Source organism: Drosophila teissieri, chromosome 3L, assembly GCF_016746235.2.
Source record: "Drosophila teissieri strain GT53w chromosome 3L, Prin_Dtei_1.1, whole genome shotgun sequence".
Classification (NCBI taxonomy): domain Eukaryota; kingdom Metazoa; phylum Arthropoda; class Insecta; order Diptera; family Drosophilidae; genus Drosophila; species Drosophila teissieri.
Window position 1 is genome coordinate 23,008,451 of NC_053031.1, and position 116,524 is coordinate 23,124,974.

At 43.1% G+C, this 116,524-nt stretch overlaps 20 protein-coding genes across 24 annotated transcripts; 11 read left to right on the forward strand and 9 right to left on the reverse strand.

The window, feature by feature from the left end:
- Positions 1 to 22,605: 22,605 nt before the first annotated feature.
- Positions 22,606 to 23,929, forward strand: LOC122617749 (circadian clock-controlled protein daywake). Of its 2 annotated transcripts, none has more exons than XM_043793726.1 (5): positions 22,606 to 22,712; positions 23,024 to 23,116; positions 23,173 to 23,326; positions 23,384 to 23,667; positions 23,730 to 23,929. In XM_043793726.1, exons 1-5 carry the CDS (start codon positions 22,628 to 22,630, stop codon positions 23,927 to 23,929), a joined length of 816 nt encoding a protein of 271 aa, XP_043649661.1. In that variant the 5' UTR covers positions 22,606 to 22,627. The 2 variants fall into 2 exon arrangements, with proteins under 2 accessions (XP_043649661.1, XP_043649662.1); XM_043793727.1 differs by having other exon boundaries at positions 22,628 to 22,712; positions 23,027 to 23,116.
- Positions 23,930 to 32,193: 8,264 nt separating this feature from the next.
- Positions 32,194 to 32,842, reverse strand: LOC122618042. The gene is made up of 2 exons (XM_043794164.1): positions 32,765 to 32,842; positions 32,194 to 32,700 (listed from the first exon to the last, which is right to left on the reverse strand). Exons 1-2 carry the CDS (start codon positions 32,840 to 32,842, stop codon positions 32,194 to 32,196), a joined length of 585 nt encoding a protein of 194 aa, XP_043650099.1.
- Positions 32,843 to 33,004: 162 nt separating this feature from the next.
- LOC122617571 lies at positions 33,005 to 34,031 on the forward strand. The gene is made up of 3 exons (XM_043793481.1): positions 33,005 to 33,208; positions 33,271 to 33,585; positions 33,693 to 34,031. The coding sequence occupies exons 1-3, from the start codon at positions 33,143 to 33,145 to the stop codon at positions 33,906 to 33,908; spliced, it is 597 nt and encodes a 198-aa protein (XP_043649416.1). The 5' UTR covers positions 33,005 to 33,142; the 3' UTR covers positions 33,909 to 34,031.
- A 4,615-nt stretch (positions 34,032 to 38,646) lies between these two features.
- On the reverse strand, positions 38,647 to 39,042 carry LOC122617908 (protein new-glue 3-like). Its single transcript, XM_043793955.1, has one exon. It carries the CDS (start codon positions 38,989 to 38,991, stop codon positions 38,647 to 38,649), a length of 345 nt encoding a protein of 114 aa, XP_043649890.1. The 5' UTR covers positions 38,992 to 39,042.
- Positions 39,043 to 40,542: 1,500 nt separating this feature from the next.
- Positions 40,543 to 40,893, reverse strand: LOC122617983 (protein new-glue 1-like). The gene has a single exon (XM_043794078.1). It carries the CDS (start codon positions 40,891 to 40,893, stop codon positions 40,543 to 40,545), a length of 351 nt encoding a protein of 116 aa, XP_043650013.1.
- A 7,235-nt stretch (positions 40,894 to 48,128) lies between these two features.
- On the reverse strand, positions 48,129 to 48,485 carry LOC122617892 (protein new-glue 1-like). Its single transcript, XM_043793935.1, has one exon. The coding sequence runs from the start codon at positions 48,480 to 48,482 to the stop codon at positions 48,129 to 48,131; it is 354 nt and encodes a 117-aa protein (XP_043649870.1). The 5' UTR covers positions 48,483 to 48,485.
- A 4,582-nt stretch (positions 48,486 to 53,067) lies between these two features.
- On the forward strand, positions 53,068 to 53,418 carry LOC122617876 (protein new-glue 1-like). Its single transcript, XM_043793900.1, has one exon. It carries the CDS (start codon positions 53,068 to 53,070, stop codon positions 53,416 to 53,418), a length of 351 nt encoding a protein of 116 aa, XP_043649835.1.
- A 1,495-nt stretch (positions 53,419 to 54,913) lies between these two features.
- On the forward strand, positions 54,914 to 55,324 carry LOC122617815 (protein new-glue 1-like). Its single transcript, XM_043793804.1, has one exon. It carries the CDS (start codon positions 54,965 to 54,967, stop codon positions 55,322 to 55,324), a length of 360 nt encoding a protein of 119 aa, XP_043649739.1. The 5' UTR covers positions 54,914 to 54,964.
- A 2,934-nt stretch (positions 55,325 to 58,258) lies between these two features.
- On the forward strand, positions 58,259 to 58,872 carry LOC122617836. The gene has a single exon (XM_043793849.1). The coding sequence runs from the start codon at positions 58,451 to 58,453 to the stop codon at positions 58,799 to 58,801; it is 351 nt and encodes a 116-aa protein (XP_043649784.1). The 5' UTR covers positions 58,259 to 58,450; the 3' UTR covers positions 58,802 to 58,872.
- A 10,431-nt stretch (positions 58,873 to 69,303) lies between these two features.
- LOC122617649 (translation initiation factor IF-2) lies at positions 69,304 to 76,750 on the forward strand. Its single transcript, XM_043793576.1, has 4 exons — positions 69,304 to 69,410; positions 69,467 to 69,592; positions 75,715 to 75,885; positions 75,951 to 76,750. Exons 2-4 carry the CDS (start codon positions 69,481 to 69,483, stop codon positions 76,742 to 76,744), a joined length of 1,077 nt encoding a protein of 358 aa, XP_043649511.1. The 5' UTR covers positions 69,304 to 69,410; positions 69,467 to 69,480; the 3' UTR covers positions 76,745 to 76,750.
- A 986-nt stretch (positions 76,751 to 77,736) lies between these two features.
- LOC122616148 (ADP-ribosylation factor GTPase-activating protein 2) lies at positions 77,737 to 80,561 on the reverse strand. 2 transcript variants are annotated; one of them, XM_043791479.1, is made up of 7 exons: positions 80,458 to 80,561; positions 80,229 to 80,405; positions 79,825 to 80,148; positions 79,559 to 79,675; positions 79,326 to 79,475; positions 78,431 to 79,268; positions 77,737 to 78,375 (listed from the first exon to the last, which is right to left on the reverse strand). In XM_043791479.1, the coding sequence occupies exons 2-7, from the start codon at positions 80,307 to 80,309 to the stop codon at positions 78,230 to 78,232; spliced, it is 1,656 nt and encodes a 551-aa protein (XP_043647414.1). In that variant the 5' UTR covers positions 80,310 to 80,405; positions 80,458 to 80,561; the 3' UTR covers positions 77,737 to 78,229. The 2 variants fall into 2 exon arrangements, with proteins under 2 accessions (XP_043647414.1, XP_043647415.1); XM_043791480.1 differs by having other exon boundaries at positions 79,326 to 79,472; positions 80,229 to 80,520.
- Positions 80,562 to 81,030: 469 nt separating this feature from the next.
- On the forward strand, positions 81,031 to 83,148 carry LOC122616768 (serine/arginine repetitive matrix protein 2). Its single transcript, XM_043792324.1, has 2 exons — positions 81,031 to 81,181; positions 81,276 to 83,148. The coding sequence occupies exons 1-2, from the start codon at positions 81,116 to 81,118 to the stop codon at positions 83,088 to 83,090; spliced, it is 1,881 nt and encodes a 626-aa protein (XP_043648259.1). The 5' UTR covers positions 81,031 to 81,115; the 3' UTR covers positions 83,091 to 83,148.
- A 1,369-nt stretch (positions 83,149 to 84,517) lies between these two features.
- LOC122617675 (gastrula zinc finger protein xFG20-1) lies at positions 84,518 to 85,365 on the reverse strand. Its single transcript, XM_043793619.1, has one exon. The coding sequence runs from the start codon at positions 85,350 to 85,352 to the stop codon at positions 84,549 to 84,551; it is 804 nt and encodes a 267-aa protein (XP_043649554.1). The 5' UTR covers positions 85,353 to 85,365; the 3' UTR covers positions 84,518 to 84,548.
- Positions 85,366 to 86,319: 954 nt separating this feature from the next.
- On the forward strand, positions 86,320 to 88,449 carry LOC122616761 (protein maelstrom). Its single transcript, XM_043792317.1, has 5 exons — positions 86,320 to 86,509; positions 86,591 to 86,798; positions 86,858 to 87,059; positions 87,121 to 87,677; positions 87,743 to 88,449. The coding sequence occupies exons 2-5, from the start codon at positions 86,679 to 86,681 to the stop codon at positions 88,229 to 88,231; spliced, it is 1,368 nt and encodes a 455-aa protein (XP_043648252.1). The 5' UTR covers positions 86,320 to 86,509; positions 86,591 to 86,678; the 3' UTR covers positions 88,232 to 88,449.
- A 414-nt stretch (positions 88,450 to 88,863) lies between these two features.
- On the reverse strand, positions 88,864 to 90,466 carry LOC122617032. Its single transcript, XM_043792673.1, has 2 exons — positions 90,006 to 90,466; positions 88,864 to 89,954 (listed from the first exon to the last, which is right to left on the reverse strand). Exons 1-2 carry the CDS (start codon positions 90,188 to 90,190, stop codon positions 89,018 to 89,020), a joined length of 1,122 nt encoding a protein of 373 aa, XP_043648608.1. The 5' UTR covers positions 90,191 to 90,466; the 3' UTR covers positions 88,864 to 89,017.
- A 312-nt stretch (positions 90,467 to 90,778) lies between these two features.
- LOC122618604 (transmembrane protein 64) lies at positions 90,779 to 96,708 on the forward strand. Of its 2 annotated transcripts, XM_043795172.1 has the most exons (4): positions 90,786 to 91,752; positions 94,793 to 94,916; positions 95,830 to 95,991; positions 96,197 to 96,708. In XM_043795172.1, exons 1-4 carry the CDS (start codon positions 91,070 to 91,072, stop codon positions 96,314 to 96,316), a joined length of 1,089 nt encoding a protein of 362 aa, XP_043651107.1. In that variant the 5' UTR covers positions 90,786 to 91,069; the 3' UTR covers positions 96,317 to 96,708. The 2 variants fall into 2 exon arrangements, 1 of the variants encoding a protein (XP_043651107.1); XR_006326034.1 differs by lacking the exon at positions 94,793 to 94,916 and having other exon boundaries at positions 90,779 to 91,752.
- LOC122618601 (xaa-Pro aminopeptidase 3) lies at positions 92,455 to 94,315 on the forward strand. The gene has a single exon (XM_043795169.1). It carries the CDS (start codon positions 92,552 to 92,554, stop codon positions 94,151 to 94,153), a length of 1,602 nt encoding a protein of 533 aa, XP_043651104.1. The 5' UTR covers positions 92,455 to 92,551; the 3' UTR covers positions 94,154 to 94,315.
- Positions 96,700 to 103,929, reverse strand: LOC122618602 (alanine--glyoxylate aminotransferase 2, mitochondrial). 2 transcript variants are annotated; one of them, XM_043795170.1, is made up of 4 exons: positions 103,755 to 103,929; positions 101,611 to 101,935; positions 99,426 to 100,500; positions 96,700 to 96,848 (listed from the first exon to the last, which is right to left on the reverse strand). In XM_043795170.1, exons 1-4 carry the CDS (start codon positions 103,774 to 103,776, stop codon positions 96,714 to 96,716), a joined length of 1,557 nt encoding a protein of 518 aa, XP_043651105.1. In that variant the 5' UTR covers positions 103,777 to 103,929; the 3' UTR covers positions 96,700 to 96,713. The 2 variants fall into 2 exon arrangements, with proteins under 2 accessions (XP_043651105.1, XP_043651106.1); XM_043795171.1 differs by lacking the exon at positions 96,700 to 96,848 and adding an exon at positions 99,005 to 99,252 and having other exon boundaries at positions 103,755 to 103,928.
- Positions 103,930 to 104,349: 420 nt separating this feature from the next.
- LOC122618600 lies at positions 104,350 to 106,842 on the reverse strand. The gene is made up of 4 exons (XM_043795168.1): positions 105,969 to 106,842; positions 105,111 to 105,907; positions 104,756 to 104,943; positions 104,350 to 104,707 (listed from the first exon to the last, which is right to left on the reverse strand). The coding sequence occupies exons 1-4, from the start codon at positions 106,621 to 106,623 to the stop codon at positions 104,596 to 104,598; spliced, it is 1,752 nt and encodes a 583-aa protein (XP_043651103.1). The 5' UTR covers positions 106,624 to 106,842; the 3' UTR covers positions 104,350 to 104,595.
- Positions 106,843 to 107,346: 504 nt separating this feature from the next.
- Positions 107,347 to 114,570, forward strand: LOC122615843 (ras-GEF domain-containing family member 1C). The gene is made up of 5 exons (XM_043790989.1): positions 107,347 to 108,090; positions 111,657 to 113,145; positions 113,224 to 113,367; positions 113,428 to 113,630; positions 113,696 to 114,570. The coding sequence occupies exons 2-5, from the start codon at positions 111,745 to 111,747 to the stop codon at positions 113,979 to 113,981; spliced, it is 2,034 nt and encodes a 677-aa protein (XP_043646924.1). The 5' UTR covers positions 107,347 to 108,090; positions 111,657 to 111,744; the 3' UTR covers positions 113,982 to 114,570.
- Positions 114,571 to 116,524: the final 1,954 nt, after the last annotated feature.

Here is a 116,524-nt window from a genome sequence, read left to right on the forward strand (position 1 = left end):
TCTCCGTCGTCATCGAGCATTGTGTTGTCAGTTCAGCAGGATAGTGGCGGGAATCCAGGAGAAAGGCTGGGGAGCAACACGATGAGGTCGACCCAGACGGAAGCCCTCGACCAATACGGCTTTGATAGCTTTATAAGCGGCTTGCGTGGTACTTATTCTCTCGCCTTAATGTCACGATAATCGCATAATTTCATTCCCCTGGACACTTTATACAACTGCGAGAGGGTTTGCCGCGTTGAAGTAAAAGAGATCCTTTCCTTCAGCCTATTAAGATAACTGACACACACTCTTCCCTCCTCCGCTATACATATTTCTTTTGACCAAATCGTCTCATTAATTTGTTTTTTAATGGTGCACGTGACTCCGGCTTTAATTTTCAAGAAGCGAATCGGCACCACAAGTGTCTCAGAAAGGTGCATTCGTTCTTCTCCATAACAGTTTAATTTAATAAACGTTAGCATTGATGGCCGTGCCAATAACAGCGTGCAATACAATCATGATAGGGCATATAAAGTGCCAGCTGGCTAGTTATCGTTTATCATTAAGCTCAGTTAACACATTTCACATAATATTTTAACAGCCATTTAGTTTTAAGCTAATCGAATACAATTCGAAATTCTTCAAAAAATATAGGGGGGATTATATGTACCTTACAAATGACTAGAATCTATTTACTTATTTTAGGTTGCATCCACAGGGCTCAGTTAGCTGGCCAGCCCTCCACAAATTCCTTGAAGCCAAGTGTTCCAACTCGAACTGCCCACCCCATGATTTCCGTAGACGACACTTGCGGCTCCTTCGCCCCTTTAACTGCGGTTGTCTTCATGTCTAATTTAGCGACATTTTATTGTACTTTTCACCACAATCGCTTTCCATTGTTGTAATACAATTTTCTTGTCGCATTTCGGCCAAGTTATTCTATGCCACTCTATTTTAGTTCATTTCATTTCGGTTCATTGTTGTTGCCACATCCCCATCCTGCTGCCCACTTCTGTTGGGCTTAATGTTGGCCGCAAAATGTTGTTTTTCTTTGCCAGGACCCTCTGGCTGGGCCGCCTAAAAGGGTGCTACATATTCCTAAATGTTTTGTGTCGCTTGCACATTTTGTGCGCCCACCAGACTGCTTTGGCCATTGCTGTGGGCGTGGCAGTGCGCCCTCCGGCCGGGCCCGCCCATAACTCAACCGCAATAGCGAACTGTGACTGCGGCTTTGTCTGCACTTTTCCAGCAAGCGATGAGGTCGGTGCCTCGTCGCTCGTCCCTCACCTTCACCGTCGTCCTTCGTCCTTCGTCCATGATAGTCAAGATAGTGCGAGAGTTATTGGCAAGCGACAGACAGCACAGCGGAGTCCTTTGCCGCAGGAGAATCTGGAGAATGGGGGGTGGAGAATGCACGGCACCGCATATGTTTTATTAAAATGCGCTCACATTTCGCTTTCAATTTGAAGACAATTTTCGACTGCTTTTGCATGCAGGCCCAGTTGTTAGGCACTGGCATAGTTTTATTGTTCTTCATGGGATGTTTTGCGGCCCACACAATCATTAAAAATGCTTAAGTCAGACGAGCAAAGTTTTGGTTCGCGCCCAAGTAGTTGTCTCAACTAAGTTTGGGCCAAGGAAAAACTAAAAACTTGAATTGGCATAGCACCACAGCATATTTCAAGCGGTAATTACAACTTTTTGCAGCAATTAGCGCAGCAAATCTCGCCACATCCCAAAATGCTCGGACTCCCTGAGCCCAATTCAAAAACTATGCCAATAAATTGCACGGAGCCTTCTTTTCAAACAGAGTTCATTAATATTTATAACAGCATCGAAATGCGCACAAAGGACTGCACAGTGTGTGTGGGCTGGAACAAAGAACAAAGCAGTCGAATTAATTTAGCACCACCGATGCCACAACTAAAAAAAATCGAAAAGGGCCAAATCGAAAGCCTGCTCAGCGAAGGAAATCAACTGTGGCCAGAGATAAAAAGAACCAAAATGAAGTATCCTTTTTCCTTACTCAATTTCAACAGATTCGGAAGATAGACCAACATAAGGACGAGCCGGGGTGGTAATTCCCATCTGCAGTCTAAGGGTATTGTGCGCCCTGCCACACTTGATTGATTTCATTCTATATACTGAGCGTTTTTCCAATTACAAAAGCGCAAAAATCAGCAAAAAATCAAAGGGCACAAGCCGTGAAACTCGGATCAAAAGTCTGGGCTGAAAATGCTTTCTTCTGTACTTCTGCGAGATCCTGATGATGGCAGGATGCAGGAAAGTTCTCAGACTCTTAATGTTTTATAGAAGTCAAAAATGGTGCTGCTCATAATTTTACATTTCACTATTCTATTACATTTTATTAATCAGTAGGAAAATTAAAATTAAATGTAAACGGCTTTCTAATCAACTTGCCGTAATAAATTAAAAAATTAACTATCAGCAAAAGGATTATTATATAAGGAAATCAAAATGTATTTGAATTTACAAATTATATTTATAAAGCATTGCACCTTAAACATATAGCACCATAACCTTATAAATATATTATAAAAACATAGCATTTCTCTGTTCAACTTTTATAATTCCTATTTAGATGTTGGTTATTCCTAAAAGATTTGAACCACTGTACCTACCGTAGTCTACCGCCGATGATGGCGTATTAAATAAACTGCGCGAGAGAAAGGCACAAAGAATTGATGTGGAAGGCAGGGGCAAGCCTAATGCGCCAGAGAATTACTTTCCTACGCGGCGTATACGTATTGCGATGACTTCAACTTTAATTTCTAAGGAGGGTCCGGTGGCCTTCAGCTCCCTGCTGTAAAGCGGCTTTGAAATGGCAATTAGCATCAAGGCCTCGCTAAGACAGTGGGCGGCTCGGGTTGAGGCTGAATTAATGAATTAACATGGCCAAATGAGTTTGGACAACACTACAAATGGAATTCTTTGCAGCTTGAGTACAGAGCCAAGTTGCTTTATGACCAAAGTTCGGCTTGAGCAAAGTTTTGCAATAAAAATTCAGATCTCAACGTGTTCAGCATGGAGAGCGCAGGCAATTAGCCAACGTGAAGGGATTCGAATGCATCCACGCAATTTGAAGAATCAAATGCCGTTAAATTGTACCATAGCGCAAACAAATTGGTTTTTTAGCCGGCAGCATGAGCCTCAGACAAACCCTTCAGCCCGCCTCTGCGACAGGCCACAGAATTCTGTCCGGAAAATTGTCAAGCCAGCCGCGACAAAAGCCGCCATTTGCCGTCGCCTCCTTGTTTTGTTTGCTTGGGTGGCGGCAGCCTTAGTGTTGCTGTCGTGTCTGCTTGATATATTGTTATCATTCCAGCAATGAAGATTATTTGATTACATTGTTTTAGGGCACCTTTATTGTGTCAGACATCCCCCCCTGTCGCTTAGGTCGCTAGTTCTTCAGGTTCAGTTCCAGCCACCATAAGTTCCCATTTCCTTGAAGTTCTAGAGTCAGTTTATCTTGTACCATTTGGCGCCTATTAAAAACTTTCACTGACTTAGCAAAACGAAAAGGCCATTTCGCAAATTTAATAAATCTTCTGAGCTCCCTTTGAAGTTTTTATTTCGCCAACTGCTCTAAAAAATAAGCGGCAGGGAAACGTAATAATCTATCAGATAGAAGGTTCCTTAACTTGCTGCGAATTCGTCTTTATTTCATTTGCATTTAAAATGAAAAGAAAATCAAACCAGCATGAAAATATACCCAAGCTGAGCTGATATATTTGGACATCATTAAAAGCGTTACATTTGAATGGAGACAACTTGAAGATGAAAAGTATAAGGACAGAGACGATGACGCTTGCAAAGTCGTCCTTACGTCCTTTCGTCCTTTTGCTTGATATGCATAAATGTCAAAGTGATTACAATGCAGGGCCCGCAATGTGTTTATCGTTTTGTCGCATGCTTCACTGCCTGAGGCCCTTTCCCAGTTTCCAACCATACTCACTCCCAGGCATTGAAAGGAGCGAAAAAAGGACATCGCGCTGAGTGTTACAACGCCCTGTCATGAATGGGTATTCAGTCATTCATTCGCTCACTCGCTGCTTACACGCCCATCGAGCACGAGGACGTCGATGCACAGTGGTCCCCAGACCGCAATTGAGCATCTGCTCACCCCTGTTAAAATCCTTGGGCCGGGAACAGGACCTGTCCTCTTAGGACGGCATCGGAGATACGTCTTGATGTACGCAGGTGCGCTTATTGACGCTCGGCTGCTTTTCGTTTGAGTAGAAGCCGAAAATCTCAGCCAGATCAAAGCCAACGGACTGCTTGTTTTCCGCCCTGGTGGCAATCTGTGTTCGCCCCCTTGCTGCTTTGGATTTTGGTTGCTTTCTTATATATTTGGGGCTATCAAAAATTCTTTCTGGTCCGGCCACAGTTATCACGGTTGCTACTCTTGTAGCTACTTTCCGTTTGTGCTACTCAATAGCGTGCAGTTTTCACGGTGAACTACTGAGGCGATAACTGTAAGCAATATGGATAAGAACTGTAATTTAATATACTTATACCCGTTACTCGTAGAGTAAAAGGGTATACTAGATTCGTTGAAAAGTATGTAACAGGCAGAAGGAAGCGTTTCCGACCATATAAAGTATATATATTCTTGATCAGGATCAATAGCCGAGTCGATCTGGCCATGTCCGTCTGTCCGTCCGTCTGTCCGTCCGTCCGTCTGTCCGTCTGTCTGTCCGTATGAACGTCGAGATCTCAGGAACTACAAAAGGTAGAATGTTGAGATTAAGCATACTGACTCCAGAGACATAGACGCAGCGCAAGTTTGTCGATTCATGTTGCCACGCCCACTCTAACGCCCACAAACCGCCCAAAACTGTTACGCCCACACTTTTGAAAAATGTTTTGATATTTTTTCATTTTTGTATTAGTCTTGTGAATTTCTATCGATTTGCCAAATAACTTTTTGCCACGCCCACTCTAGCGCCCACAAACCGCCAAAAACTGTCAGTGCTCAAGACTCCTTCGCACTCTTTCTCTTGTTTCTCTTGTTTTTTAGTTAAAAGAGCAGCCAAAGATGCACCGAGAGCTCAACACCTACTTCACCTACTAGCTACAAAACAAATTCGGTTGACGGACCCAGTCCCGAGTTCCACCCCACAGACATACATCGTCTGCAAAACACTTTGAACTTTCTAAATTTTTAATGAATCAAAAATGTTTTCACACATTCTGCACCTCCCGCCCATGTGGGCTTGCATCCAGTCTGCTGCTGGGCTCAAAAAGTGGAGTCGATTTCCATTTTTAGCAGCGGAGAATCGGCAAAAAAGTGTGACAGTGCCTCATCGACTGGGTTAGCCCTTTCAAGCGTCAGAGGTCTCCTCCCATTGCCGGATTTGTAATTGAACTTAATTCGATTTGGAGCGAGACAAGTTTTTTGACAGCTGCTCAAGTTCCCAAAGCTCCCAGGGGAGAATGCACTTCTATTGTCTCTCATTAAAGCCCCACGAATGGGCTTTAAGCGGATTCAAGTGAACCAAAGAATTCCCAATTCCGCCCAGCAATTACATCGCCGTCGCCCTCTTCCGATCCAATCCGATCCAATCACTCAGCTCAGCTTATTTAGTTCATGACTTCGCTTCGCCGGCTGCTGGACTACACCTTCTTCGTAGTGACCGCCCGGTCAAGGAGGTCCTGGTTAGAAGAGTCCACTGGAGGTGGTCAATTTTTTCGCATATGCTGCCATGAAGGAGCACTCACGTGCGGCAGCATGAGCTCCGCACAACAGTGGCAACAACAACGACCCAACAATGCAGAGCACAACAATTTTACATTTGGCCAGAAAGGACGAGCGTTTGCAAAATAAAAATGGAAAAGTGGAAAAAATAATCCCAACTGCGCCCCAAGGCGACTTGGCTGGCTGCATCCTAACAAGTTCATTTTTCTGCCAGTCAGCCACACAATTGCCCGCAGAGGAGTAGAGTGGTATAAATACTATCCATGCAATATATGAGAAATGATTTAATTTTACAATTACAGAAATGAGATTTCATCTCGGTGTAGTTAGAAAAGGTTTGGAGAAATGGAGCTCAGGTTACCTTCATTTTAATTGGTAATAAAAAGTCTTCGGATCTTCAGCTGCTGCCATTCATCGACGGAAGCTATAAGGGCACCCAGAATAGCCATAAATCGAGAGGTCTGTGCTTAAATTGAATTTATTTAAATACCTAAAGACTATTGTCTGCTCCCGTCTGCCTAGCTAGTGCGTTGTACTTTGCACAACGTTGTACAGCTCCAAGCCGTGCAATCTGATTGCGGACCGTGAGCAGTATTTTTGCATTTGGCAATATTTTCAAGAGCGTTGTTAATTTCATGCCCGAATAGTCCATGTCTTCAAGGGGCAAGCTCTTCAAACTCCTCGCGGAGGAATGAGAAAAAGGGAGGATTCACGAAGCGGGTTGGGAGGTGGAGGATACGACGGCGAAACGATGTGAAATTGCGCATAATTTTGCATTACTAATCTGTAATTCCCTGCAACTTTTTTAATAATTTCCCCACCTCTGTGGGGTGTAGATAATCAGCTTCGCCTAAATTAAAAACTTTTCGGTCCGTCCAGGCGATGTATTTTTACTTTCCTTGTTTTGGGCACAACTAATTGAAATAAATTTTCGTTAATAAACTGAAACTGAGTTCGAAATCTTGGCCAAAGGCCAAAGGCAATGGCCGGATGAAGCACCCAGACTAACGACTGTTGTTTAATTACTAAATTGTGGTCGTAATTCAAAATATATTTCAAGAATTTAGAAACCGTTTCGAGGTCTAAGTACGTTTAAGAAATATCCCACACTTTTATAAGATATAATAACACTGAAGACTTTCAATTGTTACACCTGAATGAGCCAATCTATTGAAGACCATTCTCTTTAAGGCACGACATGAGATTGATAGTTATAACCACGGGGCCACGGACGACGATTAGTTGACTCTTGCGCCGATGCTTTCAGAATGATTAAAATCGCACAATGGATGTTCACGAGATGACCTGCGAGGACTCCGAGCAGAGGACTGGGGTCTAAGGACTACGGAGTGCTGGCTGCGGACGGTGAGCGCCTTCCGGCCAAAGTAAAACCACACAATGCCTCACATTTGCATTCCACTCTGAACTATTCAACCGGGGAGCGCAAGTGGGAGCAGTGGAGGATGGGGAGTGTTAACCCGTTGACTCGACAATTTTGCGAAATTAACCTCAAACTCGACAACGGCCTTAGGTCACGATGCAGGGTCCACGTAAGTCACTTGGGTCCGTCGAGCCCCGCCTTCCGGGCTGACAGACTGCCGGACTGTCTGACTTTCGGACTCACGGCTGCGTCGTTGGCATAAAAGCAAAGGGCCGACGAGGGGTGAACTGAGGAATGTAGCCTCGTCAGCTAACTAATGGTGCCCCAAATTGAATCTAATCATCATTAACAATTACACAACGTAGCTGACTTTGCTGATTAGTCGGACCATGCGGGTCCGAGGGGCCGGGTCCCACCCCATCAAGTCTAATCATATGCAAATAATTAAGCGCAGTGTGACACGAGACCGGCGCACCAGCAGGGAGGCCAGGATTGCTGGACAGTGCTTGGCACAGTCGTTGAGATATTTTCCCTAGGTCCCGAACGTGAAGCCCTCGCCTAAACTTTCTGCGATTTCCCTTCCTGGCGAGCCTTCATTTCCCGTAGCTGCGGACTGCGTGCTCGTCGAGATAGGAAAAAGGACAGTCTGCGGTCTGGGTCTGGGAAGTGCCTGCTGATAATGCACACATTCGGTTCATAGGTGGCTAATAAATTTGAATATTAATTGTCAGAGTCTGCTGCCGCCACCTCCGTGGCGATGCCCATCCTGTCGGGATTAACACGAGTTCATGTAGAGTAAGGGCATTCAGGATTGGTAATTACAATCGAAATGCTCAGGTGAACTGATTGAATTGCCAAGCGACCACGTGCAATATGATGATTGCAACAAGCGAATGATGTTGATTGCCATGAGTTTTTAAGTATGTTCCATTATTTAGAAATTAAGGTTTAACAAGAAAGAACGCTATAGTCGAGTTCCCCGACTATCTGATACCCGTTACTCAGCTAGTGGAAGTGCGAAGGATAGTCTTTAACACTGACAGTTTTTGGCGGCTTGTAGGCGTTAGAGTGGGCGTGGCAAAAAGTTTTTTGGCAAATCGATAGAAATTTACAAGTCTAAAACATTTTTCCAAAGTGTGGGCGTGGCAGTTTTGAGCGGTTTGTGGGCGTTAGAGTGGGCGTGGCAAAAAGTTTTTTGGCAAATCGATAGAAATTTACAAGTCTAATACAAAAATGAAAAACATTTTTCAAAAGTGTGGGCGTGGCAGTTTTGGGCGGTTTGTGGGCGTTAGAGTGGGCGTGGCAAAAAGTTTTTAGCATATCGATAGAAATTTACAAGACTAATACCAAAATGTAAAAATATCAAAACCTTTTTCAAAAGTGTGGACGTGGCAGTTATAGGCGGTTTGTGGACGTTAGAGTGGGCGTGGCAACATGACAAATTTTCGCTGCGTCTATGTCCCTGGAGTCTGTATGCTTAATCTCAACTTTCTAGCTTTTGTAGTTCCTGAGATCTCGACGTTCATACGGACGGACAGACGGACATGGCCAGATCGTCTCGGCTATTGAGCCTGATCAAGAATATATATACTTTATATGATCGGAAACGCTTCCTTCTGCCTGTTACATACTTTTCAACTAATCTAGTATACCTTTCTACTCTACGAGTAACGGGTATAAAAAGTTGGGCAAAGAAGCGAAATTATTTCAAATTTATTTCGGTCAGAAAATAAATATGGACTCAAAAACGAAACGCTTTCCGTAATTGTCATTGCTCCTTCATTAATTAGCTGGTAATTGCCGCGAAGTTAAAAAATCATAACAAAAAAAATATTTTCGCTTGCCTTATACAAGATTTATGCGAGCCCACGTTAATATTTTAAATTTTGATTCTACCCCAAGGACCCAAAACAAAAAGAAGGACGAAAGATAAAAGTGCAGAAAGTGCACCAAAACCAATGAGCAGGACACGTTGAAACACATCATGGAGGTTGCTCGTAAAAAAAGCCGAATCGCTCAACCCATCACAACGACCAATTCCCTGAACGCCCACTGAAATGGGCTGCTGCCACGATTAATTTTACGCTTCACTGTGCCAAGCTGTTGTTGCTGCCCAAGCCACAGTCCCACACTGAAAACCAAGTAGTGATAAGTTGTTAGATTACCGAGCATTGAGTACTCCGTGGAAAAATATCAATATTATTTATGTAGTATACACAGGATGCATGTACACAAATACGTGTACATGATCTGCGTAAAGGGAATGTTAAGTCATTCATTTTTCTGCACTGACGACATTTTTCGCAGTGTTGGAGCGAGTACTGCCATTAGCAGGCAGCTGTTTCGGCATTGCGGATTTCGGGATGCAGTTCAAAGTGGTGGGCGCTCACTCGAGGGGTAACCAATAGAACATTTTCCGTTTCCGTTGCGTTTGCAAAAATGGTCCCCCAAAAACTCGTTTCCTCCGCACGTGTGAAAACCTCGGCTTGGGGCCCCAGCCCCCTCCCTTTCCTCTGTCGTGCACCCTTCCACGAGCTTAAATAAAAATACGATTTAATAGCCAAATTACGCATACGATTTGTATTTGGGGGCATTTCTGCTGCGTTAGGCAACATTTTGTTGCCTCCTGACCCCCTGCACATCGACCTCAGAAGTTTGCAGCTTTCGGATGATGGTATGGTTGCACCACCCACTCTCGATTGCTGATGACCGGCCAAGGTGATGAGAAATGGTGTCACGATCCTGCACAGGCAGCACAATTTTCAACTCGTTTCGGCCCTGCAGTCCTCTTAATTTTTTAATTGCATTAAATAAAAGCCAAATAATAATTGCATAATTGAATGAGCTGAGGACGGGTGTGACTCTGTTTAATAAAAGAAGCTGCTATTGGTTAGGTGGTCAAAATTTTATTTATTTTATTTATAACTTTATTTTATACCCAAAAGCCACATTTTAATGTTTAGGTGCATATATGCATAAGTACAAAAATATTCATAATAATTTACAAAGAAAAAAAAGTATCTATTTAAAACACATATATATGTATATAGATAATATAATATTCTTCACGTAAGTGGTCCTCAATTGATTAAGTTATTCTCAAATCACTACCTGTCGCTTCGACAGGGATATATGATTCCATCGTCCTGGCCTGGCTTAGTTTATGACTTCACTTCCTCGAAACTTTTCCTATCCGTGTTTCATTATCTGGTCCTGTCTACCCGTCCCGCCCACTAAATTGCATTCGCTGCATACCACCGTTATCGCTGCTCTGAATTTTTTCAGGCTGCCCCTGCTGTAACCGAAAACTGTTCCTGAACAGAGCAGAAAAAGTCTTCGGGACAAAAAACAATCTGCAAAAATACTTATAAAAGTTGACAGGCGTGCAGCGGACAAGTTTTTCGGTGAACCCTACTCGTTGGGGGCATCGCAAATTTGCAACGGGGCCGTTACACAGCTGCCACATCACCATGAACCACGGGACGTTGCTCTCCCACACGGACAGCAAACATTTACAATTTATTGCACATTTGCCTACAAAATATCACCCAATTCCGGGCCAAAAGGGAGCGCGTTTAGTGGAGCTAGCGGCGAGGAAAGTGCCCTCGGATTCGGAGCGGGTGGGACGGAAAAATGGGGCCGTGGGCGTGACATTACAGCATGTTTCATTGCACATTTGATGAATTTATTGCAGTTTAGAATTTTTGCACACTCTGCAGCCGTTGCAATATCGTCCTCCACCCACCCCATCGTCCAAAAACACGCACAAGAAGTGCAAAAAAACGTTGACTCTGGTGCGACGTCGACCTCGAGGCGGGACTGTACTTTCACGGTGTGGTAGGGTGGCTTCACATTGCAGATGAAGCAGATGAAGCTGTCAAAACAAGCGTTTAGAAGCATATTTATAGTTTGGCGCGTGATAAGCGTCCCATGAAATTAAGTTCGGTCTCCCAGCTCTCAGCTCGAGTTCTGTTGGGTGGTGGATATTTTTCCGGTAGCTCTTCGGCTATGGAAGCGAGCACAGTCAGTCTGCACAGTCATTAAATCAGGTTGCTCAAATTAAGCAATTCCAAGGTGTCCTGCTCACTTTCCGCTCCTCCGCCTAATTACCCACTGATTACAGGTAGGACCCAGAGCGGACACTTGCTTTTTAGCCCGGCTAAGTGGTATTTACGTTTTCATTTAGCGCTTCTGATTCAGCTCAGCTTCTTTCATCCTGGGCACCCAATACGCTTTCGGTTTCGGGAAGTGCATCGGACAAAGGGTCGTATAAAAGCAAAAGCCGAAAGGAGCCAAGCCAAGTCGAACCGGAAGCCGGATCTAAAAGACTTTAAGCCAAAATTGGAGATACAAAGGGCATGGGCGAGCGAAACTGGGCAGGGCCGTGGGACATTAACGTCTGTAATTGCTGCGGCTGGCCAGACTTCCCCTAAAGACAGGAACGGGAACGGGACGGAACGGGACAGGACACCCGGGGAGTGACTTCTGACGCCTGCTTCCGCTTCGTGAATGCCCCCTTCAAGTGGTTTTTGATGACAAAATGAAAGGTAATTTCAGCGAGATTGCGCTCTAGAGTGTCCAAGACAAATGACAAGTTATGCCAGCGGCAGGACCCGCCACAAGGATGCCCAGACGGGCGGCTTGAGTAGGCCTTTGTCTCGCCAGGCGCCCGTGCACAGCCAAATTGGCCGCGCCAAGGATTTCCCATTCGAAATGAGCAAATTCTTGTGAAAATCTTTTTCGGACAACAGGAAATTGTGGCCGCATTAGGGATAAGTGGATATGGATGGCCTGCTCGATGTGTAAGAGGTGGAACTGGTTACTGGAACCATTACTAAGCCTGTCATTTCCCTTTGTATATTTTTAAGTAATTACTGCGTTCGATTGTATCCCATATAGGAGCTGCATCCACTCCTCAGAATCGCCGCATTCCACTACCCAGAACTCCCTGCAATACAATCCCTGCCTTTAATCAGCGAGCCTGCGGCCAAGCAGAGGGCTCCCATTAAAAGCAAAACAAAACGAAGACCGCTGGTGGGAGACTGGAGTTGAAGCCCTCGCATCTATATATCCAACTGTCTAACTGGGCTGGGCTGGGCTGTATGTGGGGCTCTATGGCGGTAAATCTTTATAAGCGCGAATAATTGGTTTCCTCATTTAATGCGAATGGCTGGCGCTAGCAGGGTAAAAGGGCAGAGAGGCATTGCAATCGCCATAGAAAATGCCTCACAATAAACATTTCTTTTGCTGGCTTTCCCGCCATCCCGGCTCAGCCGGCTGTCGGAACAAACAGCAGGAGTCATAATATTGCAACAGCATCGGATGGGTGAAAATGGACCGGGTTGAGTGGGGTCCAACGAGCACAGACAAGGCGTCAGCTTTGAGAATCAGGGATTGGGGCTGAAAAAGAAATTGCTGGAAAAAATTAATTGCATTTTCATTATGTTGACTGACAAAGTCAAAAGGGAGAGAGCTGGAGCGACTGGAGCAGACAGACAAATGACATGGATATAGGCGCTTATTTTTAATCCATCCAAGGGAAGATGGTTGGACATAGTGGAGGTATAAACTGTCGTTAGCTTCAACTTGGTTTAGGGCATTAAGTAAACGAAAGTGGACTTGGGATATCGGGTTAAGGGATAGCAATTTAGAAAAAAGTTGCTTGAATTACTTTCATTTTGCACAAGCTAACGTCCCAAACTGCGCGAAACTCTACAAAAGCTATTAATAGAATTAAATATAGAGTACCGATTTCTTATCTCCGAAAGTTCGTCGCCACTTTTTTGATTTCACCAGCACAGGTTTCAATAAAGACTCATAACTAATCAGTGATAACCGAACGAACCGTCACATGGTCTCCAAAGGGGTTATGTGGACGTCAATGAGATCACCACGAAAAGTGGACCTCGATGGCTTCGCAGCGCAAGACCGAAATCCACCGCTTTGTGACCCCGCCCCGTTTGGGAAAATGATGATTCAGCAGAGTGGTTAGACTGGTAAGCAGAAAAAATGAATACTACCGCAGAACATATAAGAAATTAAGGAATGATCCACGATATAAATTAGCTGGTATAACTCCACTGCCCTCTATTTTACTTTCTGTCTGTTACCTTGAAATTGCACTGGGAGTCGGGGTTTGATGTTAACGGGTGTTGTCGAAAGTAGAATAGAAGAATCTCACAGCGATTGAGTTAAACATGTGATAAGCCTGCTATTCTACTTGCCAAAGACACGCCGATCGTGGAAAATCCTCAAGGATAATTCAGAACAATTTAATTCACCAATATATGAACCATGTACTACACTTTGGAATCACAAAGGAGCAACACAACTACGACTCGAGCGCACTGCGCACTCCGGAGTTCAATATCGAAATAATGACATATATTCATAGATATTGCTATTTATACGATACTCCTTATCTGGCGAGCGATTTTTATTTGCTTTACCTTTAGGTGCGAAAGTGTGAGTGCGTCCAGATAACTGGATTTGGATTGGGACTCTTATCGATATCATGGTGAGTGAGTGAGGTAGTGAGCAGTGGGAACCATCGACTGCTCTTCAGGGCAGATATGACGAACTTATGACGAATGTGTGCTGGATAAACACGTCTAATACTCCCGGTAGATAGGGCAAACAGGTTGGGTTTCGCTCCGTGGAGAAATGGAAAGGGTTAGGGCCAGTACCAGGGACCATATCATATCATATCGGGCGGGGCAGAAAACCGCGCTTAGTGTGTCTCTCCATCTTGATAGACCCAAGCGGTCGGAAGCCAGCAAATATAGGAAACAGAGAGTGACAGCTTGGAGGCAATAGAAATTGTGTAAAAAGGTCGTCGATAAGAAAACCCAAAACCGTATATATGAGGATGTGTTGCCGATCGGCGATGTACATGCTTCCACTGAGGCACCAGGCATATTTTCGAGATAAGATAAAGACGGGCACCTTCGATACATGCCGATCGCATGAGCGCTAGCCAGGAACGAGATGGCTGTCTTCGCACTCGGGAATCGAAAATTCGATTTCATGGGATAATCAAATATTGTAAATTTCCAATATGCCTATATGGAGCCTTTATGGTATCAGTGAAGATCCTAATCACCGACAGTTTTCAACGTTAGATAAGTGCTAAGCCTGCAGTTGATCGTAAGAGTACCATCGATCGTTAGGGTCTAGCTATTAACCCACATTTCTTGTCTTATCAATCGGTTACCGCGCTATTTCCGCCTTAGAGTGTAACTAAGTATGTCGTTATATAAACCAACTTTGGCCACATGGCCATCAAATACTAATTCTAGGTAAGCAGGCGACGAATTTCTTGTTTTACGATTTCGTTGCGCCCAGCTTTCAGGCGTACTAAAAGTATGTGGCCATATCTTATCTAGATTCAAAGTAAAAATATATACCCACATCGGTCTGACCCTTTTGGCTCCCCGACGAAGTTTCTCCGCGCCGATAAGCCATGAGTAAACTTCATGACATGGAACCTGTCCGGGTCAGGAGTTTTACAAGCAGTGGTTCCTTTCTGGGGGACAGATATTATAACCAAAAACTCTTGCACCTAGCTATATTAGAGTGCTTCTAATGCATTTTAATGGCCAGCCAGTACATTTTTATTTAACTTTGTTGCCGACAGTGTTTTCGGTGATTTTTCATTGTATGACATGAGCGACACAGTTTTGCAACCTTATAAGTATTTTCCCGCTGATAGCACACCGATAGCTCGAGTATTGTGCTTGCACATGTTACAGAACGGGGAAACCGAACTACAAGTGCAGCTTACGAAAGATCTGTATTCTTGGCCAACATTTCCTGAATGACCACGCCATATTAGCGACCGCCAAGAGTTTAATGAAATTTTACATTTTCAATTTCATTCTGGGGTATTGCCGCATAAAGTTGATTACATCTACGTGCCCCGAATGCCAAAGGTATTCAAAAACTGCAATCTCTGGGAGGCCGAACAATGGCACATTCAAAATGGAGGTGAGAACTTGACAGAATTGGGAGGGTAAGGAAAACTCGTCAATAAGAAAATAATAATTTCCGCTTTAGGTGAGTTGATTTTCAATTTCCGGGCAAGTGGAGAGAAGCACGAAAATGTTTCACCTCCCGCAACGCAAATGCGATTCAAGAGATTAAAGGGCCAAAGGTCGTGAACCGCTAAAAAGTCACACACAGCACGAGCACATTTCACCTGCGGCAGCTTGCAATGAAAAATCGTTTAATGACACCATTCACACAGTCGGTTCAGTTCGGATCCGGTTTTCCCTGGGGGCTCCGACTCCCATCTCCCGCCTTTTTGACTAGGCTGCCTTGGCGTAGTCATTGCAACAGAGACAGTCTGCCGTTTTGCCAGTATGTCACTCCGTCAGTTTTTCAGTCTGCCAGCCCGGCGAGTAAACGGCCGTTGGCAACAATTGCAGCGTGAAAATGGGTGCAACGTTGTGGGGCTGGGGCAGGACATTCCCCGGCAGGCAGCATCATTTGTCAGACTCCCGACACGGCAATTAGAACTGCCGAGCGTCTGTTTCTATTTCCACTGCAGCTTCAATCAAGTTGCAGGCAGCACTCGCTGAAGACACTATCCGCCGCTCAATCATACTCTTTATCAAAACCAATACCCATCAATCATCTGAGAGGCCCCTGATCTTCTAGTATAAGCCATCAGTCAATGCAAATGTGGATTATCAAACCGAATCCTAAACAAGCTCTTCCCCCAAGGCGACACCTGTCGGCCAAATATAACTTTATTGACTGTAGTGACTGTACTCTGGGAGTGCTGACTTGTTTATATACCATTCCAATTTATATTATATTCGATCGCCAGAAGGCTGTTTTAATTTAGAGCCGTCCATAGGCCCCGATAAGATATACCTGCGTACAATGTTGTTGCTGCGTTCCACTTTTAAAGAAAGATTTCGATTTATGATTAGGCATTTGGACATAGGCAAACAAGCTATGCACCCAGCGCTGAGATAACGTCGCAACTCGAATTGAGCTAGGGGCGCTGATATACGGCCAGGGCAAAGTTCGGAAGGTGTAAATACTCCTCCTCCAGGCTGGACAAGCACTGCCCCCTCCGTATCACAAACTCGCCCTCTCCAAACGTTTGCTAATTGTCCATGCATCTCATGTGTCAATTTCGCATTTGGCCAGCAATTTTAATCAATACACAAAAACCGCACGAAAGTCAACCAATGTCCTCACCGAAGCTAATAGGCGTGGTCACGCCAACCGCCCACTCACCTTAGGACCGGTTTCCCCGGTGTGTCGGATGACCTCGGAATGGGGTGTCCGTGGCGGAGGGATGCGGTAGAAGAGGCAGGCACTTTTGAATGCCGCAGCACGTAGAGCTCGTTAGACATTTTCTTAAGCTAATATTTTCACAGCGCACAGCGAACATGGACGTCGACGGTATCGAGGATTAGAGCAGGAGTCGGAGCTGCAGGCGGCGTAGGAGGACGGCCAGCCAGGAGGAGATTATTCAAATGATTGGAAATTATCATGTGCTTGCATCCATTTTCGGTCCTGCCAGTTGCCGGGCTCTATTCTCGATGCTTCCTGGTCCAGGTTCGGTGTGCAAACAACAAATTGCATTTGTCATCTGCTGCATAAATAACGAGATAATACCGTAACATAATAACTGTCAATGGGAGCCCTTTCACCAGCGATGCAGTCGTGAATGGTGGGCTAGGAAGCCCTGCTGCCCGAACTCGGAGTACTGCCCCTCTTGTCCTGGTAAGGAGGGTAGTTATCAGTGTAAGGTTAGAGTTCATTCAGGAGTCTCTTATATTCAATATATTCAAAAGCTTAAGAAACCACTAATTGATTACAAGCCCATCAGTTAAAATAAGTATAAGCAAGAACTAGGATACCAGCTATATTCTCGAAAGACCAGGTTTTTTCTATGTTATACACAATGGTGCACATTGCAAAATGAATTCGATTTTATCCCCTGGCGCCAATTTCTCCTAAGCCTTCCAGAGTTGAAGATCACTTGAAAATCGGTAGAACTCTATATATGAACATCCAAATTTCTTGGTTACAACCAGTGCCTGCGTGTCACGCGCACATCTCTTCGTAGGGCGAGGCACAAGGTCCACCACCAGGGGTGATCAAGGTAATCTACTCGCACGTGAGCGGCTCTCACTCTGTCAGTGGGCTACAAATGAGAATTTGTATCGTCGATTTGCATATTTAATCAAAATTAACATGACCGATAAAATCAATTACACTCACAGACACAGGCGACTGCTTACACGCCTGCATCTGCATGTACATGTACATGTACATGTGCATGTGCATGTGCACGCACACAGGAGGGACAATTGCATTAGGACATTTCGTCCTGCGCCGTTCATCTCGCCTCGTGTCGTGTACGCCTTTCGGTTCGTTTGGCTCTCCAAATCCTTTTTGCAGGCAAAATCTACGACCATGTCTCGCTGGCAAACTGTGTGTAAACTGCAGTGCCCGTCCCTACTCCCTACTCCTTACACCTTACTCCACCCAACGCCATCTGCAGTGCTGCATTGTCACAGACACCTTGCCCCCGAAAGGGGCGCTCTCAGAAGGCTTATCCTGTCCAACATGCTTAAATTGTTTCTTCCTGTCACACTGATTTTACTCGATTTATTTCATTTCGACTTGGTTGCTGCTGCTCTGTCTGCTGCTGCTCTGCTGCTCTGAATTTATTTTTATGCCGTGCACTTACGGGCTTTAAAATCTGAATAAATATGCCAAGAGTGCTCGAGGTGAGCTGAGATGGCATTTAAATTTATTTAATTGCATTTCACATGCAACCCCAAACTATGATATTCTATTCGAAATCCTTTAACACGCATAAATATTCATTGGCCTACCAAAAGCACCCGCAGCCGATAAACCCAAGGCCGGTCCAAAGCGAATTCCGTGCATTTAATTAAGTTTTCAGTGCCCTTATCCTTGCCCTTCTCTAAGCAGGTCGCACTTCCATTGACATCCGAGAGGTAAAGTTGATTTTTCTGTTCGATATTTTCTCGACAGACAAATTAACGCCAATGGCCGGGGAGCCTTTGGACCGGCTTGGATCGGATGCCTGCAGGTGGTAGGTCGGATTGTGGGAGGACCTTCTGGGAGTGAGTGGGTGGTCTGTGAGCTTTCATAAATTCGCATTGATTGCGTTCAATTAAAATTCAGTTATGCTCCGACGGTGCTTGGCAGTTACAAGGGAATATTTTAATTAATTTTCACGCGCTCAGCATAAAATTTCGGTGCCAAACCAGAGGCAATTTGTGTGCACATTACGATGTTGTTCTCGTCTGAATTATTAAACACACCAAATGGATTTTTGAGAATAATTTATTTTGGGTTTTTCATTTAAATTGTCTTACGTAAAATTTTCAAACCATTTATGTCAATAAAATGTAAACAATTTTTCTAGAAAAATGTGAACAGCTTTTGATAAGATCGCATGCAAGATGTGGTAACAATAATAATATCATCCTAGCAATGATTTTAAAGTTTAAGCTGGTTGTTGGTTCAACTCTTGAAAGGGTTCCTCGGCAAAGAGCTACCCCATTTATATCCATCTATCTATCTGTGGCATTCATCGACATCATCACCGGCCCCGACAAGCCTCATATACATAGATACTTTGTCTAGCATTTCAATTGGCAAACACACTTGAGCTCTGGGAGCTACACGAGTTGAAGTAGAGTCGAATGGCAACGAAAAAGATCCCGCACCCACCGCTAAAGTAAACAGCAACCCCGATTCGCGGTGAGGTCTATGTCCTGTCGGAGCCCAAAATCCTTTCATCTACTTCAGATGAGTAGCAACAACAGCTCGATACGCAAACAAGGGCAGGCCAACAAGGCACCGAAGTGCGATATTCGAAAATGGCAAAAGTGTGTTTTCCAAATCTGACTTTTCAAGGCCAACCCATCCCAACTAGAATCGCATTGCGAATCCGGGATGTGGGTGGCGTAAATGCATTGCAAACTTTGTCGCAAGTCTTCTATGGACGTAAATTGTCGCCATGCGACGCGACGTCTGAATGTCAGATGTTGATTTTGCAAATTATTTGCCAGGGTTGCCCGAAAATGATGATGCCCTAAAAAGGCGGTGTTGACTTCAGCAAGACGGCTGCCGCAAACTCTTTACATTAAACCAACTCATATTCATCTGCTTATGGTAGCACAGATATGCGGACGGTTGGCATGTCTCCAATTTAAGATATTGTGGGTGTCTATTCTAAACTTTGCCTGGCTCAGTCCGTCATCTACTCCGTTTTGCTCCAACAAGAATATATATAGTTCAGTTGTTGTGTTCGACCCGACGGTTTCAAATGGCACACAAGTAATAGGTTTTCCTTCGGCGTAGACTTAGCCAAACTCTTCTCTTTGGCCTGAAGAAACTTGCTTGGATTTCTTGTCGAGCTTCAGCGTGGAGCAAACTCGTATAGGCTGGTTATTTGTTTATAAATAGTTTAAATATACATTGCGGCATGCGTGAATGAAAACTTTTCAGACTTTAGACGGCAGTACACTTTGAGGTTTCTGAAAACTTAAAATGCCCTTAATGTCGTATGGTTCTCTGAAATGAGATGTAAACAAATTACCACGAAAATAATAGGATCGCATAAGAACGTAAAAAGCCACAGTGATTAATTAGCGCTTGGAAAAAATTGTCCCCGCTGCTCGCTAATTAAATAATTCATCAAAAGTCAAGTGTGGAGCAATGCCCTGGCCCCTTTTTGCTTTCAACGCTTTCCTGTTTTTTATATTCGTTTGCAGCTAATATATGCAGAGTTTGCAGCGCTCACAAAAACTATTATGGAATTTCGTTGAAAGTTGCAGTCGAAAAGTCGCGCATAAAAAACCTAACGAAGGACAACAAGAGATCCGAAAGTTTTCCCGGTTATAACAAGTCAAAGTTGCAGTTCAGTTGATGAACTCGCAAAGCAGAGTCCAGCGTGGTCACACATGCCCTCGATGGGAACCCCGTATTTTTCCCTGTTCCCCAGGCCTCCCTTTACAGAAACCTGTCAATTTAAGCCGCTTAGATGGACTGAAACGCCCTTTTTGGGGGATCTACATTTGCGGACAGTGCATATGCGTTATATTTATGTATATTATTTTCCATCTCTGTTTACCGCTCTCGAAATCAAAAATTTAAATATTTGGACCTCCAAAATTAATTATCGTGCCACCACAATCTCAGACACAAAAAACGGCTAGCGGAGAATCAGGACGTCGAGAAAAGGGAGATACATATGTACATATATCATTATCAGGGCTGCGAAATATGCTTATCTCGGCAGGATACTTTGTTCTTTATACTTAATTGATATGGCTATTTGTTAAACATTCCATCAAGAGCTAAATGTAGGCTAAAAATCATCTCGAAAAATTTTAAATTTATTTATGTCTATCATTATAATTATTTATGAGTAATACATAAGGTGTTTTAAACTAAGGATACATTTTTAACGAAACGAGAACATTATTTTTCCTCGGGAACAAGTTTTCCGTAACCCTGGCACTTATGTGGGCTGATTGCGGGGAAAAAGGAGGGAAGTCATGAATACAAAATGTGCCGCAGCTTTTGGTTTTGCGGCTCAGTTGGCCGATCTTCTGCCCATTTCATGGGGCAACCCCCGCCCCTCGTCCTGGCATCACACATGGCAAAACTCATTTCATGGGTCACGAGCTACAATCATCTCAGAGATTCGAGGGGAAAAGAGGCATGTGGCCGACAGAGACGGCCCAAAAATTGATTATGGCGGCCACACTGCAATGCCAGAAGGAGGACTCTGGCAGGGAAAAAAAGAGAAAGCACAACCGAGCAACTATCATCAAAATCCTATTAGTTGGATCTCTGGACACGGCCGGCCCTTTTGGATTGTCCTTCTCCAGTTGCCTGCATTTTGTCAGCGTTTATTTGGCAAATTAATTCCCCAAAAGGTAAGCCAAACTTGCGATTTGAAACAATCATCCCCTTCAACCCCTTCCCCGTTCGCCACTGCACGCAACTCCAAAGTCCTTTTTGTCCTTTTGGGTCCTGCTGCAGCTGTTGTTTGCCCCGCCAGTGAGAAAGCCAGACTGTTGGAAAAACAGCAGGAGCAACAGCCAAACGTGTCAAAAAAGGGGAGCATGGCTCACCATTAATGGACCCCTTCGAAAGGGACAATAGCTACGCCACTGGAAAAAAGAAAAGCCCGGACACACAATTTGTGACAATTCCTTTTTGCGGATTAATATTTGCTCTTCCCCACCGGGGAACTCTCTCACCGGTTGCGCCTTTATTTGTCTCGCTGCCCTTTTCCTGTTTGCCACTCCACTTCATGCAAATTAACTTGCCAGAAATTTTGCAGGATTTTGCTGCCTCGGAAGCCTGACTTTCAATTGGAATTAAAGCCAAAAATTCGGACGGGCTATGAGTTTTAAAGGGCAGCCAAAGGCAACCCTTTATGGACCTTTTGGGAAGCAGCTCTGATTACCACCCGAGATTTTAGTTTCATTGTTTTAGGACTTAATTATAACGCAGCGTTCTGTACTGCCCACTGGTGATTATAGTCGGATGAGTCAACTATTTAATCTGCTTTTGAAGTACTCAAAGCTAAGTGTATGTTGCAAAGTCTTACAAAGTGGGAGGAAATATTATAGGTATGACCACTTTCTGGATTAGATCAGAGCTAAGCATTAAATTTGTTAATATATTGGAAATGGAAGCTTAAGTCTAATGAGATAGTTCCCAAAGACGGTTTATAAATGGCATCAATAATTTATTTTTCTTATTTTTCACATCCTAGCTGATTGCCCTTCAAAACGGGACAACGAAAAACTGCTGGCTTGCTCGGGGGCTTTCTTCACAACTTTTTTCAAAGGCTTTTTAAGTGGACTAGACGGTTGCTTTGACAACTATCCTGATATATGGACTTTAGCTTGGCCACGTCCGAGCAAGTTTTAGTTTCCTCGGACCTTGGACCTAAGACTCCAGTTGACGGACAGTAATTCCCTGAACTTGCTGGCCTTCTCCGCCTCAGCTTTTCCGTAGCTTCTACTTGAAGAGAAAAAGTTAAGGTTAGTTTGCAGGCCGTCAATAGAACTGTTTGTGCACCTGGTTTCGCAACTAGTCGCCCCTTCGCCTGTCGTTTCAGCAGTAAAGTGTCAACATCGGCACAACTCCACACTTGGGTGATTTGTTTTCATTGAAGACTTTGCCCCGTCTTTCCCACTGCAGCCATCCGATCTGATCTGCTGCGATGCAAAGCTGGAGATCGATGACGAAATGGAGCTGGCAATTCGACTGCGAGAGCTCAGTTGGCGGACTACTGTTCTCTTGGCTGCCCACAATTGGGCAACTAACCAACGGAGCGCGATAACGATGGGATTGCGAAATATTCGCAAGCCACTCAAATCAAGTTTTTCCGCCAAACGAATGCGGCGCAGAAAATAGGAAAATGCAAGTGGTTTTATTCAGTTTTCATTTGCTGCTCGCTGTAGCTGGTCGGTTGGACATTCCTCGAATATCGACCATTAATTTGGGTTCGGATTAATACGGCGATGGCCCTCTTGGAACTGATTGTGCTGCTGGTGGCATTTGCCAGTTGCCTAGTTAGAACCGACGATGTATTTTTGAAAGAGCCACGTAAGTGCTGCCTGATTGCTAGATCAGTCAAGAAGGAATGGTGTTACTTCTGTTGCTAGGAAGGATTAATCTGAAACAGTTTTAATACCCCCGTTTTTGGCTAACATATGTGTGACTAACCCGCTTAGCAGCTGGAACTCGCTGTTCAAATAGCGCCAAATACATTGCACCACTAAACCGGATTTGTTTTTCTAAATTCTCTGTGTGTATTTTGTTTGCCTTACTCGCACTCGCACCCGTGCGATCTCAACCAAATCCACATCCGAATCCAAATCCAATATGAACTGAACCAAATTCTAACCGAACCGCAGCAGATTACATCAAAGAGTGTAGGATAGCCGACAAGGACTTTGTCAACTGCTCGACCCACAGCATCCAGCAGCTATTCGACAAACTCAACGATGGTGGGTAGAGTCCTGCGGTGTGTGTTCTGTGTTGACAATTTGGTACTGATTCATAGGCATACCCGGGCTCACCAGCATCAAAAGCTTCGATCCCTTCTATCTCAACCGCATACGGATCACGCAGGGCAATAGCAACGCAATCAATCTCAAGGTGGAGCTGGCTAACGTCAAGATCATTGGGTTCGGGCACACGAACGTCCTGGAGAGTCAGTGAGTGCGAGCTTCTCTATAATGAGTCGCATTCTGTAAGGCAGCCATCTTTTTCAGGGTGTTTAAGAAGGACTACAGCTGGAAGACCACCTTCACACTGCCCGAGATGAAGCTCCAGGCGGACTACAGTCTGTTCGGTCGGATCTTGCTCATCCCGCTCAACGGAAAGGGGCAGGTGTTCCTGGACGCGGAGAACATGACGGTCACCATGCACACGAAGACACGGCTCTACTCCAAGGGCGGGTTCACCTTCTACAACGTGACCAACCTGCACGTGGACTTTAAAATGGATGGGCTCAAGTCGTATTTTTCCAACCTGTTCAATGGCAATAAGCAACTGGGTAAGCAGCTAAAATCTCCAAAACTCACAGCGTGACCACTTTTGAAACGCCTTCGGCCCCAGAGGACAGCACCAACAAGTTTTTTAACGACAACTGGCGCATGCTGGCCGATGCCCTGTACACGGTCATCACCCAGACCATCGAGGATATTCTGCTAGACGTGCTGAAGAAGATATTTCACTTCATTCCTGCCAACTTCTTTGTGAGCGACATCCCGACGCCGGAACAGCTTTATGGAAGGGCCAAGCCGAAGCCGAAATGAGGAAATTGTCCGCAAAATTTGGGAGGGGGGATCCGGTGAAAAGTAGCCAATAAAGTCTGTGGCAAAACTTGAAGCGACCCCTTATAAGAGCAGCACACATGAATTGCTGGTGAAATGGTTTCCTGCCTGCTCTCAAAAGCATTAGTGTCGGTCAACTGTTGCCTTAGTCCTGGAACCGTCGTCTGGTAGGGAAGAGTGAAAAACTAATGGCGGCACCTTAATCAGACATTGTTCGGCCGTGTCCTGGAAAATATATCAGGATAGCCGTCACTGCGCAGACAGTCGGCAAACGGTGGCCGGGATCGACTCGACTGGGTAAAAAGTACACAAAACCTGTATTACACAATGCACTCGGCAAATAAAGCCGTAAACCGGCGGCAGGAGGTGGGTATTCCAGCTGAGGGTAACCGCACATATGGCAAGTCAAAACCGGAACCAGAAGCAGAAACAGAGGCCGCGTGTTCAAATTAATTGCCGCAAAAACAGTCCCAGGCCCCAAATTAATTTAAATTTTTTGTGCCTGCCGCTGCCTTTTTTTCCCGGCCAATGTGTTTGTAGCCTGCCAATAATTTTCTGCAACTGCTGATGCTGCAGCCGCAATTAAATTGTTTGGCGCAGCGGTAGCCATTACAAATGCCAAACAATTAGTTCAAATTTAATGCGCAATGCATTTCGGCATTTTAGTTGCACAATTCTGCGGTTTCTGGCGCCCCTTTCCCACCGCAGAGCTCTCTTTTTTTTCCAACTGCAAGACGAGCCAAAACCAAAGCGACAAATCCCGTGCGTGATTGCAATAAATTCGGTGGGCCCTGGACCGAAAGCAGACCAAAATGCAGTTTGCACACAAGGTAAACAAACAACAGGACGATCTGAGCCCCAAGGAATGGAGGGGCAACGGTCCCTCACCCAAAAGGACCACCAGCTGACAAAGGCGGGCAGGGAAACCCAGAAGACAAACACGGAAGGAAAATTATCCCGAAAAGGGGTATATGGGCCCGAAGTGTGGAAACAGTCGCCGTCGCCGAAAGTATTTCATTATTCCCAGCCAATGTTGTTCAATATTTGCTGTGCATTTCGGCCATATCCTCTTTTCGGCGCTACTGTATCGGCCGCGATCTCTTTACTCGGCCTAAAAGTATGTGGCATGTGCTTTAAGGGTACACACAAAAAGTATCAAAAATATTAGTTTACTTGTGCCTTTACTTTGTTCTTTCCAAATGCTTTTAATCAGGGCGATTAAAGAACGCTACGCTTACATTCGGAAAACTGTTGCCCAATTAAGCATCCGAGTACTTTCTGCAAATTTGCTTGCATTCTTTTGATATTTATAAGTTAATGTAAAGTAATAATTTAGCTTTACATATTTATCTACATCATAGGTTCGTGAAGTAGAAAGACTTTTAAAACTGTTTCCCAATCGATTTTTAATTTTCAGTGGCCACCTAAAAGGTATGTGCTTAAATAAATTCAAGTTTCAAACATACGACGTAGTTTCACGTTATGTTTATAACATTTGGTATTTTACAAATGTCTGGGTAGAGTAAAAGGGTACACTAAATTCGTTGAAATGTATATATGCTTGATCAGTATCAAATGTTGAGTTGATTTGGCCATGTCCGTCTGTCTGTCCATCCGTATGAAATATCGACAACTCAGAAACTATAAAAGCTAGAATGTTGAGATTAACATCCAGAGACATAGACGCAGCGAAAGTTTGTTGACCCATGCTGCAACGCCCACTCTAACGCCCACAAACCGCCCAAAACTGCCACGCCCACACTTTTCCAAAATTTGTTGATATTTTTCCATTTTTTTATTAGGCTTGTAAATTTATATCGATTTGCCAAACAACTTTTTGTCACGCCCACCCTACCACCCATAAACCGCCCAAAGCTGTCACGCCCACACTTTTGAAAAATGTTTTTTTATTTTTGTAGATTTTTGTTAGTCTTGTAAATTTTTTTCTCGATTTGCCAACACCCACTCTAGCGCCCACTTCCAGTAGCTGAGTAACGGGTATTTGATAGTCGGGTAACTATAGAATTCTCTCTTGTTAAATTCTGGCTGCCAAACACTATTTCATTTACATTAAGCAGTATAGTAATTTTAGAAACCTTTTACCCTCTGCCTTCCTCTTGGTTGCCTGGAAAGATACAACATTTTTAATTTTTTCACCGTTTTGCCGTCTTAACTAAAATAACAAAAAAAGATGTCTTTAACTAAAATGTATTTCCTTAAAAAACAAATCTGTGACACACACAAGAAAACGCTATTGTCGAGTTCAACGACTATAAGATACCCATAACAATAATAAAAAAAAATAAAACAAGAGAACGCTATAGTCGAGTTCCCCGACTATCTGATACCCGTTACTCAGGTGGTGGAAGTGCAAAGGAGAAATTTCCACACTCACAGTTTTTAGCGGTTTTCGGCAAATCGAGAGAAATTTACAGGACTAACAAAAATTTTAAAATATATCAACATTTTCAAAAGTGTGGGCGTGGCAGTTTTGGGCGGTCTGTGGACGTTTGAGTGGGCGAGGCAAAAAGCTTGTCTGCAGATCGATAGAAATTTACAATACTAATAAGAAAATGAAAACATATGAAAACATTTTACAAAAGTGTGGGAGTGGCACTTTTGGGCGGTTTGTGGGCGTTAGGGTGGGCGTGGCAAAAATTTTTTGAGCAAATCTATAGAAATTTACAAGAGTAATGCAAAAATGAAAAAATATCAAAACATTTCTCAAAAGTTTGGGCGTGACAGTTTTGGGCGGTTTGTGAGCGTTGTAGTGGGCGTGGCAAAATGAATCATGAGACAAACTTGAGCTGCGTCTATGTATTTGGAGTCTGCATGCTAAATCTCAACTTTCTAACTTTTATAGTTTTTGAGATCTCGACGTTCATACGGACGCGTCCGTCCGTCCGGACGGACAGACGGACATGGTCATATCGACTCGGCTATTGATCCTGATCAAGAATATATTTACTTTATATGGCTTCCATCTGCCTGTTACATACTTTTCAACGAATCTAGTATACCCTTTTACTCTACGAGTAACGGGTATAAAAATGTTTCAAAAGTGTTGGCATGACAGTTTTGGGCGATTCCTGGGCGTTAAAGCGAGCGTGGCAAGATTTGAAAACAAAGCGCTGCGTCTATACCACTGGAATCTGCATCCTGCATCTCAACTTTCTAGCTTTAATAGTTCCTGAGAGGCGCTCAAACGGACAGACGGACCAAAATCGACAAGAAGGAGACACTTCCTTCAACCTGTTACATACTATTCAACGAACCTAGTATACAATTTTATTTTACGAGTAACTGGTATAACAATAAGTCTACAAGACATACATACATATGTCCAAATCCAGTTGTGTCGTCTTCCTTATCTTTCCGATGTCATGTAGACCTTCCCTTGACTAACGGTCCCATTAGAAGCCATAAATTAAACATTTAATTATAACGCCGAGTGCAATGGGCAAATTAATTAATACATAATACATGCAGGGTTAATTCTCCGGCAACATGCAACATGCCAAACAACAACGCCATAAAAATGTGCCACACAGGAGTGCATGAACTTTAAAGCCGGAATAATACGAATTTATGGCCAAATAATTGCAATCTCATTAGGACACTCGGCCGGCAAACCGAAACAGGGACATGACACCGGCTCCAACCGGGCCAATTTGCCATGTTAAAATAAATATTCGCATTTTGTGAAATATTTAACAATAATTGAGCGTAAAATAATCGCCCAGCTCCAGTCCCCAGCCCCACCTCTAGCGGAGATAAAGCCGTGGAATAGCCCAGACACGGTCAGCTCTGATACTGCGCTCCCAGCCAGCAACAGCCTGCATCCTGCATCCTGCGACCAGCAGGCAGCTCCCAAAGGCAGAGTGCGTTAATTGCAGTTGCCGTTGCACAGGACACGGATTGCGGCGACAGCGACAATTGTAATTAAATAGACACCGCACAGGACCTCTCCCCACCCTCAGTGCGCTGCCTCTGCATCGTCCCTGGTGAAGTGTAATGGGATAATGGGAGCGGGGGCCAATCGGTTGTGCGGAATGGAAGTGCCAGGATAAGGATTCGCTGACGATTTCAGAGCATATGCCATCATTTGTGGATTATAATTAGCGGGGCGAAAGGCCCATTCTTTTGAATAATCTTAAGCTTTTGACAGTAATTTGTTAAGAATTCTTTATAATACTCAAGCTTAAATAAAAATGTATTTAAAGGACCAGGTGGTCCTCTCTTCTTTTGATCAATAAGCCCCACTGTGCAGCAGTGTTGGTCCTTTATTGAAAGTTATTGAGTTGTTGGCATTAATTTTGCATATGCGCCTATGTGTTTCCACTTAGAACGCCGACTATTTTGGAGCACGTTTAACGAGCTCCACCGCTTTAATGCTCGTATAAATAAATAACATTTTGGCGAATCTATGACCAGGCCAATAGGCCAATTGCTAGGCTTTGTTAATATTTGGATCGCAGCGGATTCGAATGAATTGGGCGATAAAGAGAGCCCCGCCAGCCCCATCACAATTTCGAGAGTTTAGCTTATTTGCGAAAATTTGTTGACACGCAGACCTTCCCAATCGCAAACGGAACAAGCAATCAAGGAGCGGTAGCAGCTTAGCATACTTCCGCCAAGGATAACAGGAGACGCCCAAGGATGCCGGCGGCAGTTGCTTGCCTTACAAGATTTTATTTACACCTTCTGCGAAAATGTTTACACTTCAACAGGCAGCGGCAATAAGAAGATGAACCCAACCCCTGCCACGCCCAACGCCCAACCCTCCCCGGCGAAATGCTGAAATGAGCAATATGTAAACCTCCAGGATGCCAACGGCAGATCCCCAAACAATTGAAAGTGAATTTCCACCTGGCAAAGAATTACTCAAACTAAAAAATTCAAAAAAATAGGGAAACTGCTAACGGCCCTTGAATAATTCCACGATGTAAGAGGGATGCGAACTAGGACGCGAAAGAGGAGCCATAAGAAGCGTTGTCATGGCGTAAATTTATGTAAAAATTTGTAGCAATTGCAATAAGTTAGCCCACGCCATTCCCATCGCCATGGCCGGCGGCACTAAGAAGCATAAAATTTGCGTGCGAGACCAAATAAATTCTTTCGATTTCAGTCAGTTTTTATGCGCATTTTAAGTGTGGACCGAGGAGTTTCGGGCCTCGAGGGATTCACCGCTGGGACTCCCAGCTGAGTTTGTAAGCCCAGAGATATCACTTTATTTTAAATGCATTAAGAACTTTGGCCAAAACTGATTACGAAATTCGCTGAGCCTTTGTTTGCTGAGCCCTTCATGATGTCTGAGCCCGTCAGAACTGTGGAAATTAACTCTCAGCTGGCAAATGCCTCGGAGTGCAAATATTGAGCAAAGTCTAAGGTTTTTCACTGCCTCAATCTCCTCCAAGCTCACTAGCCCAAAGAATCGCAAAGAAGCGGAGGATTTTATAAGATTCTCTTGGTAAACTGTTACCCACTGTCGTCGCCTGTTATTTTTGGCAATCTGTTTGTTTGTCGATTGTCTGTCAGTTATGCTACTTATGCCTCATCCTTTATTCTGTTCCCATCAAAAGTCCCTCGGCTCGGCCTGATTTAATAAGTATCCTTTTCCCCCGGTTCCTCGCAATTAACATAATTTTATGAGTGGATTTTCATAGTTGAACAATCTTCTGCCCGCGGCATTTGCGAAAACTTTAAATTTCAATTCACTTAAACTCTTGTGGGACGAGAAACTTTCGCCAGGCCATTGAACTCAGGACGGGCATAATTTTCGTCATAGGTCTCTGGATATACAAAGATCCAATTCATAGACCCAGAGAGACTTCAAATATAGTTTAACACCCTTTCCCCTTTCTTTTTGCCGCCAGTGATTACCACCCGAGGGCGTCATTAGCATTCCATTTGTGTGCGGTGCAAATGTTGTGATTTCGATTGCTGATCGCTGACCAGTAAATCCGAACGAACCGTCCTAACCCACAGAACAGAGACCGAATTCGCCCGATTTCGGGGTTGAGGTCTTGGGGAGACCCTATTAAGATGTAGGAGGCGTCGTTGCACGGCACGAAAGAGATAGAAGACTCCGCTGTAAATCAAGACTATCAGCAGGTCATCGAACCCACCTCATCATAACTGGGTAGTGTCTGTCATAATAGCCAAGAATCCATAATTGCGCCTGGGAATTATTCGCAATCGATACGCATATCTAACCCAATTTTCTCGTCCCCAATTCGCGTTCTTTTGTTGGGGGCGATCGAGAATGCGGGCTAGCTCAACTGAATTTATTTTCTTGCACAATGTATGCACCGGTTATTCCAGAAGAACTCTATTTAAATGCAATTAGAAAACGGATTTTAACCGCCAATGACAATAGAATCGGGTTTTTTTTGGCACCTGAAGTGAATTTGAGATTTGGGCTTACTAAAAATTCCACCTCTTGCTCTGGAAGCCCCAGTCCGAGAACCCAAATCAATCTGCGACAATGTGACAATAATAATTGATAACCTTAAAGCCGAAAAAGCGCGAACTCGCTTTTAATTCATTCGGTGGGCAAACGTCGAAGGTGAAGCGAACCAAATAAATTCAATAAAAGTCACTCAAATGTCGATAATTGAAATGCGTACACAAGACCAGCCACAGCAAATACAAAAAATAAGCACCGAACGGAGCTGGACGGCAAAAAAAAATTAACATTTTTATATAACAAATTTAATTTGGACAATTCGACCAAATCGAAAATTGCATAAATTTCATTTGCAGTCATCCGTTTACGGAAGGACACCAAATGGGAAGTGGGGTGGAAAGTGGGATATGAAAGATTTCGACTGCGAAAGGAACTTGCCAACTCTGTTAGCTGCTATGGACCCTAAACTGAGGCGAACGTCCCAACGAAGCTCCATACAAACCTGCGAGTGGTTGGTCCCGAACGTATCTATTATTCAAAGTAACGCTCTGACGTGTACTGGTCGCGCAATTAAGTTCGCGCCCCGAAATTATGTACTGAACGGGAAGCTCAAAGGAGCCGCTCTCTTCTAAGTTATTGCACTTTCCTACTGAAGATTTATAGCGCGATGCGAGCTCGCTTAGATATATGGTGTGGGTAGAAATTTTTTTTTTGCTTATTTCCCTCTCATTGAGTGACTCACGGGCCTCAACGCAACGTTAGCTTCTGTCAACGACTCTCGTCGCGAGCGATGTGCAGTGCATCCTTAATTAAAGATTCACTGGGAAGTGATATGGAGGGGGCGCGGAATGCGGGATGCCAGAAGATGCCCCTTCTAGGACTGTGCTTCGCGAAATATTTTAAATATTCGCAAGTTTTTATTATCGCGCTCAAACTTGTGGGAAAGTTCCTTCCCCTGATGTCGTACGCCATATTACGTGGCCTGTTTGGGTAATTCGAGATAGTTTAACAAGGGCCAACCATGCGGCTGTGCACTGAGGGGAAAATGCCTAATTAAAGAACAAAACTCATGATTCAGGACTGACTTTCATTTCAATATTTAATCTCACCTAATGTTTAAAGGCTAAAGCGGTTTTTAAAGTCCCGTGGCATCTAGTTGCATACCCCATTTATACAGCAATTGAAGATTCCCACCACATTACAAACGTAATTGAATAAAACAAGCTATTAAATAAGTGATATGTCGTTTAGATTTCTGTAATTATCACGTTTTAATTTTATCTGGCTATTCATGAAACTTTTATGGTTTTATTATGCCAATAAATGTCCGGTAGTACCAATTCAAGACTTGAACGATTCTTGCGCAAACAGATCGCTCCAGATCTCTGTTGGAAGATGTAGCCCTGCATTTCTATCTCTGTAGGAATAATATAGGTACGACTTCGCCCCTACTGGTATCAGCCCAATCAGCACGACGGAATATGCATTTGCAGGGAGCTCCTCTGCGCTCCACACACACCCTAAATCATTGTCGTCTGTTGCTCATCAGCAGCCCCTCAGACGCCATTATCGTCGTCATCAATTGCGCTGCCGGTGGCTGCCTGCAGACAGCTTGTCTCCGTCGGGTAAACATGCGAATTTCGCAGTCGAGCAGGCAAACACGTGACAAGCGGCTAAGGACGATTGCTGGGGGCGATTAGGTGGGAGGACAAGACTAGGCGACAATGACGACGTCAATGGAGCGACAAAAGGCAGTTCAAGTACTAAAACAAGGCAGTGTGGGACGCGCATCGAAGCTTTATTGGATCTCCACCAGCCAGGAGATTTCATGAGGATCTCAGCCGAGACTGAACCGCTTTAGGTTGTCGAATCCCTTGGATTTGTCGATGCGGCCGTAGATGGTGGACCGCACGATCATGCCGCCCTTAAGCGTCGAAATCATCATGGCGAAGCGGAACTTGGCCTCCGGCAGGAAGCTGGGCAGCATCTCCTCGTCCACCTTGTAGTTATTTAGGCTGTAGGTGCCGCTCCGGATAGGGCACTCCTTAAAGAGGGTGCCGTGCTTGAGGAGGTCCTCGTAGATTGCGCGAACCAGCGGGTCCGAATTGCGCTGCTTCATTAGCTTGCAGAAGTTGAGGGTACGGTTTATCAAGGTGGAGAAGTTGCCCTTGTCCGTCTCCAGACCAAAGTCTACCATTAGCTGAACGTCCTCTATGTCCTGGTGCGTCTTTATGTCTATGCTCAGACTTGACTCGCCCGAATCGTTTTGCAGATCCACCTTGAGGTCCACGATTTTGTCGTTGGCCTCGAAGTCAATGTTCGTGAGGATGACCTTGAAAGAGCGCTGGCGACGGCAATTAATCAGACCTCCGTTCAATGCGGTCCAAGAACGTTCCACCCCAACTCACCCACGCTCCAGCCAAGGGCATGAGCACTACCAGAATCAAGGCCGCGGCACAGCAGCTTTGGATGAACTCCTTGCGCATTTTGCTCCAACTATCCACTGAGACTGGCTCTTATTCAATTAGTCAGTTTTTATATGAATGCAATTAAAATTAGTTAGGCCCCACTGAGCCACAAAGCGCTCCGAACATTAGGGCCATCGACGTGGTCGTGGTGAATTAAATCAACTAAGTGGGTGGACTTTGGAAAAGCATTCAGCTGTTTCGAAACGTAGTACATTTTCGATAGGATCGAACTCATAATCGGTTACCCCATTTTCATATAAATAGTGCGTCGCTTGACCAAACCAGACAGTGAAGTTAGTTTATTGCAGTTGGTCCACAATGTTGCTGTACACCGCGCTGCTGGTTCCCGTCCTGATGGCCATGTGGCATGGCTCCCAGGCCGAGGTGAGAGTGCGCAGAGTAGCGCCTTGCCACTGGACTAATCCCTCAGCTGGCCTTTATTCCAGAAAATGATGAGACCCAAGTTCAAGGACATCAAGATCTGGAGCGAAGAGAAGTTCGTCAGCCACAAGGTGGTCTACGACAACAGCGATCCCCATCTGAACTTCAGCATGGAGGTGCACCAGGAGCTGCACGACGTAGATATCCACCTCGAGGTGCGCATCACCAACAAGCAGGACCCATACTACACCACCAACCTAAACACCACCCTGAACGTCTGCCGCATACTGGGCTTCGCCAACAAATCGCCGGTGGGCCGCTTCGTGCACGGATTCATCCGCGAGTTCGGCAACATAGTTGATAACTGCCCAATCGCCAAGGTGAGTGATGCACTCTTGTCGGGGTTCCAGCTGACCCTCCCCCACTCTCGGTCACTTTTTAGGGCCGATACCATTGGCACCGCATTCATTTAAACCGCAAATTACAGGGCTCTTACTTCATCAACAAGTTCTGGTGGCCAGAGGACCCAACCACCGCCATGCTGCCCGAGCTGGAGTTTGAGATCGTCTGGCAAGCCATGCACGTGGACGCCAACAAGAAACGCACGCTGATAATGAACGACCACTTCGGTGGGGACTTCGTCGTCCAGGACGTCAATAATCTGAAGCCCGGCATCTTCGCAATGCTGCCCAAGATCGCCTAGAAGCTTCGCTGGGTCGTTCCTGCGCGTGTCCCAATGGTATTTACTTAATGTTATTCAGTGTCACTTGGTGTTACCCAGAAAGCAAGCAAATAAATCTGTCGCAGAAAGAGCAAACTAATGATATTATGCTGGTGCCTTATTAATCAAATGCAAATGACCATCGGTTTTCGTTACTAGTACAAAAGCTGGATTGGTAAGTTTGACAAAGAAAGAAAAAGCGATAGCTACATACATAAGTTTAAATAAAGAATTTTTCAACGTCCAGGTAAATACATAGCCTTTCCAAATAGCAAAGTGAAAAGATTTATTTGACACCCGAGTTTTACACAAAGCCATAATCAGAATTTGTAAACAAATTGCCACATTGTATTTTAACGTACTTCGAAAAATTATAAAAGTTATACTAAGTATATTAATTCTCTATCTGCTTTTTGTATGCCTTTCCAAAATTACATTGTAATTCTTTTATTGAACGAAAACATTATTGCATTTAAACTTTTTTAAATATTGAAAAAAAAACTTAAAAAATGCTTGTGAAGCGCATATAATTGGACCAATTGTCAGTTTTCCGCACAACCATCAATGTCAATTAATTATACTCGTTACTCGTAGAGTGAAAGGGTATACTAGATTCGTTGAAAAGTATGTAACAAGCAGAAGGAAGCGTTTCCAACCATATAAAGTATATTTTGATCAGGATCAATACCGAGTCGATCTGGCCATGTCCGTCTGTCCGTATGATCGCCGAGATCTCAGGAACTGTAAAAGCTAGAAAGTTGAAATTCAGCACACAAACCACAATAGCACCACGAACCGCCCAAAACAGCGACACTCACACTGTTCCAAAATGTTTTGAAATTTTTTTTTACCTTATTATAAGTCTTGTAAATTTTAATCGATTTGCCAAAAAAACTGTTGCCACGCCCACTCTAACGCCCACCATCCACCCAGAGCTTCTAGGCCCACCCTTTTAACAAATGATTTCATATTTTTTCACATTTTTGTTAGTCTTGTAAAATTTTCTCGATTTCCCAAAAATCTTTTTGCAACACCCATTCTAACGACCACAAACCGCCAACAACTATCAGTGTGGAAAATTCTCCTTCGCACTTCCACTAGCTGAGTAATGGGTATCAGATAGCCGGGGAACTCGGCTATAGCGTTCTCTTGTTTTATATTTTTCACGTGCTGCTCTCGAATTTCGACACTCGTCGATTTCGTGTTTTTAAAGCATTCCCAAATTGAATTAAATGGTACGGATTCGAGAGAAACAAGAGGCCCACAACATCAAATTATTATTCAATATAGTCGCAACGAAATGTTTGTGACTTGTGCCATGCCTTTTGTGATCGGACAGTGACAGTTTGCGAATTTTAAACCGCTGTTGGCTATTTTTTGCCCTAATGAAGGTGCCACTTGGTATGATTTATGCGAGTTTGAGTTTCCCGAGCTTTGGATTTGCCTATTTGGTTATTTGTTGATTGGCATATTGATGCAGTGTTGCTGTTATTGAGGAAGAAATAAAACGACAGCAACAATGAGGAATGCTAAAAAGTTCTCGGCGCCACTGCCTCGCTATCTGACTCGATGATTCCAAATAAAATTTCAATTACCGGGTATAATAGGTTCGGAATGGAAATACAAATCTCTGGAAAAATCTGCCCAAACAACTTTTATCAATTATCCGATCAGAAGCCACCAAAAAGAGGTGTTAAAGGTAAATGCCTTTGTGTTAAGTTCCCGACTCTGGACCATGCTCGATGCCCAATCCACACAATGCATTTGTTTTCACTTTGTTAAACCCGTAAAACTTTATCCAAGCCAAGAAAAAGTTCAGGGGTCAAGCCAGCGGCCATTTAAGCTCCATTAGACAGGCACACAAAGCGACATAACGCCCTAGAACCCAAGGAGCAGCCCGGTGTAAGGAAATTCATTGTCGAAGTCGTCCAGCTGTGCCTCTTTCCTCCGCTTCAAGGAACCCAAAGAGTTACCCCTAATCTGATTACAGCCCAGTAAATCTTGAGAAAATGCCATTCAATGCTAACGTTTTTTATACATTCATCAATGGGTTGGCTGCAACTCAGACCAAACAACGTGAATTTCCCTACCTCGACTTTGAGGTTGCTGCACTGTTGAACAATAATTTGTTCAACTTGGTTGCGTGGTAATCCAAAGGCCGATTCGACCAACGCTTCTCTCAGTGAACGTCAGAGCCGCACATATGCCACCGTGGACAACAGCCCAGCCCAGGAGCACTCCAGCCAGCCAGTCAAATCTTCCCATTTGGCTAATAAATCCTTGAGCAGCTTATGGAGCAACGTCTGCGCATAAATATTATGGCTGGCAACTGGTCAAGAGGAAGGACGATGTCGAAGTACGAGGAATGGCACCAAGGACCCGCCTGCACTCACTTTACACTCGAATACGTCTCGTCTGCCCCCCACATCCTACCATTTTGAAATTACTTCCCTATGTCATTTGAGCTGTGCATTCCAGGCTCGCCTCAAACGTGTTAAATAATACCCTTTTCCAGATAGGAATATGCGTTCACAGAGTAACACAACCAATGCATTGGGTACAATTTGTCTAAATATTTTGTATGGTATCGTCATCTATATCGGTGTCCGATTCCAAATAGATTTGCATTTGTTAGAAAAAGTACCGCAAAGGTAGAAACATGTTGATGCTAGCACTTAAAGTAACATTACAATTAATTCCACCGTTAGCTAAAATAAAAAACATTTATCGTTTTCTAATATTGAAATTGGGTACGTATAAGATGCGTGTGAGTAATGCTTGTTACTTAGTAGGAGTATTTTTACAAGTATTGGTTGCCGTATTTTTTAAGAGGCCCAAAATATATAAGAAACACAGAGTATTGAAACGTCGCTTTGTGTTACAAGAAGTTCCTTTGTTCCCAACCGGAATTCTTGAGCCGACATTGGATTTCGGTTGACTGTCGTGTTGGTATGCCTGCTGTGGATTTCTTTGCCTTCTGCTATGGTTGTTGCTGATTTCTTAGATATACGCGCTGCCCTAAAAGGATATGCAAATTGTTTGAATAGTAAAGGACATGCTAAACAATTCCCGAGCCTCGAGTCTCTAGTTTAACAAACAAAAAAGGAAACTAAGCTAACCAAAACACTTCTCTTTCCCAGCTGGTGAATATATATATTTTTTTGGCTTTGCTCTTTGTTACTGTTCATCATTGCAGCTTTTTGTTGCGCATTAAGTTGTTGTTAAGGAACGGAGGACAATCACAGCTAGCAGCTGAGGACATGTTTTAGCATTTCACACTAGCCTGGTATAAATCACAGATCCCCATGTTATTAGGCATTCAATTCCTTTTTCCAATGTCCACGACATGGAACTGTTGCTCTGCAGTAGGTTTATTGAATTCGTTGATAATGCCTAAGGGCAGTGTGGGGAGGAGTTGGGGCGGAGAGCTTTCCTTTTCGGGACAATAAATCTCCTGTTTCCAGAGCTTACTCCAAACAATTTCTAGCGCATTTAAATATTTTACAATGCCTATGCCCTGTTGCGGTGGAAGTGTGTTTCCTCTAAGTTTCAATGTTCTCTGCAGTACAGATCCAGATTATTTGATTTACTCACCTGAAACCACAATTCGGGAAAATACAAGCTCCCAGTGCTTTCAAAATGTTCGCTTAAGAGCGCGTAAATTCCAATACATCCTGAGCTTTAAGGCTTCTCATGCTAAACAATTTTCAAGAAGGGGTTAGAGTCTGAAGGAAATACTCTGATAAAAAGAACATATTACCTTCCCTTTTGTGCTTGGAATCGGCAATGATGGCAAAATGCAGTCAATCTGGAATGACAACAATACGGGTTGGGCCAGCCTAACGTACTTTAGCTTTTGGCTGGCGGAATTTTTGTTATTTTCGTTTCCCTTAGTTGCTGCGCAGTCTGCGGACAAAGTTACCTCTAATGCAATTTTGTAAAGAGCAAATCCGATAAGAAATTTCTTTAGGCTGGAGATTGCCTTATTCAAGTTCTATTAACATATAAAGAGCTGTATGCGACGGATCTGAGCAATTAATGAACACAAAGAAGTAAATGTGAATTGAAATATTGTTAACAAATCATAACCCCAATCCTAAATTGCTCACAAGCAGATATGCAACGGCCATCTTCCTTCATTCTACCCACAAAATGGCCAAAAAGAATTACTTCCCCTTTTCATTTTCTGGTATCTTTGGCTTTTTGAACCGACGAAGATTATGATGACGTGCCGTCGCCAAACCGCACACTTTATATTTGCACACATTCAGCTCAATTTTTATTTACATCCAATAGATTTAAGTATCTGCGGCTTGGGTCGCTCCATCCATTCGTGAACGGCAGCACATTTATGTACAGTTCAAAGATCAAAATGAATATTTTATTTGATTTGATTCCAGGCTGGCTGACTGCTGAGCTTGGCTACAAGAAAAGCTTTTTTGAGCGCACAATCTCTGGCATAATAAACTCCAGGGATAGGGCCAAATGTCTGCCGCCTTGGAAATGCGCGGATTCCCCACTTGTCGAATAGAATATGTAGATGTGCTCGGGTATGACTGCGACAATATCTTAAATGCTTTAAATAGCAGCACAAATTCTTTCTCGAAAATACGTCAAAAGAAAAAGTTCAATATAATAATCTGATTAGCTAGTGCAGGGTTTATATTTCTTTTGGAAGGAAGAGCCCCAAAGATTCTATCTTAAGTGCACAAACCCGCACTTATCCCTGAAGCTGATTGATCAGGCGGCGCTGCCTCGCAAGCAGCTGCTCCATCCTGCGCCTCCTCTTTTCCTGGCGCTGCCTCCGCTCCTGGCGACGACGGCGCTCACGAGCCAGGCGACGGCGGCGAGCACGTCTGCGCCTCCTGGCCTCCGCCGAGGAAGAGGAGGCAGCGGTCGTGGAGGTGCTGGTGGTGGTGGCGGATGAAGCCGTGGTAGTGGTCGCGTCTGTAGTTGTGGTTGTGGTCGCGTCAGTAGTTGTGGTTGTAGTTGTGGTACTACTGCCCTCCTGAGCCAGGAGCAGGCACAGGAGCACGCCGAGGACTAGAGCGAATAGGAAACGCATTGAAATGAGTACATTTTACAAAATCGAGCGGTATTTTATACGCAATCTGGGGCAGACATGATTGTAGTACTACGAAATCAATAAATACCTTATTGGTGCTTGACAATTAAAGCTGTTTGCACAGTTTTTCTATTCTGACTATATTTTCAGCATGACCGAGTGCTCTTGGGCTTGTAAGGTCAACAGAGTTGGGTAAAATTGTAGATAAATGTAATAATTTTTTTAATACTGCATACATTGGTTGATACAATTTTTGTACCCGTTACTCGTAGATTACAATGGTATAGTAGATTCGTTGAAAAGTTTGTGACAGGCAAAAGGAAGCGTTTCCGACCATATAAAGTTTACATATACAATGTATATTTATTTTCAAGATCAATAGCGGAGTCGATCCGGTCGATTCGGTTGAAATTCAGCATGCAGCCTCTAGAAACATCGACGCAGCGCAAGTTTGTTGGCCCACGTTGCCACGCCCACTGGAACGCCCATAATCCGCCCAAAACAGCTACTCCCACATTAAATTTTGTATTAGTCTTGTAAATTTCGATCGGTACACCAATAGTTTGTTTGTCGCGCCCACTATAACGCCCACAAACCGCCACATATACCACGCCCACAGTTTTAAAAAATGTGTTGAATCTTTTTTATTTTATTATTCGTCTTGTTAACTTCTAACGATTTGCCAAACAACTTTTTGCCACACCCACTATAACACCCAGAACCGCCCAAAACTAATACGCCCACACTTTACACATTTTTTTTTAAATTAGTTAATTAATTATTCTATTCTGTCGTTCGGCGGATTTATATGAGTCCCCAATAAGGTCTGAAATGAAATAAGGGCAAAAGAGTTTTCGCCCCCATAGAGTACATATATTACGGATCAATAGCCGAATCAATCTTACCATGACCATTCGTCCGTCAGTCTGCATTTCTGTATCTCGGGAACTATTTAATAAGATTATAGGATTAAGCATGCAGATTGTGGTGATGCATGTACAATTAAAGTTTGGCCTCTATGACTTCAAAGGCCACAAACCACTGAACTGTCGCGGATAAGTTTTTTTTTTATATTCCACAAAATTAACATTCTAAGGGCATTTTGCAACGAAATGATAGTGGTGGCTTATCAATTAAAATACACTTGAGCAAAATAAAATTTTTAATCTACATACTTTTCAACGACCCCAGTATATCCTTTTACTCAGTATACGGTATTCGATTAACGATTAAATAAAACGAGGTACGGCTGCATATTTAATAAAACTTTCGCCTGGTTGCTGTTACTTAGTCAATACTTTTTAGTACATTTTTATCCCGAGATCGCGGTTTACAAGCGGACCAACGGACAGAGGGAAACTATCATTAATGAAATGAAATGTCCTCTTCTATTAACAACTTTGTTTGTACCCCGCTACTTGGTCTCTAAGATAAAATATATTTTTAAAAATTTAAAGAAAACATTTTGTACGTTTTAATTTACATCGATTTTAGCGATTTTGAACAGCTTATTAACAAGCGAACGAGCTTTCAAATAATTTTAACATTTTTTTATCCGCGCAACTGTTTGAGCTCCCGGCGCTTATTCTTCAGTTGCTGGCGCAACCTTTGAGTCCTGCGCTGCCTCCTGCGCTCCCTGCGCTGGCGCTGACGGGCCAGCCGGCGGCGACGGGCACGCCTGCGCCTCCTGGCCTCCGCAGAGGAAGAGGACGAGGAGGAGGCAGTGGTCGTGGTGGTGCTGGTGGAGTCAGTGGTGGTGGTGGTGGTGGTAGTGGTGTCGGAGGAGTCGGTGGTTGTGGTGGTCGCGTCTGTAGTTGTAGTTGTGGTTGTGGTACTACTGCCCTCCTGGATAAGCAGAAGGCATCCTAGGACGGAAAAAACAAATACGATCGAGAAACGCATGCTGAGTGTGTCTAAGGTGCGAAACGTGAGCGCTTTTATAGCAACCTGTCTGTGCAGTACAGGAGATTGTTGATATTTGGTTCTTACACTTGACATTCATATATGTTTGCTCAGCTTTTTCATTTATATTCTTTGGTTTTTTTCGCAGTCAAATATTTTTCTTTGATATTCTTAGAGTTAGAGTGGGCGTGACAAAAAAAATTGTTGCAAATCGAGACAAAATTAACGAGACTAATAAAAAATATCAAAACATTTTTCAAAAGTGTGGGCGTGGCCGTTTTGGGCTGTTTGTGGGCGTTCGAGTGGGCGTGGCAACAGGAATCGACAAACTTGCGCTGCGTCTATGTCTCTGGAGTCTGTATGCGAGTAAAGGGTATAATGAGAAAAATATCAAAAACAAGAGAGAACGCTATAGTCGAGTTCCCCGAGAGATTTAAGCACTCACAGTTTTTGGCGGTTTGTGGGCGTTAGAGTGGGCAACATGAAACGACAAACTTGCGCTGCTTCTCTCTCTGGAGTCTGCATGCTGATTGTTGAGGCACTAATTGATTTGGGCCTAGGGAGAGCAATAAGAAACAACCTTTTGTAGCAGTCACTTATTTTTTATTTAATTTATTTTAAGCAAGCGAGCAGCTTTAAAAAACTTTGTTTCTTCTCCTTCGCCAGTGTTTCCTCAAGTGTCGAACAAGTGTTGCCCTATCCAATAACCGCAGATCATGGGTAACACTTTTACCAAAGTTTTCAGGGTTACGTCTTTTTGGCCTAGTTGGCGGTTGAATTTAAATTACGGCGGTAACATTCCCCCCCCCGTGAACGTCCTTCTGATCTTCACCAATTTTTAAACCGACGTCCAGGACAGCAATCTTGGCCACTGGGCGGACCATGATGCCTTTTGGTGTCCATATTGTAGCTCTGCGTACTTGTCCATCTTTGGCCATCACTACGTCAGTAATACGTCCTTTTGGCCACATGTTCCTCGGCAGTTGATCGTCGACAACGATAACGACATCACCGATAGCTATTGGGGGACGTTTGGTAAACCACTTGCTGCGCCTGGTTAAACTTGGGGTAAATTCCTTAACCCAGCGATTCCAGAATTTGTCTGCGAATAACTGAGTTTGTTGCCAACGCAGCCTTAGATCGGTATTGCCATCTGCCATACGCTTATAGCCGTTCGTCGATCCCAGAAGTAAATGATTCGGGGTGAGTGCTTCGTCGTCGGCTGAATCTAAAGAGACAAAGGTTAGTGGTCTGGAATTGATGATACTTTCCGCTTCCATAAGGGCGGTTTGAAGAGTTTCGTCGCTGAAGTTGTTTGTTGGGCAGATTGCTTTCAAAACAGTTTTGACCGATCGGACTAGTCGTTCCCATGCGCCTCCCATATGAGGTGCTGCAGGCGGGTTGAAGTGCCACTTAATTGCTTCGTATTTTATGGTGATTTCATCAAAGTCGATCTTTTGAAGTTCTTCTTTCACCATTTTCTCCGTGGCTTTAAAGTTTGTGCCATTGTCAGAAAAGATTTCTTTTGGAGTCCCGCGACGTGTCATAAAATTCCGCAGACACATAATGCATGAGCTTACATCGAGTTTGTGGGCTACTTCTATGTGTACGGCTCTCAGCGTCAGGCAGGTAAAGAGGACTCCCCACCGTTTTTCCTTGTGCCTGCCAACGTTGACCAGTATGGGACCGAAGTAGTCGACTCCCGTGTATGTAAAGGGCCTCTCGAAGCAGGCTAGTCGGGCGACTGGTAATGGAGCCATTTGAGGTACTTCGGGGCTGGCGGTGGCAATTTTGCACAGTTGACAAGCCTTTCGAACTGTTTTATACAGCACTCGTAGACGAGGTACGTAGAAGTCGTTTCGAATACGATTTATCGTTGACTCGTGCATCATGTGATGTGATTTTTCATGGTAATATTTTGTAATTAAAAATGCGATTTGGGAGTTCTTTGACAGAACGATGGCGTTGTCAGGATTTATGTTATCGTTTCTTCCCTGAATGCGTAGTACGCCGTCTTCGTCCAGGTAAACGTTCAGGGCAATCAACGAGCTTGACTTGTCAATGGCTGAATTATTTTTTAGAGCGGTTATTTCAGCTGAATACACCCTGGATTGCGCCTGTTTATATAGCCACGATTTTGCTCTATTTATGATTTCCGGGTCTAACGTTGTCGGTAGTTGATTTCCGAGACATTTGGCACGTATTCTTTCAATGTATAGCACGAATGTTGCCACAGCTCTGTATAGGCGTCTCCAATCAGAGAAGTACTCTACTGCAAAATCAAAATACTTTAGTTTGTTTACAACGAAGATATGCTTACGTAGTTCACACGGCTCGCTGTTATCGAGAATAATGTCTTGTAGTGGCCATTCGCTTTCTGGCTTGACTAGGAAGTGAGGGCCTTTTAACCAGCGATTAGCGTCAGGTGTTTTGATAAATTTGGTAGCTGAGTCCGCAACGTTTTGCTTTGTGGGAATCCATCGCCATTGGTTTCGACTTGTGTTATCGATTATCTCCCCAACTCTATGCATAACGAAGGCTTGAAATTTCCGTGGGTCCATATCAAGCCACTGTAGAACGGTCTTAGAGTCTGTCCAGTATGTACTTGAATTGATGTTGAGCCTTCTAACATTCATGGCCTTTTTGGCGAGGCCCACTCCAATTACAGCGGCCAGTAGTTCCATGCGTGGTATTGAGACTGGTTTTAGTGGGGCGACCTTACATTTGGCTGCTACCAGTACTGTGTCGACGTCTGCTCCTCGCTTGATACGAAGATATGTGACTGCTGCGTAGGCGTACTCGCTCGCGTCTACAAACGTGTGTAGATCAATCTGGTCGGCATTCGGCAGCAAAGTGGAGTAGAAGCGAGGAAATTCCAGTTCGGTAGCTTGAAGCAGGACCGTTTTCCATTGTTGCCATGACGTGAACAGGGCGTCGGGCAGTTCTTCGTCCCAGTCTATGCCTGCACGCCATACTTTTTGCAGAAGCATTTTAAGGCCGATCGTGTAGCAGGATAACAGGCCCAAGGGATCAAAAATCGACATTAATACTTGTAGGGCTTCTCGTTTTGTTGGTATGGATTCTCCATTTAGGACGTCTCTTTTAAGTCTCGCGAATCTAAAAGTATACTTAAAAACGTCGTTTGAGGGTTCCCAATACATACCAAGAACCTTCTCCGGGCCACCAAGTTCTTTGGGATGTTGTTCGGCTATTTGCCACTCTCCAAAATGTTTGAGGATAGCGGTAGAGTTCGAGATCCAATTTCTTATAGTGAATCCTCCCTCAGCATGAATGTCTCGGACTTTTGATGTTACTGCGATCGCCTCAGAGTCGTCGGTGTAGCTGTCTATAAGGTCGTCCACATAATGAGCCTTTGTAATTGATTCGAAAGCTCGGGGACATTGATCCTTAAACTCCTGTGCGTTTTTGTCCCGCACATAGTGAGCAATACAGGGCGCGCAGCAAATTCCAAATGTCATTGCCCGCATGACGAATGTGCGGGGAGTTTTGTTGCCCTTGCTAAGCCACAGAAATCTTTGAGCATGCATGTCGCTTTGCTGGATAGTTATTTGATGAAACATCTCAGCGATATCCGCGCACACGCCTATACGACCTACTCTGAATGCCATAAGAACCTCGGTTAGCGGGTTTAAGAAATCGGGTCCGTTCAGCATAAAGTCATTAAGGGATTTGCCGTGACTCTTTGCAGCTGCATCCCAAACCAATCTTATTTTATTTGGCTTGTTTGGGTTTAGAGCAATGAATATAGGGAGGTACCACACACGGTTTATGTCTTCTGCTATATCTTTGGTTTCCAGTTCGAATGCGTAGTTTTTGTCGACTAGGTTGTCAATTTGGCCTTGAATTTGATTGAATAGCTCTGGATTCTTGTTAATTTTTTGTCGAAGACATTCGAGTCGTTTAAGTGCGTTTGAATAGCTTTCTGGGAGAATTACATTTTTGTCTCGCCAGAGCAGTCCAACTTGATAGCGACCATTTACTTTCTTGCATGTTTCCTCCAGAATTTCCGTAGCCTTTTTGTCATCTTTAGAGAAAAGCTCCCGCGGTGTGATAGGGTCTGTGTTGAAGCTTTCTCTTACCGTCTTGTCGATGTCGTCCCAGTTGCAAACGCAGTGATGAAGGGAATAATTTTGGGTGGCATTACTTGTGCCCTGAATACTCCATCCTAGCATACATTTTGAGGCGATAGGCTCATTGCGTCTTCCTTCACGAATTTTGCGCGGAACAGCAAAGGTCCAGTTGTTTGCGCCAATTAGAAGCATCGGTGCAGCATTCCAATATGATTTTATGGGCAATCCATGTAGGTGCTTGTATTTGCTGCCAAGTTTATGTGCGTCAACGGTTTGCTTAGGTAGGGCAAGGTGTTTGATTGAATGCACGTTGTTGAGCCACAGTTTTCTTCCACTCCCCATCTCCGATATTTTTACCTGGGCTTTGAGAGACATTTCCTCCGTACGGGTGGTGTCTCCGGTCCACTGCAGACAAAGTGGTTCAGAGGACACAGGAACCTTGAGGAGCTTCAGAATTCCTTCATCGATAAGTGTTACAGATGAGCCCTCGTCCAAAAACGCATACGTGTCGACCTTTGCTCCGCTCCCATATAGTGTTACCGGCAGGATTCGAAAGTATGATTCACCGAGGCCAGTTTCTTGATGGTGGGTACTGACGAGTTCGGGTTTAGGAGCTTCCCTGTGAAGGAGAGGGTGGTGTTTTGATTGACAGTTATCAACGCCGCAATCGCGTTTTGAGAAACATTTGCGACGGTGCATCTTTAGGCATCTGTAGCAGGCCTTGGCGTCGTTGATTATATGATGTCGCTCCGGAACAGGCAAACTTTTAAATTTCTCGCATTGGGCGGCGTAATGTTCGGTGGAGTTGCACATGACGCATGAAGGGTTCGGTTTGGCGTCGTCCTTCTTCTGATCGTCTTCGGACTCACACATTCCTCCGGTTGATAAGTGCGTGTGGGTATTCACGCTCCATGAATTTTGTGCAGGTATGACTGTGGAGGCTGCTTCTGCTAAATTGTATATCCAGTCGCTAAATGATTTTACAACAGGGATAGAAGCACTGCGTGGATGCATGGCCCAGCTTAATTTATGCTGAGTGGGCAACTTGTCAACAAGCTCGCGCAGAAGCATTGGGTTGTCAAGATGTGCGTACAGGTTACAGGCCTCCATTGTGGCGCACGCGTTGCGCACTGCCATCGCAAAGTCGATTAGGGACTCCAATCTATCTTTGTGTATACTAATTTTACGGATTTTGTCGATGAGCCGGTCGAGGATCTGTTCTGGTCGTCCAAAGAAGGTTTTTAGCGTCTTGATAACCTCCGGGACGAGTGCCGGCAGTAGCAGCTTATCACGAACCAATTCGTAGGCTTTCCCTTTGAGACACTTCTGGAGACGAAGCATGTTTTCAGCGTCTGAAAATCCAGCTACCGAGCAGCTGTTCTCGTACATGCTTATGAAAATTGGCCAGTCTGCTGGGTTGCCATTAAAAGTCGGCAGATCCGCTGGTAATATTTGCCTTGCTGCTAGTTGGGATGCAGTTGGTCCAAATGATAGGATGTGTCTTTCCTGTGTCCCCTGCTGCTGTGCAAGTATTGCATATTTCTGCTCGATATATTTCTTTTCCACTTGGCGTGTCTCTTCTAGCATCTCTATCATCAAGTTTTTTGAGCATGGAATATATGATGTCTCAGCTGGCTTATTGGGATTGGATTCGGTTTGTATTATGTCGCCATCTTTCGGCAAGGTATTTGTCAGTTCGTTGCGTTGTAAAGCGGCTTGCTGTGAGGTGGAAGGGGTATCGTCGACAAGTTTGCACAAGTCGCACGTCCATTGTGACTGTGCAATAGAGGCATCGACTCCAACGCAGGCGAAGTGGTACCATGCCTTGCATACGTCGCACTGCACCCAGTTTTGGACGCCGCTGGATAGTCGGTTCTTATTGCATGAACCGCAAAGAGTTACATCTCTCTCCATTTTCGAGGTCGGTTTCTTCGTCGTGATCTACTTCAACAGAATTCTACACATACATAGCCTTCATACGTGTACGTGTGTATCTTGGCTTATAGGTATGCGTGTGTTCCGTGTGAATTTCACAAATGGTTGGCGTCACTTTTAATTGCGCTTAATATTAAGTACAAACAAAGTTTTTTAAAGAAATGTTGAGGCACTAATTGATTTGGGCCTAGGGAGAGCAATAAGAAACAACCTTTTGTAGCAGTCACTTATTTTTTATTTAATTTATTTTAAGCAAGCGAGCAGCTTTAAAAAACTTTGTTTCTTCTCCTTCGCCAGTGTTTCCTCAAGTGTCGAACAAGTGTTGCCCTATCCAATAACCGCAGATCATGGGTAACACTTTTACCAAAGTTTTCAGGGTTACGTCTTTTTGGCCTAGTTGGCGGTTGAATTTAAATTACGGCGGTAACACTGATTCTATCGGCTAGAGTCGATCTGGCCCTGTCCGTCCGTATGAACGTCGAGTTCTCAGAAACTATAAAAGGTTAAAAGATTCAGGTTACAGATTCTAGAGACAGACGCAGCGCAAGTTTGTTAACCTATTTTGTCACGCCTACTCTAATGCCCACAACCCGCCCAAAACTGCCACGCCCACACTTTTGGAAAATATTTTTATATTTTTACAATTTTTTTTGGTCTTGTAAATTTCTATCGATTTGCAGAAAAAACTTTTTGTTCTGCCCAATCTAACGCCCACAAACCGCCCAAAACTGCTACGCCCACACTTTTGAAAAATGTGTTGATATTTTTTCATATTTTTATTAGTCTTGTAAATTTTTATCGATTTGCTTAAAAACTTCTTGCCTTCGCACTTCCACTAGCTGGGTAACTGGTATCAGATAGTCGGGAAACTCGACTATACCATAGTGTTCTCTCTTGTTTTTAGTTTAGACCGTTCAATTTATAGCAACAAAATACCATATTTTTTAATCTTTTATATTATTATACTTTATTTATATTTTATATATGTAACTGCAACAATTTGAAAATTTGTAAGCTTTTTACATTTATTAGGACTAAAACTTAACATTGTATATTTAATCAAAGTTCTAAAAGTAAAAATGCGTTTTTACAATTTTATTTTTCTTTTGCTAGAAACTTTTGGTATCGGCCTGATCTATCCCTGAAGCTGATTGATCAGACGTCAGCGAGCACGTCTGCTCCTTTTGGTCTCCGCCGAGGAAGAGTTTTTTATCCGCGCAACTGTTTGAGCTCCCGGCGCTTATTCTTCAGTTGCTGGCGCAACCTTTGAGTCCTGCGCTGCCTCCTGCGCTCCCTGCGCTGGCGCTGACGGGCCAGCCGGCGGCGACGGGCACGCCTGCGCCTCCTGGCCTCCGCAGAGGAAGAGGACGAGGAGGAGGCAGTGGTCGTGGTGGTGCTGGTGGAGTCAGTGGTGGTGGTGGTGGTGGTGGTAGTGGTGTCGGAGGAGTCGGTGGTTGTGGTGGTCGCGTCTGTAGTTGTAGTTGTGGTTGTGGTACTACTGCCCTCCTGGATAAGCAGGAGGCATCCTATGACGGAAAGAACAAATACGATCGAGAAGCGCATATTGAATGTCTCTGACGCATGGGAGCAACTACGCATGTTTTTATAGAAAATTTGGATAATGGTAGTTAACCAGATGCATGTAAACTAACAGGCCTGCCAGTTTGTTAGCTTAAGCTGTGGTAAATGTTGGTAATGTTTAATCAGATTGAGAAAATATGCCATATAGTTTAAACCTTGCTACTGAGACTTTATAGACATAATAGATGTAATAGATTTACGTTAAAGAGCGCGTTGCTCAACCAAGTTTCCGGGTACAGTTCATCCCAAATCAGAAATAAAAAATTTCTTAGAATGCGATTCACATACATTCTTGGTGTTGCTCGCGCTTCTCGGTTTCTGCTAGTCCAAGCCAAAGATAATTTGTAGCTGGGTTACTGTGGGATATTCCGCTGTTTAAATGTAAAGAACATAAAAAAAAAATGCTCGAATTTACAACTACACCCCCTCTTACCACAGTTGAAATTATCGAAATGGTGTTTGTTTTTGAAGTCTGTTTGAGCTTTCTGTTCGGGCAAAACCAATTTAAGGCATGAACATACGTTGTCTACTTTTTGAATGGATGATTGTGCTATGTTAAGCCCACCTAACACTTTGTTTAACTGTAAATCACTAACTATCTTAGAGTCTATGAGAAGGTGTAAGAAAGATCTTAACTCTATGAAGATGTCTACCAACATTTTGCATTGGAAGTTTTCCATACGGATTCATTTCAAACATGTCGAATAAGACAAGACGAATATGCGGGGTATTTCGGTTACTATTAGAAAACAGTGCCTTAAAGTCTAAACTATTTTGGTAAAGCAAAGCTTGATCAATCTCCTATCTATGAAGAAGCAATAAATATTTTTGCCGAGAAAGCAACGCACAAATTATATTGAACTTTTTAATTAAAGATTTGGCGGATAATTTGCATGAACCATTTGGTGGGAATCTATGTTTTCCCTTATGCACTTGTGAAATGCTTGTGAAATTGCTGAAGCAGATAGATGAGATCATACTGTAAGTATATTTTCTGGTAGATAGTAAGATTTAATAATTTTGGGTCATATTAAATGCAGTATCCAAATTATACCAACCAAGATGCAAGTATTTATCACTTGCACAATGGAGTGATTTTAAGCTGTTTATGATTTCTGCTTTCTAATTATATTCTAATCGAACCGTAGTCGCATTAGGTCATGGCTTCCAGTAACACGTAAAACTTTGCAAAATTTAAGACCGCGTGTGGTGGAAAAAAATAGTGTAATAAATAAATCTATTGAGTTTCCCGCTCCGGTAAAGCGGTTCGCATTCCAATTTGTTCGTCTGTTTGTTTTCCCAGGCGAACATTTTATCTTCAAATAATCTATGCCCGGTGTAACCATTACCAGCAGCAGCACCACCCCCAAGTCCCCAAGTTTCGCCGCTGTCCTGGGGAGCACCTCCAACGATTGTATCACAGAAGTCTCGAAAAGCACCTTCAGCTGGAAGGGCAGCCGCATATATGTATGCAGTTTATGATTTCTGTATAATTTAGTTGGTGAAAGAAATATATATTAAGTAAAAAAGAAGCCAAAGCCCAAACCGGTCATACAGAAAATTTCGAGCTTCCGAATAGATATAGGGAAGTTATAGAAAATACGAAAGAGATATAGGAAAGATATAGAGAAATGTGAGTGTGGACAAAATAAAGTAAATAAAAATTAAAGTTAAGTGAGTTTTATCTGCGTTAAGCCTTATTATTCCATATGATATCATATGAATACAACAAAAAAATAAGTAAGCTGAGTCAAATTAAGAAAAACAAAATATACATATGTATAACAAATTTTCAATGGAAACTATACATTCAGAAAATGTATGAAAATAAAACAAACTCTGTAAAGATTTTTTAATAACATTTTGAATTTATATCTTTACTTTTAGATATTTTTGAATAATTTACGCCCTAAATATGCCACCTAATGAAAAAACACGAGGAACAATTTATTAAATAATCTAAATTCAATTATTAAATATAAATTTTAGTCAAAGAGATAATTGAACATGTGAAACACTGGCTTATGTTTTATTTATAATTAGATTTTATTTATTTATATCTATATACATATGTATATAAAATGCTTTGTCCTCGCTGACTGACTGACTGACTAATATATCACAGCCATGGCCAAACCACATGTCTTAGAGACTTGAAGTTTTTTTTTAAAAATCAGAAAACAAATTTCAGATTCGTATGGGTATTTTAATTTTCTAATTCTACCTGCAACCTATATTAAACAAGAGAGAACGCTATAGTCGAGTTCCCCGACTATCTGATACCCGTTACGCAGCTATTCGAAGTGCGAAGGAGAGTCTTCAGCACATACAGTTTTTGGCGGTTTTGTGGACGTTAGAGTGGGCGTGGCAAAAAGGTTTTTGGCAAATCGATAGAAATTTACAAGACTAATACAAAAATGAAAAAATATCAAAACATTTTTCAAAAGTGTAGGCGTGGCAGCTTTGGGCGGTTTGTGGGCGTGGCAAAAAGTTTTTTGGCAAATCGTTAGAAATTTACAAGACTAATACAAAAATGAAAAAATATCAAAACATTTTTCAAAAGTGTGGGCGTGGCAGCTTTGGGCGGTTTGTGGGCGTTAGAGAGGGCGTGGTAAAAAGTTTTTTGGCAAATCGTTAGAAATTTATAAGACTAATACAAAAATGAAAAAATATCGAAACATTTTTCAAAAGTGTGGACGTGGCAGTTTTAGGCGGTTTGTGGGCGTTAGAGTGGGCGTGGCAACATGAATCGACAAACTTGCGCTGCGTCTATGTCCGTGGAGTCTGTATGCTTTATCTCAACTTTCTAGCTTTTGTAGTTCCTGAGATCTCGACGTTCATACGGACAGACGGACAGACGGACATGGCCAGATCGACTCGGCTATTGATCCTGATCAAGAATATATATACTTTATATGGACGGAAACACTTCCTTCTGCCTGTTACATACTTTTCAACGAATCTAGTATTCCCTTTTACTCTGCGAGTAACCGGTATAAAAATGTAAAAACAACAAGAGAGAACGCTATTGTAGAGTTCCCCGACTATCTGATATCCGTTACTTAGCTAGTGGAAGTGCGAAGACTAAAAACAATATGAAAAAATATCAAAACATTTTTCAAAAGTGTGTTCTCCGTGTCGGCTAGTTTTTTTTGAGAAGAAGTTTGGTCTCCAACCGCTGACTGGTAGGTTTTTTCCGTGCTTGTTAATAACAGAACTGACAATATTTACCTCCGCTTGGGCCAGCTGGCACTTGGCATAGGTTTATGCAAAGTCATTTTGTGATTTCCCTGGTAGATTGATGCCCTTGCCGTTTGCCTCGTGGTCGCCGGTGGTTCTGCAGCTGAGTTGATCCTGTCCATCAGTTTTTGCTGTTCATCGAGCATGATTTCGGATTCATTGCTCTCGAAGACTATGTTCTTGGGAACAATGTTCTTGTTGAGAGGTTTGCCGGGCTGTAGTGCTGGTAGCTTTACTTAAGTACATATGTATGTATGTATGAGTGTGTGTATTTTGCAAGTTTTTAATTTAGCAAAAATACTGCTTAATTAAAAGTGTTTCGGTTCGATCACGTCGGGGACACAACTATAGTTACACGAATGGATGAAACTTAAAATTGCTTATAAACGGTTTCCAGAGATTTTGGTGCTTGGGCCCGTTAGGAGAGATCGATAGGTGAATTTTACTAGGGATGAGCCATCCAACAGCATGGTTTGAGGTCGCCACACGGGCAATAATTGTCGATAGTTGTGCAAAATGTCGTATTAGTAACGAAAGCTGAATTGTATGCTGTTTTCTATTTATCAATATTTATATAGCCGTTACTCGTTGTGTAAAAGGGTATACTAGATTCGTTGAAAAGTACGTAGCAGGCAGAAGGAAGCGATTCTGACCATATAAAATATATATATGTATGTATGTATATAATTTTAATCGGGATTATAGCAAAGTCGAACTGGCCATGTACGTCCATCTGTCCGTATGAACGCCTCGGTCTCAGGAACTTAAAATGCTAGAAAGTTGAGATTCAGTATGCAGATTCCAAAGACATAAACGCAGCGCAAGTTTATCGATTCATGTTGTCACGCCCACTCTAACGCCCACAACACAGTCACGCCCACACTTATGAAAAATGTTTTGATTTTTTTCGGTTTATATTTTGTCTTGCCAATTTCTATCGATAACTGTCACGTCCACACTTTCTCTCGTTCGCATTTACATAAATATAATTATGTTTATTATAAGCTACGTTACAAGTTTTTTTTTAAATATAATATTTACAGTGGTGGTTGTCTTAGATACAATAAGTGTCAGCTCCATATCTGTAATTTTGAACTAAATGCCACTTTTAATTTGGGGGTTATTTGTCTTGTACAATAACAATTCTTGTAAGAATATTATAGAAAAATATTTGACTGCGAAAAAAACCAAAGAATATAAATGAAAAAGCTGAGCAAACATATACCTATGAATGTCAAGTGTAAGAACCAAATATCAACAATCTCCTGTACTGCACAGACAGGTTGCTATAAAAGCGCTCACGTTTCGCACCTTAGACACACTCAGCATGCGTTTCTCGATCGTATTTGTTTTTTCCGTCCTAGGATGCCTTCTGCTTATCCAGGAGGGCAGTAGTACCACAACCACAACTACAACTACAGACGCGACCACCACAACCACCGACTCCTCCGACACCACTACCACCACCACCACCACCACTGACTCCACCAGCACCACCACGACCACTGCCTCCTCCTCGTCCTCTTCCTCTGCGGAGGCCAGGAGGCGCAGGCGTGCCCGTCGCCGCCGGCTGGCCCGTCAGCGCCAGCGCAGGGAGCGCAGGAGGCAGCGCAGGACTCAAAGGTTGCGCCAGCAACTGAAGAATAAGCGCCGGGAGCTCAAACAGTTGCGCGGATAAAAAAATGTTAAAATTATTTGAAAGCTCGTTCGCTTGTTAATAAGCTGTTCAAAATCGCTAAAATCGATGTAAATTAAAACGTACAAAATGTTTTCTTTAAATTTTTAAAAATATTTTATCTTAGAGACCAAGTAGCGGGGTACAAACAAAGTTGTTAATAGAAGAGGACATTTCATTTCATTAATGATAGTTTCCCTCTGTCCGTTGGTCCGCTTGTAAACCGCGATCTCGGGATAAAAATGTACTAAAAAGTATTGACTAAGTAACAGCAACCAGGCGAAAGTTTTATTAAATATGCAGCCGTACCTCGTTTTATTTAATCGTTAATCGAATACCGTATACTGAGTAAAAGGATATACTGGGGTCGTTGAAAAGTATGTAGATTAAAAATTTTATTTTGCTTAAGTGTATTTTAATTGATAAGCCACCACTATCATTTCGTTGCAAAATGCCCTTAGAATGTTAATTTTGTGGAATATAAAAAAAAAACTTATCCGCGACAGTTCAGTGGTTTGTGGCCTTTGAAGTCATAGAGGCCAAACTTTAATTGTACATGCATCACCACAATCTGCATGCTTAATCCTATAATCTTATTAAATAGTTCCCGAGATACAGAAATGCAGACTGACGGACGAATGGTCATGGTAAGATTGATTCGGCTATTGATCCGTAATATATGTACTCTATGGGGGCGAAAACTCTTTTGCCCTTATTTCATTTCAGACCTTATTGGGGACTCATATAAATCCGCCGAACGACAGAATAGAATAATTAATTAACTAATTTAAAAAAAAATGTGTAAAGTGTGGGCGTATTAGTTTTGGGCGGTTCTGGGTGTTATAGTGGGTGTGGCAAAAAGTTGTTTGGCAAATCGTTAGAAGTTAACAAGACGAATAATAAAATAAAAAAGATTCAACACATTTTTTAAAACTGTGGGCGTGGTATATGTGGCGGTTTGTGGGCGTTATAGTGGGCGCGACAAACAAACTATTGGTGTACCGATCGAAATTTACAAGACTAATACAAAATTTAATGTGGGAGTTGCTGTTTTGGGCGGATTATGGGCGTTCCAGTGGGCGTGGCAACGTGGGCCAACAAACTTGCGCTGCGTCGATGTTTCTAGAGGCTGCATGCTGAATTTCAACCGAATCGACCGGATCGACTCCGCTATTGATCTTGAAAATAAATATACATTGTATATGTAAACTTTATATGGTCGGAAACGCTTCCTTTTGCCTGTCACAAACTTTTCAAAGAATCTACTATACCCTTGTAATCTACGAGTAACGGGTATAAAAATTGTATCAACCAATGTATGCAGTATTAAAATTATTACATTTATCTACAATTTTACCCAACTCTGTTGACCTTACAAGCCCAAGAGCACTCGGTCATGCTGAAAATATTGTCAGAATAGAAAAACTGTGCAAACAGCTTTAGTTGTCAAGCACCAATAAGGTATTTATTGATTTCGTAGTACTACAATCATGTCTGCCCCAGATTGCGTATAAAATACCGCTCGATTTTGTAAAATGTACTCATTTCAATGCGTTTCCTATTCGCTCTAGTCCTCGGCGTGCTCCTGTGCCTGCTCCTGGCTCAGGAGGGCAGTAGTACCACAACTACAACCACAACTACTGACGCGACCACAACCACAACTACAGACGCGACCACTACCACGGCTTCATCCGCCACCACCACCACCACTTCCTCCTCCAGCACCTCTACGACCGCTGCCTCCTCTTCCTCGGCGGAGGCCAGGAGGCGCAGACGTGCTCGCCGCCGTCGCCTGGCTCGTGAGCGCCGTCGTCGCCAGGAGCGGAGGCAGCGCCAGGAAAAGAGGAGGCGCAGGATGGAGCAGCTGCTTGCGAGGCAGCGCCGCCTGATCAATCAGCTTCAGGGATAGATCAGGCCGATACCAAAAGTTTCTAGCAAAAGAAAAATAAAATTTTTAAAACACTGTTTTACTTTTAGAACTTTGATTTGGATTTTTGCAGTTACATATATAAAATATAATATATTATAAAAGATTAAAAAATATTGCGTATTGTTGCTTTAAACTGAACGGTCTAGACATAAAACAAGAGAGAACGCTATAGTAGAGTTTCTCGACTATCAAATACCCGTTCCTTAGCTAGGTGGAGTTCAAACGATAAAGTTTAAGAATCTTGTTGGCATATCGATAGAAATTGACAACAAGAAACAAGAGAGAACGCTATAGTCGAGTTCCCCGACTATCTGATACGTGGAGTGGGCGTTGTAGTGGGCGTGGCAATATGAATCGACTTGCTGCGTCTATGTCTCTGGAGTCTGCATGCTTAATCTCAACTTTCTAGCTTTTATAGTTCCTGAGATCTCGACGTTCATACGGACAGACGGACAGACAGACGGACGGACAGACGGATATGGCCAGATCGACTCGGCTATTGATCCTGATTAAGAATATATATACTTTATATGGTCGGAAACGCTTCCTTCTGCCTCTTACATACTTTTCAACGAATCTAGTATACCCTCTTACTCTATGATTAACGGGTATACAAAAATAATAATATTAAAATAAAGCGAAGAAAATTTCAAAAATGTGGGTATGGAGTTTATGCGCTGCTTGTGCGCATTAAATTTTATTTAGCTAAGTAATAAAATGAAAAAATTTCAACACATTTTTCCAATCTGTGGGCGTGTGCAATTTTTCGGTTTTTAAGCGTTATAGTTTTTACAAATCGATAGAAATTTATAAGACCAATAAAAATTTAGAAAAAATAGAACTATTTTTCAAAAATGTGGACGTGGCAGTTTTAGGCGGTTTGTGAGCGTTACAAAGTGCGTGGCAACATAGGACCGTCCGTCTGTCTGTCTGTCTGTCCGCCCTTATGAACGTCGAGATTTCAGGAACTACATATACAAGCTGGATAGTTCCAGATTTTTAATTGACGTTTCCACTCCCACATTAACGCCCACAAATCAACCAAAACTGCCACGCCCACAATTTAAAAAAATGTGATATTTTTTCTTTTGTGTTATTAGTCCTGTAAATTGTTTACAATTTGTCAAAAAACTTTTAGACACGCCCACTGTAACGCCCACAAACCGCCCGAAACTGCGACGCCCAAACGTTTGAAAAATGTTTAAATGTTTTTTCTTTTAATACTTTTTTCTCCAATTTCTACCGATATTCTAGAAATTATCCAATAGGCATGCTCAAACTTTGAAAGCTCATTGCGGCCATGTTGTTTGAGTGACAGATGTCAAATACAGTGTGTTATATTCATTACGATGGCAGGTTACAGTGCCGAGCAGCACATGCAAATAATACAATTTTTTTTATGAAAATGGGTCTTCAGTTGGAACAACGTTCCGCGCACTTCGTCCGTTTTACGGTAGCGATGATCGTCCTGCGTCCTGATCGTCAACAAGCTAAATTTCCGTATTTGGGACCATACCAATCTACACGAGGTTCACCGAGTGGCAATGCATCCGCAGAAAGTGACTGTTTGGTGCGGACTTTGGGCCGGAGGCGTGATTGGTCCTTATATTGGTGTGACCGTCACTGTCAATGGTGAGCGATACCGGTCGATGATAACCAACTTATTTTGGCCTGAAATCGAGAATATGGATCTGGACAACATGTGGTTTCAGCAATTTTCGAACATTGTCATCTCGCGCGGAGGCGACGTGAACTGGCCACCGAGATCGTGCGATTTGACCCCGCTGGACTTTTTCTTGTGGCGTTTTCTTAAGTGGCAGCTGTATGCCAACAAGCCGCAAACCACCGCTACCATCAAAGGCAACTTATGCCACGCCATCGATCAAATACCAGAGTCATCGAAAATTAGAACTTTTGCGTGCGCGCCCCCAAGCGAAGCAGTGGCAGTTATGTGATGCTAGTTTTTAGCCTGGCCCGTACCGACCTGTAATTGAAAAAATACTTTTGGGATAGTTTAATGAAGATACATTTAAACTAATTTGCGTATTCGACTCAGATGTTGATACTGATAATTGTTACAAATATCTTCTTTACTTTGCAAGGGTATAAAACAGACGGAAAATGGTTTAATTTGAATATATGTATGTACAAATGATTTAAAATTTTACTATCGGAAAAATTGCAATATTTGTAATACATGCCCATGGTAAAGATGGAAACAAATTAAAATGTTGCGCATCCCGGCATCCTTCGCTTGGAGCCATTTTTGTTCAAATCCAGGCGGCGCCTGCTTGAAGGCCTAACCAAGCTGTGGTGCATTTTACACGCTTCGCTGGAGTTCTGCAACACGAATTGGCACAAAGGATGTCGGAGCAGCCAGGACGAGAGGTTGGGAGAGACAGGAACCCTGGAACCCACAACGACCGAGTCGAAAGTTTCGGCCTGCAGAGCTGGCAAAAAAGTTTAGCCGCTGACGCTGAAGCTGCATTAAATTTGGAGCCAAATATGATTTCATACTTTAAGCGGAGAAAGAGTTTTAAGAAACTATAAATGAATTTTATCTCCGATGCTTATGTCACGGATCTCGTCCTTTCACCTAACTGCCGCCTAAATGCGCCTAAATGCAATTCTTGTTACTTTCCGAAACTTTCGCCTGCTTTACCTTTTTGGCAAAAGTTTGTTTCGAGTTTTTCCTGTGCCCAGGAAATAGCCATGGCGGTGGGAGTGGCTTGTTCTGAACTTTTGTAATTATTTGATTTATCAAATAGCAGAGGCTGTTCATGCTGAGCAATAAAGGCGGCCGTCTTTACTTTTGGCTTCGGTATAATTTTATTTAAAAGTTTGCTTTTTTCGGATATAATTCCTTGACACAGCCGCCTGGCACATATAATCAAAAACATTGCGACACTGAAAGGTCAAGGGTAGGGCTTAGCTTACAGCTTCAAAAGAACAGCAAACACCGAACTAAACCAGAAAACACCTGTGAGGTATGCAAACAGAAAGGGAAACTGCAGCTGTCTATCTGTTTCGACGACAACAACACCACAGAGAGCGTTCGCCAGTTGATCACCGACTGCTGGCCGCCTACAACGTTCGAGGCGGGGAATGTCTGTGCTCTGGGTCATTTTGCTCGGTCTCCTGGCCTGTGAGAGAAACACCTTTGGAGCCCTCCCCGCCAAGTCCACTCACTATCGTCTACGTAGCACTAACCTTCCGGAGCTTAAAACAACGGGCGTTGCGCGTCAGAAATCACAACGGGTTGCACCCATTACCAATTCACATAAAACTGCCCTAACGGAAAAGAATCGGCTTGGTGAACCATTTAATGACTCTATTTCAACATCTGATAGGATAGAGTACAACATATGGCACGCACTAAGAGCCGATGGAAAAGAGAACCTCTATATACTCTTTTTCGCCATTTATATTAGCTACCTAGTGTATGTGCTATTCTAAGTCGGTGATTTATGCAATAAAAATCAACGTCATCGAAGATAATTTTTGCTATCATCGTCATGGAAGATGCCTTCTGCTATCTTTTTATTAAAATTTTTTATATCCAGGAAAAATGTAAGCATTCTTTAAATCGACGTATAAGATTTTTGAAACCACATTCATGGCCGACCCCTATAAAAGAAAATATTAAAACAGCCTTTTTCCAAAATCAGTGAATTTATTTTTAGCAAAAGAGAACGTTATATTTAATTTTTACGACTATCAGGAGTTGGAGTACTTGAAAGATATAAGTTATATTAGATATTACTGATAGTATTGGGCGTCTTGTGGGCGGTAGAGTGGCCGTGACAACGCTCTAAAACATCGTAGGTGTGACTAGAATCTGCCTGTTTAATCTACATTTTCTAGTTTTCATCGTTGGCCAAATCACAGTGTTCATACGGACAGATTAACGCATAGCAGATTAACTTGTCTAGTAATCCCAAGCAGAATATATATATTCTTTATATATAAAGATATATACATATATATATTCTAGAACGCTTTCTTCCACCTGTTACATGCATTTTAAGTAATTGAAATTGGTGCGTCGAGTGGAACATTATTGAGGGATTTTACACATTCTACATTTGTACAATTCATAGTTTATTACAACGTTCTGGTTCATTGTTTATTAAAACAATGTAATATTTTTGTTTCATTAAAAATTTAATTTCACTTTTAAATTAATTTCTTCTTACTTGCTAAGGGGTGGCTGTGGCGGTTTTTTTTTACGCGCGATTTCCATGTCCACACCGACCGAGGAGTGCTGCCGTGTATCGGACGCTTCGATTCACGAGAATATATTATACAAGCGATACAGAAACCAGAACAGAAACGAGGAAATAATAAGTATTAGTAAGATTTAATTATGCGATAAAAAAGTTAGAATTAATTGCTTTACGATCGGTGGAGAGATTTAAGATAATAGGATAATGTCTATTATAGTCAGAACATAAGCCTCTGTAGGGGTCATGCAACGCAAAGTAAATCTACAATGATTTAAGATTAGGGGTACGTAGTTTCTGGTGTATCTGCTTGAAACATCGAAGTTTCAGTCGGGACTCCCAACTTCACCACGAAGAAGCTTACAAATATAGACTGTTCCAAGCATCCTCCTACGAATAGCTAGGTAGGGTAAATTAATTAACATTAGTCTACTAAAATAAGGAGGTAACATAAGGTTTGCATCCCAATTTAGGCGCCGTAAGGCAAACAGTACCGACGGATGTGTGAAATGAATAAGGTTTTGGTCATGTAAGAATCATCAAATTCCTTTGACCACTTTTATATAAAACAAAGCACTCCTCTGGCCCTATTGACTATAGACGAAATATGGTCTGAAAATTTTAGTTAAGGATCCAGAAGAACACCAAGATCATAAACAAGTGTTATTTTGTCCAATGAGCACCCACTAACAGTGTAAGTGTCTTGGGTTGACGAGAGAGAATGATAACTTTACACTCCGGGCCATTTAAGTATAGTAAGTTATCACGGCACCATATTTGAAAACTATCTAAATATATAAATCCAATTTAGAATATCAACAGGGAAACCTAATAAATCAAGTGCCCTTACAAGAAGAGAATGATTAAAAGAGCTTTACTAAATTCAGTGTAGATAACATCTGTTTGAAGATTGGTTTGAAGCCCTGAATTACCGGTGAAGTTAGCTCCAAAAGGCTAGAAGTTGTTAAACTGAGTTTCATAAAACCGTGATATGGTGATATAATTCACCTACAAAGGTGATGCAAATGAGGAGTGATAATATTCTTTTTTGTTACCTTTTTTTATGGAGAGGGATCACAAAGGGACAAAATATTAAATTCGACTTTGATTGAGGTAACGTGGAATATGTTGTTTGAAAAAACCTGGGAAACAGATCAGCTATTGCCTGATTCGATGTTACCATAGTTTTTTAAAAAAATAGCGAGGAAGGGTAAGAAATTATTTTGCGCTTAGTGTTAACGAAATTATAAAACTGTTTCGGATGCTGCGAGAACTGGAACTTAAAACGGTTTAAATAGTTATTGTAACACTGAGCAATAAGCACGGTAAAATAGCCCGAGTACTTTAATATTTAGAAAGGATAGACTGAGACCGGTATTTTTAAATTTCGTATAAAGTCTGGACTTTACATTTCTTAGGTTTGCAAACTTATTCTTAGGAGGAGCTTTGTTAAAGATCGACGGATAGTACACCGGAACACAAGAGTTAAAAAATGATTTGATAGCGTCATAAATACGGCATCCGCCATTGTATTGCAGGAATAAAGATTAGACCAATTAAAGCCGGATAAAAACAAGAGAGAACGCTATAGTCGAGTTCCCCGACTATCTGATACCCGTTACTCAGCTATTCGAAGTGCGAAGGAGAGTCTTCAGCACATACAGTTTTTGGCGGTTTTGTGGGCGTTAGAGTGGGCGTGTCGTTTTATTATTTATAAGACTAATACAAAAGTGAAAAATAATCAAAACATTTTTTTAAAAGTGTGGGCGTGGCAGCTTTGGGCGGTTTGTGGGCGTTAGAGTGGGCGTGGCAAAAAGTTTTTTGGCAAATCGATAGAAATTTACAAGACTAATACAAAAATGAAAAAATATCGAAACCTTTTTCAAAAGTGTGGACGTGGCAGTTTTGGGCGGTTTGTCGGCGTTAGAGTGGGTGTGGAAACATGAATCGACAAACTTGCGCTGTATGTATATGTATGTATATGTCCCTGGAGTCTGTATGCTTAATCTCAACTTTCTAGCTTTTGTAGTTCCTGAGATCTCGACGTTCATACGGACGGACAGACGGGCGGACAGACGGACATGGCCAAATCGACTCGGCTATTGATCCTGATCAAGATTATATATACTTTATATGGTTGGAAACGCTTCCTTCTGCCTGTTACATACTTTTCAACGAATCTAGTATACCCTTTTACTCTACGAGTAACGGGTAAAACAAGGGAGAACGCTATAGTCGAGCTCCCCGACTATCTGATACCCGTGGAAGTGCGAAGGCGAGTCTTCAACACTGACAGTTTTTGGCGGTTTGTGGGCGTTAGAGTGGGCGTGGCCTTTATTAATTTGCCCGATCGTAAATTTTTGCGGTTTAAAGCCTGAATTTCATTGAATGTTTTGTACTACTAGATTCGTTGAAAAGTATGTAACAGGCAGAAGGAAGCGTTTCCGACCATATAAAGTATATATATTCTTGATCAGGATCAGTAGCCGAGTCGATCTGGCCATGTCCGTCTGTCCGTCCGTCTGTCCGTCCGCCTGTCCGTCCGTCTAGACGCGTCTGTCCGTCCGTATGAACGTCGAGATCTCAGGAACTACAAAAGCTAGAATGTTCAGATTAAGCATACAGACTCCAGAGAAGCAGCGCAAGTTTGTCGATGCATGTTGCCACGCCCACTTTAACGCCCACAAACCGCCCAAAACTGCCGCGCCCACACTTTTGAAAAACGTTTTGATATTTTTTCATTTTTGTATTTTTCTTGAAAATTTCAATCGAGTTGCCAAAAAACTTTTTGCCACGCCCACTCTAACGCCCACAAACCGCCAAAAACTCAGTGTTGAAAACTCGCCTTCGCACTTCCACTAGCTGAGTAACGGGTATCAGATAGTCGGGGAACTCGACTATAGCGTTCACTCTTGTTTCATTTTTGCTTTAGTTTTGTAAATTTTCGATATTCTTTCACATTTTTGTTAGTCGTGTAAATTTCACTCGATTTAGCCACTCCCACTCTAACGCCCACAAACCGGCCAAAACTATTAGTGTTGAAATTTCTCCTTCGCACTTCCACTAGCTGAGTAACGGGTATCAGATAGTCGAGGAACTCGACTTTAGCGTTCTGTTTTGTTTTTTTTAGTTGTTTGGCTTATGTTTTTGGTTTAGTGGTTTTGTTTATATTAAAAGTTGTAGGTTTGTGAACCGACCTAGCGCCAATCTGGCGCTATGTTTTGTAGCAAGTATCTTCGGACGGGCACGGCAGGTGATCCTAATCCAAATACATTTAGTTTACATGTCCAGAACCTATTATACAATATTCGATGATACTAAAATACCCTTTTAATGACGGAAATAATACCAAAATCGCAGTACATACTAATAAACTTTACAGGAACACACAGTGGTAGGGCTAGACCTTAAGATTGTCTTACTTATTAAATGAAATATAGGTTGTATTTAACCTGAGGGCCTTCTGCGAAACATACATATTTAAAGCTTTTGCGATCCTCGGCCGTTCCAGCAGTGCATCAATTCCTCTGCATGTGTTGCTCGCACGAACATACACATGCAGTATGCTAAGTGACCCCGCAACCTCAACGCCTGTCCAAAGGCATTCCGTTTGCAGACGGGAGCTTCGCTGTTGCTTTCGTCAACTGCGACATAATTTATGACGCTTTCATTAAAAGCGACAAGCGAGACAAACGCCCACACAATCACGGCTGGGTAACGAATGGCCAAAGGAGTTGCCCGGTTCATGTCCCCAGTGTGGGTGTGTATTTTAAATTTGTTTCGGTGCAGACCTAGAAGACAAGCGTACTCGCAGGGAACTCGGCTACGTGTGCCAGACAGTTGTCACAGGCAAAAACATCGGTCAGGATTGGGGTTGCCACGAGGAGGAGGGCCGACGTTGGCAGACATTTCACCCCAAACGGTGTCAATTTTTTAATGTCAAGCGTTTAACTGGCGTACCGTTGCACTCGGTTCCTAGTCGGAGGCTTCCGCACTTTGACATAATTAAAGGCCATTAATCACGTGTGCTGATTCAACAACGCCCACTTTGCAAGCAGGTGGGAGCAGGCCGACATGGAACGGAGGACGGGACCCGGTGACCTCTCGTGGGTTAATACAGCCACTTCAGCCTCCTGGTGGGATGGCTCAGGTCGGATCTGTTCGGCCATGGGTGGTTGTGGGCGAATCGATTTGGAGGAACATTTAAATTCACCGAAACCCGTAAAGACACCGTGCTGCTGTCCTGCCACAAATTGTGCCCGACTGAACAAATTCCTTTTTTTTTAGTTGCTCCGCTTCGCTGGCGATTTGCTTTTCAGTTTCGCTTGACGTTTTGGTTTTTTGTACAGGAGCATTTTGGCGTCAATTAACGTTCTTTGTTGTGGCGCTACATTGGACACATTTTTGGGGGCCAGAGCCATGGCCACGGTCATATCGTTGGCCATGGTCGAAGCCATATAGATGCCGTGTAGATTGGAAATGTCGCGTATGTGTTGCGCTTCATTGCGCTTCAGCTTGTGGTGATTCCCATGCAGAATTACGGAAAAAATTTACAATGTAAAAAATGTAACAGGGCAAATGCGAATGCCTGATCCCCTGCTCACATAAATGCTACAAATTCTGCATAAAACCTTTCTCGGGTTTTAATAAGAACTCTATATTTCTATATTTGTTTCACATTTTAATTAAAATATCGCATTAAGAATTGGAATATAGTAAGCTGCAGTGTACACACTGCAATAAGGACGAGAGGTGCACGATAGCACAAAACAAATTCCCATATATTCACAAAAGCTCCCGGATACACACATACGCCCTGAAGCCAGAAATCCCAGCAGAGACACAATGTACATAGATACCAAAAGATATCCCACCATGACGGCAGCCTCGACGCTTATGTATACTTACTTATAGTCGCGCATATTGACCACGATGGTAGCGGTGGTGGTACACCTTTGCTGAGCCACACCTCTTCATCCGACTCCCACCGGGGATTGATTTTTAACGAGCATGAACTCTGTGCGCTATCAATTCGTGTTGTTTACCGACCCTACGCGCTTTCATTTGGGCTCAACAAAATTATGGAAAAGCTATTTTTAATAGACCCAAATGGCTGCGAAAGCGGCTGCTGGATAAAATGGTTAAGAGACATGCATACATACTTTTTAAAAGTTACTGCTGATCAACCAAAGTGTCTGACAATTAAAATGGACTTTGGAAAAATGTAGTCTATGATTTAACCTAAGTCAAGGGCAAAGTCAAAGTCGGACGAATTACCCGGTTAAATGTAAAATTAAACTTGTACGACATATTCTTCTTTAAAACACTCAAAGGAGCCGTGGTGCGAAGTGTGTTCCGAGTGTTTCGGGGGATAAGCCAGCCCAAACATTTAAGATCCCAGAAAACGAAGACGCTTGTGGCTTTAAGAAAGAACAATGGATCTAAGTAGCAAAGTAAACATGGCATAGATGTCGCACTCGGCCCAAAGGGCCAAGAGCGGTTGAGGAGGAGAGTGCTGCGCGGAATGCAGAAAGAAGGACCGCCCAGTGAGAACTTTATGCAGAGAATGCCTCACGGCCAATCCACATATATGTATGTACATACATATGTACATATGAACATAGTCCTCCCGCCTCCCGTCTACGTGTTAATTGGTTTCGGCGTAATTGTAACTTGACATGCATGCTAGGACAGCGGTAGAGCTTTCGAGGTAATGGGGTGACAGGTGGGGAGCCAAAAGCTGCCAAAAGTGTTTTAATTGAATTATTTTCATTGTCGCCCCAGCTCTAGTTTGCCCGCTGGCATTATTAACTTTTCTTGTTGCTGCAATTTATGCAAACTTTCTCGAAAAAACACTCTCGCCCACACACATTGCCCTAAACCCAAGCACAACAAGTTAAATGAGTTAAACGAGCAATTTCACGAGCGTGACGAAAGTTTTGCAAATGTTCCAGCAATACAAAAACCAAAAAAAAACGTAACGTTCGATTGCTTGAGGTGTTTAAAAGCTAAAAGTTTCTCAATGTGTAGCCAGCGGTCACCTAATTTCGTTCCCCCAGACATCGTGAAGTTTCCCCTTTAAATTTTGGGATTGAACAGTTATTTCTACAGGATAACAAAGAATTTACAGACCAATAAATTAGACTACTTTTGATCCGGAACTATAGAGGTTGTAGTGAGGACGTCATTGTCATTGTTTAACAAGGTGCATTATGTAGAATATCACTAGGTGCATCTACGTTAAAAACGTATAATGGTATCTGAAAGTCCAGACACTCGCCTTCTTGTTCATCATTTGGTGCCGGAGATTAGATAATTTGGCTGTGCTAACATAGATACTCGCACAGGTTTTCTTGTAAGGAATTTCGATCCGATTTCTGATAGTTGTTGGGTCAAGCTGCACAGTCTGCTGGTAAAATGACCAATAGTTAAATTAGTTTTTAGTTCGTTTTCCAGTTCATCCCTAGATTTATTGTAAGGTTCTAAATATTTTACTTTATCTATTAAAACTTCTTCAATTCTTAAATGTAAAAAAGTAGAAAAGGGAGAACGAACATATCTTGCGCACACACAACAACGTTCTTGTATTTATACCCGTTACTCGTAGAGTAGAGAGGGTATACTAAATTAGTTGAATAGTATGTAACAGGCAAAATGCGTTTCCGAACATATGAAGTATATATGTATATTCTTGATCAGGATCAATAGCCGAGTCGAACTGATCATGTCTGTCTGTCCGTCTGTCCGTATGATGTTCGTTCTCTCTTGATTTCTATTATTTTTCGGCCAAATGAACATGGCCAGTAAATGCGATAAATTGCGACCTTACCTTAATAAAGTGCCAATGAATTTTTGACTTGAGACTCGAGTAGTAAACGCATTTGCATAGATCAATCAATAACGAATTAAACATTTTACGTATTGTTTTTAAAAAGTTGATTGGTTTAGATATTTCCAAAAAATTTATTGCCCTTCTAGTATTGTCCTTTCTTATCGCATCAGTCGAAAAACATTTTCAATTTCAATGGCCTAACCCGTGGTTTGCATTTCTCTTTTGCCGGGAGCATGGCGCTTAAAAATGTTGGTCCAAAAAGGCCAAATGCAAATTCAGAAAAGCAGCCAAAAAGGCAACAAGGAAAAAAGCCATTCACACTCTGCTGATATGGAATATCGGCGAAGGCGAGTGGCAGGGAAGGCAGAAGGGCGTGTATGTGGGCTCTAATTCAAAGGCCAAACAGCAGCCACACTCCCCATGCAGCCCAATTCCAAAAGGATAGAACCAGGGGGAGGAGATAAAGAAGAGCCAGCACGATGTGCAAAATGTTCTTAATTCCCAATTCATATGCAAATTTATTTTATCGCCAGCGCTGGTTGCTGGCTGCCGGCTGGAAGCCCGACCGGGTGGATAGCTGCCTGCAACAACAGTGAAAGGAGTTCGGGCGGACCCTATCCTTTAGCCCTTCGGAACCCACAAAGCCATTTCAATCATCCGACACTCGATTGGAAGTCGTGAACGGTTGTGGACTGGAAGGGGGGTTCCGTCACGTTATTGCTTGTAATTGTGCTTTTCACAACCAGCTTTTGGCCACCACTTGATAATTGATCGCTTCCATTCGCAGTCTCCTATGAGTGTGCGTCTTGAAAGCACAACCAGATTTTTGGCATATCGAGAGAAATTTACAAGACTAACAAAAAGATTAAAAAATACCAACATTTGCAATCCGTTGCCTGCTGATCTGATCTCTTGGGATTATAAGATACAAAAATTAGCTGCTAGGCAAAAATGGTTGATTTTATTTGGCTTGTGAAGGGTGAAGTGAAGGGTCAAGTGAAGGGTCAGACCACCCGTGCCATCACCCCTTTCCTCGTTACGAGAAACCGGAAGCCACCGGAAGACATGTCGTGCTGCAATGGATGCCGCCACCGTTCTCAGACAATTTTTTCAAGCCATAATCATTGGCACTGAAGCTCCGGCCACGGACACTCCGTATTGGTCGTATTCCTTTACGTCTACGCCATTTCAAAGTAATTGCTTCATTTACCAGGGCGCATACGAAAGTGAAGCGAAGTAAAGCGGAAGTGTTTTCCTGGCTTTCTTTGCCCGACTTTGTCGGCCTTTTTGTAGTGAAAGTCTTTTTAATTGAAGTGGCTCGGACACACACCAAGCTGGATATTTATAACTCAATGATGCGGCAGGCGGTCAACGCCTTTGACTGTCTGCACGACGTTGGCTCCTTCAAAAGAACACCAGCCCTGCCAGCTGGAGAAAAAACTGCCGAGACCGTGCGGAAGCAACTATGCCGTATGTCATTAAAATTTACTACAATCTATTTTGCTTTCTAATTGGCACTTGGCCATTACCAGCTCAGTCGCTTTGTGCCTAGCCCCAGATCCAGCTCGTCCTCTTTCTGGCCATAATCGTAACTTGCACCGGGCAATTAGTGCCAGCCATAGGCCAACAATGGCATGTGCAACGTAATCCCGTCCAATGATCCGTGGGCGCCTAATTACGGAACCTAGCACTTGCATTCCATACAGGAACAAGACATTAACCTGGTATAGCCCAGTGATAAATTCAACATCACAGCATCCGCTTTTCACAAATCGAGTCAAAAGCGTGGCTATCGCGAACACTTTAAATCGATTTAAAATGTGGATTTTATCTTAACCACATCCCGTTGGTTGGCTTGTTCGTTGTGAATCCCACCCAAGTACTTAAATTGCGGCCTCCCACTGGATTCCATTACACTGCATTACTAAAATGCTAATTACGTGGCGGCAGCTTCCGCGACAGCAGAAACTGCGCCGAATAACTGAAGCATAATGAAATCGCGAACGGACCGCAATGTGAGTGCGAAACTTATTAGAAAATATTTACGGAGCTCTTCAAAAATACTGACTATTACACTTTGCAAATAATAATAGCAAACTAAAGTGTAATATCTCAGATAAAAACGGGCACATTTTTAAAAAGGAACGGAACGCATTAAACTCCAGACTCGTAACCGTCTGAAGTATAATGCGTCCAGTCTCCATATCTCTTTTTTGCCTTAAGAACCGATTCTAAACCTACTTCTTCAGACTGAACCAAACTCAAAAAGAAGTGCCTCAATTCCGGAAGCATACGTGCTCTGCGGAAATATTACTTATGTTGAATCCCATTTTGAATTCCAAATTTTCAGCCCTTAAAGTTTTCCAGATCTAAACACGTTCAAATTATCATATCAAGAGTGCCAAACCCTATACTATACATACAAGGCGTTGCTTGCCACGACTTTGAAGCAAGAGTGAACGCTATAGTCGAGTTCCCCAACTATCAGATACCCACATTTCTCTGGCAAAACAATCTAAAAGTTTTTCTAAAACTTTAAATGGGCGTGACAGTTTTGTGCGGTTTGTGGGCGTTAGAAAGGGCGTGGCCGTGCATTTTTTATAGCGATAGAAATTGGCAAGACAAGAAAACGAAAAAAATGCAAAGCATTTTTAAAAAGTTTAAACGTGGCAAAACGTGTTTTGGCAAGACACGGGAAAGTTTAAGACTAATAAAGAAATTAATAAAATTAAAACATTTATCTAAAGTGGCCAAAAGATAGTCTTTAGTCAAGAATACATATTAAATTTGTTTTAAGACCAAAAGTCTCACAGAAAATAAAAACTTAACCGCATTTAAACATAAACAATACAGGTCAAAATTTCGTCAAAATAATTGTAACTTCAGTGAGTAAACGGAAACAACTTGCCGATTATTATGGTCTTTTTGTATCGGTCAAACTATCGTTCCAAACTAACTAAATAAAATTCAAAGCCTCATTTTCCCTCGTTTGGAAAGATAAATACACTTAGTAAGTCCATTTGCTTTGCAAGTTTTTTTCCTAAAAGATGTTTGCATACCACCTAGGAGACACTTTGACAATGCAATTCCGAAAGCTTGACAAGTCAGCCCACCGTCCGAATGTGGAAAACATTGGCGGTCACTGTCTCCTCCCGATGTGCCTTGGATTGTGGGCATCTGCGGCTTTTTTAGGTAAGTTATTTGCCCTGCGGCGCAATCGCCATCCGTCCATGTCCTCTATCGCTAGTCCGGTAACATGAGCTCCACGAGGGGCGGGTCGTGCCACAACCAGCAGCCGTTGGACTGGACACTTGCCGCAAAACCGATTGCAAGCGTCCCATTGTTTGTCACACTGTAGTGTTGCAGTATTTTTTTTTTTTTGTGCCCCTTTTGCGGAACTACCTTGACTTATACATACATATATGAGGCTTACTTTCTTGGGCCTCGCACTGGCCGAAAAACTTTCGTAATGAGCCTCGTACGGATTTGCGGTTTCTTCAGTAGATACAAATCTTTGTCCGCACTCGAAACAATTCCAGACCCATTTGTTGGTACCCGAATTATTTACACATTATCTGCGACCCCGGATCCAAAGGACGAGCACGGGAGCCCCAGCGGACTCTCACTCCACACTGAGCAACACTAATGCTGAAGTCAGTAGTTGTTATTTTAATAGTTTAAGTAACCATAATATGTTGAGGACTTTTTAATAAACTTGAAACATGAGCGAGCGTGAGCCACAAGGACACCAGAGACCTGCAGGATGTGGACCAGGACCGGCTGCACTCGGGCAAAGATTTATGCAAACCAAAATGTTGCCAAAAATTACAGTTTAATGGAGTAGACTCGAGGAGTGTGCGTGGTCCCGGTCATAATGAGCAGCCAGAAACTTGCAACAAAGCCAAGTTCGCTCTAGACAAAGAGCCCGGGGCCAAGCAGAGTTTCGGGGCCAGGACCAGCTCCAAATGTAAGCAAAAGCAACTTCTCTAATTTCGCAGGAAATATGAAGCCATTAAAGTGCAGCAGACAAGGCTAAACATGGCAACATCTTGACTACTGCAACACTCACATACTTAGAGGAGGCGCCTGCGAAATGGAGGAGAACCTGGTCGACGAAAGCAGAAGTCGGACCAGGAAGCCTGCTGCAGGATGGTCTTAACACTCAGGGGCCATGTGGCGCGGCCAAAGTTGTCCTCAAGAGTGTGAAAATAAATTCTGAAAAAGTCGTAGAAGTGAAAATGGCAACCGGTTTGCATGCGACAGCCGCCCCACTCCGGGTTGCTGATCCTGGGCAAGCGGTAAACAGCTGTTGCACGTTTTTTCCTATTTCTACAATTTATATCCACAAAAAATACAGAGGAGAGGTCCTCAGCGCCCATAGACCGATATATGTGCATATCTTTAATTGCCAACTCGGCCACTAGCTGCGAGAAAAATGAGCCCTAGCAAGTTAAGCGCGACTTTCTGGGCCAGCTGGAGTCCCATGTCCGGGGTCCGTCGCTAGTTGCACTTAATCACTGACCAGTCCAGTCGACATCTGGTGGTACCCAGACTTGGAAAAACGCGAGTACATTCAAGTATATAAGTACAAAGTTCTAGATGTAGAGCTTTAAATGTGTTTTGATTATTTTTTAATTCAATTTCAATCTTCACGTTTCTTAGAAGTGGTTTTGAGCGCAACAGAGAAGAATTCCAGTAAAAAAAAAATAAATAACCTTTCCTTTTTACCAGCAAACTTAATGCCTGGAAAACTTAATGTTACAACAGCCGGCTTTCATCGAAATATATTTTGGAAGATATATATCTTTTAGAATAATGGTCCTACAAGTGTAATGGTTTGTCAACACTCGATTGTATGTTGTTGTACCATTTTCATCCATTGTCCTTTCACTCCTATCACTCTAAAATAGTCAGTTAAAGGTAATTATTTATATATAAAAATATCTTTTAATGGATGTACATATACTAGCTGTGAACCACCGATGATCGTGAAACCAAAAGCTTCTACCATCATTTGGGATGAAACCCAGTATGAGAGACAAGATACGTGGACCGCAAAATCGAGCTGCCTGAAATAAAATTACTTGTGTCCACTTTAAATTAATATTAATTTGTGATAATTAATTGCATTGTCCAAAGGGAAACCTTCTTCGAACAGGTTTGGGGCCTGCTGAAATCGCATGCCAAGTGTCGAGTGTCGGAGCTACGCTTTTAATACAATTTGCGGGCATATTGGCGTAAAGTCGAGCCGAAATACCATGTATTGTGTATTGCGCGGTGCGAATGTGAGACCGGGCAGTGGGTTTTGGAGGCATAATTAGCTGCGCTATCCATGAATATCAAAGTGTAGCGTTTTGCCACGGGTGCCTACTCGAGTTTCGGCATCCGCCCAATCGCCCACCGTCACCAAATGGCTTTTAATATGCGCGCATTAAAATTCCGTTCGCATATCCCCAATAATGTCGAACATTAGGCGGTTGGTTTTTTTGTGACCACTCTTCGCAATTTGTTGTATCGAGCTTCTACTATCTTGTCGTGCGGACATTCGATTTAATGGTTTTTGGTGTTCCAAATTCTGAAATTAAATAGAACGTAAAGACAGCACTTCAAGGATGATGCCTCAATTTGCATAAATAGCCAAAGAGGCTATGTGCATTATTATAAGCAGGTGTCGAACAGGATATAAAATTAAATTATTTTTGTTTTGTTTATATTTCTTTTTCTCTTTCTTTTCTGTTTCGGGTATTTTAAATAATCAATTAAAAACATTAGTTACTATGGACCCAAGTTAAATTAAATTTATGCAAATGAGAATGATATGCGAATTCGAAACCTCTACCTCCTGTTCATTAAAAGATTTTTGAGAAGTTAATTTTTACTCGAGTTACTCGTTATGTAAAAGGGTATACTAGACTCGTTCAGAAGTATTTAAAGTTTTAAAGATGCCATTCCTTGCCTTGCGCCTTTTATCAACATAAACAAGAGAGAACGCTATAGTCGAGTTCCCCGACTATCTGATACCCGTTACTCAGCTAGTGGAAGTGCGAAGGAGAGTCTTAAACACTGACAGTTTTTGGAGGCTTGTAGGCGTTAAAGTGGGCTTGGCCAAAAGTTTTTTGCCAAATCGATAGAAATTTACAAGTCTAATACAACAATGAAAAAACATCAAAACATTTTTCAAATGTGTGGGCGTGGCAGCTTTGGGCGGTTTGTGGGCGTTAGAGTGGGCGTGGCAAAAAGTTTTTTGGCAAATCGATAGAAATTTACAAGACTAATACAAAAGTGAAAAAATATCAAAACCTTTTTTTAAAAGTGTGGACGTGGCAGTTTTTGGCGGTTTGTGGGCGTTAGAATGGGCGTGGCAAAATGAATCGACAAACTTGCGCTGCGTCTATGTCCCAGGAGTCTGTATGCTTAATCTCAACTTTCTAGTTTTTTTACTTCCTGAGATCTCGACGTTCATACGGACAGACGGACAGACAGACGGACGGACAGACGGACATGGCCAGATCGACTCGGCTACTGATCCTGATCAAGAATATATATACTTTATATGGTCGGAAACGCTTCCTTCTGCCTGTTACATACTTTTCAACGAATCTAGTATACCCTTTTACTCTACGAGTAACGGGTATAAAAATAGAAACAAATTGAAACCAAATTAATGAACAACTTTTTTTGGCGGAAATGAACATAAACGCGCCATTTTTTATGGGAGATAAAGGGCTTCAAATGTCTAAAAGAAAAAACTACTTAAGTCCCCCAAAACAATATGTTAGCTTTATTTTCCTCTGCTTTTATTGTTTTCGATTTGTATTATAATTGGCCCATCCCAACTACTTGCCAAATACTTAATCTTAAAAATCGGAAAGCCCATGTCTTAGGGCATTCATACTGCGACATAATGACTTACCTCTGTTTTCTATTTTGCTTCAGTCGAAGTAAAGTATTGCGTATGAGTAACACATTTTAGGCCATTGCCATGCAAAGCACACAAATCACGAGTTTGCGTTCTAGAAATAAGTTCGAATTTTAATTTGAACTAGAAATTTTGTTGATTTTCTTTACAAATGCGTTATTGGGCACATGGGTGGTCCACCGATAGATTATTTCCCTAATTTTATTCTCGTTTATTCAATTAAGTTATTTCTGGTAGTAACTTATAAGAAGGCAATGAATATTTATACCCGTTACTCGTAGAGTAAGAGGGTATACTAGAATCGTTGAAAAGTATGTAACAGGCAGAAGGAAGCGTATATATATTCTTGATCAGGATCAATAGCCGAGTCGATCTGGCCATGTCAGTCTGTCCGTCCGTCTGTCAGTCCGTCTGTCCGTCCGTCTGTCTGTCCGTATGAACGTCGAAATCTCATGAACTATAAAAGCTAGGAAGTTGTGATTCAACAAGCAGACTCCAGAGACATAGACGCAGCGCAAGTTTGTCGATTCATGTTGCCACGCCCACTCTAACGCCCACAAACCGCCTAAAACTGCAACGCCCACACTTTTGAAAAATGTTTGGATATTTTTTTCATTTTTGTGTTAGCCTCCTTAATTTCTATCGGTTTGCCAAAAAACTTCTTGCCACGCCCACTCTAACGCCCATAAACCGCCCAAAGCTGCCACGCCCACACTTTTGAAAAATGTTTTGATATTTTTTCGTTTTTTTTATTAGTCTTGAAAAAATTCTATCGATTTGCCAAAAAAAATTTTTGCCACGCCCACTTTAACGCCCACAAACCGCAAAAACTGTCAGTGCTGAAGACTCTCCTTTTCCCTTCCACTATCTGAGTAACGGGTATCAGACAGTCGGGGAACTCGACTATAGCGTTCTCTCTTGTTTTTCATAAGGCTGTTGAGCTAAATTGATTTTCGCAATCAATCCCGGGACATATTAAGTGCATCTTAATATGCAAATAATCCATTTGATCTGAAAGTACCGAACAGATGTCGCCACCTTTGAAGTGACGGATATCAGAAGCCGTTTAAAACAGAAACTTAAAAATCACTTTTGACGAGTAATCAGAATTGCATACTGTGCAGTTACCAAGTTACAGCCAATGTTGCACCACGCATTATTTTGAATATTCTCCACGTTATTATAAAGCTGTTGAATCAATGCAAATAAGTTTTAACATGTAATTGAAAAATAGCTTTGTAATAGCTTAATTGCAATTTAATGTACTTTATAATTTACTTTACTTCAAATTATATCTCCTAAAAGTACTGAACTCCCTATCATTATTCTTAGGACTTCATATTTTTTCATATTTCAACCCAAAATACCAGGTATTCAAATTAATCAAAGATAATTTTCGACCTTCTGTCCCGCAGTGCGAATGATTGATGCCTCGAAGACATCACTTTTCCCTGCCAAGTGGAGCTGGGGAGTGTAGTAATTGACTTTTGATATGCAGCTTCTGGCGCCTCCGAAAAAACTTTCGTTGACTTCAACGAGGCGGTGAGTCACGGCCGGGATCTTTTTCCTCAGATTGATTATGCACCGCATGCCTCAAGCTGTCTACTTCAATTCTCTAGGCGGCGCTCTTATATCTCGGCGATAAAGGCGCACACGCACCCATAAACCTTAATTCCACCCGCCTTTCGCGTCTTCGAATGACCTTAAAACTAAATTGCCAATCGCGATTTTATGGCCCACATGTGTCCCCAGCGGTGTGTATATTTTTGCCGATCCAGGTCCGATCCCTTGGCCCGGTGCCACCCCCGCAGAGGTCCACAGATCACCAGGCACTGGGATGGTGGATGGTGCGAACTCCACGTCATCGTCCAGCGATCGGAGTTGTCAGGCGGATGGTTCGCACGTTCCCGCGAAGATCCCCGTTGCATACTAAGCAGGGATCAGTCGCGTCTATGGGTATATCCGATTTTTTTGAGCCTCTCATTATGCTCGATGTGCTGGCCTTTTGCCTGGCTCGTCGCGTATATAAATCTAACGCGCTGCCCCGATCAGACATCACTTCTTTGGTGGAAACTTCAGTGACAAGTTTAGCTCCTGCTGTGATCAGCTCGCCAATCCGTATCCCATAATCGCGACCGTCGCCCGTAAAAGGATTTAAGAAACTACTTTTTCCCCTCCAAAACTAAGTTCAGTCCGACATGAAGTTCTGTGCTGCCGTGGCTCTGCTACTGATCGCCGGCATCGTGGCCAGCGGCGATGCCCTGCCCGCCAGGAAAAGTGAGTTCGCCGCCCAAAGGATTACCCATTCCCCTAGCACAATCACCCTCTAATCACATCATCTGCATCCCTCCATCCCTTCGCAATCCTACTGAAGACCGGCAATACCTCGTTCCAGGAATGGTCTACCTACAGCAGCCCGCAGCCGCCGAGTGGTACGGATCCGCTCCCCATCAGCGCTTCATGTACATGCAGTACGTCCAGCCAGGTCGCACGCACTCCCGTTCCACCCAGGCAGCCAGTGCCCTCGTGGCCGGAGAGACCGTAGCCACCGGAACATACCTGAAGGGTAGGTAGTCCGCACATCCGCCTCTCAATCCCCGCCAGCACTAACCACGCCCTTCCTAACCAAAGATTGCAATCACGCAGATTCTGATGTCAGCGCCGAAGGAGTCCCAGCTGAGGACGTCCTCGCTGCCGCCGGAGCCCACGGATCCACCTCCTTGGCCGAGGCTTACCCCGACCAAGCACCAGTTGCACAGGTGGCCAACGATGCCAATGTGGTGCCCCAGGCCGAGTCAGAGGCTGAACCCGAACCCGAGACTACTGATGATGCCGCTAAGGTACCACGAGACTTCAACTTCGCCGCAGACGAAGCCTCCGTTGCTGCTGCTGCTGAAGAGGAAACTGTTCCTCTGTCCGTTACCAAGGCTGAGCTGCCAGTCCCCGCTCCCATTGCTCCTGTGTCCGCCGTGGTGCCAGTGAACCGCTACCTGCCCGCCAAGAAGAAGGTGATCGTCGAGCTGGACCAGGAGGAGGAGGAGGAGCCCCAGGCCGCCGTCATTGAAGACGAGGAGGAAATAGAGAACGCTGTAGCCGACGACGTTGAGGAGGACGAGGAAGAGCTGTCCGTACCCGTGCAACCTATTAACCCTGTGCGCGTGCCAAACGCCCGTCGTCCCGTAGCCCAGAAACCCGTGAAGGCAGCTTCTCCTGCTGGCAAGCCCTCCAAGAAGCCGGCGCCCCCCCTGCCTACTGGCACCTTTTTCCCAATCGACTTCGGAGGCACCAACGGCGGCGCCATTGCCATCGCCAACTCTTTCAGCACCGGCGAGGGCGGATCTGCCACCAGCCACGCCATCGCGTACGGCTCTCCCGAGTCCGCCGTCCGACGTGCCCGCCCCAATCCCAGCAAGTTCCGCCACTAATCCTCGAACCGCATCTTGTTGGCGTTCGCAACTGCGAGGGCACCCGAATTAAATCAGTCTGAAAGGATTCTCCTGTAATTATTAGCAAATTTGTCCATCTTTGAACGCAATAAAATCACATTTTCTGTTTTTAAATTTTCCGCATGAACACGGACTTTTGTCAGAGGTAGAAAATCACCCGTTTACTTTCCTAAGCACATTCCTTAACATAGATTGGCTGATCAGCAATGATATCGAAGTGAAAAAGCTAATATTAAATAATAAATTATAAGTACCAGAAATAGATTGAAGTTAGTAAACTATCAGCCTTGCCTTAGGTCGACTATAACGAGCCACCTAGCGGGGGTTTCATTTATCAATTACCACTTCCCAACGTCACAGTAGTAATCGTATATCTCAATTTACTAGTAACGTGCAAAGTAATGGACTGATTAGGGCAGTTATGGTACCTACCACTCAAGAATACTTATTAATGCACTCAAATCACTTAATCAATGTAAACCTTCTTAGCCGAATGACCTGCAGCCAATTTCGCCAACTACATCAGGTAAAATATTAAATATGTCAATATCATTTCTCTAAACTTGATTGACAGAAAGGTCGTGACAACATTTTGAACAAAGTATAATAACATAATATAATAATATAATATTTTGTGTTTTTCAACGATTAAAGCTCAACATGTAGGCAAGTGCTGCCTAATTTGACGTAAATCAATAAATACTATAGTTGACTGATATGCATTACGCTCTCAATTTTTTGAACAGATAGTAATTTTTGGATTGTCTGCCTAAAACTTCTAAGAATACTTTTAATAAATAGACAAAACCCAGTGAATATCAGGTCAGTTACTAAAATTTTTAAAATGGTTTATATGCTCCAAATATTTGTATTTATACATTGATAACTTTCTAAATCCAGTTAAATGCCGACGTTATATAGTTCAAGTTAAATTTAAAATGATCTTTTTTAAACTCCATAACACAGTAATATTTGCTATGCAGTCAGTTTATTTGTGTCACACTCTTTGCTTAATTTCATGATAAACGGAAAACAAATAAAAAGTAGCCCAGCCGAAATACAAATGGTTATTTCAAAATATAGGCTCACTTATGGTCCGCAATAGATGAAAACAAACAAAGTAAAACAATTTTATTCATAAAACAGTGCACAAAATGCGCCGCTCAAAATCCACATAGGACCGCTGTATTATTTATATTTAAAAGACACCACGCGTTTTTGTACAGCTGGCTATACTACATTGATTTCATTTCAAATTCAGATGGATTTCGTGTTTCTGCTATTTGTATACAAGAACGATATGAGGTATGCGAAGTGTTTCCCTCCTCTGTAACTAGACTAAGTGGCTATCTGCTTGGAATCCTTCATAACTTTCTGCATAATTGCGACAACTAATATATAAACGTTAAAATTAGACTGCTCTCCGACACCGCTGCCAGCACTGCTTTGGGTGTTTCGCTGATATCAGTAACCGTACTTGTCTTGCCAAGAGGTCATCACGTCATTGGCCAGGTTGCTCAGACGGCCGGCCACTTTGTGTACACCTTGACGTACGCTCTCTTTTACGCTTTCCACATCCAGATCCGGCGCACTAAAGTTGACCGAAGATGCTGCAATACATCATATTTAGACCTCATAACTCAAAATCCGCGTTGTTTCACTCACCCCTGTTGCCCCCACTGCCACCAGAAGAACCGTCGCCAAAATAGTCCGATGAAGATATGGCTCGCGATCCCTGGAAGCGGTTCAGGCTTGCGCTAACGTCGGCCGTAGATTGATCGCTGGCGAAATACTGGTCGGAGCCGAAACCCTTGGAGTTGCCAAACTTTTGCTGAGCGATCACGGGATCTGTGCTAGTTCCTCCCTTGGTGTTGGTTTGTGAGGATGCACTATTCTTCTTAATGGGCGCCGACGTTTTGGGTTTGTCATAATTTTTGCTGGCAGAAAACATGGACGTTATATTGCTGTGACTTCCCCCAATGGGCTCAATTGTCTCGTAGCCCAGCGCATCAAGTTCAAACTTATCCAGCTTGCTGGTGCCGCCAACTGAGCTCTCCTGCTTTTCGCTAGACCCTCCTCCTCCGCTGCTGCTATTGCCATACAGCGAATAGTCAGTGAAAAAATTTTCGCTTTCTAATGAAGAAAGTTTTGCTTTAGGGGCTGCCGACTGCTGAATAGTCTCCATATCGCCCAGCGCGGAGTGGGCCATGTCGGATCCTCGCAGATTAAAGCCCATGCCCAGCCGCTCCATCTGTTTAGCCTTGGCAGGATCCATTGTCTTAAGCTTGGCCTCCTCGCGGGTCTTCTGCATGGATAGTTCTTGGTATGCCAGGCGCATGTTGGCGACCGTCTCCAGTTCCTCCTCGGCCGTCTGTGGCTTGACCACAGGTGCTGCTACAGCTGATGTCTTCTTTTCGTTGGCCGCGTTAGCACGAGCCTCGATGTCCGCGAAATTAGTCTTCACCTTCGTGGCTCCCAGGCCGCCCACTTTGCGAGCACCCAGCTAAAAGATAGAAAAGTTGATTAGGCAGTGCTTCTCACTGCTGGCGTCAACACGTACTCCACTCTTCTTCGGCTGCACCTTTCGTGCACCTATGGTCGACGGCACTGCTGCTGGCACAACGGAATTAAGCAAATCCACGCTTGGTGCGCCACTCAGTTGCGTTTCAATACTTATGACCGGAGCAACGGTGGGAGGGTTTTGATCCTGCTGAAACAATGTAAGTCTTGCATCAGTGACAGCTACAAACGGAAAATTATAAGCGGGTCCCCTGGATGTGTGTGGCGGCATACCTTACTGACATTGTTGTTCTGCACATTAAAGTCCGCCTCATTGTCGCACTGAGCGAAGAAGTCCTCCTCTTTAGCGGCTTCGTTGCCTTCGTTCTTGTCCGTCAGATCCAAATGCAGCTGGTGGGTGTAATGTGTACAAGATTGAGGAGGAACGGTCAGGGGCGGAAAGGAACAGGCAGAGCATTGAAGGAAAGCAATTATCAGTTAGCGGGCTTAAGTGTAAAATAACTACATGCACATAGACACAACGTCTGGTTTGTTCTCACCTTTGTGCCGTGCACCTTCATGGCCTGCTGGGCCTGGGCACACAGCTTGTCCCTGTACAGCTGGGCCGCCCGCGAGTTGTACTTGACCTGGGCGTCGGTGCTGCTACAGTTGTGGGCTCGGAAGAACTGCGCCGCGTTCGCGTTGCCGCCCAGTTGCATCTGCCGGAGCTGCTGCCAGGTCCAGTTGGTGTCCAGGTTAGTGCTGCGCACGAAGGTCAGGTGCACACCCAAGTTGCGGTGCACGGCAGAACAATCGATGCAAATAAAGATGCCATAGGTAACCGAGGACCATGTGGGAGCCTTGGCCGCGCAGTCAAAGCAGGACTGCGGAGAAGGGGGAACGAGGTCAGAGAGTCCCATTAGTCGGAGCCTCAAGGGCGAACTGGCGAAAGTAGGCCACTCACTTTGTTGGCTGGCTGGGCGCGCAGGCGACTGAACACCGACTCGATCTCCTGCTTGGAGGGTCCTGCTGCTGGACAAGCCATGTCAGATGGTTCGAACTAAAATTTCTCAACTGAAAGACGTGTAATGGTCGACGTTTCTAGACGGTCTTTGAGGGCGCTTTCTGGCCGAGGGAAGCCCTAGATACAAAACTCAAACCTTTGCCAAATTGGTTGACTTTTTAGAACGTACGTGGACGAGTTTTCCTGTCGCAGTACTTGACCGAACGAACCACTGGGTGCTGTTAGTTCACTCCGTGCTGTTTTGCGCATTAGTGCTGGAAAGCGCAGCGGATCTCGGAGATGCCACGTTTTGCTTTGCGCGCGGACCAATGGTTTTAAATAAATATATTTTATTAGGGGTGCTCGATGATTATCAGCGAATGTTATCCGATTATTAAAATTTTTTTATTCAGGAATAGTTTTTATAAGCTAAATTTAAAAAAGGATGGCCCTTTTTGTTTTTTTTTTACAATTCTGTTTGTTTGTGCTAAGAGTGCAAGAACGGACAAAGTTCGCATTTGTCCAAAATTATTATTTCTTAAATAATTATTAAAATAAAAAACAGTGCGCACACGTAATTCATTCAGGTGATTTTTCCCTTTCTCTATATTCACTATTTTCGGAAATAAAATGTTACCAATATTAAAACAACATTAAAAAAATAAATTACTCCACATTCGTCAAAAATGTATTTGGCGTTAGAGTCCGACAACAAATAAACACAAGAACACCTCCAATAAATTCGATAGCTTTGCAATTTCAAAAATAAGCTATCGAGTGCCTTCAATTATCGAATATATTAACGCCAATGGTGAACAATATAATTCATTCAAACTTATGGCAATATAATGAGAACGCGAAGTTCGTCTGCTGTCGAATCTGACCTTCCAAGTAAAGAAAAGCATCCTCGCAAGGTGGGTATATCAAACGGCAACGCCCCGTTTGCGTTCCTGAAAATTTCTGTAAATTCAACAGTTGCCTAAACGAAATATGATTCCTCATGTATAGCCCCTGTGCCACAAGAACAGCACGCACAAAGATCATATTCGGGATATCGGGGACTCGAAGGCAGATGTCCAGGACGAAGGTGTCCTTAGCTTAGAAACCAATGAGCAAGATGGACTTCCACAAGAAGTTTATATTAAGAGCGAGCCCTTATGCGAAGATCTTTGGGATGTCCTGGACGAGCTGGGAGACATACTGGATGAAGAGCACGCCGACATGTCAATTAAGAGGCAGGGAAAAATTATAGACATGAAGCAAGGCGAAATTGTGGATAAGGAACAGGGCGTCAGTATCTATAAGGAGGACGAGTTGGATGAGGAAGAAGTGGACGTGCCACCGGCGCCCTCCATTTCACTTACCGACGATACCTCTTTATTCACCAGAAGATCCAGACGAGAGGCCGATGTTCTTCCCTTCAGCTTTAATGGGGGTTTATACAAGTCGGGAGAAATTTCTTCAAGTAAAGAAAGCCGATCTGCAGAGAAGAAACCAGTTTGTAGTAATATTTTACCTGAAACCTTAGTCCGGTTCCAAAACTCTCCAGAACAGAGCTCAAAACGCTGCATTATTAATGCTTTTCTCGAACGACGGTTATCCTCAGAGAATAAGATAAATCGAAGAAGCACCCGCAGCACACCCAAGGAAAAAAGTGCCTCACAAAGAAAATTGGTTAGTAGCAGCCGCATCCCAAGGTACAGACACAGAAAATGGAGGAACTCCAGGAGCCCAAAAATACCCAAACATGGCTTAAGTCCGCCCATCCACAGAAGACGAAGCAGTCAATCTAGAGACCACATTAGGTCCCGAAGGCGGAGCTCCTCTAGGGACCGACTCGAGCGGTGCCGCGGACTTTCATCTAGGCGCAAACTTAGCTCAAGGTCCCTGAGCCCAGATTGTAGAAGTCGTTCCCGTTATGTGGGAAATAGTCCTTCAGGTAGAGGGTCAAGGGATGCGTCTCCCTGTATTGGGAGCCGTCACAGATCACGAAGATCCCCAAGCGTTGGATGGAGGCGTGCCTCGAGGAATTCGCCGGTACACCGCTCTCGGTATCGGACAAGGAGTACCTCTAGGTCAACCAAAATTGCGGTGCAACATCAAATAGAAACCAGGGCTCACCGGTGCGGTCGATCGAGAAGCAGATCCCGATCTGCAAGGAAAACCCTCCAAAAGTGTTCCAGAAGCAAATCCAAATCAGCAAGAATTACGCAGCAGGAGCTTTCGAGAAGCGCATCTAACTCGCGATCAAAGAGTAAAAACAGGCCATCGAAGACTGTGGCTTGCCAACATTCAAGAAGCGGATCCAGCAGTCCCCAGAATCGCCTTCGGAAACGCTCGAGGAGTAGCTCTCAGCCTGCACCCACCCAACAGCTGAATACATTTGAAAATAGGCCCAGGGTGCCAGGCATAGTTACTAGGGTAGTCGAGCAGAGGCAGCCACTTGACCAACCATCGCCGCGCCCCATTTCTCCAATGGTTACACTTCACGACAACCGACCTAGCCGGCCAAAGGAGATGCTCCAGTACCTGCTTCCTACCCCAAATGTTCCACAAATCGTCTTCACGCAGACGCACTACACCCATACTGAGTACAGTTCGCATGCGGGCAACGATCCCAGTTCCTACGGGCAGCGTTTTCCGGAGCTGGGGCCGTACGATCTGCGCCACCGCTTGTCCACGACTCGTTCACTTTATTACGTAGGGCCCAACGATCTGCGGCACAGTATCGGGGAAATCTACTCGCCCCAACCCGCTCTCTATGCCTATACCGAGTGGCCCACGGGGGTAACTGAGCAGTACGACCACAGTAGTTACTTCTGAAAGGCTCTTCCATATGATTAACAATACATTTTATTACGTGCAAAACATACGACATAGTTATTTTATTCTTAGATCAAGGAGTTTTCTGGTTGCGTGCGTGCACGTAGTCTCTAACGACGGGTTAATTCAGGTCGTAGATTTTGGTCAGGATGGACGGAAAATATAGAACGTGTAAAGTTACGTCCGCAACACTTCATCCAAGGATGGGGATCCTTCAGCGGTGTGTCCTCGCCCCTGGGTGCTGAGGCCGAGTTCTGTTGTGGACCCCTATCCTCCATGGATTCGGCACGCAAGAATGCTAGACGGTCGCTGCTCATACTGAAGTCACTGCCCAACGGCTCCCTCTGGTTCTCGTTACTACCGAGATCTACGATGCAGGGGTCGAATATAAACAAGAGAGAACGCTATAGTCGAGTTCCCCGACTATCTGATACCCGTTACTCAGATGGTGAAAGTGCGCAGGAGAGTCTTCAACACTGACAGTTTTTGCGGTTTGTGGGCCTTAAAGTGGGCGTGGCAAAAAGTTTTTTGGCAAAGCGATAAAATTTTACAAGACTAATGCAAAAATGAAAAAATATCAAAACATTTTTCTAAAGTGTGGGCGTGGCAGCTTTGGGCGGTTTGTGGGCGTGGCAAGAAGTTTTTTGGCAAACCGATAGAAATGAAGAAGATTAACACAAAAATAAAAAAATATCCAAACATTTTTCAAAAGTGTGGGTGTGGCAGTTTCAGGCGGTTTGTGGGCGTTAGAGTGGGCGTGGCAACATGAATCGACAATCTTGCGCTGCTTCTATGTCTCTGGAGTCTGCATGCTGAGTCTTAACTTTCTAGCTTTTATAGTTCCTGAGATCTCGACGTTCATACGGACGGACAGACGGACATGGTCAGATCGACTCGGCTATTGATCCTGATCAAGAATATATATACTTTATATGGTCGGAAACTTCCTTTTGCCTGTTACATACTTTTCAACGAATCTAGTATACCCTTTTACTCTACGAGTAACGGGTACAAAAAGTGTGAATAACCCTGCCGCTGGTCTTCCAGCACTGAGCAAGGAACACAAGCTACTAGTAACCAGGAGACTACAGTTTCCGACAAACAAAAAGAAGTACTTGGTAAACTAAGCGGAGTTGCATTAGAAGATCGGTGCTTGTACCTTCTAATGGAATACTACAAAGAAATAGTCCAGCAAGGCGGAGTATAATTAGTGTTGGACAAGACACACTTGTACACTACTTCTAGCACGGTAATATGATAAAAAACGCTTAAAACATCAAAAAATAATTTATTTCTGCATTTCATATTGAATGTACGCCTTATGTATATACCAAGTACAGAGTGGTGTTAATATTCATAGTTAAGTTAACCACCCCAAGTTCGTACCTAAGTACGTATTAAAGTAAAAAAGCTAGTTGTTACAACAAATATTGTTATATTTGGTCGTTTCAAAAAAAATTACTTAATTTCCAAATCAGAATCCTGGATCTGCCGAAGCACCGGAAGCAGGGAAGAGAGTTCCGTGAGTAACAATGGGTCCTGCACAGTCCCATCCTCAATGCCGCGAACAAGCTGCTCCATTTCAACCAGAAAGCGACAGTCATCTGCCTGCATATGGCAACTGGATATACTGTGGCTCTCCAGACTCCACTGGCTGAAGACCCGATCGCACTGAATGTTTCGCTCGGTTTGCTCCCGACAGTGATGGGTGGCAAAAAATTCCTTATTGCATAGCAGGCACACCTTCTTCCTATTATCCTTACGGTCCTCCGTCAGAGTATCTGGTATTCCATGCTTGCTGCAGCTGATATGCCTTTGTAGGGCCTTCTGGTGCTGGTAGCTTTTTTCGCAGACGAAGCACACATGTCTTCTCAAAATTATTGCGGACTGCCTATCCCTGTTGGGTGGCTGCCTCCGCCGACAACTGTGAGACACCAGCGCTGACTTCAGGGGGTACTGCTTCTGGCAGGACTCGCACGTGTGGAGCCCCGTCATGTGCCTCGCCTGGTAGTGACGGCGGAGCTTCCCGATTTGCCGGAAAACCTGCACCCCGGGGCCATGCTGGTGAAATCTGCAATCGCTGCGTGGACAGTGGAAGCAGTTGAACCACTGGTGCTCCGGCACAGGTAATTTGTGGGTGTAAATGATATGGTTGTGATATCGGACAAGACTCTTGTAGACCTTGCCACACCAGTCGCAACAGAAGTCAAGCTCCCCCAAAAGGTCACCCACGGCAACGACGGTGCACCTCCTGTTCTCCATTTCGGACCTTTCCTCTTCCCATAGTAAAACTAAACTGAAATGGCGCCGAGCTACCGCCAGTGTTGGGTACATTTTTGCAAGGCTCGGCCAGTGATGGTAAATGGTATTGCCTTAGGCAAAGACATGAGAATAACATTATTATAATGTCTTTGCCTTAGGTATAGTAATTTAGTTTAAAATCGACAAGCTTGTTACCTGTTTCATTCGTCATAGCTGAATATAAAAAACCTTATGATGTAGAACATAAAAGCAAAATACCTTAGTGGCTTTTCACTCTTTAAAGCAAACTTTCGTTGATACTGCATCAATAGATAGCTTTATATTCATTCTACCTTTTAAGTTCCCGAATCTCAACGTTCATACAGAGAGACAGACGGACATAGAGATCTTAATCAAGAATATCTACACTTTCTTGAACCTATAAATTCTTTTCAAAGGATGTTTCCGGATTTATTATTTTGGAAGGCTTAATATTGATTTTCACAAAGTGTAACAACAACGATGCTATGACTTAACCTTTTTAATCTTTAGCATAAATTGACCAATTTAAAAAAATCTTACAATTTATTACTGTACCATTATACAACCCCTTTCCAACAAAAAATTCTTTATAGACTTGAAGCATATAGACTCTGTAGGCTTGTATACAATTGTTCGCCTTAAATATTTAGACTTTAGTTTTACGATAGAGAAATTCTGATTTAAAAAATTCCGATTTTTAATTGTAGATGCTTGACTATTAGCTTTATATTCATAAATAGCATTAGATAAAAAAAAATTAAAAATTTAAACTTTAAAGTCTCAGAAGTACACATTTAATCGATTGCCTTTTATCAGCATGTTAAGTTATTCCATACAATATCATAATGTTCCAATTTGACCCCTTTTATTAAATACCACTGATTTTTATTGAATACCGATTCACAAATTTGTATTCCATTTTTAAAGAATCGATAGATTTGGATTAATACTAGTGTTGCGTAACGCCGAAGCAGCCAATAATTGATATTTGAAGTATCAGCGGAATTAAAGTCTGACAAAACATCTGCACACTTCATTTCCCTAGAACTGTGTTATATTCTCCGCAGGTCAGATCATTTGATGAGAAACCAACCAGTGGAAGAAAAAGCCAATTAAACCACCCGCAACATTTTGAGGTAACCATTTCTGTAGGGTCAACGTATATACATACAAATTACATATAATTATTCGTGCTGTTCATTGGTTACCGTCTTCAGTCGCTATCTCGCTCGCACTTGCACACGTGCTCGACACTTACCCTAACCCGTAAAAAATCCCGCCCTTCTACTTGCCACACCCGTTAAGATGGCTCCTAAGAAGCATAGTGGGTTTATGATGTTTGTAAACGAGTGGAGGAACCGTAACGCCGAGGGCCGCCGAATGACGCTGGCGCAGGCTGTTTCCCACTGCGGCACCATTTGGGAGGTAGGTTTTAGGCGACGGAATAATGTTATTACACCCTGGAATAACGGCCGCCTTTTCAGAAAATGACCACCCAACAGCGAGGTCCGTACAACTCAGGCGCCAAGGACGCAGACGTGGCGGATCGCGGTAAAAGGGAGCGTCTTAACTGCCACGGCCAGGGCATCGCCCAGGTAGACCTGGTCACCAAGGAGGCCGCCGAGAGCCTAATGCACATGAAGCGCAGCACCGAGCGCCTCGTGATGAACGCCAAGAAGTCCTATGGTAAGGCACACATTTCTAATAGATTTGTGTTCGACTAACTCCAACCTGCCAACTGCCGCAGATCTGGAGAATGCCAAGTTTGTCTTCGCCACCTTTAATTACTTTACTAAGGCCTTGACCACCGACGTCTATGTGCCCGCCGAGTTTGCGGCCTGCGAATACTCATTGAAAGAGGGAATACGGTCCATCTACAGCACCATGATTGACCCAGGTCACATCATCTTTGGGCAAGGTAGTGATGCCCTGCATCACTCGTCAACCACTCACGACCTGCCGTTGCCGCCCAACGCGCTGGGCGAGAAGAACATGGCCAAGCTGTACCACAACATTGTTGGCTACTTATCCAAATGCCAGGGAGCAAACAAGCCCCCAATCGTCTTTACACCCGCCGAAAATATTGCCATGGTAAATTCATGTTTTCGCTATTTGGAGTGCGAGCTTGATTCCAGGGACGGAGGCGGAAAAATCCAGGTGCTTGATATCGAGTACTTGCTATTCATATTAAAGAAGGCGGTCATGGATGTCGCCGACTTAAATGATGAGAAAATAAACAAATTTGTGACGGATGCCTTTTTCAAGAAAGACTTTTTCGAGTTTACCGCAGGGATTGCATGTCAGGTAGGACTCTGTTCCCGATAGTGATGACTCTTATATTGACTTCCTTCCCTCATTACTGTTTGCAGTACCACGAGGATAATGATCGAACTAAGTACTGTACCCAGAGTATGGTGACTAGATGGGCATATACCTTCAGTGATTTTATGTGTGGAGACCTTGCCATAACTGTCCAACCCGGAAAGCATATACCAGCCGAGACAAAACCCAACTACCGTATCATATGCTCAGACGCATCCTCACTTGCCCACGAGTCCTCCTTTGACTCTTTTTACTCCTTCCCTGGGTCTCGGGTCAAGAAGGAAACCCAATCCGAAGATTTTTCTCTTTCTAGCAGTCGAATTTCTGTCGCATCTAGGTCCTACACGCCCACGGATCACACCTCCTTCACCGCTGACTTAAACAAAGTTTGTGATTTCCCCAGCATCGGCATGCGTAATTCCAGTAAGAACCGTGGCCCCTCCGCTAGTGCTCAGCGGGAGAGGAACGCCGGGGCTTGGAACTTACCGACGCATTCGCGATCTATTCAGAAGTATTCAGACAACGACTTTGCGTAACCGGCTCTGATGGGAAACATAAAAACTAAGCCACATTGGACTTGAAAACAATGATTCCTGAATATAACATTAAGTATTTTCTTTATCGTATTTCTTTATTCTTTATTTGTATTCCACCTAACTGAATTGGCAATTAATTTTTTGTAAGCCTTTATTGATTATATCGGCCCGTTTTTTAATTTAATACATTATTACCACTGGGGACTGTGAAACTAAGATTTGTCTTTTTTTGTTTTGGGAGGCAGGTGGTGGAAAATGTCCCAATTATTATTTACATGTAGTTTCGGAGATTTCGCCGTTCTTACGGATATGGAAAGCCTCGACAATTTCATTATTTTAGTTACATGCTAAATGCCTATTTTTAATATATTTTTTGGAATGGTCAGTAAGGAAAGGTTAACAGTTACTGAAAATTTAAGAAAAAAAAAAGGGAAGGAAAGGTAACCAATGTTTTTGATGGCAACAAATCATCATACTGAACTCACAAAGTGACTACACAAAGACAGGCGGCGTTTAGCTGAGTGGGGGCCAAGCTCCAAATAATTTACTTTTTTTAATAACACATTTATATTATGCTATGCTGACCATAGAAACTGTACATTATTGTACATTATATTAAGAAAAAAACTTCATAATTTTGCATTAGTTTATTATAATATAAAGTTATGGCAAAACGGCCACCAATACTTTTAGCTTTTTCCAGGCCATTTCCTTAGAACAGTGTTATATTTTCCGCAGAGCGGAACATTTGTTGTTTATTATAATACATTTCGTACTTGTAGCTTTTCAAGAGGTCCGGCTTGGAGTGGAGACTTTGGAGTTGCGCGACACCGATGCGATACTTTGCGGATCTTGCTGAAGCACGAGACGAGTAAAAGCTAAGCTTAGAAGAAGTGCTTGGCCTAAAAGTTCGCGCTGGTAGCGCTCTTGCTGCGAAAATAGAAGGCGTAGGTCAGTGGGAAACTGGACCTGTTTGGGCAGATATAATGAGGACTCTGTTTCGGGGATCTTATGTTCCACGTTGTAATGTGTCCGCATCATGGCCAATATCGTGTCCTCGGTGGACACGCGCTCAGTACCCACCAGGTGATTAAACAGTCGGGATGAGAGAAAACGTCGCATGTAGTAGACGTTGTTCTTCTGCTTCTCATCGCTATCTGAACGAGCCATCAAGGAGAAGCTCATGATTGCAGACACCTGAGCCTTTTGTATGTTTACGTTCTGTTGGTCGATGCTCCCCGGGTTGCTGCTGACTTGCGCCATTTGTGGACTCTCCATGACGTAGCAATCTGCATCCGGTATCTGGTGAGAGACATAGAGGCAGCGGCGGGAAAGTTCTGACAAATGCACCTTCTTGTCGTTCAGCTCATGGTGTTGCCAGTGAGTGAGCAGACATGTAGCTTCGTCTCTCCCGATCTTCAATCGTGCCCAGCTTACACTGGTTACTCCGATGCGCACCCCTACGGCAGATGCTATCCGGGAACGCTGGCCCTCGTCCATGGGCGGTATTATAAAGGGCGCGATTCGTGCAGCTTTTGTCTTATTTTGGAGGCCTTCTGCAATACTCCCAGTGCTCGCCGGCGCAAGCAAACTTGTAAAGAATTTGGTGGTCACCTTCAGTCCGAATCCCTCCACATATAGGATGTCGCTGAGTTTCTGTAGCGGTCCATGACGGTCCTTCCAATTTTGAAGCTTCGTGGCCCTCGCCTTGGTTATGTCGTAGCTGGGCAGTATAATAAGTCTTTATGAAAGGCTACATAGGGTGGCTACCTACCTGGCTATCTGATTCATGCCGCTTTCATTTATCGTCTTCAGGATCTTCAGACTATCTGCATCCGAGTAGGCGTGCAAGAGGTCGCTGGCTAGGTCATTTTCAGGCTGACCAGGTGTGAGTTGATGCATGGGCGGGAGCCGTAGGCATCTAGTCGTTACGCACAACAATGTGCGTCGGCACAACATATTTGTGGGCTGTATGATATAGATTTGTTCCTTAATTTAATTTTGCCTAATCAGCTGTTCGGCTAGTAGGACCAAGCTTATGTTTTCAGGTTTCGAAACTTATCGATATACAATGGGGTTATCGAAGTACAAAAACAATTTATAGCAACCAATTGTTGAGTTAAATAAAGGCCGTCTTTATACTTTACTCAAAGAGGAAAAAGGAATGTATTTCACACATGCCATTAAACCACAATTTCTTATACAATATAATTATAAATTTTAAGCACATATTTTACTTAAAAGGAAAATACATAAATCGGAGAGGAAAAAGAGCCAGAAACAGCTTTTGCACTGGTGACTAAATTTAATCCCTTTGAAGTATGAATATTACATAAGTTGTCGATGACTACAAGATCCCCCATACTTTTTTATTAATGCTAAATCAATCAATAAATAAAAATCTTAGTTGACTATTTCTCAGAATTGAATTTATGGAGGTTTCTCGTGTTTGTCGTCTATAATTGTGGCTAGGAAAACAGCTAAAAGCGCAGCACTGCACGCTCTCTGTGTTCTCACATTGTTTTTGACTCTCGATGCGGGAAGTCGAAGTTTCAATCGGAACGTCGAGTGGCAGTCGTGTCGTGTGTCGATTGGTGAGCGGCTGTGGCACATATGTGAAAAATAATTATCTTCATTTTAATTGAATTAAGACAATAACAACAACGATTTCTGACACTCGGTTGCCTTGCCATATGTGACACAAAGCACACACATGCGCCCGTAAAGTCAGAACTCTGTTTCAGCGCGAATGCGGGTGCACAACAGTGAAATTTCGCTGCGACAAGTGGAAAAGAAAACGGAGAAAGGTAGCGCAAGAGCCAAGCGAAAATCCTGGTCATGTCGTTGGAATTCGAGATCAGCAGCTCTCGCAACCACAACAACAACACAATCACGTACGGCCATGCGAAAAACAACTGCATTATGCCGAAGTCATTGCCCGCTTCCTCCGCACCCGCCTTCCCTCAGCTGATCCAGGCCAGCTGTTTCAATGCCGTGGAGGTGGATTCACCAGACAGCAGTGCAGGGACAGCAGGCATATCCGAAGCTCCCACCGCCGCCCAGCGAACACCGGACACGTCGGAGGACAGCGAATGCGACTCGTTTCTCGCCAGTCGGAGACGTACCCGCTCCTCCTCCTCTGTGCTACGCAACCGGAAGCGCAACTCGTGGTGGGGACGAGCCCACAGCTTTCTATCCCACAACTGGTATCTGGGCTGCCTGGTGCCCGCCTCCATTCTGGGGGCCCTCATCTTTATCGGATGGACGACGCGGGACTACGCCCGCCAATTGCTCTTCTGGATCGAAATGCAGAACGCCTGGATAACATTTGCCGTCTACATGGGACTCTTTGCTCTCGTCAGCTTTCCCGTGGTGGTGGGATACTTCGTACTGCTCATCACCGCCGGCTATCTATTCGGCTGCCTGCGCGGTTGGGTCACCGTGATCCTGGGTGCCAATCTGGGCATCGCCGTGGCGCATGCCACCATTCGCGGCTGCCGGCACCGCATTCCTGTGCAAAGGTGAGTGCTTTGCAGAAAACACATTTTGGGATGCACGTCTGATGCACGTCACTTCAGCGGTTTCTTAAAATTATATAGATATATGTGTAATTCCTTCCGTACCAGCAGCACCAAGAATGGCCTGTGGAAACTTCAGTATTTACTGTTTAATCCAGAAAAAATGGTTCGACATTTCAGAAACTATTAACCAACTAATGTGCACTATGCCTCTGAACTTTTCATACAAAACGATCATTTCGGATCGTCATAATGCGAAGAAGTTAAAATGCAAAAAATTGGTGCCGTTTAAGACTCAAATCTCCATTCTAATGTAGAATTTTATTTATCTGTTCGTTGAGGAGTGTTAAATACTACGCACACAAATACGAAACTGCGAAAAATTGGGTGTACGATCTTTTAAAGTCATGTGCTTTTGCGGTGGAGATCTATTGGCCCTGTTCGTCCGTTCGTCTGTCGCGATGCAGTTTCTAGTGCCGCTTGCGAAGTTTGTTTTAAAACATCACTAACATCAATAACTTGCCATAACTACACTAGTTCAGAATATTTGAGTTTTTATACATTCATCTTGCCAATATCTACCGATCATCAAGAAACATTTACTTACTCAAGAAACATTTTACCGAAAAATGCGGAAAAATGATTTTTATACTGATAAGTGTTACAAAGCCCATATGGTCTTTTTACGACCAGTAAATATTCAAAATTTTTGCGATCAGGGAACACTTTCCTCCATAAGTCTCGCTCTTTCGTATAAAGCCTATATTGTACCCTCTGCTCTCTGTGCTGTTTCTATTCTCCAATGCTGCGGTTCCTTCGAAATTTTAAGTACTACGCATGGCATGAGGTGCGTCGTGGTTGTTCCGCAGTGGCCACATCGGATTTGAGTGATGTCCATCTGGTGCTGCCAACGGTCTGGCCCTCCGAGCTTACCAAGAGGATCCACCCGCTCCCAGTCCCCGACCTGATCGAGAAGTTCTCCTGCGACGCCCCCGGCGGCCAGTTCGCCACAATGTCTGAGTACCTGCGCAGCGATCCACGGCCCGACGCAGTTCTCCTGCCGGAGGAAATTGATCTGCACCGAAAAATGTCCATGGATGACCTTAATTCTTATATGCACGCAAAGGACGCCTTCAAAGAGCCACATAGAAAAAACCGGATATTTTCGCACGTTCTTGTGGTAGCTGGAGCTGACTCAGCTCGTAGTTCCCCCTTTCGGCAGAGGCCCGAGTTCCTCTATTTTTGCGACTGCTTAAGACCAGGGGCAGCATTGGTTCTGACCCGCAGCCGAAAGCGAAGGACTAGCGCGTTGCTCTTTCTTTCCCAGGAGGTGGACTCTCAGCTGTGTACCATTTTTAGCCATATGCATTACGTGGACGACGTTCTGCCCCTCGCCATGCTTAAGAAAAGTTTACACTGGCTGTTAAGGGATCACTCGCCCGAGTTGTGGCACTTCTACGAGCCATCGAGTCCTGTCAGCTTTATAGTGCAAGAGGTGGCTAATGAGGCCAAGATTGCAATGTGCAACCCCCGATACATCCTCCAGTACACACGCACCGTCAAGACGTCTCGAGAGTTGAGAGCCCTGCGTCGAGCTAACGCCATTGCTGCAGACTCCATGGCAGAGGTAATCACACAGCATCATCAGAATCCACAGGAGCTGGCCGCATTGTTTGACTACAAATGCCATATGCGCCACGCACGCCCCGACGGTACGAAAATTTCGTGCGGAATAGATGGCAAAGGGCTGTGGCAGATGGACGCTGGATGCCAGTACGGAGGCTACGAAGGCGGACTGGCCAGGTGCTGGCCAAGCTCGGGGCGTTTCACTCCGCCCCAAAAAATGCTTTACGGTGCGCTGTTGGACATGCGTCGGGATCTGTGCTCGTTGATAAAGTACGCTGGAAGTGAGGGTGCCGTGCGCACACCTCTGGAACTGCATGCCGCCTATTTAATCCTTCTGGCTCGTCACCTAAGAGAGCTCCGCGTGTTACCAAAAGGTGTCAGAAGTGCAGCAGAGACAGTGGAGGTGGCCTGCAAGTACAACTGCTCCCCAGTCGTCGTCTCGCACGTGGGCCTGGGAAAGCGAGACACCAGTCGCAGACTCCTAGACTATCCATTCGCTCCCGGAAACGTGGTTTCGCTGCGCCTGTCTATTTCTATTCCTGATGACTGCTGTCAGGCCTACCCCGAGTTCCGGGGCATTCTTTGTCAGCTTGGCGACACCCTGCACATCCGGGATGACTCCGTGGAGCTACTTACCGCCGCTTGCCCCAGCGAGCCCCAGGATATTGAAGTATGTCTACCTGCAAGCAGAATCAGGTCCCACAGATTGCGGAATGACGGGGATCAGAATGGATCTTGTGACACGCTACAATTGCATGGCTTCCGTGACTGCAACTGAGCGAATAAAATTGCTCAAGGAATATCGCTTTTATAATCGGCAGTTACTCCGCGAAATCGATATGGCATAACCACGTCGTCGGCACATATAAATGTGTTGCATGTTTTGTATATATGTAGGTACTAAAACCTCATTTGTCATTAAACCCGTTTGCCTTCTGTATCGCTCGGCCAGTTTTCAACTCTTTATCAGACATTTAGCGCACCTGATAGCAGCAAGCTTACATTTCCGGCATTTACAAAAATAGGTTCGCCTAGGTGCCCAGTAGGCACTGCTTACCAATTTTTTTATGAGGGAGCGTAAACTATTTCACCGATGAACGGTGGAACTGGTTAATAGCCCCAATAGTCATTTCCTGATTGTTGGATAAACTCAATTAGAGCCTGATTTAGTAATAGGTACCGTACAGTTAGGTCTAATTATGTGAAAGCAAGGGACTCTGTAAATTAAATGCATAACAGACAGCAGAATGCTTCAAAAATTGCATTCCTCGATTTCAACCATTCGAACGGGCACATTTCGGAATGCTTTAATAATTTTAGCTCTTAAGAGCTCGACGTTCATATGAGTATAATGTATAATACCGCCATATTTCCATTATCCTTTTCATAAATCTGATTCGATTGCATATATTTGCAGGCTGATCAAGAATGACACGGGCCGAGCCATTCTCCGCGTGATATCTGGCCCAAAGGCATTTCGGGTCGTTCTTTTTACCCGACTTACGCCCATTCCCTTTGGAGTACAGAATGTAATATTCGGAGTAAGTTACTAGATTTTGTAAGATATACATTGTAATAGTACAATTGTTCAGAAAGAGGTGAATTCGAGATTTGGATATTCATTTATTGTTTGACATTTTTATACCCGTTACTCGTAGAGTAAAAGGAAGGGAGCGTTTCCGACCATATAAAGTATATATATTCTTGATCAGGATCAATAGCCGAGTCGATCTGGCCATGTCCGTCTGTCCGTATGAACGTCGAGATCTCAGGAACTAAAAGATAGAGGGTTGAGATTAAGAATACAGATTCTAGAGACATCGACGCAGCGCAAGTTTGTTGACCCATGTTGCCATGCCCACTCTAACGCCCACAAACCGCCGAAAACTGCCACGCCCACACTTGAAAAATGTTTTGATATTTTATAACTATTTTGTTGCTCTTGTAAAATTCTCTGGATTTGCGCACACAAACCGCCAAAAACTGTCACTGTGGAAATTTCTCACTCGCACTTCCAGTAACGGGTATCAGATAGTTGGGGAACTTGACTCTTGTTTATTATTATTATTGATTACTTCTAAGAAATCGTACGGAAAATTAAATGCAAAAAAAGGCCAAAATTAATTGTGTCAATTATTGTCAATTTATATGTATACATACATATATGTATTATTACATTTCAAAATATTTACTGAACTACTTAAAATGCTAATTATACGGATAAGAAAGCGCGTTTAAATGCTAAAACCAAGAGGCGTATACGCTACATAGTTAATATATGTGCATATTCGTTTAATTTCACTGCAGTTCAACTAAACAAAAACCCAATTTTTCCTTGACTGACTCTGTCGTTGTTAAAAAAAATCATGAAACACTGAATCTCTATATCAGTCTATTTTTTTTTTTTTGAATTATGAAACATTGAATCTCTATATCAGTCTATTATTTTCCCAGATCAGTTCTATTAATACAAGAGACTACCATGTGGCCACGCTGATTGGGTTGCTGCCAGCCCAAACCATCAATGTTTACTTGGGTTCCACGCTAAGGTCTATGCACGAAGTGCTTAGCGATAACGAAACCAAGCTGACGGGTTATATCAGCTTTGTGTTTGAGGTAGGTTTGCCTTTTATGGCAATGGTCCTTTTTATAGATAGTATGCTTAATAGTTTTAGAGTTTATACATTTGAATATTTGTATTACTGCTGTTTAATTAGTTTACAGATTACAATAGTTGTTTAATTATCCTTTATTATCTTAAGGTTTTTAAGCTACAACCCTGTGATTAAGACTTTTTTTTAATCTACTTTGTATCTTCAAGGTAATTTGTGGCGTGGCCTTGATGTTCTGGGTATTGCAGAAGGCAAGGAAGGAGCTGTCTGAGACGCTGCTTAACGCTGATTACAATAACGAGGGCAAGCATCCTGACGTACAAGTTTAACAGGATCCACTAGGAGAACGGAGTCCCTCAGGACCCCCAGCCAAAGAGAATCTCCTGGACTTTAAAACAAGACTGCGTTTTTGCATTAACTAGTTTAAATTAAGGCGATCTTTGAGTTGCTTTTTATTTATGCTCCAGGCAATGCCACTGAAACTAGCTTTAGCAGATACTGATTTGAATCACACTCTTTCCCTAAAACTATGTAAGATTGTGTAATGCGTCACATCACACATTACTTTTTAAAACTTCTGAGATGTACATTTATAACTAAGTCAAAGCCTTGCTCAAAAATCGCTAGCTCTTAGACTCGATTGTTAGTCATAATGCTGCTCTATAATGTTGTTCAATTACTAGTTTGTAAGCAAAGCGAATAAATGAGCTCTGAAGTACAACTATTCTACTTCATCCTTGGGCTGTTTCTCCAATTTCGAGGGGTTTTACCCATATGAAACTTAAAGGCTCCCTCCAGTGTTTCTAGGGTAAATTCCACGTCTTCTGCGCATAGACATAGGGGTGGTCTCATACTTAGCACCTAAAGAAAAGAGGAAACTTCAAATAGTGTCTGACAGTTTAAAAGCAAAAATGTAATCTGAATATTATACATTTCATAGTAATATTTTTAGTGGTCAACTAAATAAATGCTTTAGAACTCATTTGTAAAAAAATGTATGTGCGTTTAAACTTTTAAAAGTCTACATTGTACGCCATTTTTACGCGTATTACATTTGCTATTATTTAGTGCATACTCTGTAGTTCACATTTTTGTTTTGTGTCGATACTGCACTATCCCCTATTTGTATATCTTCCTACAGATGCCTTAATAACTACTTCTTTTTAATACATTCCAAAATAGTATTTTAAAATGGAAGCCCGATTGTCATGGTAAGATACATTTCCAATACACAGAGATGTATAAGCAAATGTAATTGTACCCGTTACTCGTAGAGTAGAGGGTATACTAGATTCGTTAAAAAGTATGCAACAGGCAGAAGAAAGCGTTTCTGACCATATAATATATATTATTTATCAGGATCAATAGTCGAGTCGATCTGGCCATGTCCGTCTGTCCGTATCAACTCCTCGTTCTCACGAACTATAAAAGCTAAAATGTTGAGATTAAGCATGCAGCTTCCAGAGGTAGAGACGCAGCGCAAGCTTGTTGATCCGTATTGCCACGCCTACTCTTACACCCACAAACCGCCCAAAACTGCCGCGCCCACACTTTTGAAAAATGTTTTGATATTTTTTAGTTTTTTTTTTTGTTTGGTAAATTTTCATCGATTTGCAAAAATTTCTTTGCTACGCCCACTCTAACGCCCACAAATCGCCAAAAGCTGCCATGCCCACACTTTTGTAAAATCGTTTAATATTTTTTTATTTTTTTGTTAGTAATGTAAATTTCTATCAATCTTGAGAACAAATTTTTGCCACGCCCACTCTACCGCCTACAAACCGCCAAAAACTGTCAGTGTTGAAGAGCCTCCTTCGCACATTGAGTAACGGGTATCAGATAGTAGGGGAACTCGAATACAGCGTTCTCTCTTGTTTTTATACCCGTTACTCGTAGAGTAAAAGGCTATACTAGATTCTTTGAAAAGTATGTAACAGGCAGAAGGAAGCGCTTCCGACCATATAAAGTATATACATTCTTGATCAGGATCAATAGCCGAGACGATCTGGCCATGTCCGTCTGTCCGTCCGTCTGTCCGTCCGTATGAACGTCGAGATCTCAACAACTACAAAAGCTAGGAAGTTGAGATTAAGCATACAGACTCCAGAGACATAGACGCAGCGCAAGTTGGTCGATTCATGTTGCCACGCCCACTCTAACGCCACTCTAAAACTGTCAGTGCTGAAGACTCTCCTTCGCACTTCCACTAGCTGAGTAACGGGTATCAGATAGTAGGGGAACTCGAATACAGCGTTCTCTCTTGTTTTTTTTATTAGTCTTGTAAATTTCTATAGAATTGTCAAAAAATATTTGTGTCACGCCCACTCTAACGCCCCCAAACCGCCCAAAACTGACACGCCCCAATTTCCCCAATTTCAACCGATATTCTAGAAAATATTGAAACATTTCGTTTGCACTTTAACCAGTTAAGTAACGAGTATCTGATCATCTAGGAACTTCACGTTAACGTTCTCTCTTGTTATTTTTTGTAATATGTCAATGTTACTGAACCTTTTAAGGAGATTGGGAAAACCTTCTAATGTGTATATAAACAAATGGTTATAACGATTATTAAGATAATGAGGTAAGCAAGTTTCAAACGGAAGGTGTGCTGGTTAAAAGCAATAAAAAATTATAGTCATATAGCCAAGTAATTTACAATTTGGAATCAAATTATGTTTAGAGTAGCATATTTCGATTTATATTGTTTGAAACATATAGGCAAAGTTTTGAAATATAGACTCGAATTGTAGAAGTGTACAAGCCACTTAAAAATAATTATACAAGCGCCTCACATAACAAATCAAAATGGGTAGACATACATAATTATGATTTTAGAGCATCCAAGAGTGAGTTGTGTGTAAGTTTGGCATGAGCGTTTGAGGGATTAATATGGAACAAATGTTTACCCGCAGAAGGTAATTGTAAAGATGCAAGATAATCTGGCTGGCAGTAGGCTAAGGGTTTTCTGGTGTCGTTTACCCCGTCCACTTTGGCACTTTCGAATCGCAGTAATGTATAAAAACCAATTCTTTTAATTATTGAACAGTCGACGACTTAAGGACTAAAAAATGCATGACTTTGTTGGGAGTAACTACTTAGATAGATAAATGCAACTGGGACCATCCTGCAAACGCTCTCTAGTCTTCCCAAATCTACGTTAATTATTCTCGGGTAGCGACTCCGTGATGGCTCGGGCCAGCACATCCACGGCGAAGTTCGCGTCAGCCAGCGTGATGCACATGGGAGGCTTAATGCGCAGAACCTGTGGAAATGGAAAGGAAATGATGCACGAATAGAGACAGGAGGAGATGATTAAGGAGTTGTGCTCGGCTGCGGACTCTTTAACTGACAGGTTTTTGATTAGACAGACGTGCAGAACGAGGACAGACGAGCTCAAATGAGGAAGAGCTTAGCCCATAAAAAGGGCTCACTTACGTTTCCATGAAGACCTCCGCGTCCGAAGAGCACTCCTAGGTCCTTGCACTTCTCCCAGATGTCCAGGACGTGGGGCGTAGCCAGAGGGGTACGCTTTTCTCGATTTCCCACCAGCTCCACGCCGATCATAAGGCCTTTTCCCCGCACGTCGCCAATGATCTCGAAGCGCTGTTGCAATTTGGCCAGGCCTGCGAGGAAGTAAGTGCCCACTTCCAGCGAGTTGCGCTGCAGCTGCTCCTCTTCGATTACGTCTAGCACGGCAATGCCTACGGCACTGGCCATTGGGTTCCCTCCGTAAGTGTTGAAGTGCAGGGCTTGGCCCAGGGAGGCCGCGATCTCTGGCGTGGTGACAACAGCGGCCAGTGGAAAGCCGTTCCCAATGCCCTTGGCCATAGTGACTATGTCGGGGAAGTAGTCGTGGCCCTCGAAGCCCCAGAAGTGCTCACCGGTTCGCCCAAAGCCAGTCTGAACCTCGTCGGCCACAAAGAGTCCTCCGTTAGCCCTGACCAGAGCTGCTGCCCTCTTCAGGTACCCTTTTGGGAACTGCACCGTTCCGCCAACCCCCTGGATTGACTCTGCAAACATGGCAGCAACCTTGCCGCGCGGCAAGGAATACTTGAAGGTCTCCTCCAGCTCGTTGTAGTAGGCGTCGCTGGCCTGGCAGCCCAAGGCGCACTGGCAGTCTCGGGTGGTCTGCACAGGCGAGTCCCGACAGTTTGAACCGCCCCAAATGCCTTGGTAGGGATCGGGGTTCATCACGTGCACAAGTCCGTTGTTCACGCCCGGCAGGGGAAAGCGCCAGGTGGAGTGCGCCGTGAGGCCCATGGTGTAGGGGGACATACCGTGATAGCAGTTGCGCAAGGAAAGGATGTCCTGGTTGCCTGTGTGAAGGCGCGCCATTAGCATAGCCAGATCGTTGGCCTCCGAACCGGAATTTACGAAGCACACGCTTTTAAGATTTCCTGGGAACTTGGCCACCAGTCGCTCGGCATACTCGTGGATCTTGGGGTGCATGTATATGTTAGTCGTGTGCCAAAGTTTGGCAGTCTGCTCGCTAAGCGCCTGGTTAACCTTTCTATAAATGAACAAAATATTTCATTAAATATCTTACAGAAAAAATATATTTAAAAAAAAATAAGAGAGAACGCTATAGTCGAGTTCCCCGACTATCTGATACCCGTTACTCAGCTAGTGCAAGTGCGAAGGAGAAATTTCAACACTTACAGTTGTTGGCGGTTTGTGGGCGTTAGAGTGGGCGTGGCAAAAAGTTTTTTGGCAAATCGATAGAAATTTACCAGACTAATACAAAAATGAAAAAATATCAAAACATTTTTAAGAAATGTGGGCGTGGCAGTTTTGGGCGGGTTGTGGGCGTTAGAGTGGGCGTAGCAACATGAATCGACAAACTTACGCTGCTTCTATGTCTCTGGAGTCTGTATGCTTAATCTGAACTTTCTAGCTTTTGTAGTTCCTGAGATCTCGACGTTCATACGGACATGGCCAGATCGACTCGGCTACTGATCCTGATCAAGAATATATATACTTTATATGGTCGGAAACGCTTCCTTCTGCCTGTTACATACTTTTCAACGAATCTAGTACAAAAGCTAGAAAGTTGAGATTAAGCATACAGACTCCTGGGACATAGAAGCAGCGTAAGTTTGACGATTCATGTTGCCACGCCCACTCTAACGCCCACAACCCGCCCAAAGCTGCCACGCCCACTTTTCTTAAAAATGTTTTGATATTTTTTCATTTTTGTATTAGACTTGTAAATTTCTATCGATTTGCCAAAAAACTTTTGGCCACGCCCACTTTAACGCCTACAAGCCTCCAAAAACTGTCAGTGTTAAAGACTCTCCTTCGCACTTCCACTAGCTGAGTAACGGGTATCAGATAGTCGGGGAACTCGACTATAGCGTTCTCTCTTGTTTTATTTTTAATTTGTAATTAAAGAATAATAATTATCACAAAATTCGACTTTGGGCATTATCAGTTTTGGCTAGCCTTGTTAGATCGAAAAAAACATTCCGTATTTCCTGAAACCGAAGTAAACCAAATTAATCTCATTCTCATTTCGAGATTTTTAGCAATCCTTTTCTTTTTCTTGTAAAATAAATATTTAAATTCATATAATTTCCGTACTGCGCAAAAGATGCAACTAATAATTTCCCCTTCTGCTTACGGGTGGCAATGTCCAACGGACACAGTAACGATTCCGCCAAACATGTCCAGGTAGCGCCGGCCCTCGTGATCGTACAGCCACTGCATGTGGCCAGCGTGGATCACTAGAGGCTTTTTGAAGTGGGCCAGCAGATTCGGTGTCAGGTGATTGCGTCGGGTCTTGAGGATTTTCTCGTAGCTGGAGCCCTCGTAGGCCACTGGGCGGTGGTCGCAGTCGGGCATCTCACTTTGCTTCTGGGATATCATGGTGGGGGCTGCCTTTGATTGCAGCGATGAGCTAGATCTGCTACGATATAAGGTTCTTGGAAGGACTCGCCTGGTCTGAGCTGTTAGGCGAAAGAGAGGAAAGGGCTCAGTTGCAGTCGATCTGGTTGAAAATTAATATCTTTATTACTGAAAAAGACAAATTTGCCTTTTACTTTTAAGGCTAAGAGCAATATTACTCCAAACCAAAGTTTAAAGTTTCTTTCTATCACTAGTACTGGATGAGTAAGCAGTATCTGACAGTTAAGGAAATCGTTTTCTTTGTTTGTACACTTTACTGCTAATTAAACATTCGAGGTTAAATCACTTTCTGTTACGATTCAAAAATAAAGATACATGTGAAATCACATTTGTCGCAAGCGAAAGAAAGTGGATTAGGTTGCTTATTCTTATGCGTTCTTCTTTGAATATTGCTCTGTCAGAGCAACGATCTATGCCCTTGAGCTTTAATTTTAATGCAAGAAAATCATTTACTACCTACTTAATATTTAATACGTAGGAGAACTCAATACAAAAGGAACGAAATAAACCACACAACACTTTTTGATGGCGACTTTTTATACCCGTTACTCGTAGAGTAAAAGATTCGTTGAAAAGTATATAACAGGCAGAAGGAAGCGTTTCCGACCATATAAAGTATATATATTCTTGATCAGGATCAATAGCCGAGTCCACCTTTTGTAGTTCCTGAGATCTCGACATTCATACAGACGAACGGGCATGGCCAGATCGACTCGGCTATTGATCCTGATCAAGAATATATATACTTTATATGGTTGGAAACGCTTCCTTCTGCCTGTTACATACTTTTCAACGAATCTAGTATATCCTTTTACTCGTAGAGTAACGGGTATAAGGAGAGTTGAAAATGTTGTTTTATAAGTGAGTAAATTCCTCTGGAATATCCTAAACTTAGTATACAATTGTTTAAGTTTTTAAGACATTTATTGGCACCAAATCTACAAATCTATCTTCAAGGGAGACTCAATAAATATTATATATATATATCACATATTTAAATATATTCTTTATCAAACTGCGCCTTTAATTGATGACAGTGTTTCTTAGCAAATCCACGGACTATTTTTCGATTCGCTAAGTATCCCTGTTTATAATTAATAAAGTCAAAGGGGAATAATAGAGTTCGTTGCCTTTGCCCCCGACTATACGATAAACTGTTCCCGCTGTAGAACATTTTTGGCAATTTATTTAACATCAGTAAAGAAAATGCTAGTTACGATCGCAAGTTTTAAAACTTTGAATATAATTTTTGTGGCGAAATATGATTCAACATTTGACCAAACTCATTTTATTTTATTTTCTTTATTTACATCTGTCCAGTGGGCAATTAATAATTATCCAATTGTCCGTATTCAGCTTCAAATGCGCAATTGGGACCACAATTAGGTTGTTTATTAGGACTGAGCAGATCTACGCAATTCAACTGATAAGAACTGGCCCCCTGCCAACAGCCTAGGCCACTCGAATACCTAGTGAGATTGAGACCAGCAACCTGTCAAATTAAAAACTTCTCTTATCATCACCCTTATCTGAACAAACACTATATTTGGCCAAACGGGGCGGATCAACAATAAAATGGTTTATAAATATTTTATATAGTATATATATTAGTATCCCATCATTATTTTTTCAAGTCTAAGCAATTGCATGTTTAACCACCAGACACCTGTTTTCATGTGTTTAAATTACGGTTCTAAAAAAGTAGCAATGAACTATATATTATGCCACATATCCACACTCGGATCAGGCGATATTTTCATTAGTTTAAATGTGAGGAACGATTCCATTTCCCAATTAATTTGGTATAGTGTGCACCAGGCGACAAAAGAGGTCAAACGTATTAATCTGCAGAAAACTTACCCAACAATCGCGTGGACATCATTTTTAGTTTCGGATGGTTTTTTATCACAGTTATTATAACTTTTCGATGTATTTAAATTTGTTTGGTTTGAATGCACTATTTGAACTCGAATCAACCACGTGTTCTCCGCGAGAGCAGTCGTGCCCCAGTATCGGCGGTGGTGGAGCAACTGATAGGCGGACACGATTCCAATTCCACTGCCGGCGGAGAAAGCTCGATCAACCGAGAGCTTTGGTCTCTGTTGTCGGTGTGGAGAGCAAAGTCAAGGCCGCGGATAAGCATTCTCCTTCTCCCAAGGGGAAACTGTTTGAAAAGAGATTGGAGGTGCCTTGCACAGTGGGTAAACAGTTTTTTTTCTTTAATAATAATTTATTTCACTTTTGCTTGCTACGTACTGAAGCACAAACTACTGAAGTGCACAGGTAATCCTTTGTTCCTAACAAAAAATATAGCGCATTTGCGCTTCTTTTTAATAGCTGAGTGCCCTGCCCCGGATTAGATTCGCAGATTTTCTGGAGTGGCTGGCATTTAACATTGCAGTGCATTCTCCACTAGCCATTGATATTAGTTATTTCCTTCAATATGCTACATCGATTTATCAAGTATGAATTATATATTTTGCTTTATCAACCATCATCACGAGTTTGCGCTTTGATTCTCACATTGCCCATTCCCCCACCACATGTAACCCAATGCAACAGATAATACGGAAACATAAAATGTTCGCGGGGTCATCTAAAAACAAGCTCTATGCGAAGTCGTAGGATACAGTGTTTACAAAAAGAAAAATAACCTATCTTCGTATATAACGTCCACTTTAAAGACTTCATCCCGGAGAGTTCAGTTAAAGTCAGTGTACAGATCGGGACTTCTGGGCGCTGCTGTTGGCTGGGCCGGTTGCTCGAGGCTAGCTGCCATCTGTCGCAGATTTTCCACGCCAGTTAACAATTGCCTGCAAGGAATGAATTATCATCTGTCATCAACTGTTGGTGCGGCTTACCTCAGGTTCTGTTCAGCGGTGTCAGCCGCTCGCAGTAGGTCCCTAGACAAATGGTGTGTTCTGGACGGTCGTTGTGCGCTGATCCCGTTGTTGGTGGAGCTCTCACTTCCCCTAACTGGTGTCGCCACTGGAACTCCTCCTGTTGCACTATTAGAATTTTCACCGCCTCTTAGAGAGCTAAGCTCCGCCTAAAAAATACGTAAGAATTTTCGAATTGCCAATATTGCTGGAACATTTTCCAAAATTTGGGATAAAGCTAATTATGCCAGATCGTTTATATGGCATTCGCCATAGTGAGAATGAGGTCATGACAGTTTTAACTTTCGGGCGTTACATTACCGATTGGGCCACTTACCTCTAGTTGGGCCAGCTGCCGCCTTAGAAGCTGCGTGGCCTGTGTATTGGTCGTAGTAGCCAGCGCCTCCCGGCGCCGCGACGTCTCTGAAAGTTGCATCAGCTGCTGCTCAAACTCGCTGGCCCGTCTGGTCTGGATATTAAGTTCCGCACGAGCTTCCTGTAGCTCCCGTTGTAGACGTTCATTTTCCTGTCTCAGTGTTGACAGTTGCAACGTACCTTCCGCCTCTTGGGGAGGCGAGTCAATGGAGTTGGAGGGCAGCCCGATAGCTACGTCAGCTAGTCGCTGAGATGAGTGAATTATGGAACCGTCGGACAGAAAGTCAGGCAGCATTTTGACGATGGAGCCGGCGGCTGATTCGCCGGTCGGACCCGGGAGGGCGGCAGCACTGGAGCCTCTGGCTGCGTGCGAAGACGGTAGAATTCCCACTGCTCCGCTCGACGCTTCAGCTCCTCCCAGAGGCGAGTTTGGCGGAGAGCTCAGGTCATCCTGACCGGCGCACCAAGCATCCTGCAAGTGATCCTGCACGAAGTCTGGCAGGGCTGATGCTGAAGCACCGCCACCACAGGCTCCGCCAGCCGCTGCGTTGCACGTATCCAGGGGCAGGTCAATTTTTATCTTGCTGCCGGCAGACAGCACAAGTCTGGTGGGGCGTTGGTCACGGTTTCCGGACGGCCGACGTCGAGGAGATGATGAAGGGCACGGCAAATGATGAGGCATATCGTAGTTGGAGTACGAGCGTGGCACGTAGCGCGAACCAACAGAGGGTTGCTGGTTGGAAGCGGATGGAAAAATATCTGTCAATGAAAAAAGTGAGTAAATGGGAGAAACAAATTGGAAGTCGTATTTCAAACTCACCGTCGTCTATTCTTTCATCGTAATGCCTGTTTGTGTTTCGCACCTGGGCCAGAGCCACGTGGTCGTCATCGTCGTTGTCCAGAGCGTCCTGAACAGCGTCGTGCCCCAGCCGAAGGACTGGTCTCAAGCGGTGAGACTGAGAACCGCCGCTGCTACTGGTGGCGCCTCCCCCACATGCTGCGTACTCTGCCAGACTAGCCTGCGAGTCAAAACTGCTGAAGCGCGGAGATCGCTTCATCCTGGAGGATGCACTGCTGCCGTTCACATCAGGCGGCTGCATATGGGATGCAGAGGCTGACTGGGGTACCTTTGGTCGTGCACCCGTCGACGTCTGCACGGCGGCCGAAGTCACCGTGCTGGTCGGAGCCGTCACCGTTCCGGTACTGCTGAGAAAATGTTTAAAGGAGAGCGATGAAGAGGAAGCTGCTGCCGGTCCTGCTCCTCCCGTGGACGTGGAGGTCCGTATGCTAGGGAACTCCACTCCGCGGCCGTTCATGCACACGTCCGCCACAAGATCGTTTACACCCAGAGCGGCGGGAGCAGACTCTTGGGAACCCATTGTCGTCTCGGTAAAGAGCGCTTGCTTCGTGGCTTGCGGAATCCTGTGCTGCGGGTTGGCCGTGGCCGCCGCTTCGGTCGCACTTCCATTTGCCATTTAATTTTAAACGCGGACAAGGAGCGGTGGACCGTTCTGGTTGCCGGTTGCCTTCCTTGGTGTCGGCTGAGCTGGGCGGTTTGAACGTCCTACTGTCTGTAGGCCGTGCTGTTTCACTGCCTCCTGTGGTCGCGTTCTCTCCTGACTGTCAGTTATTTTCGCATCCCATTTTGCCCTGCGACTTTTCACTAGGGCTATTTCTGCAGTATTGGAAAATCGTGGAAGCTTTGCAGCGACTTATAGCACTGGCTCGTGCTGCACGAGCTATCGATTGAAATACACGGAAACTTTATATATTTTAATCAGGACCAAAGACATGAATAAACATTTTACGAACTTGCATAAGCACTAAGGCTGGCATAAGCAGAGTCATGCCGAATTATTGGTTAAGTTTCCGTAAACTATAATAATTTTCTTCTTTTATGGTCATTATCAATAATAAGACTAATAGATTCATAAGCTAACCTAAAATATAAAGAAAATATACGTATAAGAGTTTTATTTTAAAGAACCAAGAATTTCTCGAACTGGCCTATAAACACTGCGTGACGGATATTTATCAAGCCTCCAATCAGAAATGATTTGATGAACAGGTGGTGCAATTATCGAGTTATGCATGTTATCGATATAAAGTTCCGCTCAGTGGAAAAAACATTGAACATCCCTATCATTTCGCATACGCAGTACTGTTAATAGCCCCGCGGACAGTGTTTGTAAACGCAGTCTGTCCACCCATAGTAAACAAAACGCGACGTTTGGCACGCTGCGCATTTTTAATGCAATAAAAGCGAAAGGATAGCAAAAATCACGCAACTGCTGTTGCGTTTTTATATTTAGCATTAAATGTGGCATTCACCGTTATCTATCGGGGTCAGACTGCACGTCATTAAAGTGTGTTCTTGTCCAGTTTTTGAGGAAAGAAAAATCTGCGTAGCAAACAAACCGGTCGGTGCTTTTGTACATACATTATATATATACTATACACACAGACAAGTTCAGACGTGTACATGGCCGAGAAAAAAGCGTCGCAGTGCATTTTGTGTGAAAAATTAATTGCGCCGAGGGCCTCGAAAAACGGTGATTGCCTGCCGAATTCTTAATTTTTGGTGTCCATATGCAACCGCTCTGCCGCGCCTCTGCCGCGGGGGTGAGGGTGCATCCATGTGAGCCTACATCTGCGTGCGTGTGAGTTTGAAGTAGTGCGCTCAACTTCGCTTTTTGTGAATTGCCGTGTAAACACACACACACCATCAAAACCGCCCGCCCACTGGAACACCCCTTCCGCTCCAGCAAAAACATCAACGGCGTGTGTTCCACTTTCGACTGTCCTGATTTCGCTGCAGCGCTGCCAGGAGAGCAGCTTCTTTCAGGGCGTATTCTCCGTCCTGCCGCCAGTCCTGGCAGCGAAGCCGCCGATCGAAAGACTCCTGCCAGGGTCAATTGCAGCATGCGAGGAAGCTGCGACAGGTAAGCGCCTTGGAGTCGGTTCCAATTGGACACTTTCAAATCCGATTGGAAAAATACATTCTCTGTGGCCACGGCCCCATTTATCGACTCTCTCGTCCTCTCTCTCCGTTTTACCCCGGTTGACTTCTTTGCTGGCCTTTTGCTTTTCCCCTGCATTTCCACACGCGTCGGCCTTTGAGTTTCTTTTACCTTGCACAGTGGAGCCTAATACATACTATAACTATTTCGTTATTATCGCCTCTCTTATTATGTTAATGTCCAAATAATATATTTAAGTTAGTATCTATCTAAATACCATTTCTCGTCTGTCACTGCTGTCTCTGCTTTTTCTTCTTCTTCCTCAGTTTTGTATACAAATTATTGAAAAATAAGACAGTGAAAAGGAAGAACGAGGGAAAGTCGATTCTCTTTACATTTATACATTCATGCAATTGATATATAGGGCCCTGTTACAACCTATTCATGAAATCTAGTATATCTACTATATTGAACTACGAGTAATGGATATTTAAATTTGTATAATTCGAGGAAGCATAAGTATTCCATCAAAGTATGTATGCCATTAAACCCCTATGGCAGAGATAAACGCTCATGTTTATAATTTAAAATATATAATTAACGAGAATCGTAATTTTATAAGTTTATTACCAATATTTGAAAGCCAACCAATTACCAAAACAGTTTTATCCCTCCATTGAAATCTGATTTCACTCCACTGTGCGCCCGGCCTTAGCGTTTCTCGTCTGTCACTGCTGTCTCTGCTTTTTCTTCTTCTTCCTCAGTTTTGTATACAAATTATTGTGAGATGTTGTTGTAATTGTTTTTGCTGTTGCTTTAAGCTTTTATGGGCAGTGAATTCCAGTAGTTTGTTGTTGCTGCTGCTGTTTTGTTGGCCATGTACATATACTGTAAAACGTTTTAAATAAAAACGTTTCAAAATTGATTTTGTCTGGTCTGCAGTAAATAAATTTGTATCCCCTCGTCCTCCCCATGGTGCTACCCACTGTGCTGTGAAGCGTGCAATATGTGAACTATGTACATATGTATATGTATCAGGAAAAGTGAAAATGCGGCCCTTCGTTTTTGTTTTCAGGCAGGTGGAACTTAGTTGTTGATGCTTGGACTCCTTCTTTGCCGTGCGTCTTAATAATTCTATTAACATGTTCAGACCACCCGTTCGGCACCACCTCCCATTTTATCCCCAAGCCCAACACTTTGTTGACCCATATTCGAGCGTTTTTGTTTTGGTGTTAATTAATATTTGTAATTCTCGTGTTTCGCTTTGATTGTGAGACCGTGTGCTGTTCGCTGGCCTGTGATAAGCCACGATTGGGTTAATTTTCAAAACAAATTAACAGTTAGTCGCTCGATAGAGCTTAATGAAGCTGGGTTTGGAAAAATCGAATTTTTAAAATTGAAAGCTGGAATTGTATGCGCACGTTTGCCCGCCCTTTAAATTTTTGAGTAAAATTAATTTTAATACATTAAAAATAATATCGAACTTATCAAAGAATTAAGCGTTTGCCTATATCTAAAAATTAAATACCCCCTCAATAAATATTATTAAAATTAGTTTTTATCGTTGGCACACCCTTTAAAATAAATAATTTAGTTTGCCCAATTTTAAAAATAATTTAATAATTTCGTTAGTCCACCTACTAAACAACTACATTTACACATATGTAAGTATTTTCAGTAAGTTGTGGCGTCAAGTCTCATGTATTAGGATCTGCCCGAGGGAACACATAAACTCACAACTGTCCAAGTTTAAGATAATTCTGGAATTATGCAAAAGGATGCCTTTCCGACCATATAAAGTACAATATGTATTCTTTAGCAGGATCATGACCAAGTCAAACTGGCCATGTCCGTATGAAGGCCTCGATCTCAACTATAAAAGTTTTAATGTTGAGATTAGGCATGCAGTTTCCAGAGACATTGAAGTAGAGCAAGTTTGTTTCCAAATGCTGCCACTCCCAAAAACTTTTGAAAAATGTTTTGATAATTTTTTTATTTATTCATTAGTATTGTAAATTTCTATCGATATGTATTTGTATTTATTTTTTTTTTAAACTTTAAAAGTTAATTTGATTTTCGAAATTTGTTATCTTTAAAACTGGAGGTGTGCAAAAAAAACTTATTAGTGGACAAAAATGGACAAACGGTTCCAGCTTTAAAATTTTATAAATTCGAATTTTCCGAAACCAGTTTCATTAAGCTGCTCGACAGTTTTCAGGAGCTCGTTTTCTAGTAGCCTTCCTTCTACTGCATACCAATGATATGGCCAAAATGTTAAGCTATTCCACTTAAAAATAAGAATTATATAGCACAATTTGTATTCTATCATTATAATAAGAATTAGCTTCATAAATAAACGTAATTTGATTACATAGGAACTGTGGCTAAATTTAAACAAAACTGAATGCGAGCATTAGTTTTAATATCCTTTTTTATATTCTATTCAAAAAAGACCTTGTGTATACAATTAATGGGGCTGCCTCTGCAATGGCGTCATAAGAATATGCATGCTTAATCTTAAGTCTTTAGCTTACCGATATTACTGCGTTCATACGAACAGACAACCTGACATACGAACGGACGAAGGAGATTCTATTTTCTAACTTTATTCAGTCGAATACGCTTTCTTCCACCTATTTTATACCCATCAACAATTCTAGTATACCCCTTTACTCTACGAGTAACGGTTGTGTACGTATGTGGGCAATTCCACGCGAAGGTCAACCATTACTTCCATTTTTTGTCCCGTGCGACAGCGGTAGTTTTTTGCAATTATCTTGAAAATGAAAAGTTGGCCGAACTCAACTTTTTCACCAATAATGGAGCTATGGAAGAGTAATAATTTAAACCTACTCGCCAAATTTAAAATGCTTTAATTGTGTATTTTTTTTCCTTTGAAAGCGTACAAATGTCCCGTGCGACAGCATGGAATTGCCCATATACAAATGTTAGAATCTTAACCACAATTAAATTTAAAACTTTTCATATTGTTATATCTGAATTTCCCGAATTTTAAAGATCGACATCTTTAAATTTAAACCTCACACGAGATATATATTTAATGGACATGTATTTCTCTATTTATCACTACCATTTTTATAATATTTAATTATATAGTAACTTAAATTCGAATATCAAATAATGATTCCACTTAACAAAGGTTTTTCTCTTTTTTTTTGCATACGTTTCAATCAATCGAGTATATTCTTTTAATAGAGGTTAGTCTCATAGCTAAACGACATGTTGTGCCGATCGGTATGTCTGTATGCTTAATCTAAACCTTCTAGCTTTTATAGTTCCTGAGATCTCGACGTTCATACGGACGGACAGACGGACATGACCATATCGACTCGGCTATTGATCCTGATCAAGAATATATATACTTTATATGGTCGGAAACGCTTCCTTCTGCCTGTTACATACTTTTCAACGAATCTAGTATACCCTTTTACTCTACAAGTAATGGGTATAAAAATTATCCCAAAATATTTCATCTGCACTTCCTTGGACTAGACTCATTTTTCTCTTTTGGTATTTTATTGCCGTAGATCTCCGCTCGGATGTTCTACAAGTCCCGGACATTGATCACTTGCCTGCAGGCTTAGATACGCTTGCCTTGGATTACACAGCATCCAGATGTCGTCAAGTAACGGTGGTCTTAGCAGTGCCACAAATGGCCGCAGCGGCAGCACCGGAAGCGCCAACATTAACCTTAATCTGAAGGTGCATGAGAGGTCCATAGGAGGGGCTCTTGGGGCTGGGGCATCAAGTGCCACGACCACGTCAATTACTCAAAAAACACTGCCAGACCTGAAGACGCAGAGAAGCAATAGCGCCTGTCACGCACACGAGTCGCTCTCCGCTCTTCGCCGTATCGCGCTGCCGGAAAAGCCGCCCGAAAAGTTGCTGAGCTATGGCGCAGTCCAAAGCCGGATCCTGGGCCAAGAGACTAGCGAAGATTTCCTTGTCTACAGTGAAGGACGATTGCACTCAGGTCCGCTTCAATCGCTTATTGCCCATATGGTTCCCACCCACGAATACTATCCAGATGAAGGATTTATTTTCGCTTTCCTTCTCAGCGCCAGGCTTTTTGTGCGCCCCCACGAGCTGTTGGCGCAGATCTCACAAACCTGGGAGCATCAGCAGCAGGATGTGAGCACTGGCGGAGATGTAGTGGATGATGCCGGTCAGGTGCCCGGTCGCACAAAGATGCTCAGCATAAACTCTGCTTCACCGCTAACGCAGCGGAAAGGAAATGCAGCGTCCGCCGCACACAATTCGGAGCTTGAACCGCGTCTCCAACTGCGGACGAACACACAGCGCTCTGCTCAACACTGCATCAGGCTCCTGTCAGAATGGATAGAAATTTTCCCTTACGATTTTAGAGATGAAAGGCTTATGCAGCAAGTGCGCATCCTGGCGAGAAAGTGCGTCTACATTGATAATTCGCTGGGAAAGCAAGTATCGCGGATCCTGCAGCTGCTCGTGTCTCGACTTACGACGCTAGAGCAGTATGAAGAGTTTTTGCAGACGCTCAGTTCCGAGGAGGCACAGAGTCAACAACAGCAGAACAACCACCATGGACACCACAATCACTTGCATAATGCCTTTCAGAGCTTTTTGGGGAGCTCTTTACATGCCAACGGAGCAAGTGGTGGCGGCGGATCTGCCAGCGGAACCTCTAATTCGTCCTCTAGTGGACCCACCTCATCTGCCTCCACATCTAACTCGATCTCCACAACACCCCAACCGGACGATGTATTTGGTATAATGGACATGTGTCCGAGCTGTGCACACTTGGCACACCAGCTTACGGCCATCGAGCTGGAGCGCTTGTCGCACATTGGCCCAGAGGAATTTGTCCAGGCCTTTGCAAAGGATTATCAGCAGCAGGCCAAGGATGGAAGCAAGGAGGCCAACAAAAGCAAGTGTAGCGAAGGTGGTTCGTTGAACGACATGAAAAAGACTCGCAACCTGGAATCGTATGTGCAGTGGTTCAATCGGCTCAGCTACTTGACGGCAAGCGAGATTGTCAAGGTGGGTAAACAGTAAAATATTCATCTACGGATCAGCAAAATATATTAAATACTATTCTATTTAATGTATGCCTTTTAGTACCCTAAGAAGAAACAGCGTGTGCGTATCATAGAGTATTGGATAGAAACAGCCCGCGAGTGCTTTAATATTGGCAACTTTAATAGTCTGATGGCCATAATAGCAGGTCTAAATCTGGCGCCCATAGGCAGACTGAAGAAGACTGTAAGTTGGATAAAATGGTCATTTATTTCAGCTTTGACTTCTTGTAAAATTAATACTTAGTGGGCCAAAGTGCAATCGGCCAAGTTCTCCGTGCTGGAACATCAAATGGATCCAACATCGAACTTCAACAGCTATCGCTCTACACTTAAAGCTGCGATGTGGCGCTCAGAGGGCGCTACTGAGGAACGCGAACGCATAATCATTCCATTTTTTAGCTTATTTGTTAAGGATTTGTATTTTCTGAACGAGGGATGTTCCAACCGGTAAGTAGGACTTGTGGTTCTCTTTATAAGGGGACCAAATGACTTTTTGCCGATATATTAAACAGGCTGCCGAACAATCATATCAACTTCGAAAAATGCTCCCAGCTTGCTAAACAAGTGATGGAGTTTAATGAATGGAAGAAAGTAAACTGTCCGTTCGAGAAGCTTCCCAATGTCATAGCCTATCTTCAACACAGCGCAGTACTCAATGAAAACACTCTTTCCATGGCATCCTTCGAATGTGAGCCACCGGAGAACACGGAGGAGAAGGATCGCTACAAGACCGTAAAGGCAGAGACGAAGCAACAACTTCTACAGCAGCTGCAAGAGCAGCATCAACAGTCGCAGTAACCCCTATGCAGGGCGTAGACTAAGCTACGCTTAAGCGCTTGCCATGATTATTTTTTCTACTAGAGCCGTAAGACCGGGGATATTTTAGCCTAAGTTAATGAACCGATGAGTTCACCGAGCTATCAAGCCTCATGCACTCATTAACCCCTGCCTTCAAAAGATGAGCTTTTGAAGCTAGGGTTGCCAAGTAATACTCTGTCAATCATTTTTGTTTTCAATTATTTCCGTTATCTTTGTGTTCCTGTTTCAAATCTGTATTGACGGGCGGCTTCAAGTCTTTTTAAGGTTATGCTGCGAGACGTTGCCAGTAATTTTATTTATTTAACTAGACTATTGGGAGGATGGAAACAATGAATCAATGTACTTAAAGCCTTATATGGCTAACAGCTAATGGAACTAATTTGGTTTTTAGCGCAAAATACTTGGTATATCATAGTTTATTTTAATATAATTATGATAAAAATCCATCTGACAAAGCTGCATGAGTACGCGATATCCGTACGTGACCAGTATTTATATATATGTATACAATTTTATAGCTAAATCAAATCTTTTTGATATTCCGTAATTACATCCGGGTACATTCTAACGGATTTCATTCTGATTCTATCTCGAGGCTTTTTTGCATCAGCAACATATATCGGCCTACTGTCAGTCGCTGGGCATTAATACTTTCGTATAAGGAAACCAACAAGTAAGGAAGAAAACAAAGGGAAGTACACTTTGTGCTTCTTTATAAGAATTTGATTTTTTACAATGCAGTTGTAATATTGTGGATAAAATCATAAAGGATATTAACTATAACGGGACTAAACACACCATTAATGATTAAAACGGCTTTCTAATAAAAGATATGACAGATCCAGTTCCCAAAACAAAACCTTTTAATGCCTTTCTTTTTTTGGTACGGTTAAGAAGGGTAACAATTGTGCAGTTTAAGATCAAACTATTTATTATAATTAAATTATCGTAAATGGTACACTGTGGTTATTGAAATTTGTGGTACACATCGGCATCAGCAGTCGATATCTCTAAGTCTACCACAGCTATTAAATTCAAATTAGTTATTTGGATTATGGTACAGTAGAATCCGGTTATAGCGACTTTCAAGGGACCGACGATTTTACGTCGTTATACCCGGAAGACGCACTAACTGAAAAGTGGAAACAAAAATTTTTTTTTGTTTATTTTATGGTTGCAATGTTTGTAATATGTTTAAACATAAAACAAATTAATTTTTTAATCAAACAAAAAATTTATTAAATTTAATTAAATAACATGGTTTTTCATAAGAAACAAGAGAGAATGCTATAGTCGAGTTCCCCGACTATCTGATACCCGTTACTCAGCTGTCAGCACTGACAGTTGTTGGCGGTTTGTGGGCGTTAGAGTGGGCGTGGCAAACATTTTTTTGGCAAATCAATAGAAATTTTCAAGACTAATTCAAAAATGAAAAAATATCAAAACATTTTTCAAAAGTGTGGGCGTAACAGCTTTGGGCGGTTTGTGGGCGTTAAAGTGGGCGTGGCAAAAAGTTATTTGGCAAATCGATAGAAATTTACAAGACTAATACAGAAATGAAAAAATATAAAAATATTTTTAAAAAATGTGGCGTGGCAGTTTTGGGCGGTTTGTCGACAAATCGACAAACTTGCGCTGCTTCTATGTCTCTGGAGTCTGTATGCTTTATCTGAATTTTCTAGCTTTTGTAGTTCCTGAGATCTCGACGTTCATGCGGACGGACAGACGGACATGGCCAGATCGCCTCGGCTATTGATCCTGATCAAGAATATATATACTTTATATGGTCGGAAACGCTTCCTTCTGCCTGTTATACTATACTATACTATAAATATAACGGGACATCTCATGGAATATAGGCATGAGGTCTGCATACGCACGCTGTAAACATTTTTATGACTTCGGTCACTGATATTTACATACATTTCTAACAGAGTCGTTTGATGCTTAAATTTATTCGGTTGAATAATGAAAAATCGCGTCGGTATAAGCGGTTTGTCACTAAAAGCGGAGACGTACTAACCGGAGGTCCTTTCATATAACTTTGTATGGGGACCAACCAAGCCATCGAGTTTCCGTCGCAATAACCGGACTGACGCTATAAGCGGAGTCGTTATAACCGGATTCTACTGTACTACAATTTCTTCAACGCCTATAAATCGACAATAAATGTAACTACATCTCACAGCATTTTTGGTACAAAGATTTGTTGAAAAGTTTGTATCAGGTAGAAACTGTTATAAGGAGTACTCTCCTAGTCGATCCAGCCATGTCCGTCTGTCCATCCGTATGCACATCGAGATCGCTATAGATATTTCGATATGCTAAAACATTTTAGCCACGTCCGTCCTAAACACATATATTTATATTTTAGTTTTATAATTTCAGTTTATTTTATATTATTTTCAATATGTAGAATATTGGCCCATGCAAATAGACTATTGCCTTAGTTTATTAAATGTCTTAGATAACTTTGGAAAATTAGTAAACCCAAATTACTTGCAATAATAAGATAGACGAGA

Excerpts from the sequence above, each read along its gene's own strand:
- LOC122616768 (XM_043792324.1), top strand. The coding sequence starts at position 81,116 with ATGAGAACGCGAAGTTCGTCTGCTGTCGAATCTGACCTTCCAAGTAAA. Across the intron at positions 81,182-81,275 it reads AAGAAAAGCATCCTCGCAAG|CCCCTGTGCCACAAGAACAG; the intron begins GTGGGTATATCA and ends CCTCATGTATAG.
- LOC122618604 (XM_043795172.1), top strand. The coding sequence starts at position 91,070 with ATGTCGTTGGAATTCGAGATCAGCAGCTCTCGCAACCACAACAACAAC. Across the intron at positions 91,753-94,792 it reads CACCGCATTCCTGTGCAAAG|GCTGATCAAGAATGACACGG; the intron begins GTGAGTGCTTTG and ends ATATATTTGCAG. Across the intron at positions 94,917-95,829 it reads TACAGAATGTAATATTCGGA|ATCAGTTCTATTAATACAAG; the intron begins GTAAGTTACTAG and ends TTATTTTCCCAG.
- LOC122617876 (XM_043793900.1), top strand. The coding sequence starts at position 53,068 with ATGCGTTTCTCGATCGTATTTGTTTTTTCCGTCCTAGGATGCCTTCTG.
- LOC122617749 (XM_043793726.1), top strand. The coding sequence starts at position 22,628 with ATGGCCCTCTTGGAACTGATTGTGCTGCTGGTGGCATTTGCCAGTTGC. Across the intron at positions 23,117-23,172 it reads ATTCGACAAACTCAACGATG|GCATACCCGGGCTCACCAGC; the intron begins GTGGGTAGAGTC and ends ACTGATTCATAG. Across the intron at positions 23,327-23,383 it reads ACGAACGTCCTGGAGAGTCA|GGTGTTTAAGAAGGACTACA; the intron begins GTGAGTGCGAGC and ends CATCTTTTTCAG.
- LOC122617983 (XM_043794078.1), bottom strand. The coding sequence starts at position 40,893 with ATGCGTTTCTCGATCGTATTTGTTTTTTCCGTCCTAGGATGCCTTCTG.
- LOC122617836 (XM_043793849.1), top strand. The coding sequence starts at position 58,451 with ATGTCTGTGCTCTGGGTCATTTTGCTCGGTCTCCTGGCCTGTGAGAGA.
- LOC122617908 (XM_043793955.1), bottom strand. The coding sequence starts at position 38,991 with ATGCGTTTCCTATTCGCTCTAGTCCTCGGCGTGCTCCTGTGCCTGCTC.
- LOC122616148 (XM_043791479.1), bottom strand. The coding sequence starts at position 80,309 with ATGGCTTGTCCAGCAGCAGGACCCTCCAAGCAGGAGATCGAGTCGGTG. Across the intron at positions 80,149-80,228 it reads GCGCCCAGCCAGCCAACAAA|TCCTGCTTTGACTGCGCGGC; the intron begins GTGAGTGGCCTA and ends CCTTCTCCGCAG. Across the intron at positions 79,476-79,558 it reads AGAACAACAATGTCAGTAAG|CAGGATCAAAACCCTCCCAC; the intron begins GTATGCCGCCAC and ends ACATTGTTTCAG.
- LOC122616761 (XM_043792317.1), top strand. The coding sequence starts at position 86,679 with ATGGCTCCTAAGAAGCATAGTGGGTTTATGATGTTTGTAAACGAGTGG. Across the intron at positions 87,060-87,120 it reads GAACGCCAAGAAGTCCTATG|ATCTGGAGAATGCCAAGTTT; the intron begins GTAAGGCACACA and ends CAACTGCCGCAG. Across the intron at positions 87,678-87,742 it reads CCGCAGGGATTGCATGTCAG|TACCACGAGGATAATGATCG; the intron begins GTAGGACTCTGT and ends TACTGTTTGCAG.
- LOC122617815 (XM_043793804.1), top strand. The coding sequence starts at position 54,965 with ATGCGTTTCCTATTCGCTCTAGTCCTCGGCGTGCTCCTGTGCCTGCTC.
- LOC122615843 (XM_043790989.1), top strand. The coding sequence starts at position 111,745 with ATGTCGTCAAGTAACGGTGGTCTTAGCAGTGCCACAAATGGCCGCAGC. Across the intron at positions 113,146-113,223 it reads CGGCAAGCGAGATTGTCAAG|TACCCTAAGAAGAAACAGCG; the intron begins GTGGGTAAACAG and ends TATGCCTTTTAG. Across the intron at positions 113,631-113,695 it reads AACGAGGGATGTTCCAACCG|GCTGCCGAACAATCATATCA; the intron begins GTAAGTAGGACT and ends TATATTAAACAG.
- LOC122618600 (XM_043795168.1), bottom strand. The coding sequence starts at position 106,623 with ATGGCAAATGGAAGTGCGACCGAAGCGGCGGCCACGGCCAACCCGCAG. Across the intron at positions 104,944-105,110 it reads GGCAGCTGGCCCAACTAGAG|GCGGAGCTTAGCTCTCTAAG; the intron begins GTAAGTGGCCCA and ends CGTATTTTTTAG. Across the intron at positions 104,708-104,755 it reads ACCGCTGAACAGAACCTGAG|GCAATTGTTAACTGGCGTGG; the intron begins GTAAGCCGCACC and ends CATTCCTTGCAG.
- LOC122617571 (XM_043793481.1), top strand. The coding sequence starts at position 33,143 with ATGTTGCTGTACACCGCGCTGCTGGTTCCCGTCCTGATGGCCATGTGG. Across the intron at positions 33,209-33,270 it reads GGCATGGCTCCCAGGCCGAG|AAAATGATGAGACCCAAGTT; the intron begins GTGAGAGTGCGC and ends CCTTTATTCCAG. Across the intron at positions 33,586-33,692 it reads ATAACTGCCCAATCGCCAAG|GGCTCTTACTTCATCAACAA; the intron begins GTGAGTGATGCA and ends CGCAAATTACAG.
- LOC122618601 (XM_043795169.1), top strand. The coding sequence starts at position 92,552 with ATGCTGCGGTTCCTTCGAAATTTTAAGTACTACGCATGGCATGAGGTG.
- LOC122617675 (XM_043793619.1), bottom strand. The coding sequence starts at position 85,352 with ATGGAGAACAGGAGGTGCACCGTCGTTGCCGTGGGTGACCTTTTGGGG.
- LOC122617892 (XM_043793935.1), bottom strand. The coding sequence starts at position 48,482 with ATGCGCTTCTCGATCGTATTTGTTCTTTCCGTCATAGGATGCCTCCTG.
- LOC122617649 (XM_043793576.1), top strand. The coding sequence starts at position 69,481 with ATGCAATTCCGAAAGCTTGACAAGTCAGCCCACCGTCCGAATGTGGAA. Across the intron at positions 69,593-75,714 it reads GGCATCTGCGGCTTTTTTAG|GAATGGTCTACCTACAGCAG; the intron begins GTAAGTTATTTG and ends ACCTCGTTCCAG. Across the intron at positions 75,886-75,950 it reads CACCGGAACATACCTGAAGG|ATTGCAATCACGCAGATTCT; the intron begins GTAGGTAGTCCG and ends TCCTAACCAAAG.
- LOC122618042 (XM_043794164.1), bottom strand. The coding sequence starts at position 32,842 with ATGCGCAAGGAGTTCATCCAAAGCTGCTGTGCCGCGGCCTTGATTCTG. Across the intron at positions 32,701-32,764 it reads TGCCCTTGGCTGGAGCGTGG|CGCTCTTTCAAGGTCATCCT; the intron begins GTGAGTTGGGGT and ends TGCCGTCGCCAG.
- LOC122618602 (XM_043795170.1), bottom strand. The coding sequence starts at position 103,776 with ATGATGTCCACGCGATTGTTGG. Across the intron at positions 101,936-103,754 it reads GATGTCCACGCGATTGTTGG|CTCAGACCAGGCGAGTCCTT; the intron begins GTAAGTTTTCTG and ends TTCGCCTAACAG. Across the intron at positions 100,501-101,610 it reads TCCGTTGGACATTGCCACCC|AAAGGTTAACCAGGCGCTTA; the intron begins GTAAGCAGAAGG and ends GTTCATTTATAG.
- LOC122617032 (XM_043792673.1), bottom strand. The coding sequence starts at position 90,190 with ATGTTGTGCCGACGCACATTGTTGTGCGTAACGACTAGATGCCTACGG. Across the intron at positions 89,955-90,005 it reads GGCATGAATCAGATAGCCAG|CTACGACATAACCAAGGCGA; the intron begins GTAGGTAGCCAC and ends TATACTGCCCAG.